Genomic DNA, 144,179 nt, shown 5'->3' with positions numbered 1-144,179 from the left:
GGATTGCAAAGAGTCAGACATGACTTAGAACAAGAAGCAATACAGTATGGTATTTGTCTTTCTGTCAGACGTTTCTCTCAGTGTAATCCTCCTCGATCCATGTTCCTCCAGTGGCACAATTTCCCTTTTCTTGGGCCCTGCTTGGGGGACCAAGTTGACCACCATGCCCTCCCAACCATGAATAGGTCACACCCAGCTGTGACCATTTCCTTCCTGACATCAAGGTAATGTCCTGGCCACTCTCCACCAAGCAGGAGAGGGGATATGGTGCCTTGATGGGTGACAGAATTTGGGTGACCTCTTAAGAGCTCAGGAACAAGAAGGGTGAGCTCAGCAAGTTTATCACCTGCTCTGACTCCCACCCAGTCAGCATTTAATTGTATCTGTATTTTGTCTTCTGGGCTTTCCTGGTGGCTCAGATGGTAGAGTCTGCCTGCCAATGTCATCTCCCTGGGTCAGGAAGATCCCCTGGAGAAGGGAATGGCAACCCACTCCAGTATTCTTGCCTGAAGAATCCCATAGACAGAGAAGCCTGGTGGGTTACAGTCCATGGGGTCGCAGAGTTGGACACGACTGAGAGACTAACACTTTGAACACTTTTCTCTTTTGAACAGCCTTGAATTCCTCAGGAAAGTGGCTTTAAATAACAACAATTCCTAATGGAGCCACGGGCATGGGATTAAGGAGGGGAAATGGAACTTTGACTGTTTCTGTAATAATTTAGTCCTTTTTCAAACAAATCTGGAAGTCAGTAACACAGATATTCATAACATTAGTATCCAAAGTTTTTTAAAAAGAGACAAAGCATGAGGGCCACATCCTGGCTTTAACAAGGGTCCTGTGCTGCAGCCTGGAGCAACCCCAACTTCCATATTTTCAACCTATCATAATGACCATCCAACCGCAGGAGCAGGCATTTGAGTTTTTCCTTATCAGTTTTAAATGTCAACGATAGTCAACCAACTTTTGAAGTTACTCATTGAATAGGCTAACAAACACATGAAAAGATGTTCAACATCACTCATTATCAGAGAAATGCAAATCAAAACCACAGTGAGGTACCATTTCACGCCAGTCAGAATGGCTGCTATCCAAAAGTCTACAAGCAATAAATGCTGCAGAGGGTGTGGAGAAAAGGGAACCCTCTTACACTGTTGGTGGGAATGCAAACTAGTACAGCCACTATGGAGAACAGTGTGGAGATTCCTTAAAAAGCTAGAAATGGAACTGCCATACGACCCAGCAATCCCACTGCTGGGCATACACACCGAAGAAACCAGAATTGAAAGAGACACGTGTACCCCAATGTTCATCGCAGCACTGTTTATAATAGCCAGGACATGGAAGCAACTAGATGTCCATCAGCAGATGAATGGATAAGAAAGCTATGGTACATATACACAATGGAGTATTACTCAGCTATTAAAAAGAATACATTTGAATCAGTTCTAATGAGGTGGATGAAACTGGAGCCTATTATACAGAGTGAAGTAAGCCAGAAAGAAAAACACCAATACAGTATACTAATGCATATATATGGAATTTAGAAAGATGATAATGATAACCCTGTATGTGAGACAGCAAAAGAGACACAGATATGTAGAACAGTCTTGGACTCTGTGGGAGAGGGAGGGGGATGATTTGGGAGAATGGCATTAAAACATGTATAATATCATATAAGAAATGAATCGCCAGTCCAGGTTCGATGCAGGATACAGGAAACTTGGGGCTGGTGCACTGGGATGACCCAGAGGGATGGTATGGGGAGGGAGGTGGGAGGGGGTTCAGGATGGGGAACACGTGTACACCCGTGGTGGATGCATGTTGATGTATGGCAAAACCAATACAATATTGTAAAGTAAAAAAAAAAAAAAAAGACATCTAGTATTCAGAATATGTAAAGAACCCCTACAACTCAACAACCGAAAGAAAACCATTTCCCTAACGACAGGTGATGCTGAGTGTCTTTTTATGTGCCCATTGACCATGTGTATATCTTCTTTGGAGAAATGTCAAGTCCTTTGCTCATTTTTTTTTTTTTTTGTGGCCAAAGTCAGGGGTGGAAGGGCAGTTTCTCAGGAGAAATGGGACACTTTCACCATGGAAAAAACCAGGGAAATGAACACTGCACAGAAAAAGAGTGGATTTGTGACTCTACCAACTCTGAAATAGGCTGTAATACCAAGCAAGATGACATTTCTTATTATTTTAATTGGAGGATAATTGATTTACAGAATTTTGTTGGTTTCTGTTGATGTATGGCAGAAACCAATAAGATGACATTTCTTAATTGAGACATAATTCACATACTATAATATGCATCATTTTAAAGTATACAGTTAGTGGTTTTCAGCATGTTGACAAGGCTGTGCAACTCTCACCACCATCTAAATCCAGAACTTTCATCACTCCCCACGAATAATGCCTGTACCCACTAGCAATCACTCCTCATTTCTCCTCCTACCCCCATCCCTACCCCTAGTCCCTGATGCAACTTATTATTTTATTTTTAACTTTTAATTTTGTATTGGGGTACAGCTGATTAACAATGTTGTGATGGTTTCAGGTGAACAGCGAAGGGATTCAACCATACACATACATGTATCACAACATTTTAAATCCTGGTAAATGGCATCACAGACAGTGTGAAATTCCCATTGTGCATTTGAAGGATGGACAATAGCTGAAGGGACCTGCCATCAGCACCCGGTAGACACGCTCACTTTCCTGATGGAAACTATCCCTGGCTTAAGTGATTTCTGGGGTAAATGCCAGCCATGAGGACTTGGCAGAGTGTAATAAAGTGAGTCTCTTAGGAACCAGCTGTTCAGAATAAAAAACGAAGTCAATCAAACTGCTGTTCAGATCAGGTGTGGTGGTTGACTAGTTCTCTGCATGGTGAGGCTAGAAAGAAATCATGCCTTGAGACCTGTGCTGATCTAAGAAGCCTGGAGGCAGAAGCTGAAAGTCAGATAAGGGGCTCTTAGGGGAGGGTATATAGAGAGAGGGCACTGAAGTCAGGTCGTGCCTGTGTGCGACCCAAAGTCATTTCAGTCATGTCTGACTCTGTGCAACCCTATGGACCATAGCCCACCAGGCTCCTCTGTCCATGGGACTCTCTGGGCAAGAAGACTGAAGTGAGTTGTCAATTCCCCCTCCAGGGGATCTTCCCAACCCAGGGATTTATATGTCGATCTCCTTATGTCTCCTGTGTTGGCAGGCAGGTTCTTTACCACTAGTGCCACCTGGGAAGCCCGATGTCAGGTCGACCTGAATTCAAACCCACCACTTGCCTGTGTGCGACCTTCACTTCTCTGGGCCTTAGTTTCCTCCTCGATAAGGTGGAAATGTTCATACCACCCATCCCAAGGGGAGCAGACAAGTTCACGAGTGGCCCTTGCTCTATCAAGCCCTCAGTGCCTGTTTATCCTCACCTCTGTAGTCTGCTCTCCTGTGTCCATTTTACAGATGAGAAAACTGAGGCTCAGATACAGGTGAAGAGCATCAAAGAGCACCTGCCCATTTCAAGAGGGCTGTTCAAAAACAGCCCAGCTCACTATTTCTGTGAGCACTTCCCTGCCTTCTCGGGGTGGGGTGTGGCCGGGTTATTTGCTTTGACTGTATCCTCTCTTGCCTCACATCTGGCTACTGGCCACAAATGAGAGGGTGGCTGCTCTGTCTGCCTGGGTCCCTGGGTGCCCATGGTGAGCACTGTCCCTCTGCTGCTCTGTGATGGGCAGGTGTTATGGATGAGAGGTACACTTTGTAGTTTGAGTTATTTAGATGTGGGACTGTTTGTTACCCCAGCATAACCCATTCCACCCTAATGGACAGTCACGTGATCAAAAGCTAAGATTGATGCCCCTGTCCATCTGACTCCCAGTCTCAGTCCCCAGCTCCCTGCCTTGATAAAGAGTTTGAGGCTTTCTCAGGCTCCTAGCTGGCGCTTCTGAGGCCTGGCATTGGCAAGTGCCCCTGAAAGTCCACTAAGTACATGAAGAAAGAGCAAGCAGACATAATTTTAGGATGACCCCTTAGCATAGTCATCAGCATCAGGAGCTGGGCCTGTGGACAGATATGTTATGGGCCTTAAGAAGTGACCTTAAGAAGCGCTTCCCAGGTGGCACTAGTGGTAGAGAACCCACCTGCCAGTGCAGGATGTGGGTTTGATCCCTGGGTCAGGAAGATCCCCTGGAGGAGGAAATGACAACCCTCTCCAATATTCTTGCCTGCAGAATTCCCTGGACAGTGAAGCCTTGGGTTACAGTCCATGGGGCTGCAGAGAGTCACACACAACTGAAGCAGCTTACTGAAGCAGCTTAGCACGACCTTAAGAAAGGAGCTGGTTCTCAGTGGGCCTAATCTGACCAGATGAACCCTGGAAAGAGACAAGGTCTTTCCTGAACAACCCACAGAAGGAATTTAACACACAGGAGAGTCTCTATTGGCAGCCTTGAAAGCAGAAGGGGCCATGTCGCCAGGATGGGACTGTTGGCTGGTGAGGACACAGGGCTTGAGTCCTTCCACCATCAGAGATGGATCTTGCTACAACTCTGTGTGCTGGAAAAAGAAATGAGAGCTTCTAAGGAGAAGCCAGGCTGGCTGATACCTCAAGTTCAGCTTGGGAGACCTTGAGAAGGGGCCCTGGTTATACTGTGAACTCCAGTCCTACAGAAATGAGAGCAAATAGGTGGTGCTGTTTCAAGCTGCCATCTGTGGCCATTCATTATGCAGCCCTGAAAACTAAAACAAAAGCAGATCCTTTCACAGGTCCATTGGGCTGGAAGGAAGCTCCCCGAGGCCCCAGGCTTCCCACTGTCCTCAGCCTCCCTTCCCCCAGTGCACCCCGAGACCCCTTCCCCCTCCCCTGCTTTCCTTCCTGTTTCTGTCCTAATTTCACTTTCATCCCCTTCTACCTGCTCCACAAATGGGTTGTGTGACATAGAGCTCTCCTTGCAAGGGGTGGGAAAAAAAATGAACTTAAGCTCCCAAATGCAGGCTTGTAGTCAGAGCTGGACATACCAGGCCGGGTTGGCACAAGGAATGCCAGCTCCTTGCCAACGTAGTTGAAAGAGGTTTTTTTAGTCTCAAACAAAGCTCCCCCTTTGAGGATTAACTGCCAACAGGGAGTTCTTTGTTTTGAGTAGAATTTAAGATGATTGCTGAGATAGAAAAGGGGAGAAAGGTGACACCTCCAAGACTGCACCGTGTAAATCCTGGATCATGCAAAACATCGTTTTTTTTTCTTTAACTTGTTGGCAAATATGGCCGTGTATCATGCCAAGGCTCCAAGACGTCCATCTGATGTGGGACCCTGTCTCTGGTCTCCAGTTTCATGGCAGGTGATCCCAGTTGAGATACAGACGGGTGGGTCTGGACATAGGTGGGTCCTTCTCACTTGTCAGCGTTTTATGTTGTTAGAGAAAAAGGAAAGCAAATCTTTCAAATAACGGCCCTGGTGTTGTTTCCTCAAGGTGGAAAACTCTGCAGGTGGGAGGGAAGTGTGGGTGATTCCGACACGGGGCTAAAAGCTTCTGTTCACAAACAATCCCTGGCCTGGTGTTCACGGCTGCTTATAACACACCACCCTGCGCTTTCCGCTCTGTGAACGGAGCCTGCCAGGGTGAAGGGGCTGCCTGGTCATGGCACCCTCACACCTCAAGGCTTGGCTCCCATCTGGCTCAGAATAAACTCCAATGTCCTGTTCTTGGGCCAGTGTCCTCATGACTCGACTTTTCTGCTGCACCTCTAATCCACCTCCCAGCGCTCTGCTCCACCCAGCCACTGCTGTGCTTGGAACACAGTGAGCACGTTGCTGCCCCAGGGCCTTTGCACAGCTGCTCACTCCACTGGGGATTTTGTTTCCCCAAATATCCACCTGGCTGACTCTGTTTTGAATTTTTTATTTAATGAGTCCATCTTTCATTGCATGTAAAGCTTTTCTCCTTCACTTGCAAAATAAACCTAACTCCTATAGTGGGAGGGAAAGATGTTCTCCATTTTTTGCTTGTGTTTTTTTTTTAATGAAACTTCATATCTTTATTTACTGAGCTAGAATTTATGTGTAGTAAATGTAGAGTTTTATTTTGTTAGTAAATGTACTTTTGACAAACACGATAATGTAACAGCCCCCATAATTGAGATGCAGAGTTCCACACCCCTCCACCCTGCACAAACTCCCTTGGTTGTATGTGGTCTTCATTTAACCTTCGCATCAACCCTGAGAGACCCCCAGGCTGTAAGCACCAGGCAGGGGTTCTGCCCTCTTGCACATTCTGACCCCTGCTCAGCAGAGTACCAGGCATATAGTAGCTGGTCAATACATGTTAGTCAGATGACTCAGTGAATGACATTGGTATATTGCTATGACCAGTTTAAAAGTGAGGACAGAGGTTTATGGAGCATAGGTATCATGAGCGATAAGACACGGACCCAGGAGGTAACCACAAGTCTGTTGTTTGCGTTTTCAGCCCCAATCAGAGGCTCTCAGATCCAGAATTCCCTAGTGTGGGACTCCAAGGTCCACCTGGACCAGACCGCTTTGCACAGCCTCGTAAGAATCCAGCCTAATTGCTTTGAAACCCTGACCCTGCCTCCTTTGGCTTCTCAAGTTCATGGACATTCACGTAAAGTATGCTTGGGGTGGGAACAAGGCCAGCTGACCCTCTTCACTACAAGGAAGAGGAAGAAATCCTAAACTGGGACTCTGCGTCTTCATGTCCAGTCCTGACTCAGACATGATTTGCTGTGTGACCTCATGCGAGTATCTTGGCCTTTCTGGGCCAATGACAGAAAACCCTGCTCACACTGGGTTAGGGAAGGACAAGGGAGATATTTTCCTGGCTAATCGGGGTGTTAGGAAGTATACTGATATACATATAGCTTGATCCAAGGGCCCTGACTATATCATCCAGACTCAAGCTCCCCCCACTCTTTCCCTAGGTGTGTGTCTGGTGTGAGAAGGGTGCCAGGTACCTGCCCACCCCTCCCCATTTCTCATTCTCCAGGTGGCCAGCTCCAGCTTATATCCAGCAGAGGCAGGCATCCAAGAGCCAGAGTGGAAGTGTGCAAGGCCTCCCATGGCCTAGGGCTGGTACCACATGCATAAGACTTGTCCAAAGCTAGTCACAGGCCAGCCCAGATTCCAGGAGGCAGGACAGACCCCACCTGTTAGTGGGAGGTGCCACCCAGTCACAGCAAAGGGTGAGGCTAAAGGGAGTGGTGGGGAATGGGGCCACTTAAAAAATCTACTGTGAGGAGGAGGAATTTGAGAACCTGCCCTGGGACTTCTATTTCTGTCTGCACCTCTTTCTGCAGGAGAACCTCCAACACACATCACTCATGCTCCAGGTCCTATCACTCTGGGAAATCCTTCCTCTGGCAAGGTCTCCCTGCCCCTGCCTTCTGCTGCATCCTCTCTCATTCCTTTGCTGGGCAAACTTGACTCTCTGCAGCCAAGGAAAGAGCCACAGGAACCCTGGAGGTTCCCGGCCACTGGGCCAGTTCGCTGCCGGCTCACAGGGAGCCAAGAGCATCTCTCGGGCTGGCTCTGATTTTTCCAGCCACCGAGTCGTAAAAACTTCTGTGGAAATGGCGGGGAGAGCCCAGAGCCCTTTCACAGGGCTGGTGTCTGGGCTGGACTGAGCAACGGGGATCTTTCTGGATGTGCAGTAAACCCTGACCTTTGGTTCAACCCGGCTTAATGAGTGTGTGAGGCTGACAAAGGGCTGGCAAGGTCCCCAGAGCTGCTTTGGGGTGAGGCCTCTGGCTGTGGGGCAGCCCCTCCCCGTGATCTCAGTGCCCCCTCCCAGTCCCTACAGAGCTGGGGAGGGGGGCAGCTGTGGGGCGGCAGTTTGGGGAAGTGAATATAGAGATGTGGAGAGCTGGGGAGCCCGAGGTGACATCTGGCAGGCCTGTGGAGGGCTTGGAGGGGCCGGGGGACTCGGAACCACTCCCATTAGTACTCATAGTATGCCTGTTTCTGGGTGGGTCTCAGTCACGTGGGTGCCCTGCTGGCCTCTCACCAGCTCCGCCATGTGAGCAGATGGCTTAACCTCTCTGTGTGCACAGGGGTCATTGTCAGGAAGGGGTTAAGGCCACCCACTGCCAGGGCTGCTGTGAAGAGGAAGAAGAGGCCTGGAGAAGCGCTCAATAAATATTAGACCTAATTGTTCTCGTGGGCTCAGGCACACCTCGGGAAGCTGGAAGGCGCAGGGAAGAAGCCCACGCCCAGCCTGAGCAATGAGAAAGCCGTGTTCTCATTCCATTCTGATGCTGAGAGGCTGGGGAGACACGCCCTGGAAAAGAGGACTCACCCCCTCTATCAGCAACGAGAACGGCCAAGAGAGGCCACGAGCTGTGCCCGGGGCCACCCGGCTAGAGGGTGGGGCCCAGTCTCAGGGTACAGACAGCACCAGCGACCACCCACCCACCGGGGCCGGTCAGCAGACTGGAACTTCACCTCGTCCTCTCAGCTCCTGGTCACCACCCCTCGCTGTTGCGTGGATGAGGAGGTGGGGTCTCGCAGGGCAGGAGCCCTGCCTGGGCTCTGGAGTCTGTGAGCACGCGTCTGGGTACTGAGCACTTGCTTAGACAAGGTTCCTTGTCGGGAGTGGGCTGCAGGGGTGGAAGCTACTCAGCTCCTGCAAATGAGTTCTGCTCCCGATTTAGAAAAAAATCTTCAGAAAATGGGAGCTTCCACTTTTGGGACCCTGGGACCAGAAAAAGCAAGATGGCTCCTGGAGACAGCTTTCCTTTGACCCCCCCATTTCATTCCATGCACAGGTCACGGTGGTGATGATAATACAACAATAGAAGCAGCAAGAGCAGCTACAATTCTTTAAAATTAATTTTTATTGGAATATAGTTACTTTACAATGTTGCATTAGTTTTTGCTGTACAGCAAAGTGAATCGGTTATACGTGTGTGTGTGTGTGTGTGTGTGTGTATCTAATATATATCCCCTCCCTTCTGGCCTCCTTCCCATTCAGGTTGCCACAGAGCAATGAGTCGAGTTCCCTGTGCTCTACAGTACCTTCTCATTGTGTGTTTGTGTTCAGTTGTGCCTGACTGTCTGCAACCTAATGGACTGTAGCCTGTTAGGCTCCTCTGTCCATGGGATTTTCCAGGCAAGAATACTGGAGTGGGTTGCCATTTCCTCCTCCAGGGGATCTGCCCAACCCAAGGATCAAACCCACATCTGCATCTCCACCATTGCAGGCAGATTTTTTTTTACCACTGAGCCAGCGGGGAGGCCCGTGTTCTCATTAGTTATCTGTTTTACATATAGTATCAATAGTGTATATGTGTCAATTCCAGTCTCCCAATTCCTCCCACCACCACCCCCATCTTTCCCCTTGGTACTCATATATTTGTTCTCTACCCTTGTGTCTCTGTTTCTGCTTTGCAAATAAGATCATCTGTACCACTTTTCTGGTAGCTCAAACAGTAAAGAATCTGTGTGCCATGTGGGAGACCTGGGTTCGATCCCTGGGTCGGGAAGATCTCCTGGAGAAGGGAATGGTAATCGCCTCCAGTATTCTTGCCTGGAGAATTCCATGGACAGAGGAGCCTGGTGGGCTATATTCCATGGGGTCGCAAAGAGCTGGACTGAGCGACTAACACACTACACCATTTTTCTAGATTCCACATATATATGTTACTACTTGATATTTAAAAAGAGCTACAGTTTGCTGAGACTTGACTTGATGTGAGCCAGGCATTCAGTATTCTATCTGCATCATCCCTCTTTCCCCCACCTCAGCCGCAGGAGTGAGGTACTGTCTTTAACTCCCATTTTACAGAAAGGGAAACTGAAGCCCAATGCAGCTAGGTCATTGGCTCCAGGACCTCAGCCAGGAAATAGCAGAGTCAGACTCAGGGCCAGATCCCCACGCCCCATCCTGCCCTGCCTGAAGCCAAGGGCCTCACACCCCTCCCAATGCCCAGGAGGTGCTGATGAGAACTCTTTCCAGGGCGTGGTTCTGCAGTTCGCCTGGCTCCACTCTCGGAGCTGAAGGTGCAGTCGTAGAGAGTCATGGGTTGTGGGGTGGCTGGGAGCGAAGGTTCTGTAACCGGGTTGCCTGGGTTCCCGTCACCTACACTCAGGAGCCATTCCGATCCTCCGTTTTCTGAAATTCATAACAGAGATGATGGAGCCGTTACGAGGATCAGAATTGCACTTGGCATGTGGTAAACGCTCAACAAAAGGTTATTACCTAGTCTGGTCTAGTCACACACTACACAGGGACGGTGTGTGAAAAGTCCTGGAGGCAAAGCAGAACACAGCATCCTTGGGGAAGGACAAGCAGCTAAAGACAGGGCGGCCAATGGTGGACTTGCTCGGGCTGTGCCCTGGACATTATCTTAGGGCAAAGATGAGTCCTCAAGGGTTTGGGCAGGGCTTGGATGGGGACATGTCTGTGTGTTTAGAAGTCCACCTGGCAAGGCTGGCAGCGGGGAGAGGGGAGGGGAGACAGCTGGGGTCGTCTAGGAGAGACAGGATGGTGCCCAGGACCAGGTGGATGCTGGGGATGCGGAGATGGGGGTCCAAGATATGTCTTAGACAGGGAGTCACAAGCTACTTGATCTTATTTGCTTATCGTTTAAGCACCTGCATTTTCACTTATATTATGGTTGACCACTATATAAACACAGGCCAATGTTTGAACTGCATGACGTCACCAATATTCAGCTATGTTGGTCAGCAGAGACAAGAATGCCATATTGTCTGATCAGGCACATCACTGGTTTCCAAGAATTAGCTGGTATTCTCTTTTGTGACTGTGCTACTTTTAAAAAAATGTCCCTTCTTATGAACACCTCTGGTATTTTCAGTTTGGGTCTATCCTGAGCCCCGTCACACTGCATGGTATTTTTTCTGTTATCTTTGTGTGCCAGTCCCGTTATTTCAGAGCTTTCTTTACCATGTGTGCTCTGCTGGGCCTGCTGAAAGCCAAAGGCCAGTGGAAGGGCACAAGTTGATTCTAAAATTTACCCAGATGCTTGCTTCCCTGGTGGCTCAGAGGGTAAAGAATCCACTTGCAACATAGGAGACTCAGGTTCAATCCTTGAGTTGGAGAAGGGAATGGCTACCCATTCCAGTATTCTTGCCTGGAGAACTCCATGGACAGAGAAGCCTGGAAAGCTACAGTCCACTGGGTCACAGACAGTCAGACACGACTGAGCAACTAACACTTTCACTTTGCTCCTGGCCAGGAAGGTTTGGCATTTCTGACCCCTTCATTCCCAGCCAGGAGCCGCTCCCTGCCTGACGAGGGGGCTCCAGGAAGCTGAACACTCATCCCTGCCTGGGAAGGGATCATCCCACGTGTGAAGTGGAATGGCAGGCGCTGGCAGCCCTGAAAGTTAAATTCCAAGTCTCCTAGGTTAATGGCTCCCTCCCAGGCCTCCTCCCTTTGCTGCGTGGAAATAGGAGCTCTCCAAGGGCTGAAACACACTGACCTCTGCCCTTACACTGCCAGCTCCCTGCTTCGCTTCCTTGCACGCTCAGCACCTGTGGTTATGTGTAGATGTGATCTGGCCTGGAGGAGGGGGCTGAGGATGCAGCCAGGCACAGCTGTGAGCACAGAGGATGCACGGAGCCCACGGTCTTTGCCTCCTGTCCAGCTGGGTTCCATCACCATCTGGGAGTGAAAGGTTCCCACACACACACGTCTTTCACCCTGAGTTATGGGGGACCAGGGAGGGCAGTTCGTTTGGAAACTAAAGGAAAGGAGGTGGACACAGGGTGGTCAGCAGAGATGGCTGTGTTTGCTGAGCACCTGCCCTGGGGGAGGCTCGGGTTGCAGCCTCAGGGGGAGCCTTTAGAGTCCCAGGGGCTTCTGATGGGAACTCCAAGTACATGGAAGGTTAGGGTTCTGAGTGCCACTGGGGCTTCAGGTGAAAGATTACTGGGACCCAAGCTGGGGAGAGCCCTTCAGAACTTTGGGGTGGGGGTTGGAGCTGGGAGTTGCGGGGTGGGGGGTGACAGGGTGGGAAGGGGGAAGGCTGAGATGGGAGAGGATAAGCAGTGGGAGGGGCTGACAGTTAAACCGCAGAACCCGACATCCACTGCAGCCAAGGCCCAGAGATGGGCACAGACCCTGGGTATCACCTGGACGGGAGGAATCCAGGAAATCCCATGTCTGTTTTTATTAGAGATGTGTATTTATATTCAAAATGAGAAAAATTTATGTTCTCATAGAAACACACACACACATACATTTTTTTTTTTTGGCTATGCTGCAAAGCTTGTGGTAGGATCTTAGTTCCCCAACCAGGTATTGGTCCCAGGTCCTCAGCAGTGAAAGCTCTGAGTCCTAACCACTGGACCACTAGGGAATTCCCTCATGCACACCTCTTAACCATCCTGGACAAGCTCCACCATGAGTCAGACACACATGGCATACCCTAGAAGGAAACGCCAGCCTCCTTTTCCATAACCCCCCCCTTGCTGCTTGGAGCCCCACATTCCAAGGAAGTCAGGAACTCACTCTTGGTCTGTCCGGCCAGGAGCTCCCCATTCACCCCGGGTGCTTCTCTCAGTGGTGGAGCCTACTTTTCTGGAGGCCCCCCACGGGCTGCTGTGTTGCAGGTGGGAGCACATGGGTCGCCGGTTACCATCTCTGTAGGCCAGGATCTGCTTATCTCACAGGACCCTACCTGCCCCAGAATAACAAACAAGAGGCCATATCATACCTAGAGGCCCTCTCAGTGCAGAACTGGGAACATTCCTAAGAAAAGAACTGCTTTTTTTTCCCCTGAGATTCAGAGATTATTCCACTGCCTATCACCTGCCCAGGAATCCTGCTTCCCAGCAAAGGTGCCTGTAATTTCAGCCTTTAAAAAATGTCTCCTGCTAAGCAGGAGACAAAAACAGTGACGGAGACAAAGAGCTAAAATATTCACCACCAGACCATCCCGTATGTCTATCAACAGGAAAATGATTCCATCAGAACTTGTTCCTGAAATGATTGTTTCCCATGTACTATAGAGGTCTACTGAAAGCTACCTTAAAACAGCAACAGCTTCTCCTTTCAAAGGGATGCCGGAATGTGGCTGGCATTTGGGAGGTTTTTTTGGTTTGTTTTTAGTTTTTGTTGTGTTGTTTGTTTGGGGTTTTGTGGTGCTATGTAGCTAAAGAGAGAGAGAAAAATGGGGTACATTAAAGCCTTAACAGGCGCTGCAGAAGAATCGCCTGCAAACTTGTCATCCCAGGCTTTGCTTTTTTTGTTTTGTTTGTTTGTTTGTTTCTTAGAGAGGCATAGAGTGGGGTGGACTTTAGGGTTCAGTACACCTGGACTTCAATACAGATATTCTCTACACATCAGGGTTTTGCAAGAGGACTAAATGGCCTGACACATAGTATTTGCTCAATAAATGGTAGGATTTTTTTTTTTTTTAATCATCTTTGTGGTGAGAGTAAGATTTATGATGTGGAAGTGTTTCTGCTGCATCCTGACATCCCCAAATTAATTCAAAATGATGTATTTGCCAGATGTTTGGGAATGAAAATTTGAAGAATGGGGCAAGTGAAGGGATCAAAACCTGGGACCAAAGTGGCTATCACTTACCCAGAAAAGCCATCAATCCACATAATGAAGAGCCACCAAAGAGAAAGAGTGGGGAGATGCAAGCATTTGACACAGATGGTAAAGAATTCATCTGCATTGTGGGAGACCTGGTTCAATCCCTGGGTTGGGAAGATACCCTGGAGGAGGAAATGGCAAATCACTCCAGTATTCTTGCCTGGAGAATTCCCACGGAAGAGGAGCCTGGCAGGCTATAGCCCATGGGGTCGCAAAGAGTCAGACACAACTGAGCGACTAAGCACAGCAAGGGTTTGACATGTCTGGATGCAGGTGAGAGGCTGGCTCCAGAGCAGCAGAAGGGGCTGGGAGGTTGGGAGCGAAGACGTGAGAATCTGAGAAATGAGGCTGTGGGTTGTAACCTGGACCCTTTTTTATGTTCTTTTTTAGATGCCGATGAATGTCAATTCCTTTTAAATAACTTTTGGTCCCTGGACTGTGCTTCCTCATATGAGACTCTGTTCTGAGACGGGGCCATCAGGGGCCCAGTTGTTAGGGTTACAATGCTGAGTCCTTTTAGCGTACAGAGGTCACTCGAGATGATAGGGATCTGTTTTCAGGATACTCTTGCAGTGAGAAAGGGAGAAAACTGTTGTAAGAGCTGGCATACAGCCTGAGAAGCTTCTTCAGGATTCCAGATGACTCTAGGGTCCTGGTTACAGGAGTTCGCACTTAGAAATGGGCTTGTCATATCCCTCTCCTAAGGGGTCACCACTGTGAGTTGGTCACAGACTCCTCCTCTTTTGAAGGCTTCTTTTTTCAACTCCCTGAAATGATCTGCTTGCTTGGTCATCACCAACAGTTCTGTGTGTCCCTGATGGGCATAGCTGTCTCAGGCAGAGGGACACCAGGATCCTGGTGGCCAGGCCACCAACAGCCTCTGCTGAGATCATTGTCTAAGCCTGTAGGGAATACCAGTGTGTGCCACTGAGAGTTTCCTCTTAGGGTTGTTGGGGTGCCGATGACTGATAATTCTTGGCTGATCCCTTCTCCAGGAACCACTTTCAGCCCCTGACAGCCACAACCCTCAAGGTCAGGCCCCTTCTGTAGTCACCTGCATCCAATGACTGGCCAAAGACAAAGAATAAATGTCCAAACCCATTGTCCATGTCCGTGACCATTCTACAGGGCATCCAACTCCAGAGCTCCCTGGGCGGCCAGTGGGGACTTTGTTGTGGCTGCATCACAACCCAACATCTCCCAGATACGTGTTCATCCCCAAAACTCTCCCAGCACACTTCCCGCACAGGATCAGGATCCTGATCTGTAACCATCCTTACTCCAGCTTTTAAACTGTCGTGTTGGAGAAGACCCCTGAAAGTCCCTTGGGCTGCAAGGACATCAAACCAGTCAATCTTAAAGGAAATCAACCCTGAATATTCATTGGAAGAACTGATGCTGAAGCTGAAGCTCTAATACTTTGGCCACCTGATGCTAAGAGCTGACTTGTTAGAAAAGACCCTGATTCTGGGAAAGATTAAAGGCAGGAGGAGAAGGGGATGACAGAGGATGAGATGGTTGGATGGCATCACCAACTGAACGGACATGAGTTTGAGCAAGCTCTGGGAGATGGTGAAGGACAGGGAAGCCTGGTGTGCTGCAGTCCATGGGGGTGCAAAGAGTCGGACACGACTGAGCGACTGAACACAACCAGCTACCGAGATGAGGTGGGTTCTAGGGTTGTCAGATTTAGTAAATAAAAATGCTAGAATCCCAGTTAAATGTGAATTTTAGATTAACAGGGAATAATGTTTTAGTACAAATATGTCTCGTGTGACTTAGGGACTGAACAACAACAACATGTGACATTTGGAACATATTCACACTGTAACATTATTTGTTGTTGATCTAAAGTTCAAATCTGAGAATTCTTTATTTTATCTGGCAAATCTAGTAGGATCATGAAGTATAGAATATGGGGATCTAGGTCCGCATGGGTCAGGGATGATGGCACATTCAGAGCAATGCACACTCATATCCGACATGCAAATCAGCTTGGAATTCTCTTGTGAGAGATGTAGCACTCGCATGTGACCCTACTTTTCCTTGAAAGAATAATGAGAACAGTAACTACTGTATATTGAATACTAACTTTGTCCCAGACCATGTACTAAGCGTTTAAAGCTGTTCACCCAACTCTTAATCTGTTTAATCTCCACAATAAGCTTTTGAGGTAAATGTATCCATTTAGGGTCAAGTCCAATATAAGTGAGAGAAAATTCAAACTATCAGTGGTTTCAAGAAAATTTAAAAATTCAGAAGTCAGCAAGGCAAAGCTGGGATTGGTAGACTCCTCACTCCTTCCTTCTTGTTCTACCATGTGTGACCTCCATTTCTAAGATCACCCCGATGGTCCAGGAGGGCTGCTGGTGATCCAGCCATTACGTAAAATTCCAGCCAGCAAGGAGGAAGAAGCAACAAAGAAGGGCACGCTCCCTCCCTAAGCACACTTTCTGGAAGTTGCACAACATATCAGTTTGTGTCCCTTTTAGCCTAATTCAGTCATGTGACTTTGGTGTAAGAAAAGCTGCAATAGATAGTGTTTATTCCAGCTGGTTGTAGGACCAGGTAATAATCAGGGTTTTTCTTGCTAAGGGAGGAGGGGAGAAGCATAGTGAGAGATAATTAGCAGATTTTGCGAAAAATAGATACTATTATTATTCTCATTTTTGGATGAAATTGAGGCTCAGGTAGATTAAATAACTTACCCAGGGGTCAGTGGCCGAGACGAGCTACTCCACATTCAAGGTCAGGAGGGGGCGACCTCATCCAAGGTAAGGAGCAGCGGCTGCGCTTTGCTGGAGCAGCTGTGAAGAGATACCCCACGCCCGAGGTAAGAGAAACCCAAGTGAGACGGGAGGTGTTGCGAGAGGGCATCAGAGGGCAGACATACGGAAACCATAATCACAGAAAACTAGCCAATCTGATCACACAGACCACAGCCTTGTCTAACTCAATGAAACAAAGCCATGCCCGTGGGGCCACCCGAGATGGACAGGTCATGGTGGAGAGGTCTAACAGAATGTGGTCCATTGGAGAAGGGAATGGCAAACCACTTCAGTATTCTTTCCTGAGAACCCCATGAACAGTATGAAAAGGCAAAATGATAGGATACTGAAAGAGGAACTCCCCAGGTCAGTAGGTGCCCAATATGCTACAGGAGATGAGAGGAGAAATAACTCCAGAAAGAATGAAGGGATGGAGCCAAAGCAAAAACAATACCCAGTTGTGGATGTGACTGGTAATAGAAGCAAGGTTCAATGCTGTAAAGAGCAATATTGCATAGGAACCTGGAATGTTAGGTCCATGAATCAAGGCAAACTGGAAGTGGTCAAACAAGAGATAGCAAGAGTGAACGTCGACATTCTAGGAATCAGCAAACTGAAATGGACGGGAATGGGTGAATTTAACTCAGATGACCATTATATCTACTACTGTGGGCAGGAATCCCTCAGAAGAAATGGAGTAGCCATCATGGTCCACAAAAGAGTCCGAAATGCAGTACTTGGATGCAATCTCAAAAACGACAGAATGATCTCTGTTCGTTTCCAAGGCAAACCATTCAATATCATGGTGACCCAAGCCTATGCCCCATCCAGTAACACTGAAGAAGCTGAAGTTGAATGGTTCTATGAAGACCTACAAGACCTTTTAGAACTAACACCCAAAAAAGATGTTCTTTTCATTATAGGGGACTGGAATGCAAAAGTAGGAAGTCAAGAAACACCTGGAGTAACAGGCAAATTTGGCCTTGGAATACTGAATGGAGCAGGGCAAAGGCTAATAGAGTTTTGCCAAGAGAGTGCACTGGTCACAGCAAACACCCTCTTCCAACAACACAAGAGAAGACTCTACACATGGACATCACCAGATGGTCAACACCGAAATCAGATTGATTATATTCTTTGCAGCCAAAGATGGAGAAGCTCTATACAATCAGCAAAAACAAGATCAGGAGCTGACTGTGGCTCAGATCATGAACTCCGTATTGTCAAATTCAGACTTAAATTGAAGAAAGTAGGGAAAACCACTAGACCATTCAGGTATGACCTAAATCAAATCCCTTATGATTATACAGTGGAAGTGAGAAATAGATTTAAGGGACTAGATCTGATAGACAGAGTGCCTATCTGATGGACATCTGATGGATGGAGGTTCATGACATTGTACAGAAGGCAGGGATCAAGACCATCTCCATGGAAAAAAAATGCAAAAAAAGCAAAATGGCTATCTGAGGAGGCCTTACAAATAGCTGTGAAAAGAAGGGAAGCAAAAAGCAAAGGAGAAAAGGAAAGATATTTCCATTTGAATGCAGAGTTCCAAAGAATAGCAAGGAGAAATAAGAAAGCCTTCCTCAGTGATCAATGCAAAGAAATAGAGGAAAACAACAGAATTGGAAAGACTAGAGATCTCTTCAAGAAAATTAGAGATACCAAGGAAACATTTCATGCAAAGATGGGCTCGATAAAGGACAGAAACGGTATGGACTTAACAGAAGCAGAAGATATTAAGAAGAGGTGGCAAGAATACACAGACTGCTACTGCTGCTGCTAAGTCGCTTCAGTCGTGTCCAACTCTGTGCGACCCCATAGATGGCAGCTCACAGAAGAACTGTACAAAAAAGATCTTCACGACCAAGATCATCACGATGGTGTGATCACTCACCTAGAGCCAGACATCCTGGAATGTGAAGTCAAGTGGGCCTTAGAAAGCATCACTACAAACAAAGCTAGTGGAGGTGATGGAATTCCAGTTGAGCTATTTCAAATCCTGAAAGATGATGCTGTGAAAGTGCTGCACTCAATATGCCAGCAAATTTGGAAAACTTAGCAGTGGCCACAGGACTGGAAAAGGTCAGTTTTCATTCCAATCCCAAAGAAAGGCAATGCCAAAGAATGCTCAACCTACTGCACAATTGCACTCATCTCACACGCTAGTAAAGTGATGCTCAAAATTCTCCAAACCAGGCTTCAGCAATACGTGAACCACGAACTTCCAGATGTTCAAGCTGGTTTTAGAAAAGGCAGAGGAACCAGAGATCAAATTGCCCACATCCGCTGGATCATCGAAAAAGCAAGAGAGTTCCAGAAAAACATCTATTTCTACTTTATTGACTATGCCAAAGCCTTTGACTGTGTGGATCACAATAAACTGTGGGAAATTCTGAAAGAGATGGGAATACCAGACCACCTGACCTGCCTCTTGAGAAACCTATATGCAGGTCAGGAAACAACAGTTAGAACTCGACATGGAACAACAGACTGGTTCCAAATAGGAAAAGGAGTTCGTCAAGGCTGTATATTGTCACCCTGCTTATTTAACTTCTATGCAGAGTACATCATAAGAAACGCTGGGCTGGAAGAAGCACAAGCTGGAATCCAGATTGCCAGGAGAAATATCAATAACCTCAGAGATGCAGATGACATCACCCTTATGGCAAAAAGTGAAGAGGAACTAAAAAGCCTCTTGATGAAAGTTAAAGAGGAGAGTGAAAAAGTTGGCTTAAAGCTCAACATTCAGAAAACGAAGATCATTGCATCTGGTCCCATCACTTCATGGGAAATAGATGGGGAAACAGTGGAAACAGTGTCAGACTTTATCTTTTTGGGCTCCAAAATCACTGCAGATGGTGATTGCAGCCATGAAATTAAAAGACGCTTACTCCTTGGGAGGAAAGTTATGACCAACCTAGATAGCATGTTCAAAAGCAGAGATACTACTTTGCCAACAAAGGTCCGTCTAGTCAAGGCTGTGGTTTTTCCTGTGGTCATGTATGGATGTGAGAGTTGGACAGTGAAGAAAGCTGAGTCCCGAAGAACTGATGCTTTTGAACTGTGGTGTTGGAGAAGACTCTTGAGAGTCCCTTGGACAGCAAGGAGATCCAACCAGTCCATCCTAAAGGAGACCAGTCCTGGGTGTTCATTGGAAGGACTGATGCTGAGGCTGAAACTCCAATACTTTGGCCATATGATGCGAAGAGTTGACTCATTGGAAAAGACCCTGATGCTGGGAGGGATTGGGGGCAGGAGGAGAAGGGGACGACAGAGGATGAGATGGCTGGATGGCATCACCAACTTGATACACATGAATTTGGGTGAACTCCAGGAATTGGTGATGGACAGGGAGGCCTGGCATGCTGCGATTCATGGGGTCGCAGAGTTGGACATGACTGAGTGACTGAACTGAACTGAAGGTCACTCAGCTGACAGCCTGCCCCCAGTGCCTCTGCCTGTAATAACCACTATCATGTAATTTGATTTATTAACTTCTTAAATACCAGTTAGGTAAGTAGGATTTGATGATTGTCAGATCCTGTTTTTTAAAAATATAACATTTAAAGAAATCAGACATTCAAATATCAGCACTTCATAAAACAATCAATGATTATAGCAAGTGCAGAAAAACTTGGGCAAAAAATGTTTATATGACACACACGTAGAGATGAAAGAGAAAAGACCAGTTTTCAGAGATCAGTAGTCCTACCAGGGAATAGAAGCTCATTCCGTGTCCCAGGAGTCTGTTTAACTGGGATTATTAAAAAGGAGAAATGAGAGACTTCCCTGGTGGTCCAGTGGTTGAGACTTTTCCTTCCAGTGCAGGTGGTACAGATTCGATCCTGGGGAGCTAAGATCCCACGTGGCTCGTGGCCAAAAAACAAAACCATAAAACAGAAGCAATATTGTAACAAATTCAATAAAGACTTTAAAAATGGTCTACAAAAAAAAAATCTCAAAAAAAGAGAGAAACAAATGTATAAATAGGTAAAGTGGCTGTGAGGGAGGAGAGGGAAGGCTTGAAATAAGTGAGAACACAAGTGTGAGCCCATGGGTGTGAATGAATATTTAGTGGGCTCTGTGGGTTTAAGAAATACAGCTGAACAACACCCTGTGATGTCCGTGAACTCCTGGAACCCAGAAAAATGGCCTTGGGAATGAGACACTTCTCCAAAAGAAATATTATTTGTATTCCATGGTTCTAAAGCGAATAGCCCTTTCCCTACCCCAAACAAGAGGAAGGGAAAATTGAAACGTGTAATTAAGAAGCTGGGCTAGAAGAGGCTGGGAGGGCTGCCTCCCAGGTAAAGATGCCTGGGGCTTTCTTTAGGTGGGTCTAGAGGCTGAGTCACTGTAATCGTTGGAAGAAACGTTCTGAGATTTCACAGCGTGGTTGCACTCTATCCTGCTAAAATTAGATTGTTGGTATAATCAGAGCTTCATAGAACGCAAAAAATAAAATAGAGCTCCAAGGCTGTCTAGGCCTTCGAATTCAGCTGGGTCTCATCTTGTGGGCTTACCCCTTCGATGGCAGTGGCTGCCTGGAGCGCTGCACTGAGCAAGTGTTCCAGCTGAACTGAATTAAATGAGATGGCGTGCTCTGCTGCGATTGATTGGTTATGGTCCGGAGGAAGCCTGAGTGCTGTGTTAGAATTCTGACTCTGAACCTGGGGAAGCCCTTTATTTTATAGAGGATGTAAATGAGGCTCTTTGAGGAAAAGTAAATTGCTCTGAGCCTTTTGGTAACTGAGTAGGAATAGGTGGTCATTTCCCCTGAATTTTAGTCTTATCTCCTTTTACCATTAGCATCAGATGTTGGCAACTGGAATTTTCTACAGAGCAACTCCTAGTGGACATCCTTATTCCACTCAAAGAAGAATCTCTGGGGCTTCCCTGGTGGCTCAGGGGTAAAGAATCTGCCTGCCAATGCAGGAGACAAGGGATTTGATTCCTGGTCAGGGAAGATCCCCAGAGAAGGCAATGGCACCCCACTCCAGTAATCTTGCCTGGAAAATCCCATGGACGGAGGAGCCTGGTGGGCTGCAGTCCATGGGGTCGCACAGAGTTGGACACGACTGAAGCGACTTAGCAGCAGCAGCAGCAGGGAAGATCCCACATGCCTTCGAGCAATGAAGCTCATGCACCACAACTATTGAGTCTGTGCTCTAGAGCCCGAGAACCGCGACTACTGAGCCCACGTGCCACAGCTACTAAAGCCTGGGTGCCCTAGAGCCCGTGCTCTGCAAACAGAGAAGCCACGGCAACGAGAAGCCCATTCACAGCAACTGGAAAGTAGCTCCCACTCACTACAGTGAGAGGAAAGCCCACATAGCAACAAAGACCCACTACAGCCAAACATCATCAATAAATAAAACTATTTAAAGAGGAATCTCTGTCCTTCCAAGAAAGTTGATTTCACTTTTCTTTGATTTGTGTTCAGGTCTGAACATGGCATAATTAGACGATGGAGATGTTCAGTACTGGTAGTCAACCTTACCCCCTAGGGCAATAGTAAGAGTAACCCCTGTGCAATGCTGTAACAAATTATCCCCAGTCCTCAGTGGCTTAACTCGGGGTGGCAGGCTAAATGAAGGCCCCTCAAAGATCACCATGTCCTAATTTCTAGAACCTGTGAGTAATAATACACAGCAAAAGGAATCTTACAGATGTGATTAAGGACCTTGAGATGGGGATTAGCCTGGATTATCTGGGTGGATTTCCTTATAAGAGGGAGGCATGTGGGTCAGAATCAAGATGTGACTCGGAAAGAAATGAGAGAGATTTGAAGATGCCACATCCCTGGCTTTGCAGGTGGAGGCAAGAGCCATGAATGTAGGCATCTCTAGAAGCTGGAAAGACAGCAGATTCTTCTCTAGAGCCTCCAGGAGGCAACCAACACCACGATATTCAAACTTATGATCTCCAGGAAAATAATACATTTGTGCTGTTTGGGGCCCTTGAGTTTTGGGTAGTTTGCAATAGTAGCCATTGAAAATATACACACAGGAAAAGTTTACTTCTTGCTCATCTCTCAATCCAAGTCATGATCAGGACTTTCTTATCCTGGGCTTCCATGATCCCTGGGGCTTCAGCCAGCCACACACCATCCAAGAGAGAGGATGAGGGCAGGCATCCTATGGGAGGCCTAGGCTTCCCATATTCTTTATTTTATTTTATTTATTTATTTTTTGATGTGGACCACTTTTAGGCTTTGGGCTTCCCAGGTAGCTCAACTGGTAAAGAATCTGCCTGCAATGCAGGAGACCCCAGTTCGATTCTTGGGTCTGGAGGTTCCCGGGAGAAGGGATAGGCTGCCCAGTATGTTGGGCTTCCCTGTTGGCTCAGATGGTAAAGAATTTGCCTACCATGCGAGAGACTTGGGTTTGATCCCTGGGTTGGGAAGATCCCCTGGAGAAGGGAATGACTACCCACTCCAGTATTCTTGCCTGGAGAATTCCACGGACAGAGGAGCCTGGTGGGCTACAGTCCATGAGATCACAAAGAGTCAGACATGACTGAGTGACTAAGCATAGCACACAGCACATTTTTGGTCTTTATTGAATTTGTTAAAATATTGATTCTGTGTTATGTTTTGGTATTTTGGCTCAAGGCATATGGGATCTTAGCTCCCCAAACAGGGCTCCAGTCCCTGGGGCTTGACCCACTCCTGCCTTGGAAGGTGAAGTCTTAACCACTGGTTGTTGTTACTGTTCAGTTGCTAAGTCATGTCTGACTCTTTGTAGGCATGGACTGCAGCATGCCAGGCTTCCCTGTCCCTCACTATCTCCTAGAGTTTGCTCAGATTCATGTCCTGTAAGTTTGTGATGCTGTCTAACCGTCTCACCCTCTGCTGCTCTCTTCTCCTTTAGCTTTCAATCTTTCCCAAGCATCAGGGTCTTTTTCAGTGAGTTGGCTGTTTGAATCAGGTGGCTGATTGGAGCTTCAGCTTCAGCACCAGTCCTTCCAATGAATATTCAGGGGTGATTTCCTTTAGGATTGACCAGTTTGATCTCCTTGCAGTCCAAGGGACTCTCAAGAGTCTTCTCCAGCACCACAGTTCAAAGGCATCAATTCTTTGGTGCTCAGACTTCTTTATGGTCCACTGGACTGCCAGGAAAGTCCCTAGGTTTCCCATTTCCATAGGTTCCTCACCTGTAGTTCAAGACTTGCCATCTACCTGTCTTTTGCCCACTGTTTGGCCTCATGTCGTTTTTCTTTTCACCCAAAATCTTACAGCCTTACTGGTCTTCTCCGTCTTCAGATATGCTGAATGCGCCCAGCACCTGAAGGGCTGTGGTTTCCCCAGCTCCTCAAAGGAAGCTTCCTTCCCCAACTGACCATCCCCCTCCTGGTTACTCCTTCCCTCAATGCTCTATTTGCCTGCTGCATGGCCCTTACTACCCTGCAAATTTCCTTCTTTGCCTATTTGCTTATTCTGTTGGCTCTCTGTCTCATCTTCTGGGGAGTCACCACTGTGATTCAGAGTTTGTCTCTGCTTCACTCTGAGCCCCCAGCTTGCCAGAGGTCAGCACACAGCAGATACTCCATCAGTAATAGTCTGTGGGACTTCCCTGCTGGTTCAGTGGCTCAGACTCCATGCTTCCAATGCAGGGGGCCTGGGTTCAATTCCTGGTCAGGGAACTAGATCCCACATGCTGCAACTAAGACCCAGTGTGAACAAACAAATAAATAAAATATTAAAAAACACAATAATCTGTGGATTGAATGAATAAAAGTGCCAACAGAACTCCTTCTACCCTGGACTTGGGATGCCCAGGATCACCGGTGAATCTGACATCACAGAAGTTTAAGACTAATGGAAGGAAGGCAGGCTCAGCCTGCTAGGCGCCCACTGATAACAAGAGCTCATGCAGATGAACTTCTGGGGAGCTGTCTACTAATCTTCTGGAGCAATATGGGGAGCCAGCTCCTCTGAGCTGTGCAGAGGGGTAGAAAGAGGGAGGGCAGGAAGAGAGAGGGACAACCAGACCAGTACTTTGCACAGGAAGGTTCAAGATGGAGCACATACAGAATATGTTTTTGCATACATGTAAAAGAGAGTCAGCTTCACACCCTCAACGTCTCCCATACCCCATCGTGTCAAAGGCCTCTTGATTCAAAGAACAAGGGTCCTACAAGCCTGTGACTCCAAAGATGTCTGCACTTCCCTCAAACACTCTTTTGCTCATCCCCCAAGGGTCACAGGTCTTCCAAGACCTGAGTTTTATGGGTGAGTTTTATGGTGTCCATTTTACTCCCACCAGAAAAAAAAAAAAAATGCATGACGTTGTGCTTTGGGAAATCTACTTGAGCTTCTTGTAGACGTGCTGCCCCCCTGCCTGGAGCTCCTGCAGACTCGTGAGTGTTCACCTGCCACTTTCGCTGGAGCAGAGGTGTCCGCTCCCACCTGCAGCAGCTTCACTGCTTCTCATCAGGATTCAGTCGGGAGCCAGAAGGAGCAGGGCAGGGGGTGTGCCTGCACCCTCACCCACATGCGTGGGGTTGGGTAGAGAGAGAACGTTGCTTTTTGAACTGATGAGTAATTTTCAGAAATCTGTAAGGCGTGGCCCTCCAAAAAAGCTATTATTGCAAATCTCTTTATCACAGAGAGAAAATGGAGTCAGTCAAATGTTAAATAGCATGGGATTGCAGACTTTCTGAGGCAATACTCTGCAGTCATGAAAATGATGTTAACTATATTCATTTCAGAGAAGGCAATGGCACCCCACTCCAGTACTCTTGCCTGGAAAATCCCATGGATGGGGAAGCCTGGTAGGCTGCAGTCCATGGGGTCGCTAAGAGTCAGACACGACTGAGCGACTTCACTTTCACTTTCATGCATTGGAGAAGGAAATGGCAACCCACTCCAATGTTCTTGCCTGGAGAATCCCAGGGACGGGGGAGCCTGGTGGGCTGCTGTCTATGGGGTCACAGAGAGTCGGACATGACTGAAGTGACTTAACAATAGCAATACTCATTTACCTGGAAGGACATCTGTTTTCTGTCCAAAGGGAGGTGATGGAGAGGTGAATGGTGACTATGGCAACTGCTGCCATGGCCTCACCTACATACTCTTGGCCGTCATGCCTCCTGAGCACGTGAACCCAACATGTCCCGATGCAGCACCTGCAGGTACTCCTCAGATGTGCCAGGTGACCTCTGGGAGCGATTCTCAGGCAATGATAGACAGGGACAGGTGGATAAGCAACTGGTCTTTTTCTCCAGATAACCCTAAGGCATGTCTGACACTCTCCTGAGGTGGGGGCCCAGCAGGATGGACCTCCACATGCCCACCGCAGGACCCTGATCACTTCTGTCTCCCCACCTAATCTATGCTAGGATAAACTCCCAGGTCAGTCACTTGCTGGGCCAAACCCAGCAGCTGGGGAAAGTAGGGTTTGCAGTTGAAAGTTGTGGGGTCCCCTGGCATAGGGACAGAGAGGGGTACATGCCTGTCTGCTGAGGGGCCTTGCCCCAAGGGGATTTGGCTCAGCTGGAATGGAGACCCTGCCAACACCACCCAACTCAGGGCTCAACTAGAGTCTGGGGAGCTGGAGGCTGGCACCTGGCCCCACCCTGAGAGTCAGACTGACAGGTGTGTGGTGGGCCCAGGAAGGAGCACAACACTGTCATCCCAGGCAGTTCCAAGTTAGAGGGCAGAGATCACATCCTATAAAATGCTGGGCCATGGAGTAGATAGAGTTGCTGGACAAGGGCTACTCCCTAGAGAGAATGTGCTGTGTCCTCCTCATGGAGGCCGAGGGTCACACCTGGACAGTCTGCTTGGCCGCCCTGGACGTGGGACAGAGAAATGCCATCTGTGTATTTTCTCTATTGTTCCCCAAACAAATTCACACCAACTGAATGGTGACAACAACATCAGTTCCTGCTGATAAGCTGCTGTTCTTCAGCAGGTCAGGTGTCAGGCAGGCGCTGGTCCTCCACTCAGGTCTCAAAGGCGAAATCCAGGCGTCAGCTGGGTGGTGCTGAGCGTTGTCCTAGAGGCTCCGGGGGAGAATCTGCTTCTGGCTCATCAGGTTGTTGCCCAGATTCAGCTCCTGGTGGCTGTCAGGCTGCAGTCCCCACTCCTACGTGGCTGACAGTAGAGGGCAGGGGTTTTCTCCTCAAGGCTGCTCATGTTCCTTCTTGTGCTTTCTAGGTGGCCCCTCCAGCAGCAGCGGGTCAAGTTCCTTTCTTGCTTCAAATCTTTGGCTTCCTACCTGCCACACCTCTGACTCTGGCCAGAGAAAGTTCTCTGCTTTTAAGGGCTCATGGGATTAGAGTGAGCCTCCCAGAGAAGCCAGCATAATCCTCTGTCTTAACATTTGTAAGCTTGTCATGGAGCATACCACCCTCACCGGTTCTGGGGCATTGGCATCTCTGGGATGTTGGCATCCACAATGCTCTATCACAAACAAATGCTGATACAATTCCTGGTCTCCTCTCTCATCTCAAATGGTTCTTTACTCACAGACTTTGTAACTGTAAACCTGCGACAAAGGGCCTCAGGGGGCAGGGGAGTCAGGGCTGCTTGGAAGTGAGAGCAAAGGTGAAACTTCCTGATAAAAGCAAGGTGCACGGGAAAAGAGCTTGCCTTGTTCTCCTGCTCAGAATGCCATCATGCTAGGATGCTTGACTTGGAAGCTCGCAGTCATTTTGCCACCCTGAGACAACACCAAGCATGGGGATTGCAGGCTAGATGGAGGCCAGGCTGAGGCTGTTGCTGAAGAAAAGGAATCAAACCAATCTTGGAAGCTTCTATCTCCACACAACTCATGGGGTTACTAAATCTTTTATTTAAGCTACATTGAGGTGTGTTCTATTCTTTGCTGATAAAAACATTTCTAACAGATATGAGTGATGGTTGCGATCATTTGGAGTATCGCTCAGCATCAATCACTCCTCTCTCCTGCACTCTAGGGGCAGAGTATCCCTCCTGACTTGGTTGACCATGGACCTGGCCATGGAATTTGCTTTGGCCAATGAACATTTGTGGGTGTGACACAAGCAGTGGCCTCCAAAGTGTGTGCAGGCTTTGGCTAGTACTTACGCTCCAGTGACCCACCTGGAGAAGACTAACCTCAGGATCAGCTGCTGCCCCTTCAGTTTGAGCCTCAGAGCAAACATACATGGAGCTGAGTGAGCCCAGTTTGAGATCTGCAACCCAGCCCAGCAGACCCCTAGACTGAAGCAGACCCCAACAGAGCCCAGCCAAGGTCAGCTGAGCTATATTCAACCCATCTTTGTGCTGCAACCCACTGAGTTTAGGGATTGTGTGTTACACAGCATTGTTGCACCAATAGCTGACTAACACAGAGGGCTGTCCCCTCCCCTTCCCTAGGACTCCCAATATTAGGTAGAGGTGAGTGATAGAACCTCCTTTTACTTTGAGGATCTGAGAACACAGAAAAACCTATGCCAATCATTTGTAGAAGAGGATTCAGGGAACAGCCAGCTCCTGGCATCCTGAGACACACAAGGGGAAGCTGCCTCAGCAACCTCTGTTTGGTGTGCATGGGAGCTTCACAGAGTTCCTTTAGCTCCAAACCCCACAGCATCCAAAGAAAGCTTGCTGTGGGCCCTCGGGCTGCTCTGCTGATGTGGCCCAGGGACCCAGGACCCTGGAGAGGCTTTGCTCTCAAGATGCAGACTGCACAGGTGTGGCCATTGAGAGCGGAGCCCAGGGCGGAGGGGAAGGGGGCAGGCTCAGCAAGTGCCCAGGACAAGCAGGATCAGATCCTACTCACTCACTTGGGGCTAGATGGGCCCCCTCAGCTCTGCTCCAGGGAAAGGAGGAGCCCAAACCCCTCAAGTTAGGTTTCTGCTCCCTGGAACACGGGGCTTAAAAGAGAAATTAACTTCAACCAGAGTTATCATCCTTGCACATCATAGACAGTAGACTCAAATTCACATTCATTATAGACAGAGAGGGGCTCCAAAATCACTGCAGATGGTGATTGCAGCCATGAAATTAAAAGATACTTGCTCCTTGGGAGAAAAGCTATAACAACCTAGACAGCATATTAAAAAGCAGAGACATTATTTTGCCAAGAAAGGTCCATCTAGTCAAAGCTATGGTTTTTCCAGTAGTCATGTATGGATGTGAGAGTTGAACTATAAAGAAAGCTGAGTGCCGAAGAATTGATGTTTTTGAACTGTGGTGTTGGAGAAGACTCTTGAGAGTCCCTTGGACTGCAAGGAGATCCAACCAGTCAATCCTAAAGGAAATCAACCCTGAATATTAATTGGAAGGACTGATGCTCAAGCTGAAGCTCCAATACTTTGGCCACCTGATACAGAGAACTGAATCATTAGAAAATATCCTGATGCTGGGAAAGATTGAAGACAGGAGGAGAAGGGGATGCCAGAGGATGAATGAGATGGTTGGACGGCATCACCAACTCAATGGACATGAGTTTGAGCAAGCTCTGGGAGTTGGTGATAGACAGGGAAGCCCGGTGTGCTGCAGTCCATGGGATCGCAAAGAGTTGGACACTACTGAGCAACTGAAATGAACTGACTGATAGAGAATTTACTTAGTCCCTGGGTGAAGAGGTCAGCTTGCTTCAATTTGTGCATCTCAGTTCCTGTTGGGCTAAACCAGGCTTGGCAAACTAGGGCTTGTGGGCCAACTCCACCCTACCACCCGCTTTTGTAAATAAAGTTTTATTGGAACAGCATTACCCATTTATTTACATATTTTCCAGGGCTGCAAAAGCAGGTTGAGTAAATGCAAGATGGGCTGGCCTGCAAAGCTGGAAATGCTTATTATCTGGTACTTTGCAGAAAAAGCTTGTCCACCCCTGAACCAAACTGTCCCAGACTATCTTGCCAGCTCCAAATTCTAAATCCTCACCAACTGAACTTTGCTTCCATTAAAGTAATTCAACAGTGCACACAGCATTAACAGGAATAAAACTGGCTTTATGAAAGGAAACCAAACCCTTGAGCGGGCCAGGGAGCTATTTCCCACATACCACAAAATTCTGCAGACTTCCCCCTCCAATTAGCCGACGGGATGTGTCAGGGGCCTGCCTGGATCGCACGGCAGTGGGACCCCACTCCTATCCAAGAAAAATGACTTTTCCTCTTACAGTTCACATCCCCTCCCGTTCAGCACTTCTTTGATCCTCCCTCGGCCCCAGGTTCTGCAGGAGAGGCCAAAAGAAGAGGAGAAGTCTCTTTCTTGAGTTCCACACGGAAAGCTGCTCTGGCCAGACCCCACCCAGCGCTGCGGAGGCCAGCAGAAATCCGATGTTTGTGTCTATTAATCATAGGCAGAATCTGCAACTCGAGCCCATGTACCAGAAATGAATGGAAAAAGTGCAACCTGACCACAAAAGTATTATTTTATAAATAAGGCCCTTCAGTAGTGGTTAATTGGACACACGTTTTGCAAGATTTGGGGAACGTTAAAACTATCATACTCACATTGACAGTCTGGGTTCGTGTTACAGTGGTGGCCATTTTCTGGGCCCTGGCAGGCCCCAGGTTGCAAATTCCAGCTCCAAGACTTATTTTCCCTGAAGGATGTCACTTCTCCACCCCCACCCAAAAAAAAAAAAAAAAAGATCAAGATGGACTGAGTGTATGTTTAACAGCTCTGTAAATCACTCAACATACTTGAATCTCATCAAAATTCTGCCTGAAATGATTTTCACGAAAGCAGATGGCCTGATTCGGAAACTCATTTGGTACGCTTTATTTTCCACCAGATTTCGATGAGTTCCTACTGTGTGTCAGCCCACGCCATGCACTGGGAGTAACTGAGGGAGTTGTGTCTAATACATGGATCTACAGCCAAGAGAAAGAGAAAACTGCAGGGGTGGGAAATAGGAGAGAATGTCCAGGAATACAGAAAACCAGCTGCAAAGATCATGAGATGCAGATCAGGCCCCTGTGTGTTCTGGGGCCATCTAAAATTCACAAAAATCTCATGGAGACCGAAGATTGAATTCAAGACAAGTTCTGAGTACTGTCTCCCACTTTCCTCATGTTCTGTGGCTGATGTGGGAACAATGCAGGGACTTGGCCACACTAGAGGGACAGCTAGAAGGTAGGATGACAGGTTGAGAGGCCAGAAACTTCATACACTTTATCATTGATGCCTCAAATGACACCAAAAGGCAAGATCAATTATTATACCCAGTTGTCAGATGAGCAAACCAAGTCTCCTGAGTTTCTCAGTGCTGCCATCAAAATGTTCTTGGGTGGAGAAGAAAATGGCAACCCACTCCAGTACTCTTGCCTGGAAAATCCCATGGATGGAAGAGTCTGGTAGGCTACAGTCCATGGGGTCGCAAAGAGTTGGACGTGACTGAGCAACTTCAGTAGTTCACTGGTAGAAGAAAATAGCATGTAATTGGGGACTTGGAAGGTCTTTCCATATCCACCTGCTGCAAAAGCAAAATTGCTTTGAAATCTGAGTTTTTTAGAAAAGAATTTTATTTATTTATTTTTAGCTGTGCTGGGTCTTCGTTGCTGTGCTCAGACTTTTTCTAATTGCAGTGAGTGAGGGCGGCTCTCTAGCTGTGATGGGGGGCTTCTCACTGCAGTGGCTTATCTTGTTGCCGAGCACAGGCTCTAGGGCGTGAGGGCTTCAGTAGTTGCAGTGCATGGGCTCAGTAGTTACAGTTCCTGGGCTCTAGAGCACAGTAGTTGTGCTCAGTTAGTCGTAGCACACAGGCTTAGGTGCTCCTTGGCATGTGGGATCTTCCAGGACCAGGAATCGAACCCATTGTCTCCTGCATTGGCAGGCAGATTCTTTACCACTGAGCCACCAGGGAAGCTCTGAAGTCTGATTTTTAGTGAGTTGTTTTTTTGTATTCTTCTCTATAGTGTTCTTGCCTGGAGAATCCCAAGGACAGGGGAGCCTGGTGGGCTGCCGTTCATGGGGTCACACAGAGTCGGACACAACTGAAGTGACTTGGCAGCATCTATAACATTTCTCAGTCTGTTTTTGCATAAAAACAATGTTTTTAATGGTCTATCAGTAATTCCAGAAATGTCCCCTGAAGCAAAATTTTAATAAAATTAACTTTCCCAGAGGACGTGCCTCATTTCTTCAGGGGCTTTTCCAAATCCTTCACTGCTGACTTTATCTGGAGAGCAAACATGCTCCCCGCTAAGAAGCTTGGTTAGAGAGCAGGACTTGTAAACCAATGGCCACTGGCCCTCTCGTTTTGTTTGGCTTGTGTGGTAGTTTTAAGTTTTCACACACATATACATGCACATCCAGATTTCCAGGGGCTCTTGAAAAATAGCTCTTATGTGTCTCTGAGTAGTGGCAGCCCCTTCGGGCTGGGCATGGGTTCTGCAGCTTACCCAGTCCCCACCGCTCCCTAGTGTCCTATACCCAGACAACGTCACTGACTTATATACTTGTTTGGACTCTGGAGACATTGGATACGGGTTCTTGTCTTGGACCTATTGGCATTTGGGGTTCAAAGAGCTAAAGAGCCACTAGGTCCTCCTTGGAAGGAAGAAAGAAAAGTCCATCACGAAAGAGCCCTGTAGGGCCATGCCAGGCAACATGGAGGGAGGAAAATAGCCTCCGTGATGCTCAAAGAAGTCGTTTTATTTTCCACTCTACCTCTGATGCTGCTCGGGGTGATGGATTAGAGAAGCTCGTTTCCTTTGGTTGGGAAAAAAAAAAAAAAAACCAGAATGCAAAAGAAAAAGCCAGTGTTCGATAAAACGTGGCGGCATGACGCAATAGTGCTTGGAACCCGTGGAGTGGAGCTGTTAATTGCTTCCTTCCCAGGGATGGGATGCTGGTTCGCCCCCTCTCATGCACTGGGGTGTGTTTGTCAAAGAAAGTATCAGCCTCCCATAACTCTCTGAAATGATACAATACATCACTTGAAAGTAAGCTAGGATCAACACGTTGTTAACCGTTTGATCTCGCAAGTCAGAATTAATGATAGGTATTTTGCACAAAGAGAATAAAATGAATGTTAAAAGCCTATTTACGTTAAGTAAAGACATTCCTGCTGCATCAGGGTTGAGTTGGAGGCGATTTCCTGCGGCACAGCTGTTCCACGTTTGTTAGTCTGCGGGTGGGTGGCAGCAGCCAGTAATCAGAGACAGACTGAGGGTGCGGGAGCTGGTCTGATGAGGGGACAGGAATCTTCCAGTGGAAGATCCCAGGGACCGCCTGGGAAAGGGGGGCCCCCAGGCCACGCAGAACAAACTCCTTCAGAGCTTTGGGAAGAGTCGGGGATCAGTTTCTTCATCTGCAAAATGGACTTCATTCGTTCATTCTGAAAATACTCAGAGAGCCTGGGCTGGGCATGCGCGTTCTAGTGGGGAACAGAACCAGGTTCCTACCTTTGTGGATCTTACATTCTGAGCAAATCTATTTTAATAGGTAGAGAAACAAGAAGATTTAGAAATAATAATAATTTTAAAACTTCTAGGGGCAGGAGAGATAAATTGGGAGATTGGGATTGACATATATGTGCTTGTTTGTTTTAGTCGCTGAGTCGTGTCTGACTCTTTGCAACCCCATGGACTGTAGCCCTCAAGGCTCCTCTGTCCATAGAATTTCACAGGCAAGAATATTGGAATAGATTGCCATTTCCTTCTCCAGAGGATCTTCCTGACCCAGGGACTGAACCCATGTCTCCTGTATTAACAGGCAGGCTCTTTACCACTGAGCCACCAGGGAAGCCCATATATGAAACAGATAACTAGTAAGAACCTATTGTACAATAGGAACTCTACTCAATGCTCTGTAATGACCTATATGAGAATAGAATCTAAAAGAGAGTGGAGATATATATTTATATATATATATGTTTATGTGTCACTAATTTTGCTGTACTGCAGAAACTAACACAATACAAATCAACTATACTCCAATAAAAGTTAATTTTAAAAAACCCTCTGGGTCATGATGATACTAATAAGAGAACAAACGGAATGAGATATGCCCTAAAAGGACCAAGATTGGTGGTCAGGGACTGAGGAGGTGATGCTGGAGTTGAGCCCTTAATGCATGTAGGTGGAATAGCCAGGCAAACACTCAGGGGCAGAATGTTCCATCTGCTACTGAAGCCCGTGCAAAGGCCCTGAAGCAGGACAGGGCTTGGGGATGTTCAAGCTACAGCAAGATGCTGGAAGGTGCTGGAAGCAAGGAAGGGAGCAGAGTGGAGGGAGAAGATGCTGGAGAAGCAGGGACAGTAATGTGGAAGGCTCTGGACACCAAGAGCCTGGCTGCTGTGTCAAGTGTAGTGGGGGCTCCACTAGAAGAATTTCAGTGGGAGCATAATGAGATTTGATTTTCATTTAAAAAGTTCTTTGACCCTGGTTGGAGACAGGGCGGGCAGTGGAATCAGGAGAGCAGGTTCAGGTCACCGGCAGGGACGCTCCAAATAACTGTTTTGGTTTTTTTTTTTTTTTTTTTGCAACAGCATTCAGTGCTTCTAGGGAGTTAGAGGTTAGGATTTAGAAAATGTTTAGAAAAATCCCATAGCATGGGGGTGAAGGCTCACACAGGAGAGGCTCAGTACACACAGAGTTGACTTCCTGCACAAGCAAGCCTGCTTCTTGAGCTCCTTTCTCCCTCTGACCACGACGGACCTTGCACGGAGACCCTTTAATTTCTCAGATTCATCAATTTGCTGTGACTGCCCAGACAAATGAGAGGTTTTCTGGAGAGGATCAGGGACCATCAGAGAGGGCTTCAAAGCTGGCTCAGCTCCTCTGCATGGACTGAGTTTCTTGTCCATTGGACAGCTCCTGGGGTGTGAAGGCCAGGGAAGGGAAATCACTGAGGTCCTAGACAGACACCCCATCAGAGATCCATCCCCTAGTGGGAGCAAGGAATGGCCACCGAGCAGCAAAGAAAGCAACTGGTCTCATTTCAAATGTTCCAAGTTAGTTTTTTCATCAAATATCGGTTTGAATTAAGTTCTATTTTCCATTAAAAATAAGACCTTTATATTGCAAAGAATTTTCACCTGTTCAAGTTTATATCCATATTCAACGAACGCTGTTCTGAACACCCCTGCTGGTGAGAACATTTTAGGTAGGGCACAGACCTTTCAGATTTTTTGTGTTTACTTTTAATTGTATTGGAGAAAATATAACAAGCACATCAAACACATGACTTAAAATTGCTTATGTGTGTGTGTTAAGTCACTTCAGTTGTGTCCGACTCTGTGCGACCATATGCACTGTAGCCCACCAGGCTCCTCTGTCCATGGGATTCTTCAGGCAAGAATAATGAAGTGGATCGCCATGCCCTCTTCCAGGGGATCTTCCTAACTCAGGGATCAAACCTGAATCTCAGGCATTGGCAGGTGGGTTCTTTACCACTAGCGCCACCTGGGAAGCCCTGGAATTGCTAAAGTCAAGGCTAAAGAGGGTATTTAAGTGAGGAAAAAGAAAGCAGGGTTACAGTTGATTTATATAAAATGCCGAATAATAATTTGGTTATTTTATGGGTACAAGTAAAAATCATGGAGTGACTGAGCCTGGGGAACTCTTGCTCAGTAGATGGTTGCAAATCTAGAGAACACACTTGACATGTGCTATTGTCTCCAGGTGATAGGTGACAAAACAGGTGATAAATACATATCTCAAGTCATATATCTGGTTACATGCCAGGGACCAGATGATAGATTTTTTTAACCCTTGGTTCAAGGGTTAAGCCTCTACTGGGCTAAGAAGTCACCTGTTATAACATGTGATTTTTGCAAACTCACCCCAATATAGCATTTCTCAAGATGGTGACTGCAGCCATGAAATTAAAAGACGCTTACTCCTTGGAAGGAAAGTTATGACCAACCTAGATAGCATATTCAAAAGCAGAGACATTACTTTGCCAACAAAGGTTCGTCTAGTCAAGGCTATGGTTTTTCCTGTGGTCATGTATGGATGTGAGAGTTGGACTGTGAAGAAGGCTGAGCGCCGAAGAATTGATGCTTTTGAACTGTGGTGTTGGAGAAGACTCTTGAGAGTCCCTTGGACTGCAAGGAGATCCAAACAGTCCATTGTGAAGGAGATCAGCCCTGGGATTTCTTTGGAAGGAATGATGCTGAAGCTGAAACTCCAGTACTTTGGCCACCTCATGCGAAGAGTTGACTCATTGGAAAACACTCTGATGCTGGGAGGGATTGGGGGCAGGAGGAGAAGGGGACGACAGAGGATGAGATGGCTGGATGGCATCACTGACTCGATGGACGTGAGTCTCAGTGAACTCCGGGAGTTGGTGATGGACAGAGAGGCCTGGCGTGCTACAATTCATGGGGTAGCAAAGAGTCGGACACGACTGAGAGACTGATCTGATCTGATCTGAAGGCTTCTCTAGAAGCAGAGAAAAACATGATAAAATGTGATAAATACCACTTTGTTCTTATTTTGCCTTCAATAGCAGTGACTCTCAACCAAGGGTGACTTAGCTCCCAGGGGACATGACAATGTCTGGAGACGTTTTGGGGTCACAGATGGGGGTGAGGATGTGGTGGATGGAGGCCAAAGTGATGTTTACCATCCTCCCAGGCCCAACTCAGCCCCCACGGCAAGGAAGGAGTCACTCCAAATGTCAGTCATGTTCAGGCTGAGAAACACTCTAGGTCCTAATGAAGACCCATCTTACTTATTTCATGAAATCAAATCTCAGACTGAAGGACTGGAAATTCATCTCTCTATTGCATTACTAACGATTACCCAGAAATTAACATTTTGTTGGCCAAAACGTGGGGACTGTTTTCTCATGAATAGCTCTCATATAATAATATGACTAATAAGAGCAAATGTTTATAGAGTCTTCATGTCATACCAGATATGGGCCTGAGGACTTTGCATGTAATCATCACCACCATCCAATCAGGTAGGGATAGAAGAGGACTCTGAGGCACAGAGAGGTCAAGCCACTTGCCTGAGTCTCCATAGCCTCTGCCTCAGAGGCAGGATTTGACCTCAGTCATTCTGGTTGCCAAACTGGCGTGTCTATGCTGTTGTTCAAAACACTATTGAACATATAGCCTAGCATGTTAGAGTAAGTATTTTCTATGGGATGTACTTTTAAAATGTTCATTATTAGATGGGGGGAAGTGCCACACAGAAGACTTCTGTTTTTCCTGAGTTGGTCTTCATGAAGGAGGACGCACTGCTATTCCAAGTTATTCCCTTCTATTGTAGTTGCTGTTGTTCAGTCCTTAAGTTGTGTCCAACTTATTGTGACCCCTTGGACTGCAGCTCACCAGGCTTCCCTGTCCTTCACCATCTCCTGGAGCTTGCTCAAACTCATATGCATTGATTTGGTGATGCCATCCAATCATCTTGTCCTCTGTTGCCCCCTTCTCCTCCTGCCTTCAATCTTTCCCAACATCAGGGTGTTTTCCTATGAGTCAGCAGTTGCCCTGTTTGGCCTTCATTCCTTTGGGTCCTCAGGTGCCATGTAAACGGAATGGGAGTGGTTCATGGAGAGGGTTTTGTTCAGCTTCCCAGACCCAGGACAGATCATCAGTTTGCTTGAGTGGGATATTCAGGCTGGATGGTGAGAGTAGAAGATTCTGGAACTGTGCAAGTCTTATCATTTCCTTCCAGGGAGCTAAGTTCATCTAGTTCTGGTTCTATTCCAGGCACTATGCAAATGCTTCCTGGCTGCTATTTCATCCCAGTCCCAGCTCTTTGGGGGTAAATATTGTTTATTTTTGTTTTTTATTGGGTAGAGTTCACTTAACAAAATTCAGAACTTTAACCATTTTAAAGTATGCAGTTCAGTGGCTTTTCATGCATTCACAATTTTGTGCAGCCATCACCACTGTCTAAGGCCAGACACCTTCATCTCTCCAAAAAGAGACCTCATACTCATAAAGAAGTCATTCCTTATTCCCCATCCCCCAGGCTTGACAACCACTAGTCTGCTTTCTGCCTGTGTGGATTTGCCAGTTTTGGACAATTTCTATAAATGGAGTCATACAATATGTGACTTTTTGTGTCTAGGTTCTTTCAATTGGCATCTTGGCTCCAAAATTCATCCACGTTGTAGCAGGTGTCAATGCTTCACTCATTCTCATCACTGAATAATATTCCATGGTATGGATATAGTGCAGTAGGCAATGGCACCCCACTCCAGTACTCTTGCCTGGAAAATCCCATGGATGGAGGAGACTGGAAGCCTGCGGTCCATGGGGTCACCGAGGGTCGGACACGACTGAGCGACTTCACTTTCACTTTTCACTTTCATGCATTGGAGAAGGAAATGGCAACCCCCTCCAGTGTTATTGCCTGGGGAATCCCAGGGAAGGGGGAGCCTGGTGGGCTGCCATCTATGGGGTTGCACAGAGTTGGACACGACTGAAGCGACTTCGCAGCAGCAGTATGGATATAGCACATTTTGTTCATCCATTCATCAGTTGATGAATGTTTGGGTAGTTTCCCCTTTTTGGCTCTTGTGAATAATGCTTCTATGAATACTCATGTACAAGTTTTTGTTTGAACACCTGCTTTCAATTCTCTTGGATATGAAATTTAGGAGTGAAATTTCTGGGTCCTGTGCTAATACCATGCTAGATAAAGTCTTAAGTTCACTTGACAAATGGAAAATCTCATGGTGTAAACTTGCCCAAGATCACTCAGTAGTAAGCATTAGGGTTGGGATTTGAATGCAGGCCATGAGGCCATAGCCACTGGGCTCCCCTGCCTGTCATAAAGGAGGCTTGGAAGAAATTGCACACAGATCAAATGACACAAATGCTCATTTATTTCTGTTAACTTTTATATCCTTTTGGTTTAATTTTATTTCATTATAAAAGTAATCTTTTCTCTTTGTGGCATGACAAGTGATTTTTAAAAGCAAGTATGTATTTTTAAAAGTCCACACGATTAATGGCCCATATGCTTTAACCCTTTAAGGTTATTCTTAACATAAGTAAACACAGTGATGGCATGATACCCTAACAGAGTGGCGCTCAGCTTTAATCATTTTAACCCGGGGAGGGAAGGTTGAGCCTCGATGGCCCTGGGCTGTGCCATCCCAGGAACCCGAGTGATGGGGACTCTGTGGGCCTCAGCTGAGCCATCCCAGGAAGCTGAGGACTGATGGCCAGTGACAGTGGCCCTGAACCAATAGCATCAGGCACTGGGTCGTGCAGCGCTGTCTGATTTATGTTCATTCTCAGATAAGATGCTATCTTCTCTCTCACTTTTTTCTTTTCTTCTCCCAAATGCCTGTTTGAAAACTACTGGAGAATGTCCTCTCCCCAAAATGAGGTAGAGAACGTTTGAATCAAATAAATACATACATGGGGTCCAAGATTCAGAAGATTCAATACAAGACAGAATCAGAAAGAATCCTGAGGACACAGGGGACCCAGGCCAAGAGAACACTGAACCCACCTTGTCAGAGAAGTCTTCAGGAGTAATTTCTTCAAGAAGACAAGCTTAACAAAACACCCAATGTCCCTGAAGATTTTGAAAAGAGACTTAAATAAATAAGTGTTTGGATTCGAATTACTGTTATGTATATAGAAAATTCAACCAACATAAAACATTGAAAAATCATTTCAGTCCAGGAAAAACAAGATACACTGGAAAAGACAAAGTAATCATAATATACTACCTTTGAATATGGTTTACCTTTGAATAGACAGCATGCTCTTGTTTAGTTGATAAGTCGTGTCTGACTCTTCACAATCCCTCGGACTATAGCCTACCAAGCTGCTCTGTCTGTGGGATTTTCCAGGCAAGAATGCTGGAGTGGGTTGCCATGTCCTTCTCCATCATTCACATTTTTTTAGATAATGAAACTGAGGTTTGGACAGGTGGGCTGACTTGGTGTAGGGAATTGGCTGGTCTGGGAGCCAATCCAGCTCTTTCTGACTGTAAAGCCAGGGAGGTTTATTTATTATTTACTCTCTGCCTTTATATTCATCATTGCACTTGATTCACAGCAAACCTGTGAGTAGGTACTTTCATCATTTCAATTTCTGGTCAGGGAGCTAAGATCTCACATGCCTCATGGCAAATATATATGTATATATGTATATATATATATATATATATATATATATAAAAGCAGAAGTAGTCTTGTAACAAATTGAATAAAGACTAAAAAATGGCCCACATCAAAACAAAACAAATCTAAAACCACAACAAAAAAGGACGTCACACATCAGCACAGATACCCCTGTTTATTTTAAATTGGTACGTTTTTGGTTTTTGAGTTTTTGAGTGCTGACTCTATGCTGAGTGCTAACAGAATATACTGTTTAGCTTAATCTTTCAAGCACCCCTGAGAGGAGAGTACTACCCATGAGCAGATTTAGATGCAAAATTGAAGACTTGGGGTTCTGTCACCAGCTATGGCCACACAGCCCTGAGAGTAGGAACTGGAGTCAAACCCAGGCACCCACACCCAGAAGGCAGCCACATGGAGGCGCTCCCTGGTTGATGGCCACAGAGCTCTAACTCCTCCACCACGGCCTGTGGCTGGTGGCTGGGGTCTGTGGGTGCATGGCGTGGCCCTGTATTGTCCCTAGAGACTCATGCCCTGCACCAGCACACCACCTCCACTTTTAAATGTTTTTCAAAATATTTAGCAACACACAGCCTGAGTGTGGTGCTGGCTGTCCCACTGGGTGAATGCTATCCCTGTAGACGTTGGGCTGGGGGAAGTGCAAGAGGCACATTCAAATGGCTCTTTGCCGACTTGCAACTTTTGGCTGCAACCAAAGTGAAGACCAGCTCAATTCTTCTTCAAGAGCAGGCAGGTGCCAGGATTTCCTGTGTCTCCCCAGGTGCTGCCTGCAAGCCCTGACTCCCAAGCCTCTTCAAATGCAGAGCCTCAGGCGGGAGGACAGAATCTGGAAGATGCTGGGATTGTGAACAGCTTTGGAGAAGTAGCCAAGGGGATATGGGTTGGGATGGGAGTAGGGGGTAGGCTCTGATGCCTGGCCCTCCATGTGCAGGGCAGATGCAGGACGGGAAACAGGAACCACATCAAAGTGGTGGGAGCCCAGGCCAGAGTGGGTGGGGGCTGAGGAAGTGTACAGCACGCTGATAAAAACCCAAGCCCCACAGAGCCACCTCCATCTGCAGGCATGGAGCCTGGACCAGAGGCGTGAGCAGCAGTGATGTCGGCAGGTCCAAGATGGCACTGAGAACTCAGGCTTCTTGGTCAGGGGGTCACCATTGCCAGTAAAGGAGCCCGAGGGAGCATGTCCTGCAGGGGTTAGGATCACAGGCTGTGGATCCAGAGGGCCTGGGCGCAAACCATAGCTCAACAAATTGCTAGGATTGTGGTGATGATTGCAAAACTCTGTGAATATACTCAAAATATTGACTTGTGTGCTTTAAGTGGGTGAGTTGTATGGATGTTATGTTTAAAAGCATTAGTGACTCAGTCGTGTCCGACTCTTTGCGACCCCATGGACTGTAGCCCGTCATGGTCCTCTGTCCATGGGATTCTCCAGGCAAGAATGGTGGAGTGGTTTGCCATTTCCTACTCCAGGAAATATTTAATTATACTTAAAAGGTGCTTTTTAAATTCCAAAGTGCTGGACAGTGGCTGTTATGATGATGATCACAGCACAGCACTCACATGCATGTGCTCACACACTCACATTCACATGCACACACACAGTCCTGGCTGCCTGAGTGCCAGACCTGCGCCACTCCCCTGCTGGATTCTCCCTGTTTATTCTTCATCTTTAGGAAAACACATCTGCTGCCAAGTCCTCCAGGGAGAAGCCCTGAATAAATACACCAACTAGGAGGAATCCTTCCTGCTGCAGACTTCATTCTGTGATCTGCAGCAGAAACTGGTCATCAGGAGTCTGGTGGGACACGTGATACGGACCCTCCAAACTCTCCCCAGGGCAGGGACAGCTTGCTGACCTTATCAGGAGGTGCACAGCTTTCTTGCCTTGGTTCAGGCTGCAGATGACTGCTGGCTGAGGAGACTGGTGCCCAGATACAGGGCTCCCCAGAGGAGTCAACATTCAATTATGTTGTGGAGACTCAGTTGGGGGCATCTCTTCTCGTCCTCTCTCTTTCTCCCTCTTACCCCTCTCTCTTCCCTCAGTTTTTGTGTGTGTCCATCTCTGACCCTCGTATTCTCTTCCTATCTTTTCCCATTTCTCCTCTCATCAGCATGTTTGTAGCTACTTTCATAGCTACAAAATGGCTGCTGTACCTCCAGACATCACACCCACATTCCAGGCAGGAAGAAAAGGCAAAAGGGACATTAAGCAATGCCTCAAAATATTTTGCAGGTATTTATGACAGAGACACAAATCAGTAAATGTTTGAATGCTCCTTCTTTTACCTAAGCACCCCAGAACCACCACCACTAAGGAAGATTTTTAAATTTCGCTTGCTCAATGTTTTCCTTCTTCTTTCCTGCTCTATAAAGTGCTCAGCCTATTCCGGGGCTTCTGTGAAATAGAAATGGAAGAATAGATAGAAGCAGAGGAACTGGCAAAGCAGGAGGCACAGGAAGGGGAGAGGGAGGGACTGACCCGGCTTGGGAAGTCTTGGCAGTTGTGACAGTTCTGGCACTAAAGCCCTGTGGGCTTCCACCAAACCTGCACTTACCCCACCGACAACCAGCATTTTAGCTCATTCATTCATTCATTCTTTCTTTCTCTCAATCCCCCATTGATCTCTCCCTTACTTCAACAAGAACTAAGGGGTTCCTCTCTCAGATGGTGATGTGATAACCTTGGACTTGTGAGCCTCCCCCAGAAGACTGTCGGCTCTTTTGGTTCCTTTGAGACTGGGAGTCCAGCATGCTGTCTGTTAGACAAATGAAGGAATGCAGGGATGTGCCACAGTGCTTCTCGGAGAAGGACCCTGGGTGAAAAAAAAAAAGCTCAAATAGTCAGAAATTTTCTCCATGTCCCCTTGATGTTGGAATCTTGCTGTGATACTCTGGTCTGGTTCTCCTCTGTGGTCAGGACCCAGGAAGCCTGATTGGACCATCTTATAGCACCTGTGCTGTTACAAAGCTTGGAGCATCACCTTGAGGGGATGGAGGCAGGTAGACATGCCTCCACACTGGCCAGCCTCTTCCCTCCCACAGGACCTGTGGGGCAAGTCCTTGCTTGGTCCTCATTTGTTACTGGATGTCAACGTGTCAGTGCTGGGGGAACCAGGATTCCAATTAACTGTGGTCTCACTTGGCTGAAGGTTGGCTAAAGACCTGCTCTTTCCTGTACCTCCTGTCTCAGGTGGTGGCAGTCTACACCAGGGTGGGGATAATTTCCACCTTGAGCAGGTGGGTCCTCGAAGAATGATAAGCCTGATAACTGTAATAACAGCAATAATAACACCAGTCATCATGTACTTATGATGTTCCATACTCCAATGTGCTAAGCGCATGATATTTATTTTTCTTTTTAATTTTCACTCCAGCTCTATGAGATAGATGCTAATAATTATATCCATTTTGCAGATAAGGAAACTGAGGCTCGGGAAGCCAGATAACACAGCCAATAAGTGGGTGGCGGTGGGACTTAATCGGAGGCGTATCCACCATCAAGGCACACATTTTGGTCCATGCTCCCCACCAGTCACCCTTCTGCCTGCCCTCTACCGACTGCCTGGTGTTGCACTTTCCTTGCTCTTCATGGGAGTTAACGTACTCTAAAGCTAAGCTCAACTCATACAAATATTTACTTTTTAATTTTAAATGCTAGTTTATCCAAATGCATACGTAGCTGGTAGAGTAGAGGGTGCAGACGTGTGTGGTCAGTCACTTCAGTCATGTCGGACTCCTTATGACCCTGTAGCCTGCCAGGCTCTTCTGTCCATGGAACTCTCCAGGCAAGAATACTGGAGTGGGTTGCCATGCCCCTCTCCAGGGGATCTTCCCCACCCAGGGATTGAACCCATATCGCCTGCGTCTCCTGCATGGCAGGTGGATTCTTTATTGCTGAGCCACCAGGGAAGAAGCAACTTACAGAGTAGTAGTGACCAGACAAAAAGGCACCTTCCCTGTGTCAGTGCCCAGGGATGAGACTGGGGTGCAGAGGAAGACCTGCTGACTCCCCTTCTGTCTTACACAGGCTGTTGCCCTAGAGACAGTGAGAACATCACTTCCAGCTCTGCTAGGTTGTGAGTAAGCCCTTCCAAGCTCTTCCATGGAGACTGTTCCTCTCCAGCCCTAATGACCAGCCTGCTTTCTGCATTTCCAGGTCTTGTTTGGACTGGAACAATTTAAAATGCTCTCTCGTAATTACAGAGGTTGTGCAGGCGGGGGCTGAGCCTCCGGGAGGCCACTGGACCTGCACGTCTCCGCCACAGCCAGCAATTTCAGTAATGATAGTCATGCCTGCCGTTTATCTTTGGGGTTTCCAGAAATACAGGGACTTCTCCAGACACTTGTGACTGTCTGTGATATGAGTGATTCAGTCTGCGTCATCCTCTGAGGCCGTGAAGACCACCGTCTGGACAAGCCAGAGCACTTTCAGTGGCCATTCAGGGAACATCAAACTTAGGTGAATTCAGACAATTGACAGGGTGAATAAGACTTCAAAGCTGCAGCTGGAGAAAGACAGTTTTTCCAGGATTCAGGGATTTCCTGGGATGTAGGACTTCCAGTTTTAAAACCAAGAAAGTCCTGGCCAAAGCAGAATGATTTTGTCACCCTATTCCTGGTGAACCCAGGGAACTGAACATACATTTTTCTTTGCTCCGTCCATAAACTGTGTTAAAAAGGTAAAAATAAGTTTTAAATAAAGATATGACTCAGATGGTAAAGAATCTGCTTGTAATGTAGGAGACCTGGGTTTGATCTCTGGGTTGGGAAGATCCCCTGGAGAAGGGAACGGCAACCCACTCCAGTTTTCTTGCCTGAGAATTCCATGGGCAGAGGAGCCTTGGCGGGCTACAGTCCATGGGGTCGCAAAGAGTCAGACACGACTGAATGACTGACACTTTCATATATGAGAATAAAGAGCTGAAAGAGTGAAAAGAAAGAGTAGTTTCTTCTAGAAGGCACTAATGTCCAGATTTAAGGTGCCCATGTCCCCATAACAATAAAATTCAACGTGATGAGTATTCAATTCATCTGTATCCCCACTGCAGGTAAGAGCCAGTGCTGAAGAGGTGGGTAGGTCACAGCTGATCTTTATTATAAATCTGGTATTATAGTTTAGCTCTTTATTTACCTCTGCACTAACAGAAGCTAAATTTAATAAGTAATAAAAGGAGAGTTTTCTATGGATAAGAAAAGGGAGAAAAGGAATTGATTTTGTATACATCTGCAAAATAGGGGGTGGTGGCGGGGTGGTCTACTTTCAAGCACAGCTGGATTCCGCAGCTCAAGTGACGTCACCAAAGGCTAGGATGGCTATGCAACCCAATTTGGGACGTTTGTAGTTTTAGCCCAGAAGTATCCACACTCCAGGGAAAGCTGTCTCTCCCAGGCACGCTGGGCCGGTTGGTCACCCCTGCAAGAGTCCAGGTTTTCTGTCTCTCTGCCCTGCCCTCCTTGGGGTCGGCATCTCTCAGATCCCACAAGGCGGCCCCTCAAACGTTTGTGTCAGCCCATGCCGGGTGTCTGCCTCTGTTAATGTCACTACCTTTTTTTTTAATATTAAAAAAAAACCCTCTTACTCCAATTTTATTTTAAATCTTCCTATTTTTCGTGCATGTAAGTTTTTTGTTAAGCTTCCCAGCAAACCTTTTTTTGGGAAGCAGTCCATCTATAAATCCTAAGTCAATAAATACATCACTCTCCTTCCCACAGCTGTCCTGGTGGAACCAGTGTTCACAACAGACCCGCCAGGCTTCCCAATGGGATGGACGGGACCCACTGAGCAAAGTGAACTCTAGCCTGAACGATTGCATTTGCTCCTTTAGAGCAGTCAGTGAGCAGGACATTAGATACTTTTGTGTGATTGTGAATCCCTCTCAAAAAATTAATTAAAATTAATTTTGAATTAAATATTAGTTCAAATTAATTTTAAATCCATTCAAAATTAATTCAAAATACCAAATTCAAAATTCAATAGAATAGCTCATCAGCATACGTAAAAGGAAAAAAAAAGATATATCAAATATTGGTGAGAGTGTCCAAAAAATGGGATTCTTACCCATTGGTGGGGAGAACGTAGCTTCAGTCACCTGGCAGAATCAGCCAGAGCAGAGGATCCTGTGACCCAGCTCTGCTAGTCTGTTCCTAGTGGGAGACCCACCAGAGTTAAGAGCGTTCACAGCAGCATTTTCTAATTAAACAGAAACTGGAAACTACCAAATTCCCATCAACAGCAGGATGGCTGGTCACACAATTCAATATTATATAGCCACGAAAATGAAACAAACTGCTACTAAGCACAGCAAGATGGGTCATAATGTTGAGAAAAAGAGGCCAGTGTTGTGGAACAAGTATTATACTATTTTGTTTGAATAACTTTCCAAAACTGGCAAAACCAACCCATGGAGTGAGCGTTTCAGGCAATGATTACTCTGCGAGGTGGGGTGATGATGTGAAGGGCACCTCTAAGGATCATGATCCTATGGCTTGATTGATTTTGGGTGCAGAGACTCACTTTTGGTTCATATTGTGACTATCCTGCATAGCTATCATACTTCAGTAGAAAACCGAAAATAACTACATGAGCATAATCTTGATCATGTTCCCCTTGTCCAAGGGTTGTGGGGACCAGGCTGAGAGTGACCCTCCCCCATTATCCCGTCTCAACTGAAATGTCACCATCACAGCCCCATGAATTCTTTATGGACCCCGTCATTATCTCTCCGGGGGGTGCTTTCTCTGGCTGGTGGGTTGTCACTCGCTTGTCTGTTTCCATTGGTTGATTGTGTTGTCTCTGCTTTGCCTCCTCGCCTGTTGAGCGCAGGAGAAGAGGAGGCTGTCTGTCTTCCTCCTGCTCTGTGCTCTGTTTCCAGAACAGTGTCTGGTGCAGAGGCAGAGCTGAAGCTGAAGCAGTCCTTGTAAGGGCTGGATGTTGAAAGAACTGGTCAGGCATCTGTCCACAGAACAGAGGTACGGAAGTGTGTGCAGTGTTTATATCCAGGGAGAGGAGAGCATGGAATAGGTGGGTGATGTTTTACCTTTGCCCGTATGCAGTTCTTTATTTTCAAATCTGGGATCAGGAATAATCACTGTTAACCAAAGGAGCATTCTGAGGATGAGTCGTAGGCAGCCAGAGAAAGGCTTAATGAATGACATTGATGGTGAGCACCCCATAACCAATAGTAGGGACGGGAGGTCACAGCTGAGCAAAGGCTGAGAAGAAATGCCACCTAGGTGAGTCCATCCTGTGTCCCTGGCACTCACAGGCCCTGTCTGGTTGAGGATATCTGGGCAGGAGCTGTGGCAGGTCTCTATACACACGTGACTCTCTGTGGGTGTCACAGACCAGGCACGACAGACTCTGCCAATGTCATGCCTGCACACGCAGGCCTCCAGCCCGCCAGACTATTTATACCCCTGGAATGTCACTGGGCCCCCAGGAAGCAAAGACCCCATCAAGGTCACGGCCGCTACCCTGTCTCGGCCCTGGGCATCTGAGAAGCCCCACTCAGGGTTATCACCAGGCCCCTCAAGATAAGGAGCCTCCGCTTGGCCCCACTAATGGTATTATTTTAGGGACCACTCAGAAGGACAGGCTGGGATGGAGGCCCGGGTCATCTGTCATCCTTGCCTTCATTAACACGCAGAACAAGAATGGAACAAAGACCAGTGCTTGTGTGAAGGGCTGGAGAGGCTCCGCTGAGCTGGAAAGTCATTCTACCCAAAGACACTTGGGAAAGACATTTGCTTAGAGCAACTCTCCATCTGCCCCTCGATGGCCCCACCCCCTACCCACAGGCCAAGTGGGTTGCCAGGTGGAGGGGCAAAGTCATTGCTTCCAAACTCAGGGCTGGACAAAAGGCCTAAGATGATTTCTGCTAAAACATCCTAAAGTTGATCAGATCTGGATTCAGTTAGAAGGGTCAGAGCTCAGATATGTAGTTTCTCTGTTGGCTTTAGCTATCCAAACCATTTTTATTCAGCATTTCTATAACTTCAATAAGTTGGACATGCACACGCAAGCGTCAAGGACAAGGACATGGGCCTCTGAGCAAGTTGTGACAACATCTCAACCCCACCTTCACCCCCCACTGTCCCTCACTCCCACCCCACACACAGGCACAGGCTTTTCTTGGAAATTATTTAGTCTGTTAGTCAGCTCATGGCATTAAATAATGACGTGAGTTTGGAAGAAGACGGATCTGAGGTCAGAGTCATCCTTCTTAATCTCCCCCAGTCCCTTCCTTTCCCAGAGCAGGAAGAGAGGAAGAAACTTGAAAATCAGAGGGTCACTTTCAATGCTCCATTAACACATGCTCCTGGGCACTCCTGAGAAAACATCTCATGGATGATCCCAAATTGTGACCCAAATGCCAAAGAGGATGATCAGGTGGAGCTGACAGACAGCCCCCAATCTAATCTTGATCTGAACTGCCAGGCCCCAGGGGCTAGGGTTAAAGCCCTCTCCTACCAGGAACAGAACCCAAGTCTCCTGATTCCCAGCCTGTTAACAACATTAAAGACATTTATTCACCAAACCACGTCAAGGAAGCTCTGCTGTGTGTCAAACCTTGGGTTGGGCATGGGGGACACCGCAGCAACCTAGAGACCAAGATGGACAACAGCCACATAAATAAGGGAAGCATTCAGTTTGTCAGGTGGTGATGAGCTTTACAGAGAGAAAGCAAGCAGGAAAAAAGACAGGGAGGGCCAGGGCAGAGACTGTAAGTCACCCACAGGCATCAGAGGAGGCTAGCAGGCAAGCTGATTTGGGACAAAGACCTGAAGGAGCTTAGGCAACCGCCTGCAGCTGTCTGGAGGAACAGCTTTCATGGCTGGGTGGCGGGGTGGGGTCGGGGGTGGGTGGTGGGGAGCAGGCACAGCCAGTGCAAAGACCCCGAGGTGGGAGTGCACACTTGGCATGTGGAGACTGGCAAGTGGGGTGGGGCAACTGGAGTGGAGTGTGTGAGGGGAGGGGCAGTTAGCAGGGGTTACAGGAGGCTGATGATACCCCCCCAAAGATGGCCAGGCCCTAAGCCCTGGAAGACGCAAATGTATCACCTTGTAGAAGGTGTGACATATGTTGGTTTGTATCAACTACTTTCCCTCACAATACTTCTGACACGAAATGTATGGAGGGCTGGAGCGGTTTCTCTCCACATCAACCAGTTCTCCAAATCTCTTGTTGTTCAGTCACTGTCGTGTCCAACTTTTTGTGACCCCATGGACTGCAGCATGCCAGGCTTCCCTGTCCTTCAGCATCTCCCGGAGTTTGCTCAAACTCATGTCCATTGAGCCAGTGATGCCATCCAACCATCTCATCCTCTATTATCTCCCTCTCCTCCTGCCCTCAATCTTTCCCGGCATCAGTCTTTTCCAATGAGCTGGCTCTTCGCATCAGGTGGCCAAAGTATTGGAGCTTCAGTTTCAGCATCAGTCCTTCCAATGAATATTCAGGGTTGATTTCCTTTAGGATTGACTGATTTGATCTTCTTGCTGTCCAATTGTCTCTCGAGTCTTCTCCAGCACCACAATTCAAAAGCATCAATTCTTCAGCGCTCAGGCTTCTTTATTGTCCAAATCTCTGGATATCAACAATTCAATTCAATTCCAACACTATCTCCCCAGAGAGAGCACAGACCCCAGAGTTTAAAGATTCAGGCACCAATGGGAAACCCCAGGTTGTCACCTGCACTTCTATAAATCAGGGGTTCCCACAGCCCCTCTTTGGGTTCAATAATTTGCTGGAATAGCTTTTGCAGGGGTCCCCAGTCTCCGGCCCACAGACTGGTACCTCCTGTCAGGTCAGTGGCAGCATTAGATTAGAAATAAAGTCACAATAAATGTAAGGTGGTTGAATCATCCTGAAACCATAACACACCTCAGTCCATGGAAAACCTGTCTTCCACAAAGCTGGCCCCTAGCGCCAAAAAGTTTCGGGACCGCTGGGCTACAGAACTCAGCAAGGTGCTTTACTTACTATTACCAATTTATTATAAAGGATACAGCTCAGGGTCAACCATGGGAAAGAGATGCTCAGGACAAGGAGATGGCGGGGAAGGAGCACGCGGCCCCCAGGCCTCCTGAGTTGCCACCTTTCCAGCACCCCCATGCACTCACTCACCTGAAAGCTCTCCAGCCCCTCCTCCAGGTCAGGGCCGGGGCTGAGAGTTCCAACCCCCCAATCACAGGGTCCTTTCCTCTGCTCGGTCTAACTAGCTCATTTGCATAAACTCAGGTAGGGCTGAAAGGAGCCAGTTATGAAAAACCTAAACTTCCTATTCTTCCCATCACTCAGGAAATTCCAAGCCTCTTACAAGCTGTGTGCCAGGAACCAGAGACCAAATCCAAATATTTATCTTTTATTATGTCCCTCCTTGCAAAGGATAGAGGATGTTGAGATGGGGAGATTTCCTAGGTTGTGTGGGTGAGCCCCAACGTAACCACAGGGTCCCTGGAAGAGGGGAGGAGGAGGGCTGGAGAGAGTTGTCAACAGATGCACAGATGTCCCAAACGTCTTTATTGAACAATGACAGTGGCAGAGGGTGAATCAGACCCTGGGCAGTACTCCTAAGTTCTCGTTCTGTCCACTGGACATGGGGCCAGCTACAGAAGCCTGGGGACCCTGAGCAACATGGAAGCACTCAGAGCCCCGGGCTGCCACCCAGGCCACATGCCCTCCCTGGGGGCAGCTGATACAGTCTTACAGCACTGGCCACCGCTGCTAGGACATGACTGTGGCCACGCTGCCATTCTCGCAGCCCTGAGGCAGGACCAGCCCTGGGCCTGCATTCCATGGAGTGGGGGGCTTGAGACCTGGCTCCACTTGGCTACCTCCTCTGCCACCAGAGAGCCGTGGCCAAGATGGGGCGGGTTGGAAGGACCCAGCGCCAGGGAATAAGGCACTGCCCGCCTGGCCCAGGTGCACTTCGCCTCTGTCCAAACAGCTGTCATGACTCCAGAGACTTTGGAGAGCTCTGTGTTTTTCCCCTTCTATTTTTATTTCCTCAAATCTAAGCCCAAGAGAGGCCGGTGCCAGAATCCTGGAGGGACGTGAGCCAGGAGGACCCGATCCACAGGCAGAGGACACCGTGTCTGGAAGAGGTCACTGTGAACATCCCTGGAAAAGATGGATGGCCTCCAACCTGGGGCTCTGAGAAGGCCTGGGTCCTGGGAGAGGGCAGGGGAGGTTGCCCGAGGGGGAAGACCCTGCAGCTGATTAAATAAGGGAGCTGGACTTTGAGCTGGTGCTGACTCCAGGCCCCTCTGCCCAGAACACACGCCCTCTGTGTAATGAGAATTCACCCCTTCTCAAATAAACATTGGTAAGAAGGCAGCCAAGGTCTTCTCCCAGGGGTGGTGAGAGAGCCTGTTCTCAGCTGCCTCTGTGTGTCACCTTGACCAGATGCTACTTCCATCTCAAAAGTAAGATAGAGAGGTCTGAGTGCTCACCCCACTTCCACCTCTGCATATGAGGAGCAGAAGAGGCTCACCTGGGGCAGGAAAGATTAAAATGCCACTTTCTCCTGGAAGCCCTCCCGTATTGCTTCATCCAAGCCCCTGTCCTGGTCTTCCTATCGGGTCCTCTCTTGCTCTCAGCATGTTCCATGACCCTGTCGCAAGGCCCGTTTGCAGCTTTCAAAGCCTTTATCTTGCTGCCTTCATTGCTGCCTGACTCACTCTGCTCTGGCTTCCTGGCTGTTCCTCTAGCCTGGCAAACAAGTCCTTCCTCAGGACATTTGCACACGCTAATTCTTCAGGCAAAAATGCTCTTTCCCCTGGTGACCCCATCGCCTTTCCCTGACCACCCTTTCTGAGAGCCTGGCCGCCGACACCACCCTCCCTTCCCTTGCTCATCATTGTTGTTTTTAGTTGCTGAGTCCTGTCTGACTCTTTGTGACCCCAGGGACTGTAGCCCGCCAGGCTCCTCTGTCCATAGGATTTCCCAGGCAAGAATACTGCAGTGGTTTGCCATTTCCTTCTCCAGGGGATCTTCCCGACTCAGGGATCGAACATGCATCTCCTGCATTGCAGGCGGACTCTTTACCACTGAGCAACCAGGAAGCCGCTGCTCATTATTACCACTGAATGGGAGGCACACCAGACACTATGCTCACTACCCACAGTACTCTTAGGTGCCTACAAAAAATACTTTAATATTTTTTAAGGAGAAGATAAAAATATGATGCAGCCTGATTTATATTCATCTTGATACCAACACAGTCATAATGGAAAACCTGTGTTATTTTGTTTGGAGGAAGAAGCCCAGGTGGCCACGCTGTGGTGCCAGACACTATTGGTTTCCTGTGGCCCCGGAGGACACATGCTTCCCTAAGCAGAGGCTGTGCTTTGCTCCTGTAACTCCAGAGGACACACAAGGAACTAGTGAGTGAGCGAATGAAGGCTTCTGGCCAAAAAGGATGCCTGTGCTGCCCTCAGAGACACCTTTGTGCCTGCAAAGGGAACTGTGGTGTGGCCATTTTTGTTTATAGTCTTCCCTCCACTCCACAGCTGACCAGCCTTTCCCCTGTGCTGCATCTGGGTCCAGCATGCCTGGGTGAAGGCTTGGAATGGGTGGGGGAAGCTGGGCTGGGCTCCGACAACCCCCTTCCAGTCGTGGGGCAAGGAAGGAGCTGCAGGGCTCGCACAGCAGCACTCACAGCAGCTGGGGGCACAGTGAGGACCACGGAGGTCGGCTAGGATGCCCAAATTCTGCAGCAGGAAAGCAGGTCAAGGTCTCAGGAGAGGGACAGGCAGCTTCATGATGAGGGCTGAATGGTGGTCCCCTCAAAAGACACATCCGTATCCCAATCCCTAGGATATTGGAATGTGACCTGACTTGGAAGAAAGGTCTTTGCAGACGTAACTAAGGATCTCAAGGTGAGATCATCCTGGATTATGTGGGTGAATCCTAAACCCAGTGACAAGTGTCCTTCTAAGAGACACACAGAGGAAGGAAGGACGCAGAAACTTGGAGAAGCCATGTGAAGACAGTGGCAGAGACTGGAGAGGTGCAGCCACGAGCCAAGGATGTCAGCAGCCACCGAAGTGGCAAGAAACACAGCAGGTGCCTTCCCTGAAGCATCTCAGGGAGTGCGGCCCTGCTGACACCTGGCTGACACTTACAACCTTTCAGAACAGTGAGGACACATTTCACAACGGTGAGGACACATCTCTATCATCCTTTGTGATGGCAGCCTTGGGAAACGGATACATTCAACTTCTCCAAAAGACATGAACAGAGGGAAGGACTCAACATGTACAAGTGAGAATTTTCTGAGCACATGGCCCCATAACCACTGCTAACCCTCCCAGCCTCCCAGCGAGGTCCACACGTTGTCATCATGAGGTAACAAAGCAGAAATCAGGTCAGGTAAGCTATACTGTATAGCAGGTGGGGCTATTGGGCCCAGCCAGCGGGGAAGCTAAAGGTTCATCATCATATTCACAGATGAAGTCCCTCAAGCCACTTGGAAGTGGAAAGGAGACCCAAAACCTGAGCTTGTGGTCCAGGAACTCAGCGTGCATTCAGGGACAGATGCAGGGAACTGGGGAAGGTCATTTGGAGAGTTAGGGCTGGGGGCCAGGCTTCCCCACATTTCACAAACAGACCTAGGAGGCTGTAAGATAAACATAGGGTCGAGCCTAGGTGTTGGGTCCAGGCAATTATTATCTGGTGACGTTGAGTAAACACCTTCACCTCTTTGTGCCCTCTTAGAATGGACACTGACAACATCACGCCAAGTGGTGGTAGCCATGGTCCCTGACACAGGTGCTCAGTGAGTGGCACGAGGAGATGAGGCTTCAAGGTGACAAAGAGCAAGAGAGGTGGGAACCAGGAGGGAGTAAGGTGCAGGCCAAAGATGATGTCACCTGCGGCACTTCAGCCAGACACACCTGCCTGTAGGGATCCAACTGGCAGTCTATGGGGAAAGTGAGCCAGAGAGGAGCAAAGGCTTGTCCTCTTCCCCGTGAAGTGTGGCTCATTCAGTCCAGCTTTTTAAAAATTACTTATTTATTTAATTTTGGCTGCACTGAGTCTTTCTTGCTGCACGGGCTTTCTCTAGTTGCAGCAAGTGAGAGCTACTCTCCAGTTGCAGTGCAAGGGCTTCTCACTGAGGTGGCTTCATTTGCAAAGCAGGGGCTCCAGGGTGCACGGGCTTCAGTAGTTGTGGCCCAAAGTCTCAGTAGTTGCAGTTCCTGGGTTGTGGGGCACGGGCTTAGTTGCCCCATGACATATGGAATCTTCTTGGACCGGGGATCAAATCGATGTCCTCAGCATTGGCAGGCGGATTCTTAACCACTGGACCACCAGAGAAGCCCTCAGTCCAGCTTTTACTTTCCTACTCTTAATAGAGACATGGGCACACATCAACAGATAACCTACACTTTTAAAAACAGCAGCTGATGTTTGCACCTTCCTGAGCTAGACAACAGGGAGCAGTGAAGACTGCGGCTATACTGCGCTTGGGCTCCAGCCGGAGCCGCCACGCAAGAACAGGGCCTGGGAGAGGCCAGATCTGCCAACTGCTCAGAAGCCAGAATTTGAGATTTTTTTTCACCCCAGCCTTCTGATTTTCAAAAACGTGTTGGCAACGAATTCACTTTTTAAAAATGTATAAACACCATGCACGCAGGAGGAATAAGACACGTCTGCAGGCCGCATCTGGCCCTCTGGTGTGCGGCTCTGGTCTCCAGCCTGGAAGCAGAACAAAAGCTGGATCACGCATCGGGACAATGACAAGAAGGTTTGGAAACCAGGGGCTGGAACTTGTTAGGAGCGGCTGCTTCATTTGAGGCAACAGGGAAAGAGCAGGCAGCCGGGCCAGGGAATGGGCCCAGATTCTAACATCCATCAGGTGACCTCAGCATGCACTTCAAAGCGGAAAGGGACCCGAGCGGCTGCTCCACACCGCATGGCTGCGGGCTGCTGCGTGCTCAGCAGGCCCCTGGCTGCCTTCGCCAGGCCCGCTGGGGGCCATCCATGGCTCAAGCCGGGAGCCAACAGCAGCCCCCAAACCGCTGAAATAATTTGCACTGGACAGTGCTGGGCTCTGGGGCCTGCGCCGCTTTAAAGTTTTGGGTGTACACTCCCCCACCCCCATTACTATTTCTTTTTCTTTCTTTGCCTCTGTTTTATTGGGATGACTAAATCTTTCAACTATGTTAGCAGTAAACACAGCTAATTTACCCCCTGCCTCTTTGAAACAGCTGCTGACAGCTGCACTGTAATTCAATCAAGGATCTTTGTAGTCAAGCCTACTAAATTCACATTTGTTGTTTGGTTCCATCTCTCCTGCCCGGAGCCCCGCACAGCTGTACCGAATACTGATGAGCGTCCCTTTCTCCCCCAGGCCTGGATGATAAACAGCGTGTTAATGGTGGAGGCTAAGGCAAAGAGTTCTCAGCAGACCAAGAGAACTCCAATATCCAGGCATCGAGAGAAAAAACAACACAGACATACACAGGCCCAAAACCAGAACCAAATGTCTCCTTTTATTGCAAAGTCAAAACCCTTTTTATTTTGTCTATATACAGCATTTTCTCTGAGGACTGCTCTATGCAATGGCTGAAGGTACATCAGTCTGACCATTTAATAAATAGTCTTAAATAAGAAAATAAACAGGTTGGAGGAAAGCAAGCTTGTTGTCCTGAACAAGGGATTGGAGAGGGTCTAAAATGAGCTTCAGATGACATAAATAATTTCTTTGTTTTGTAACAGCTATTTACAGGTTTCAGTGTACAAATGATGCTAGGGGTGTACGCGGTGTGAAAGCTTGCAGCAAGAGGGAATCTCGCCAAATCCCCAGATCTGTCAACAGACAAAACAAAATGTAACAAAAACAGCGACTCTTCCCCATTGACCAGGCAGAGTGAAGGCTGCAGCCCAAGCTACTGAAGAAGAAAAAATAAAAGAAAATTAAAACAGGGCCCCGTGTTTCCAGGAGCTAACTTAATCAACATGGAGAGACAGTTCTTCACTAGACCAGATCCAAGGGGCTGCAGGCGTCACCTGGATAACCCTGTTTTTTGTTCACAGACAGCCTGGTGGTCTCCAGGGCCCATGGTGCAGCTGGAGGCTGGGGACCTTCTGGCTAAGGTGAGAGAGGCATGTGCCGAGGGCCATGTCAGAAACGGTACCTTCCAGTCAGGACACTCTCAAGACAGCTTCCTCAGCCTTCCATTTGAGATGCATATCTGCACATCCTGCTCCCAGCAGACCTCCCACTGTGTCACCTTTCCCTTGCTTCCAGGGGCTGATTCTTTTGCAGGGTCCTCCCGTAGGGGTCTGCGAATGAAAATCGGTGGCTACAGAGGCCCTCATCAGAGCCCAGACTCTAGGATGCTGCTATCAACGGCCAATAGAGGAGTCTGCTTGGGGGATGGATGACCCTCCTGCCCATCCACCCGTTAAGAGCTAGTGTGCTTCTTAAAATAGAGCTATGGTGGCCCTAACTCAGGATTGAACTGCAAGTTTTGTCCTGACTGCTTTTCTCCTCCAACTGCCACCTCTCACTGACTTCCTACTGGGGGGAGAGTTGGAAAACCAATTCCAAGTGTCTGCCAGTACTTCACACACTTATCTTAATTTCTGCCACCAGGCACCTGGCTGAACGATGGAACCTATTTATCCTTCAAGGTCAACACACTCCCAACTCCAAGGATAAATTTTCCCTCTCCTTCACTGGACAAATCTTGGCATTGGGGTGAGCCTACATAAACAGTGGGCCTGGGCAAGCCTCAGAATGAAACTGGAATGGCACAGAAAGGGGGCCTCCACTCCCTCTGCCAGCTACAGCTTCTGTTTATGAAATCAGAGTAAACCAAGAAATGGGGATAAATTGTTTAGGAAAATATATCTGTACCATCCTAACCATTTTCATTCATTCATTTTATTGTGACATTTATTACAGGGACTTCTGCATTCATCTTCCTCTCACACAAACAAGAGCATGCCCACCCCTGGCCACACCCCCTTCCTCCCACTGCTGGTGGCCGGGCTGAAGGGTGTCGTAATTACTCCTGGGAACGAGTTGGTGCACGGCTGAGACTTCACAGCCAGTGATCGGGGCCCAGCAATTTTTCTTGATATATATATATTTTTCCTGTTAGGTTTTGCCTGCAGCAGCTTGTAGGATCTTGTCCGTAGGATGCTGATGAAAATCGGATCAAAAGCCATCTGCCTCTCAAATTCCTTAACACTCCTACAGCATTATAGTTGGGGAGAGGGAATGGGAAGGCCTCACAAAATGCAGGTGGTCTGCTGGCTCCTCGCCCAAGAGGTGGGAGGTGCTGGACGGTGAGAGACCCAGGATCCAGAAAAACGTGACTCGAAAGCGTGTGACTTCCGGGAAGAGCTAGTGGCAGCCACAAGCCCGGACAACCATGTTTCTGTATTTCTTCAGGATGACGTTGGAGCTGTCATCGAAGTAGAGCACAGAGATGGCATTGAGCTGAGTCGGAGCACAGCAAGGCTTGGGCACCGTTTCCGGGTTGATGAAGTGCACCTGAAACACACCCGAAAACGGTGGTGGTGGTGAGACCTGGAGAGTCACTCCTCCCTGGCCTCCGTATTCCTGTACGGAACAGGTACTGCTTGGACAGAATCCCCACTGGTGACACTCACTGGGCACTCCCAGTTCTAAGCACTTGATGGCTAACTAACTCAGTTCCAGGGTTATCCTGGATTTACAGATGAGAGAACCAGAGCATACAGGGTCACATGGCATACAGCTAGGAAGATACTGGGGGCTGGGTCATTCTCCCTCATGAGGCTGTCCTCTTTGACATTCCAGGATGTTTGACAGCATCCCTGGGCTCCACTTCTAGAAGTCAGAGGCACTCCACCCCCACCCCTCAACTGTGACAACTAAAAATGTCTCTGGACGTGCATGTCAAGTCGCTTCAGTCGCCTCTGACTCTTTGCGACCCTTGGACTGTAGTCCACCAGGCTCTTCTGTCCATGGGATTCTCCAGGCATGAATACTGGAGTGGGTTGCTGTGCCCTCCTGCAGGGGATCTTCCTGACCCAAGGATCAAACCCATGTCTTCCGCAGCTCTTGCGTTGCAGGTGGATTATTTACCGCTGAGCCACCGAGGAAGCCAGACATTGTCAAATATTCCCTGGGAGGCAAAACTGCCCCAAGTTGAGAACCCCTGGGCCAGACAAGGGTCGGCCTGCAGGTCAAACCCTGCTCTGCCACATGTTTTTATAAATAAAGTTTTGTTGGCACACAGCCACACCCATTCATCACACAGCGTTTGTGGCTGCTTCTGCATTATAACAGAAGAGGTGAATAGCTGCAACAGAAACTTATGACTCTTAAAGTTAAAAATATTTACTATCTGGCTGTTTTCAGAAAAAGATTGCTGGCCTCTGGACCAGGCCTGTCCTGTCCAAGAAAAACAAATGCAAATCACAAGTGTAATTTAAAATGTTCTAGTAGCTATACGCTACAAAATGAAAAAGAAACAGGTGAAATAAATTTAAATAATATAATTTAACCCTGCATTTCAAAGCTATTATCACTTCAATATATACTTAACATAAGTCATGAATGAGATATTTTATATTTTTTTATACTAAGGCTTCAAAACTCAGTGTGTATTTTATAGTTGCAAAACATCTCAGTTGAGATTGGCCACATTCAAGTATTCAAGAGCCACATATAAAAGTGGGTACCATATCGGATGGTCCAAGTCTAGGCTATATTAGATGATTCTGCCTCAATAAACACCCTTGAATGGCTGAGCCATGAAATCAAGGCTAGGAGGCAAAGATGTGAACTCTAGGAGGGGACCAACTCTCAAGGCTGCCTCACCTGTAGGAAGCCCAGACATTGTGGAGCAGGGGATGGGGGAAGCCTAAAGAGGTGGATGCTGACTACCAGGAACAACCCAGACTGAGGCAAGGCCAGGACAACTGCCCTTAGGCACAGTGTTGTTTATTTATGATACTTTTAGGAACTATTCTAGCTGCTTTTAAAACTAGGAGAAATAAATGCACTTCAGGGTTGAAGATCATACACAATGAGTATACTTATGTCCTGTTAAACATACTTTTTATGGAGGAAGGGCCCAGGAAAGCAATAGGGCCCAGGGCTCCAGAAACTCATAACATGTTAGAGACCTGCTGTGGCCCCAGCTTGGAGGGACATGAGGCCGGATCTGGTGGCCCTGCTGCAGCGGCGGGCCACACCCCGGACGGCACGCAGGCCACACTCACCAGCGTCTGCACGATGGCATGGTTGGTGGCGTTCATGTAGGAATTCAGAGGGAAGGCGCACTCCCCCTCACAGTAGTAGGCGGCATAGCCTTCGGGTGCGATGATCCAGTCCTGCGGGGAGAGATCAGAGAGCATGAGGAGGCATGGTCAGGTGAGGGGCGTGGTCAGAACAAAGTAGGAACGGCAGGGTCCCACCCTCCAGGCCGAAACCCTCCTCCTGTGGGCCAGATTCCGAAGCTCCCAGAGGTCAAAGGCATAGCCCACCTCCTTCTGGGTGGCTGGGGCTCCTGCAGAGGCAGAAGAAACAGGAGGCAGCCTTTCTTGGTCTAGTGCGTGAGTGCTCAATCGCTTCAGACTCTGAGACACTATGGACTGTAGCCCTACAGGCTCCTCTGTCTGTGGGACTCTCCAGACAAGAATACTGGAGTAGGTTTCCATGCCCTCCTCCAGGGGACCTTCCCAACCTGGGGATCGAACCTGCGTCTCCTGCATCTCCTGCACTGCAGGCAGATTCTTTACCTACCCATTGAGCCAGCTGTGAAGCCCTTGTCCCAACAGACAGTAAAAATGAGGGAAAAACCAGGGGGCTGGGCTGAGCCCAGAATGGACACTGGCTCTTCACTGGAAGGTGGCACAGACAGAGGTGACCGAGGGTATCAGTCTTACCCCTGCTATGTGGTAGCATGGGCCGTCTGTTAACAAAACCTTCAGACCTCGCTTCACGAAGCACAGTGCCTGCTACACTGTGCGACTCAACAAAGGATGCTTTGTGGTCAGGTCAGCACAGAAATGGCGCTCTAGCAATGACTACACCCCTCAGGGACTCAGTGCACCTGGGGGCTCCATTCCACACTAGGACGTGAGCAACCTCTTAGACTGTGGATGGTATCCTAAGAGTGAGGACAGAATCCCAGGAGGGCTCCAAGCTGTCTGTGTGCACAAGACCCCTGAGGGCGTATCTGGGAACACTATACTATCCTCTGGGAAGAATCTGGACCCTCCCACGGAAATACAAGCTCTGTGAGGGGAGAACAACAAAACCAATGGCCCTGGTAATTTCATGACAACACCCTTTCCAGGGATATTTGGGCTTCATGAAGGCAGGCACCTTGCTATGCCCAAAGCTGCATCTCCAATGCCTAGAAAAGGCCCAGGAGGTCATAGAAACTCATCAACAGTTGAGATACTGTTTTTCTAGGATTCATCCCTTGCCCTTTGCCCTGCTTCAGCTAAATGGTTCCAGAGGGGGCCAGCCATGGTCCTAGGACATGATCCCAGCCCTACAATACCTGATTGGTTCAGGAACAAGCACCTAGCCTAAGCTGGGCCAATCAGCCCCTTCCCTGGGAATCTGAAGCACAGATGGGGGAAGGAGGGGCAGAAGGCAGACAGACACCACAGAGGGTGGGGGCCCGCCCTCCAGGTGGCTGGATTCCAGCACATGGACTTGTCCATATCTGAGGGAAGCAGCCAGTGCAGGGTGCCAATGGGGTTCACATGGAGAATGAGGTTCACAGTCCACAGTGTTTGGGCTTCTGGTTCTAGCCTGAGTCTCTAGCAGAAACCAGGTTTCTGCTCCTGGGTTTCATGAGGCATCCCTGCAGCCTCTAGTTAGAACATGAGGCTTCCCAGGTGGCTCAGTGGTAAAGAATCAACCTGTCAATGCAGGAGACGTAGGTTCGATCCCTGGTCAGGAAGATCCCCTGGAGGAGGAAATGGCAACCCACTCCAGTATTCTTGCATGGGAAATCCCATGGACAGAGGAGCCTGAAGGGCTACAATTCCATGGGGTTCAAAAGAGTTGGACACGACTTAACGATTAAACAGCTGGAATCTCAAGAGATGAGAACCACGGCTCACTGCACATAGGGGACCCAGTCCCACCGCCATGGTGGGGAGCACAGGGAAGCCCATACCAGAGGTTCCCGACACCGGGGCAGACCCAGCCACCCTCCCCCTTACCTGCCAGCCCAGGTCCCGGAAGCTGACGTATAGCTCATGCTTCTTACATGCCTGCCTCTGGTCGCTGCTGCTGTTTTCTGCAGTGATGGGGAGCAGAGGTGAAGTACCATGGGGAGGAAGAGGAAACACACGCATTAATGCTTCCTCAGTCCAAGGCAATGGCACCCCACTCCAGTACTCTTGCCTGGAAAATCTCACAGACGGAGGAGCCTGGTAGGCTGCGGTCCATGGCGTTACTAAGAGTCAGACATGACTGAGTGACTTCACTTTCACTTTTCACTTTCATGCATTGGAGAAGGAAATGGCAACCCACTCCAGTGTTCTTGCCTGGAGAATCCCAGGGACAGGGGAACCTGATGGGCTGCTGTCTATGGGGTCGCACAGAGTCAGACACTACTGAAGCGACTTAGCAGCAGCAGCAGCAGCAGTCTAAGGCAGTGGCGTGACCCCAAGCAAACTTTGGGAGCTGGACACAAAGGTCATTCAGGCATCTGTAGCCTCAAAACTCATTTCTGCCCCCTGAAAATGGCCTCCATAGGGGTGGTACCAAAGCCCCCATCTCTCACACAGTCTTAGTTCACAGCTATCCCCGGATCCTCCTGTGCACGCTGTTTTCTCTGGTTTAGTTGCTGATGTCTGCCCAGATTCCATGTGGGAATCCATGTCCATCTGCATCCCGTCATGCCTGAATGGGGGTGGGGTAGGGGGGTGTGCTGCTTCCACTCAGGCTCACGCCTCGAGATGCTCAGCCCCATGGAGGGAGGCAGGAGAAGGCACAGACAGGGCCTGGGACAAAGCTCCCACCACCGAGAAGACACGAGAGGGCAAAAAGTCAAGTCCCATTGACCTTTCAGAAAAACACAACACTGAGGTTCCTCTGCGGAACGAAAATTATGCACTGGGGTTTTCCAGAAGTATGTAGAGTTGGTAGGAATTTGGGGTTTGTAACTGAGCGCTTGTAAACATGCAGGAATATCTGTTTCTCTGTCTCTCTCCTTGTGTCTATCTCTTTCTCTGTCTCCCTTTCTCTCTGACACAAACACACACTCTGCTGCCACTGCACAATCTTCCCTGTACCCAGGAGCAAGAGGGATTCATTTTTTTTTTTTAACCACAATCTCTCTCTCTTCCATCTAAAATTTCCCATGGGCTTTCTATTGGCTTTTGTGAACATTCCTAATTTTACACACATCTTTATATCTAGGGTTGAGAGAAGACATTTTCAAAAATGTACAAACCAGTGAGGAAATGACAATTGATTATGACAGAATGGCCTATAAGTTTCTAGGAGGGAGGGATCCTGGCCCCTAGGAAACACTCAGAACCAGTGAGATGATCCCAATGAGGGCAGCAGGGAGCACCGGCCTTTGGGTGTCTCAGGCCCTCATTACCTTGGTGCCCAGTATGTCATTCATTCATTCATTCATTCATTCGTTTGTTCATTCCCACAAACTGTTACAGAGCATCTATGGGTTTGCAGATACTGGTTTGGGCACTGGAGCTACAAGTGTGAATGAAGCATCGAGGGGCTTATCTTCCAGCAAGGGAGGCAGACGATGACCAAATGAGTAAACACCAATTACGTTCCATCTAGACGAGCATCGAGGAGGAACTAAGGGAGGAGAGGAGGACAGGAACAATGTGCTGGGGGCTCTGTGCTGTCTAACCAAGAGCCTTCAGAGGAAGTGGTGCTTGTGTAAGAACCAAAGGAAGTGAGATGGTGGGCCAGGTAGGAGATTCCAGGATAAGGACAGGGTGGGATGGAGAGGAGGGTTAGAAGTCAGCAATAACCAGGACAGGAGTGGTGGTGGGCAGAAGGATGGGAATGAGGCGGTGATGCTGGGGTCGGCGGTTGGCAGCGAGGAGGGGAAAGGTCTGCACTGAGCTCCACTGCTGGGGGTGAGGGAGGTTAGGGAGGATGGAGCAGGAATGGGAGTCCTGGGCCCCTCTTCCTCACCTCAGGACCTAACCTGAGGGCTGAAAGAGAGCGAGAACGCCAGCTATGAGGGTAGCAGGGCTGCTGAGGGCCCAGTGGTCATTCATATGCAAAGATCAATGCCAAGGGACCCCTCAGAGGGGAACCGAGCAACCTCCTGGACCATTCACACTGTGCCATCTGGAAGGCACAGACACAGCGGAAATCCAGGAAAGCCTCCATCGCTGTGACCACGCCTGTAACCCCAGGCAGCAACTCCACAAGGCTTCTTCCCCTCCTTCCCTGTAGACAGGCGGAAGGGAGATGGGAGAGACAGGAGCAACCTCAGCTGTGATGCTGTGTGAAGGAGCCTGAACAAGACAAAGGTCTGAGCACTTTAGCGTGGGCCAGGGGTGTGGCAAAGAAGCTGTGTGTTGAGAACTAACATTGCTGGCTGTTTGGTGCCCTGAGTAAAGAAGAACCTGAAGGTACGTGCAGGCTCACTGAGAAGAAAGTGCCTTAATTGATTAGCAATGTCTAATCAATTACGAGTAGGGGCCTCAGTGCAGTTTCCCCAACCCTGAAAACAAGGCAATGATATTTGGCTTAATGTTGAAGCCCAAGGCCCCACAGGCCAAGGCCAAGAGCAGCTCCTGAAGCTAGCTGTGGGCACGCCAGTATGGGCTGGGCCCTGACTCTGCCCTCAGGGACCTCAGACACCTGGCTCCTCCAGGCTCCCCTGGAACACAGCTGCTCTGGGAGGAAGTGGTCAGAACTATTTCACTCTGACCTCTTCTTAACAGAAAGACAAGGAAAAGGAAGAAGAGATGCTCAAAAAGTGGACTCCCAGCTGGCCTGCCCTCCTGCCCTGCCCCACCCGCCCCCAGCCGAAGCGGGCAGGCAAGCAGGAGCTGCTTCATCCACCTCCACAAGCCCCGCCTGAGCAGCTGCCTGGACTCAGCTCCCACCCCCACGGGTCATGTGGTGAAGATGGCTAATGACCAGGGGAGTTGGGTCCAAATGGGGGTGGGAGAAGGAAGTGGAAGGGAAGTGAGGATCCCAGCTTCTCACCCCAAACCACACAGTCTGAAGAGCAGTTGAAGGCCTTTGGGGGGCAAGGCATGTCGGCAGAACATGTCCAGTCCCCCCAGCACACACAGGGCTCCCATGGGGGAGAGGCTTCTACTCGTGTGCCCCTGCAGCAGGATTCTTAGCCCATCACGGGAGGTGTGTGTGTGCTCAGGCGCTCAGTCGTGTCTGACTCTTTGTGATCCCATGGACGCAAGCCCACCATGCTCCTCTGTCCATGGGAATTTTCCAGGCAAGAATACTGGAAGGGGTTGTCATTGCCTCCTCCAGGGGATCTTCCTGACCCAGGGATTGAACCCATGTCTCCTGCATTGGCAGGCAGATTCCTCACCACTGTACCATCTGGGAAGCTGTTACGGGAGGAGGTAAAGCACTTTCAATGGGAATGTGCAGGCAAACACACCCTCCGAGATTCTGGTTTTTTAAGACTGTGGTGGGACCCAGGCTTTGGTTTTTTTTTTTTTTTTTTTAATTAAACTTCCAGGCAGGATTTAAGTGAACTTCAAACAGGACCAGGAAGTAGAAATCTAGAGCAAGAAAGCAGATCCTAGCCAAGGTAGAAGAGCTGTCATGTGCGGTAGTGAGGGCCCCATCCTGGGGGTTATGTAAGTGGAGACGATGGCGGTTTGGTAAGGATGTGGTGGGGAAGCTGGGTGCGCAATTCTAAGACTTTGAGGGCAGTCCCTCCCCTTTCATTGCGTTGGTCAGACCATTACACCTGACAGACCTCTGAGACATGGGAGATTTTGCACGGCTGACATTTGCCAGCACTTCCTGCCTGCCTGACATGGAAAAGCCTCTAACAAGTCTCCCTACGCTGACCCTCCCCAAGCGCCCCACCCTGCTCCCCACCATTCTCAGAGCAGCCAGAATGAGCTGCTTATCAACCCCACCCCACATCACAGCTTGAAACCCTGCAAAGGCCTCCAAATTTGCTTTGGATGAAATTCAAACTCACGATGTGGCTCCCAAGAGGACACTTGACTCTGCTCACTCCCCAGCCGCACCCTCCCTGTCCCAGCCACGTGGCCTGCCCTCCACTGCCCGCCAAAGCTGCCATGAAAACTCCCTTCACTTGTGCGTCCCACTGTCTGGAGTGCTGGTCTCCAGCCCACCCAGCCTCACCTTGGGGGCACCAGCTTGCCCCTGAAGAAGTCTCCTCTGAACCATCCCCTAAAGGGTCCCTCATCACCATCTCCTGGCTCCCAGGGCTGTGATCAGCGTGCCTGTGAGTGACAGCCCCCTTCTGCCCACCTTGCATGAACTGTGGGCCATGGCTGGGCTTTCGCTGTTGAACCCCAACCCCCGAGAAACCGGCATAGAGCATGCTTAAAATACAAATGAAGAGATTTTGTTGCTTTTTTAATTTGGGGGATCAGATTTCACTTGAGCAGCCTAAAAAAGAGTGGATGCACCTGCCAGAAAAGAATTCTTACAAAATCTCTGCACACAAACTCTGGAACCACACAGACTCACTGGAGTCCATCTGGCAGGGCGCCCTGCTCTTAAAAAACATCACCAATCACAGTAACTGTATTTTTGCTTTTCCCTGAAAAGGAAAATGAACAGCAATTTCAAAATTCTGGAAATGACCTTCCAGGTAAGGCAGAAGAAGCTATTGACAATATATGTGGATCTGAGAGTGGGGGCTGCTCTGCCACACCCCCTCACCCTTCTAAACACCCCCACGCTCCTTTCCACACTTCCTCCCACCAACCCCAGGCCTTTTCCAGCTCATGATGAACCCAGAGCTGGGAAGGCTCTACAAGAAAATCTTACCACCCATGTTCAACAAGTGTTAAAGTTTGCCATGAGTTTCAAATGCATTTCACTTGAAGAAATAAAATGAAAGATACAGCAACTGCCCTTCACTTTTTCTCCCTGCCTTCCTCAGGACAATGGGGTGAAGTCTTCCCTCTATGTATGTTTTCATAGTTCTCCTTTATTTATTTGTAGCTCTTGTTTTGTTTGTTTAGAAATTTCACATGATTTGGCATCCTGTGATACTCATGTTCCGCTACTTGCATTTCGAAATGAATTTATAAGACAATTTACACAATGAAGATGGTGAGCTCTGGGCAGGAAGGGATTCTGTGGGTGGTGCTTCCTGCTGCATGGGTTCCAGAACCATCTGTGGAGCACATGCATGGATGTTGAGCCACCCCCGGCTGGAGTCCTGCAGGGGGCTCCCTGTGGGCTCCTGGGGGTCCGTGGAGTAAACCCCCCACCCCGGTGTACCTGCGACGTTGGCCACCCGCAGGGCTTCCTGGTTCTTGGGCGTCTTGGAGCGATTCTGGCTGCGCTGCTTGCCCCCCGTGGAGCGGGTGCTGCGGAGGTGGACTTCGGTGGCCTTGAAGAAGGCCACCATGAACGGCTGCTTGTTCTGGGGCCCCTGCCGCCCGATCAGGCCCGCCAACTTGGGGTTGATGCTCTGTCCTATACGGGAAGCAGTCAAATGCACAGAACAGGTGGTTAGTGGGAAGGGCTGAACAGATGTCACGTTAGCGAACCTCACAATGTCCATCCGTGTACTTGCCACTCCTCCATCACCAGCATGGCCTCAGCTCTGACTCTACACCGGGTTGTCCTAGGAACTTGGAACACACTGGGAGTCACAGAGAGAACTCCCTGGCCTCTGGGAGTGCACACTGGTGGGGAAGGCAGGCAGGAATCATGCAGGGCAGGGAGCCCGTGGTGATGTGTGCGCGGAGACAAACGGAGCCAGGAGGGGTGTGACACAGTGTGACTCAGCGGCTCCCAACTGAAACCCCCACCTGACGCCCAAGGGAAGAGGGAGGGGGAGGTGGGCAGGCAGTGGAACCTCTGAGTCCTAGTCTGACTCCCCATCCCTCTTCACCTGGGCCCAGCCACATCTGGAATCAACTTCACCAGCAGGAGAGACAGCCTTGGAGGCAGGACAGGCTCTGGCCCTGGGCCTACCTTCCTGGGTTCACATTCAGCCTCTGACATTCGACATACAGATGCTCCCAGCAGACCTCTGCACACCGGAAGTGCTCATTAGATTAGATGCTAGCTCAGGACAGTGGTCCAGGAGATCAGACAAGCGACGTGAGGGCTGAGCCCAGGGGCCCTGTCTCCATCTGAGAGGTCTGGGGAATGCAACAGAGGCTGTGCACAAGCACTGCTCGCTGGCAAAGGATCTGAAGGAAGCCAGAACAAGAGGAAGAGGGATGCCAAGAGAATTGGCAACCCCGGATACTGGGTGAGAAGGCGGCTGAGGCAGTCAGGGTGTTCTGTGCTCTGAGGGTGGGTCCGGTGTGATGGAGGCTAAGAACAGGCTACCAGCTGCAGCAACAATGAAGACATTGGTCAATACATACTTAACTTATTATTGAGACGTATTAAAACGTGTTGTTACTCCAATGTTAACTGATCAGAGACATCTCAGTATTCACTTACATAACAAATTGCCAGTCACAAGTGTTAATTTCTGCAGAAGTTTCCCCTGGTCAATAACTACTACCATGCCCAGTGCTGATAAGTATTCCAAAGGAAGATAAAGCAAGAAGACAAAACAGCTCAGAGAGGCTGAAAACTTGCCCAAGGACAACGAGCTTGGAAGTGAGGGAGCTGAATTTGAAACCAGGGCAGGCTGCTTAATCATGACAGATATGGTCCCTGCACGTTTGGTGAAAGGGGTTGGAGGCCAGCGAAGGCACTGGGCCCAGTCACTCTGGAATCAACTTTCCCTGGAGCTCTCCAGACAGGCCAGATGTCCACAAACCCAGATGCCCAAGGACCAGCTCAGCATCAGGGGCATTTGCTTTAGCTGTATTACAGCAAATGTTCAAAACAGCTCCCCCACCCACCACTACTTCACCTTAGTCCCTCTTAACGCCAGCTTTCCTGCATTCTTTAGCAGGGTTTCCTCGAGTTCACTCATCTATAATTTGAATGATTCTATAAAAGAAACCATTAAAGTCGAGCCCCTAGGAACTGTGCACCACCCTCCTCCCCCTGGAAGGCTGTTAGGGCAAAATAAAAATGCCTCCCTGAAAACCTGATGCTGTTTCAGATCCACTAAATGCAGTCACTGCACCTCTGAGGGAGGGTGTCTGGCTCGCTTTGGCCACTGGCAGTACAGCCAGGTCCAGGGTCCCACAGCCTCAGCTGAGAAATAGGAAGACAGAGGGAAGAGGGTCTCCAGGTGGCTGAAACCTACATCTGCTGGTGACCAGCCCATGAGGAAGCTGCATGCTGGGGCCTCTATTTCCTCATCTGTGAAACAGGGGCAATGCCAATTGTCTCATCCATGCCCTCTCCCCCGCACCCCATTTCTTGCTACTCAACTCAATTTTTATTTAGGCAGCTGTGCCTTAAACTGACTCCAGCCCGGCCATAGCGGGCGGGGCCTGTATTCTAATACTCAGCAACCAACCCTCCAACTACAGTGATTGGTTCAAGTGACCCAATTGAGCCAATGAATGGAAGTTTCCAAGTGTAGGGTTCAGAGCAACCTTCTCTTTCCCTGGACAGCATTGAGGGAGGAAGGAGAGCCCAGAAACAGCCACCATCTGGCCACCATAGGTGGACTGCATCATCAAATGGGGCTGAGCTGGTGGAAGGAAGAGCAGACAGAACAACAGACACGTGATTTCTCGTATATCACTGGATCAAACCAGTTCTAAAGCTGGCCGGATTCTTGCCCCAATCACCCAAATGAATAAACCTCTTTGTTTAGTCCGAGTTGCCATCTTAGGGTTTTTCTTACCCCCTTCACTTAGAGGCTTGGGAACTAGAGAATGGGGTAGCAAGTTATCTTGGGCCTGGTGGAGCACAGGCACTGAGGGTGGCTATGGATTATTCCCCTTCTGTCACCAAATATGAGAAAAGATTAAGGCTTAAAAGGTGAAAGCTGTGTCACCACAAAAGACATTCAGCTTCAAAAGCAGGAGTATGGAAAACTACAGTGAAATGTCACTTTGCTCCCACTAAGATGGCTAAAATAAAGGCAGACAAAAACCGAATATTGGTGAGGATGTGGAGAGAGTAGAACCTTCCTATGCTGCTGTTGGGGTTATAAAAATGTTGCAGGTATTTTGAAAAATAGTTTGGCAGTTCCTCAAAAAGTTATACACAGAGTTCTCATACAACCCAGCAACTCCACCCCTAAGTATACACCCAAGAGAACTAAAGACATAGGTTCACAAGGGTTCACAGCAGCATTATTCATAATAGCCAGAATGTGGAAACAACCCAAATGTCCATTAGCTAATGAATGGATAAATAAAATGTGGTGTATCCATACAAAGGAATATTATTCTCCATAAAAAAAAAAAAAAAAAAAGAAGTACGGATCCATGTTACAGCATGGATGAACTTTGAAAACGTTATGCTACATGAAGGAAACCAGTCACTAAGCAGCACATATTGTATGGTTTCATTCATATGAAATGTCCAGAATAGGTAAATCCATAGAAACAGAAAGTAAATTTATGGTTTCCAGGAGCCTGGGGAAGGAAGGGCATGGGGTGAGTGCTAATGGACAGGAAGTCACTTCTGGGGAAGACCACCCGACAGCGGATGACTGTACGAGAAGGCGAGTGTACTAAAAACCACTAGATGGTGAATTCCACGTTTTGTGAGTTATACGTTAGTTTTTTAAAGTACAAAAAGAAAAAAAAAAAAGTGGTAAAGAACCCGCCTGCCAATGCAGGGGAAACTGGTTTGATCCTTGGTTCGGGAATATCTCACACCCCTCAGAGCAACTAAGCCCACGTCACAACTACCGAAGCCACCTTGCTGTACAGCCCGTGCTCTGCAACAAGAAAAGCCACTGCAGTGAGAAGCCCCAGCACCAAAACGAACAGTAGCCCCCACCTGCCACAACTAAAGAAAGCCTGCACGCAGCTGGTCAAAAATAAATAATACATAAATTAATTCATTAATAAAAAAAAAACAGGGGTAGGAATGATCCATCCACTGAATGCTGGGAGACAGTTTTTGTTAATAAATAGTATAAGGATGTCTATCACAGTGCCTGGCACTCATGGATTTAATGACCATTTATTAAATGAACACATAAATGCCTTCCATGCCAACAGCGGATGGAGCACTCAGTCCATCCAACCCTCTACATGGTCCCACAGAACAGATATCATGATGTCACTTTATAAAGAGAAGAAAGGTTACACTATGAAGGCCTTGCGACAGGTCAGTGGTGGAGCCAGGATTTGAACCCTGTTCCGTTGGAGCCAAAGGTCAAGTTCTCAGCTGTGACATCAGCATGTCCCAGAGCTGCAAATACCCCAGTCTCCCTCCTGAGCTGCCCTGTGAGCTAAAAAGAGGTCAAGCTTCCCTAACACAGGGTGGAGGCTGACGTGAGCTTAGAGGCCCCCTTCACTCAGGGCCACACCTCAAAGAGCCACCCAGGGGTGGGGGAGGAGACAGCTCTCTCCCAGACTCGTCTTCTCCCTGGTGTTCCTTGAAACATCAACTATGTGACCCTGGCAATTGGGAAGAATGAGGAATGAAGGACTCAGAACTGGGTCCATCCCCTGGCTTCCTCTTGGGGTTGTTGTTGTTCAGTCGGTAAGTCAATGTCTTACTCTTTGTGACCCCATGGTCTGCAGCATGCCAGACTCCCCTGTCCTTCACTATCTTTTGGAGTTTGCTCAGATTCACATCTATTGAGTCAGTGATGCTGCCTAACCATCTTATTCTCTGTCACACCCTTCTGGGGTTTTGCCTTCAATCTTTCCCAGCATCAGGGTCTTTTCCAATGAGTCAGCTCTTCACCTCAGGTAGCCAAAGTATTGGAGCTTCAGTATCTGGCCTTCCAATGAATATTCAGGGTTGATTTCCTTTAGGAGTGACTGTTTTGATCTCTTTCTGTTTAAGTGACTCTCAAGAGTCTTCTCCAGCACTGTGGTTCAAAAGCATCAATTCTTCAGCACTCAGCCTTCTTTATGGTCCAACTCTCATACTGGGACATGATTACTAGAAAAACGGAACATTTGACTATATGGATCTTTGTCGTCAAAGTGGTGTCTCTGCTTCTTAATATGCTGTCTAGGTTTGTCATAGCTTTTCTTCCTGCTAGGGTGGGAGGTTATGAAAACACTACCTAGTGATATGCTGTCCTTGCTATTTCACAAAAAAACTGGTTTGGGGGCAACGTACTGTGGACATCTTTCCTTGTCAATGAAATGCATGTTGATCTCATCTCTTGTGGCTGCTGAGGGGTCCTGCATCTGCAAATTCCTTTGCCTTGTCCCCTTCCGTCCCAGGTTTGAACAAACAACGTGCTTATTCATTTAGTGGTTCAATCAACAACGATTCATGGAGCCTCCACTGTGTGCCAGGCACTGTGCTGTGCTGATGCTGGGCATAGCACCAAGCAAGGTGGCAGCCCCCACAAGCTAAGCAGAGAGGGAGATGCGCTCAGGGACGAGCGGGCACTGGTCAGCGGTGAGTCACATGAGGTCTCAGTGGGGGCTTGGGATCATATTCTAGGTGTAGGCTGTGTTAGCAGCCCCAGAGGATGTGGCAGGGCCAGAGTTCTGTGGCAAGAGGCCCACTGGGGCTGGTGTGTGGGGAGCAGATAGAGTGGGGAGAGGGGAAGCCAAGTGGGGGTCCAGAAACAAGCCCCCATCCACCATGCCCTCCCCTGGACCCCCATAGTGCTCAGGGCAGCCTCTCTGAGCCCTGAACACACATTGTCCTCCTACAAATAATCAACAACTCAGGGCAGGGATGGTCCTCTGCACCCACTGTTCCCACACAGGCTAGAGCTCTCAGACGGGACCCAAAGCACGTTTCACCAAAACTCTGGCCCACAGGCAGGAGAGATCAGAGGCAGGACTGGTCACCAGCCCTCAGACTGCCTGTCTGTGCAGGCAGCTAGATCCTGACCAGTATGCCACCTGTGGTGGTGTCATACTTAAGCACGTCGTACTGAGCCCACCCAGCATTTACATGTTGAAAATTTTACCTTTTTACTGCATTTTACAGTGTGTGAAAAAACCCTAGTCCAGTTATACGGATTTTTCCAAAATTCATACCGCAAAGTTTGCTAAGTCCGTAATTCCGTAAATAGTTTGAGCTTTTCCTTCTAGTCTTTTCTCTTCTTACCCATGCACATATTTGATAAAGTTGGAATCATACTTTGGGGGAAAAAAGCAAGTTCACGAAGAAGGTGATCACAAATACAGCCGCCTCTCTATCCAGCACTGGGCATTTGGGCTGATGGTTCTCTGGGGCACTGTTGTGGGCATTGTAGGCTGTGTTAGCAGCATACTTGGCTGTTCCCAAAATGCATCCCCGACATGTTTGCAGATCTGGCCACATGAACCCTGGGAGGCAAAATGTCCCAGGTTGAGAGCCAGCAGTTATGTATACCCTCCCAAAAGTAAGTCAGGCAACACAGACATGCCAGAGGGAAGTCACTGTGGTCAAGTTTTTTGATGTGAAACTCAGAGACGATGTGATGCTTTGTTAAAGCAGGACAATTGGATGAGGGGGCACAGCATGGAATGCCAACCAGCCACCTAAACAATCCATTCATCTATTTACAAATATCCCTGGCGCCCACATGTCCTGAGCCCAGCACGGCTCTGTGCCTGGGGGTGGAGGGGTGTTCCGACAGGAACAAGACAGGTCTAGGCTCTCATGAGGCCGACAGAAGGAAGGGCTGCCAAGTGACAGGCAGAACATGATACGGTGTGATTCCACAAGGGAGCAAAGAAAGTTAAAGCATATACCAACATACGTGGATATGTACATACATAAAGTTTATTTTTGTTTTAATATCCCCACAAAGGGCAGAGAAAGGTTATATTGGGGGAGAGGACGCGTGGGTTGGCTGGGAGAGGAATTCCTTTTCATTTTATGATGTTACAATATAAGGGCTTCACTTAGCACTTGCAAAGATTTGTTTTATTTGTCTCTAAATGTCCAGGGCAAACCACACTGAATAGAGAGCCAAGCCAAACGTATTAGGCAGAGGGATTGAGTTGGGTGACATTCATCTAGGCAAAAGAGACACATCTGATTTTAACATAGGTCTGTATCTTTGGGAAAGATGAAAAGGATTTATATTCTAGACAAGTGTTAGTGCTCGTGCTCAGTCACACAGGGGTGCCCAACTCTTTGGACCCCAGAGACTGTAGCCTGCCAGGCTCTTCTGCCCATGGGATTTTTCAGGCAAGAATACTGGACTGGGTTGCCACTTCCTCCTCCAGAGGATCTTCCCGACCCAGGGATCAAATCTATGTTTGTTGCATCGACAGGTGAATTCTTTACTACTGAGCCACCTAGGAAGCCTTAGACAAGAGTTAATAGGTTTAAAAAAAAAAAAAAACCTGAAGATTTGCCCAAGGATGGGGGTTATCACATTTTGCAAATAAAAGTACAAGATGCTCAGTTAAATTTGAATTTCAGATAAATGAATAATGTTTGCAATACATGGGACATACTTATATTATGCAGTGATTTGCTGTTTATCTGAAATTCACATTAAACCAGGCCATTCACATTGAACAACCATCTGTGTTTTATCTGCCAAGACATGCTCCTTTAGTCAAGATAAAAAGCCTTTCCCGGCATGTGATGGTGACTGACCCCGCCACAGACTATAACAACCACAGTGGGGAGGCCTCCCACCCACCCAACAGGTAGGTAACAACTCTGCCAATTGCTGATTTCTTCATCCTTAGAAGAATTCATGGCTTGCCTGTCTATGGGGTATTCTGTTTCTCCCTTTTGACCTTCCTTAAATTTTTGTTTTCAAATTAATGTATAGGCTCCAACATTTTGGCCACCTGATGTGAAGAGCCAACTCACTGGAAAAGACCCTGATGCTGGGAAAGGTTGAGGGCAGGAGGAGAAGGGGGCAACAGAGGGTGAGATAGTTGGATGGCATCACCTACTCAATGGACATGAGTTTGAGCAAATGCTGGGAGATGCTAAAGGACAGGGAAGGCTGATGTACTACAGTCCATGGGGTTGCAAAGAGTCGGACGTGACTGAGTGACTGAACAACAAAAATCGACCTTCTTTTGGTAAACAGATCTGTTTTAACGTGTGTATGGGTTCATCTCAGCATCACTTCTATCAGGATACAGGGCACTGCCCACACCCCAAAGAATCCCCTTGTGCTACTTAATCTCAGGGCGTCCAACCAGGGTTGAACCTGCCCCGTCCAGGGGACAGTGGCAGTTCTTACAACTTGGGGCAAAGGATGCTGCTGGCATGGAGTGGGTGGAGGCCAGAGATGCTGCTAAACATCCAACAGCACAGAGGATATCCCCACCCCAAAAAGCACACAGAAAATGACAACAGTGCCAAGGAGGAGAAAGCCTGCTTTCTCGTCACTCCTTCCCGACTCCCAGACTCTAGCGATGACTGACCTTTTTGCATCCTTACAGGTTTGCACTTTCTAGACATTTCATACACAGGCACGCCTAGTTTCTGTGTCAGCTTATTTCAACCCACGTGTCTCTGAGATGCTCTCACGGTGCCATGAGCTTCACGGTCCATAGTGTGGATGCACGAAGCCTGGTGACGCATCAGCAGCTGAAGGACACGTAGGCTGTTTCCAGCGTGGGCGAGCACAAGCGTCATGAGATGTTTCCGGACAGGTTTTGTGTGGACCTACATTTTCATTTCTGTGATGTGAAGCAGAGGTGCAATCCTTCGTGTTGCCCATTCCCCACACTCTTTGCACACTCTCAGAGTCCATCAGGGCTGGTATCATCCCGCCTGCCATCTGGAGAGGCCAGGGAGGCTACAGAGCGGCTCTGCTTCCCTGGCAGGGCTGGGTCCACTGCTAACACTAACCAGGGATGGCCAACTAAAGTCCATGGGCCAAATCCAGCCCTCTGCATCTTTTTGCAAATACAGTTTTGTTGGAACAAAGCCTTGCACATCCATGCACACATTTACCATCTGCTTTAGTGCATATATTTACTGCCACTCTAATGACCAAGTTGAGGAACCTCACAGAGAGTGTCTGACCCACAAAACCAAAACATTTATCATCTGGCACTTTACAGAAAGAGTTTGCTGATCTCTGGACTAAATGACCCAGATCCATATAATTCTAGACTTGTAAAGAAAACCATAAAATATCCCCATGAGATAAGATGCCTTTACTGTCTATTATCTGCCAAGGAAAGGGTTCCTGGAAGAGTGGGCTCTACCCATTGCTGGTTCACAGCAGATTGTTGAGTATGTGCTTCATGCCAGGCACCGTGTGGAGCCCATTCTGTGTACGGCTCCTCAGGCAGGACTACTGACTACTGTGCCATGCGCTGTGCTCAGTCGCTCAGTTGTGTCCGACTCTTTTCAATCTCATGGACCGTAGCCTGCCAGGCTCCTCTGTCCATGGGGATTCTCCAGGCAAGAATACTGGAGTGGGTTGCCATACCAGGGGATCTTACCAATCCAGGGATTGAACCTGGGTCTCCCGCATTGCAGGCTGATTCTTTACTGTCTGAGCCAACAGGGAAGCTCACTGACTACTAGCTATTCCATTTACAGATGGAGAAAGATGACTGGAGGCTACAAACTTGACCACTGAGCCTTTGCCGAGCGCAAGTGGCTGGAAAAGCAGAAAGGAGAGGTTGCCCAGGCACGGACACAGACCACTTCTGGGGCCTCCAGAAGTTGGAGGGATCCATGGAGGCTCAAAGGGGAGATCCTTACAAGAGGCGGGCCAGGTGGGCAAGGGTGTGGATGTTGGACTCTGGGAAGTGATTTGAGGACCAGGGATGAGCCAGTGCATCAGGCCATGGCTGGCAGGTCCCAGTGGCCTGAGCAGAAATGGCACGCCCAGCCCAGAAGAGCCCAGGAGCAGACAAGAAGCACAAGATGGGCCTCCCAGGAGAGGAGGGAGCACAGCTCAACTGCAGAGAGTAGTGGCATTTTGGTTTTCTTGTGGCTTCTTTGTTTTCCAGGCCTACAGCTATTGGGTGCCCTTCAGAGTCCCAGAGCATTAAGAATGCTCCTCCTTCATTGTGCAAAACACATTAATTCCAGCCACTCCTCTTGATGGACCAAGGCCTAAGTGACCAGTGAGAACACAGTTAATGTTTGTGACATCTCCTTACCCCAATTTCCCAAGGCCACCCCAGCTGCCATTGTCCACCAGCCCTGGAAGGACCCACCCCAGCCTCTCAGTCATCAAGGCCTCTTCCTTGGTTCTCTCGCTCTGGCTTCTGAACAAACAGGATGTGAAGCAATCACAAGGACAAAGGCACCTGGGAGCCAGCTGTGCCTCGGGTGGACTGCTCGCCAACCTCAGCTTGACGGGGCTTAGTCTCCTCGGCCTCCGTGGGCGATTGGCTCACTCCTGGGGCTGTCCCCAGCTGCTGCGGCCAGCGCCACACTTGCACAGCATATGCCCTCAATCCTTTAAGTGCCTCGCAATCCCATTTGATCCCATCTGGGATGATCAAGAATAGGGATATGTACTCTTGCGGCCCTGGAGAGAAACCTGAGGCCCTCTATGTACATAGAAGTCCAGCACGAGCCCGAGTCTGCCTCCAGAAGGCAGAGGTGGGTGGGTGGGAGAAGAAGGGGCCCTTCTGGTCTTGGAGCCCTGGGGTAGTCAGGAAGCTGGAGGTCCCCTACGAGAGAGTATGAGAGGGGAACTGAGACCCTCAGATTATATTCTTGGGTCAGGGAGCCAGGGCCGAACAGTGCTGCCCTCCCGAGCCATCAGTGATTTCTTAAGCAGACAAGGGAAAGAAGGAGGATCCTGTAAGTTAGGACAAGAGGTTGGAACAGATGTCTTGGGAACAAAAAAGTAGGTGCTTCTGTGTCTGCAAAGATGTAAAAGTCTCCAGCCCAAATCAGTATCCACTTCGCCGTTGCTTGGCGATGGGAGGCAGTATCAGGAATGCCATGTGCAGGAACCCCCCCGAGCTGTCCTCAGGATGGGAGAAGCCTTGTCTTGTTCAAGCTGGAGCAGAGTCTGCAATAGCCCCCTGGCCCATCAGAGTTCTACACAGATGTTTGTTGAGTGAATAAATGTGCTTTCAACATAGGCCAAAAGGCCCTTGATGGTAGGAAGCTGGTTCTGACCACCAGGTGCTGGGGCTCAGAGGGTTCATCATCACTCCCAGGCTGGCATGCAGGCCCCGGGCTGACTTGACCATCAGGCCCTGTGGTCAGGCCCACGGTATTTTTAGGGGCCCAGGAAAACATCCTAACGTCTCTTAAAATCAGAACACAAAACATGGGGTTTTTAGGGCTGGACACAATGTTTTCATTTTTAATCCAGCTAGGATTATATTCATCGTTATACCCAGATGGTTATAAACATAATTTTTAATATTTTTGCATGGAGGGAGGACCCCTGGCCACTTCAGTGACACTGGCTCCTCTAGTTAGTCCTGTGGGAAACCCACTGTCTTCTGAGTCCTTTTTCAAACTCTCTTCTCAGGAAAGGGGATTTGGAGAGAACAGCCAGGCAGAAACCAAGACGCTTTAGGGTCCTGGGTTCTGTCTGGATGGCCGGCTGTGCACCCAGCAGGAGCTTGTTAATGACACACTGCCCCCAGGTGTGGCTGCTGGTGACGTCACTCCGCGGACAGGGTGCTGGCCCAGGGCTCAGCATTTTACATGAATTCACTCTTTTCTTCCTCCTAGCCATAATCATGCCCAAGGAACAAGGGACATGGATGGATGGCATCAGGAGGTTGGACTGAATCCCAAAATCACATGAGGCCTCCCTGTGGAGCACCAGGCTCCTGGGCCCTGGAGTGAATGTAGTAGCTGCAGGCCTAAACCCCCTCTGTTCCTGCATGAGACTCCCTGGTCCAGGCAGGCTGTGAGGGTTCAGCTCTCAGCAGCACCTCCTGGATAGCCCCCTTGCCAGCTGGCAGGCCCTCCACACTAGTGTCAGGGTCTCCTCTGCTCAGGGGGCCTCTTCTCCCCTCTCCCACCACCCCTGGAGGGTGGGGGACCTGCCCAGCCTTTGTGGCTGTGGCAGGGGAGGGGCTTCCTGTCCTCGTCTGTGCAAGGAGGGACAGCAGACACCAGCCCTCCTTCCTGCAGCATCCCATCCTCGGAGACGAGATGAGGCTCCCCACTTGGTTCCTGATGAGCCCCAGGTGCCCGAGGGGTTTATGGGCTTCTCCCACAGGGGCTTGCTGGCTGGCGGAGGCCCCAGCTGTGCACACTCTCCGACAGGAGGGCTGCAGCTGGAGGAAGAGGAAACAGATACACGCTTCCTGGGTGGTCTCAGGCGGCATTTGGAGACCCGGGCTCACCTCACCTCGCACCAAACATCAGGAAAGGAGGTCTGTAACCCCTGTACTTCACAAGGATGAAAGTGAGCCCGCTGTAAGACGCTGCACGCCTAGCCCAGGGCCCCATCCCCTCTCCTCCCAGATGGGGCACTGGGAGTTGGGCACGGGTGCCACACCCTGGAACTCGTCCCCTCCAGGTGCTGTCCAAGGCAGCGACCCTCACTGAGTTCATATTACAGCTAGTGGTCCCAGGGCAGGGACCAGGCTGTTTCCACAGGCCATGCAGGGCTGGCACACAGTATCTGCCCACTAATCTGCCCATCACATGGCATCACCCCAGCATTCATGGACTCCCCAGCGGGCCCCGCTGATCTTTCACCTGTGTAGGCATCCAACATGAAAAGGTTGGAACTCACGTTTAGATGTGGCCAGCCTGAGCACCATCTTAGAAACAGCGTACCCCAAAACACGGGGCATGACTTCACCAGAATCTTGTCACTGGGCCAGATTCCAAGTTACTGAGGAGCTTGTGAGAAAAGGCAGATTCCTGGGCCCATCTCCAGGGACTCGCCATCAGAGGGTCTGGAGGTGGAGCCTGGGAATCTGTATGTTCAATGTGCCTGCCACCCTGAGGATTCTGATGCAGAAGGAACCCCGTGGAGGAAAAGTTTCCCAGCCAGGAGCCTGTGGTCTCAGAAATGCTGGGCCCTCTCGCTTCAGTATCTCATCCCCCCGTCAAAGATCCAAAACCTCACATGCCCAGCTGCCCACTGAATATTCTGCCCCTCCCAGATGGTGTGGGTGGGTGGGCCTTCCCTGACTCGGGCAACCAGACCAAACTTGCTGCCTCAGCGTGCACAGCACCTGGACAAGTCAGGTCCCAGGGCGGCAGCATCCATGCCCGGCCCCAGGGCCCCATTAGGAGGGGAGGAGGTGAGGCACCAAGTCAGGGGCCCAGCATCGGACCCTTACCCTAACTCTAGACAGCATCCTGCGGCCACTAGGCTATACTCCTCCTGCATGGAGGCAGCTGATGGAATATAGAGACTCAACACCCCTCAGGGGCCTCAGTTCCCTCGCCTGTCCCATGGAGATGTTAATAATAGCATCCACCCAAGTGGTAATGGTGAGGATTATAGGAGACAATGGCAGAAAGCACTTACTTTGTGCTTAGCAGCTACCACATGTTAAGCAATTAAGCTTTTCACTGGCATGAGCTCATCTAATCCTTCACAACCACCCTGAGAAGTGGAAGCTATTATTAACCCCATTTTCCAGATGAGGGACATTAAGTGACTCACCCTGGGTCATGTGGCTAGAAACAGCAGAGCTGGGACTCAAACCTGGGGAGTTAGCCAGCTCCTGAGCCCAGGCTCTAACCATTGGGCTACGACACCTCAATAAATGCCAAGCCTCAGCAAAAGGTGGGGGACAAAGACCCTGGGTGTGGGGGAGAAAGGGGTTGGCAGGCTTGACACTGGGTTGAGTGTCACTTAAGAGAAAAACCAAACCTAAGCCATCCTGAGCCAGAAGGGTAGGCAGGACAGAGGAGCACCAGACCCACTGAGGTCAAGTTAGCAGGTCAAACCCATATCCACAAGTTCAGGGAAAAGGTCACTCTGAAGAAAGCAATCAAGTCTCCCTCAGCCTCATTTGTGCCCCATACCCAATATGTTCCACAGGGACTTTTAAGAACAAAGAAGAGCTGAATGAACCTATTGCCAAATAAGTTTGGAATTCGGCTACGCTGTTGACCCTATCAGGAGATTCACAATGGACATTGGCAAAATAAAGGCTCTGATAAGTCCTGCAGTGAAACCTGCTTAGTTCATCCAGCCTAGCCTTTCTTGCACATAACTGATCATGATTCCTCACAGAACACAGTTTCAGAAATTCTGGTAGTGGCAAACTCCTTCTATAAACAGCATTTCTGCAAATAATATTTCCAGATTTCTGGGCCATAGCGTCACTGTCACAACTACTGAACTCTGTTGTTACAGCACAAAAGCAGGCTCGGGTGATGGCATAAACCAGTTAGTATGACTGTGGAATATGAAAACTTTATTTATGGACACCAAAATGTAGATCCCATATAATTTTATGTCACAAAATAGTCTTTTAAAAATTTTTCTCAGCCATTTAAAAATTTGAAAACTATTCTTAGCTCACAGGCACCCCAAAACAGCTTGGAGGCTGAATTTCGTCCACCATGCATAGCTTGAAAATCAGGTATAGAACAACAGGGAACTACGGTACCTTCTAGAACCCCACTATAAAGTGTTAGGGGCACGGAAAGGGGAAGGAAAGTTTGGAGTGGGAGGGAAGCTTGGGGAAACCGTCAGTAGGAAGAAGACTAGACTGGAAAGAAGACAAATGTGGCCCTAAACTCTGTGACCATTCTCATATAGCATGTGGCCATAGACAGATAATTCTGGAGAAAAAATTATAAAATGTATCTATGCTGTCTAAATCTACTTGGCAAAACCCAGCATTAACCACAGTAAAAGAAAAACTAAAAACTGGAACAATATTTACAGCTCAATCACAAAGGACCAAATGTCCCTAAAATGTAAAGCAGAAAAAGCCCAACACCCTCTGCAAGCAATGGACAGAGGAGACAGACAAGGAGGAAACGGCAAATTCAGAGGAAGGGCTCAGCCTCGCTCAGAGGAGAGAAAAGCAAAGCAAAACTATGAGATCCCACGTGTCATCTATCGGATTAGCCAAGACAGGTAAGTTTGAAAGCTGATGAAGAATACGCCTGCCACTGCGGGAGATGCATGTTTGATCCCTGGGTCAGGAAGATCCCCTGGAGGAGGAAACACCACACCAGTATTCTTGCCTGGAAAATTCCAAGGGCAGAGGAGCCTGGCAGGCTACAGTCCATGGGGCCACACAGAGTTGGATACGACTGAACGACTGAGCATCTTCCTTCCAACAAAGAAGGGGCACCGGTGCCCTCGTACAAATGGAATGACCTCTCAGGCGGGCAAACTGACAATACTGATCAAAACTACAAACAGACAATGTCACTTCTGGGAACTGTGCCTAGAGTCACACTCACTCAAGGGTCCAAGGACGTACGCACTGCAGCCCTGTTGGTAAGAGTGGAAGACGGGACACTCTAGACATTCATCACGGGGGACTGGATGAGTCGCTTTTGGTGGCAGTAACAACTTCTAGGACATGTGTATTACGAGCCGAGTCCTCTTCTCAGCCCTTGCTACTCAAAGCACAGTCTGGGGACCAGCAGCTTCTGCATCACTTGGGGGGATGTTTGGACCACAGCCTCCTCTTTGCCCCAGACCTGCTGAATCAGAATCTGCATGTTCACAAGAAGCCCAGGGGATTCCTGTGTGCCTCAGGATATGATTTTTATTTTTTAATTTTTTCTGGTATTTTCTTTTTTTTAATATAAATTTATTTATTTTAATTGGAGGTTAATTACTTTACAATATTGTATTGGTTTTGCCATACATCAACATGAATCTGCCACGGATGTACATGTGTTCCCCATCCTGAACCCTCCTCCCTCCTCCCTCCCCGTACATCCCTCTGGGTCGTCCCAGTGCACCAGCCCCAAGCGTCCAGTATCATGCATCAAACCTGGACTGGTGATTTGTTTCATATATGATATTATACATGTTTCAATGCCATTCTCCCAAATCTCCCCACCCTCTCCCTCTCCCACAGAGTCCAAAAGACCGTTCTATACATCTGTGTCTCTTTTCCTGTCTCACATACAAGGTTATCATTACCATCTTTCTAAATTCCATATATCAGTGTTATTATACTGTATTGGTGTTTTTCTTTCTGGCTTACTTCAGTCTGTATAATAGGCTCCAGTTTCATCCACCTCATTAGAACTGATTCAAATGTTTTCTTTTTAATGGCTGAGTAATACTCCATTGTGTATATGTACCATAGCTTTCTTATCCATTCATCTGCTGATGGACATCTAGGTTGCTTCCATGTCCTGGCTATTATAAACAGTGCTGCAATGAACATTGGGCTACATGTGTCTCTTTCAATTCTGGTTTCCTTGGTATGTATGCCCAGCAGTGGGATTTCTGGGTCATAAGGCAGTTCTATTTCCAGTTTTTTAAGGAATCTCCACACTGTTCTCCATAGTGGCTGTACTAGTTTGCATGGGACCTAATTAAAATTAAAAGCTTCTGCACAACAAAGGAAACTATAAGCAAGGTGAAAAGACAGCCTTCAGAATGGGAGAAAATAATAGCAAATGAAGCAATTTACAAACAACTAATCTCAAAAATGTACAAGCAACTCCTGCAGCTCAATTCCAGAAAAATAAATGACCCAATCAAAAAATGGGCCAAAGAACTAAATATACATTTCTCCAAAGAAGACATACAGATGGCTAACAAACACATGAAAAGATGCTCAACATCACTCATTATCAGAGAAATGCAAATCAAAACCACAATGAGGTACCATTTCATGCCAGTCAGAATGGCTGCGATCCAAAAGTCTACAAGCAGTAAATGCTGGAGAGGGTGTGGAGAAAAGGGAACCCTCTTACACTGTTGGTGGGAATGCAAACTAGTACCGGACATGATTTTTTAAAGTCTTCTGTATTAACTCACTCAACCTCAGAACAACCCAATGGCCCAGGCCCTCTCATTACCTGAGTGTTGAAGATGAGGAACGGAGGCTCTGGGACATGAGGGAAATTGTCCAGTCACACAGTGAGAGAGCAGTAGGGCTGCATTCACTCCACATGCACACATACACACAAGAGCCTTTACAGAACGGGAAGCACTTTAACGGCGGAAAAACACCAGCCTCCGAGATACATTGTCAGGTGAAAAAAGCAAGGTGAAGGACACTGTGTAGACTATGCCAGTATTTGTGGGGGGAGGAAAAAGCAGACTCTATACATTTAATAGCTTAGATGCCCAGAAGGCATCCTTGAAGAGAAAGTAGCTCAGTCGTGTCCAACTCCTTGCGACCCCATGGACTATACAGTCCACGGAATTCTCCAGGCCAGAATACTGCAGTGGGTAGCCTTTCCCTTCTCCAGGGGATCTTCCCAACCCAGGGATCGAACCCAGGTCTCCCGCATTGCAGCTGAGTCACAAGGGAAGTACCCAATAACTCAGACGTAGCTGCCTCTGGGGCGCGGAACGCAGCAGCTGGAGGAAGGACGTCAGAGGGAAACTATTCAGTGTTGCACACATCTGGAACTTAAATTTTGAGCCTAGAACATGTATTGTTAATACCTATACTACAATATGGGCTTCCCTAGTGTCTCAGACAGTAAAGAATCCGCCTGCAATGCAGGAGACCCAGGTTCGATTCCTGGGTTGGGAAGATCCTCTGGAGAAGGAAATGGCAACCCACTCCAGCATTCTTGCCTGGAGAATCCCATGGACAGAGGAGCCTGTGGGCTACAGTCCATGGGGGTCACAAAAGAGTTGGACACAGCTGAGTTACTAACACAACATAACACGCTAAAATATAAATTTTTAAAAACTGGTGTAAGAAAGATGTTGCACATCCTAAAACCACCCCCACTTCATAAGAAATAGACTTTGCGGAAGGAGAAACTGGCACAGCCAGGCCCACCCTACTGCTCCACTTGCCTTCTTGTCTGCCCTTCTCAGAAAACATGGCCGTGGCATATGGGAGAGATGCTGGGGTGGGGGGGGGACAAACAGTAGCTTCTCCAAGTATTCGGGAGTCGACACTACATTCAGTCTCTTGGAAGGGGGTTCATGCCTCACACCAGTGCAATGTCCTTCACTGGGGTGATTTTGCCCTGCAGCGATCATCTGACAATGTCTAGAGACATTTTTGGTGTCACAAGTGGGAGAGGCGATTGGCTTCAAGTGGGGAGAGGCCAGGGAAACCATGAAACACCCTACAAAGCCCAAGACACCCCAGGATGTCCTGTGTCCTGAGTTTGAGGGGCCTGCGTCAGCACGGCTCAGATGTTGCATGTGCGAGCATCACTAGGGGCTCAGCTGAAGTGCAGGTTCAGATAGGGCAGGCCTGGGATGGGCCAGAGAGTCTGCATTTCTAACGGCGGGGGCCACCTGTGCTGCTTTGGAACCACACTTGGAGCAATGAGGCCTTACCCAGCCCAGCTCTGGCCAACAGTATAAATGCCACATGAAAAAGGGGTAGAGACTGCTTCCATTTGGATTAGAATGCTCGATAGGAAGTGCTGATGGGGAAGCGAGCGGAGGAAACCTGGTCCTAATAGACATGAGTTGAGCTCCCCCCAGGGTCTACAGTTGCGGGCTGCATCAGCATGAGCTGGGGTGCTGGCTGGGGACTTACCGTCCAGAGTCTCCACGGACAACTGCAGGCCCAGGTTGTGCCGCGGGTTGACCACCCAGTGGTTGCTGGTGGCTGTGATATCAAAAACGAGCCAGCCCTCCTCTGAGGCCCAGAGGGTGCGGCTGTCGAGCAGGAACAGGTCGGACTCCCTGCAAGAGAGGAGAGAGACACAGGCTCCAGGTCAGCAGGTCGTGGCTTGGTCACCCCCGTCAGCCAGTCAGCCACTGGTACATGGCAGAACTTTGTGAGTGGGGGAGCTGGCGGGAGGTCCGCCAGCCCGTCCCCCTGACAAAGTGCGTTCATCAGACCAAGATCCAGCCATGGAGACCCCTGATGGGAGACAGAGTGCAGAACGGGGGTAAAGAGATACACACAGGAGACAAGGAGCTGCTACGAGACAGACGTGCCCTTCAGATTTGTTGGGGGTGACAAAGGATGAGATGGTTGGATGGCATCACTGCCTCAATGGACATGGGTTTGAGCAAGCTCCGGGAGATGGTGAAAGACAGGGAAGCCTGGTGTGCTGCAGTCCATGGGGTTGCAGAGAGTCAGACACGACTGACTGAATGAACAACAACAACAATGTTGAGGGGATACTAGTGGGACAGAGCACAGGAAGGCAGGAATCCCACCATCTCCATGAGGCTAGAAGTCTCAGGGAACAGAAGTTCACCCTTGTTCACTTATTCACCACTTGCCAGGCACTGTCCCAAGAGCTTTACACACATTGTCTCATTCAGTTCTTACAACACTAAATTGTGGGGGTATTACCATCTCTGATGGATCCACGATAAAACCATGACTTGCCCAAGGTCACTTAGCCAGGAAGATGCTAGACTGGGGCTTCAGCCTGGCATCTGAGCACCAGTGCAGAGATGCTCCTTATTTCCACACTATATAATTTCTTCATGAGGCCACCAAGCATTAGGAAGTGGACCCCCAGCAAACATCATTAGTAGAGGGAGTACTTTAATTCTCTTTCTCAGATTTGTAGTAGAAAATGGTTAAAACCACAAATAACCTTGTAAGGATGGAGGGTGAATGGATGAAGATGGATGGATGGATGGATGGATGGTGAATGATGGATGAATGGAAGAAAGATGGATGGATGGATGAATGGATTTTTACACTCCTAGATAGTAGAATTCTAGTATATGCTGCTGCTGCTAAGTCACTTCAGTCGTGTCCGACTCTGTGTGACCCTGTGGACGGCAGCCCACCAGACTCCCCCATCCCTGGGATTCTCCAGGCAAGAACACTGGAGTGGGTTGCCATTTCCTTCTCCAATGCATGAAAGTGAAAAGTGAAAGCGAAGTCGCTCAGTCGTGCCCGACTCCTAGCGACCCCATGGATTGCAGCCTACCAGGCTCCTCCATCCATGGGATTCTCCAGGCAAGAGTACTGGAGTGGGTTGCCATTGCCTTCTCACAATTCTAGTATATAAAATATCATAATGTCTCTTTTGGAACTTTTAATTATAAGAATTCGAAACAAAAATTTTGAGTCCTTTGACAGCCAGTTAGTATATTTGAGCTCCTATACTGTACCAGGCAGTGGGTACAGTGATGAACAACATCCAACCAGTTCCTGCTCCAAGGTATTGACAATCTTTTTCATGCTGGGGGGAATCTAATTTTCCTGGGAAATTACATGGCTCAGTCGGTAAAGAATCTGCCTGCAATGGAGGAGACCCAGGTTCAATCCCTGGGTCAGGAAGATTCCCCGGAGAATGAAATGGCAACCCACTCCAGTATTCTTGCCTGGGAAATGCCATGGACACAGGAGCCTGGCAGGCTACCATCCACGGGGTCGCAAAGAGTCAGACATGACTGAGCAACTGAACCACCACCACCATGCATGTGATTGAGATAAGACTTCTGAGCTTACGGACAACAAGCGGAGCCACAATACAAGACAGTGCCTTGTCTCTTAGCCAACCAAACCACAGTCTCTTATGACTGTAGGACACTCACTGCCTCTGTAATACAGAGAGATCAGAGGAGCAAGCAAGACCTTTTAGAGCCACAGAACATTTTGAGGATGCTGTTCAACTTTCACGGCCAAACTGAATTAAGATAAGGAAACAATCTTCCGTGACCCATTTACTTCTCTTTTTTCCCGGGGCCCTTTCAGATGTAGCTTCAAAAAACTGACTTGGAGAAGGATGTTCACACAGATCCCAAATGAGAATATCCACTCTCTTCATCTCCAATTTGCCTTGATGGCTTTCCTAGCTATGGAGAGTTACCAAGACTGTCAACGAACCAGTTTGCTGCTCTCAACAATTAACAGATGAGAGAAGAAACACACTCCGAAACAATCCCCTCACTCGCTCAGGCTCCCAGGGCCCCAGCAGGAAACCGCCACACTGCAGCACAGAAGTCATCAACCTGGGTGGCGACTCTGCCAGAAAATTGTTATTTGCAGGAAAATGTGACCAGATATCCGGATAGGCCCTGATGGACAGTAAAACAATGAATAGTAACTCAGGGAACAGAATCAGGCCTTTGGAGAGAGAACGCTTTGCCAAACGATACTAAACATTCTCTTATTACAGCCGGGACACCGAGGGCCAGATGTTACAGGCGAGCGTTGACTCATTGTGAATCAACGTGCATGCGAGTGCAGTCTCCCTCCCCTGAGTCCTGGTTCGCAGTGTGTTCCAGCCTTGCTGAGAAGAGCCAAGCCTTCATGGAAGGCATTGGGACAGGACAGCCCTGTCGAGGTGGGGGAGTGGGATGCTCACACAGGCTCCGCTTTAAGACGTAGGGCTCAGCCCCAGGTTGGTCCCATGAACAGGACAGGCGGGAAATTACTCAGCAGCCATGTCCAGACAGACGGCTGGGAAAGTGCGAATTTCTCGACACCACCTGGAGCATCTCATTAGAAATCAATGGTTCTTACACCAGGAGGAACGAACAAGCCCTTTATGACATGTGTATTCACCACGAACACACCAACCTTCCTGACTCAGCCCAGGTGACAGCAGAAGCTGGACACGTCAGGGTGGGGACCCCGTGTGTGCCAAGTCACTTCAGTCATGTCCGACACTTTGCGACCCTGTAGATGGTAGCCCATCAGGCTCCTCTGTCCATGGAATTCTCCAAGCAAGAATACTGGAGTGGGTTGCCATGCCCTTCTCCAAGAGATCTTCCCAACACAAGGGCTGAATCCATGTCTTTCACAGCTCCTCAACTGGCAGATTCTTTGCCACTAATGCCACCTGGGCTTCAGGGAACCTAAATGCCCTCTCTCCCCTTTGCCACTGCTGAGAATCTAGGTGCTTTCTGTGTACCAGCTCCCTGATCTCCAACAATCAGGTTACTGTTCCCATTTTATACACAAGTAGAGTGAGGTTTCGGAGAAGGTAATGGCACCCCACTCCAGTACTCTTGCCTGGAAAATCCCATGGACAGAGGAGTCTGGTAGGCTGCAGTCCATGGGGTCGCTAAGAGTCGGACATGACTGAGCAACTTCCCTTTCACTTTTCACTTTCATGCATTGGAGCAGGAAATGGCAGCCCACTCTAGTGTTCTTGCCTGGAGAATCCCAGGGACAGGGAAGCCTGGTGGGCTTCCGTCTGTGGGGTCGCACAGAGTCAGACACGACTGAAGCGACTTAGCAGCAGCAGCAGAGTGAGGTTTAGAGAGGGGAGGACAAAAGTCCACATTGATAAACCTTGAAAGTGAGAGAACCAGGACACAGTGCTGGAAGCGTGACCTGAGGACTTGGGCACTTGAGCCCCATCACCTCCTTAACGCACCCTCTCACCAAGGGGCAAGAGATCAGAAGCGTGTTCAGTCCTGCACGATGCATGTTATTGTCACAACATTGTGGGGAGCAGAGAAAATATTAGAGAAGGGGTGTGGGATGAAGTCCAGGCAGCAGGGAAGGAAGGAAGCAAGTAGGGCAAGCCAGCTGATTGCAGAGCCTCAGTTTCCTTCTCTGTAAAATGGCCAGAATGTCCTCTCCTGCAGCAGGTGAGGGAGCTGAGGGAAGACTACTCTAAGGATAAACTCCCAAGGCTCTTGGAGCATTTCTATAGTTACTCCAAGTCATGCCAGTGTTGGTGCACAGTCCCTGCTAGACAGCAAGAAATTCTAGGATGGGGACTTTATCCTGGTCCCAGTCCTTATGTGATTTCCTAAGATCCCCAGAACAATAGACCACATGTCCACTCAAACAACGTTCACCTTTGACACCAACATTCATCAAAGTGTATCAGGATGTTCACAGTCATGCATTGTCTGCAAACATGACATCAACAATTCCTCCTCCCCCTCCCCACAAGCAGCGCTCTCATAAATCAGGAAGTCTGCTCGCACCTCTCACATCTGCAGTGACCATCTGACTCGCTGCGGACCAGTGGGAAGGAGGCCCTGCCATGTCCAGGGCAAGAATGCAACAGGCTTCTTGGATCTGCTCTGCTGCCCACTGGACTGGCAACCCTGACTCCTCTACTGCAGAGAAGGCACGGAAGGGGAACAGGGCAGCAGCTGTGGAGGAGGAGGGTCTATGAGGGGAGAAAGAGACAGAAACCAAATGAGCCCTCATGGGAGGTGCATCTAGGGTGTTCCGGCCCCAGCCGAGCTCCCAGCTTCACTGGGGACTACAACAGAAGCTACCAATAGTAGAAAAACTGCCCGGCTGAGCCCTGCCCAAATTCCTGAGCAATTAAACGATTGTTGTTCTAGCCACCGCGTTGTGGGTGGCTTGTTCACCACAGAGATAGAACCCAAACAACAGTCACACTGTTCAGAACAGAAAAATGGACAACTAACCTTAATCTACTGAGAGGGACAGACGAGTGAAAACAGAGAGCACACCCCACTGCTTCACAGCTCCATCAAAGCACGTACTTGTTGACAACGGGGATATATGGTATTAAATAAGAAGATGTCATAAACAGGATGTGTAATTTGCAAATTTCTGGGAAAATACAATATGCTAACATTGGTTAAGAAAAAAGAAATAGAAAATTTGAGTCAAGTTACTACATGTGTACTAGTGAATTGAGATAGGAGTAAAACACCTTCCCCAATCCACACCCAGATGCTTTGATACTGTATTTTTACCAAATTCACCAAATTATTAAGAGAAAATTGCTTCTTATAAAAACTGGTCAAGAAAACACAAGAGGCAAATTGAGAAGCTATATTGTAAAGCTAGCATGATTCCAAAGGTGGAGAAGGCCAATTTGAATAGACATTTCTTTAAAGATACACAAATGGCCAGGGAACACACAGACAGAGGGTCAACATCATTAGCCACTGCTGTTGTTGTTTAGTCACTAAGTCCTGTCCAGCTCTTTGCAACCTCATGGGCTGTAGCCCCCCAGGTTCCTCTGTCCAAGAATTCTCCAGGCAAGAACACTGGAGTGGGTTGCCATTTCCTACTCCAGGGAATCTTCCTGACCCAGGGATCGAACTAGCATCACCTGTGTCTCCTACTACTGAACCACCAGGGAAGCCCCTTAAACAGCACAACTCTGAATATACTAAAAACTAATGAATAATACGTTTTACGAGGTTGACTGGATGATGGTATGTGAATTATATCTCAGTGAAGCCATATTTTAAAAAGTGAATAAAGCCAACCTAAGTTCAAAATATAGAGCACAGTGTCATGATGCTAACAACTTTTTCTAAGCTGGCACACCTACACGTGGGGAACCTAAACACAAATACTCCGGAGCTGCAGCAACAGTTCCTTCTGAAGGGTGTTTCTCTCCGCTACACACACATCAACGTTGGCTCAAGTCACCAAGCACCATCTGTTTCTCAAAGAAGTGAGACAGTACGAGTTTGCGTATTTCCATGTTTTACTGGGTCAGTGGAGCAAACCCCGGCACGGTGGCTGGCCTGGCTTCACCTCCTCTTTGGTGTGGGGACAGTTCTGCCCACTCCTCCAGGCTCATAGGGGCAGCCGGGCTGGTGAACTAATTTAACCTACCAATGAAAGAAACACCAGAAGACCCCAAAAGCAGATTTCTCCCCTCCCGAAACCCAGGCTCCCCCAAATCCTTGCTCTGTGTGAGACACAAACCACCAGTGATCCCAACTCTGTGGCGGGGAGGGCTGTCAATATTTAACCGCCGGCCTGGGGACAGAGTGGGCTTCCCTGGTGGCTCAGATGGCAAAGAGTCTGATTGTCATACAGGAGATATGAGTTCGATTCCCGCGTCAGGAAGATCCCCTGGAGAAGAGAATGGCAATCCACTCCAGTATTCTTGCCTGGAGAATTCCATGGACAGAGGAGCCTCGTGGGCTATGGTCCCTGGGGTGGTAAAGAGTCTGAAACAACTGCATACCTAACACTCACTTTTCACTGGGGTCAGAGTACTGCTGGGGCTTGCAGGCTCCCCCTCCCAGGGACACCCAGGAGAGTACCTGAAATCTAACCCACAGTGGGAAGCAGGAGAAGCCCATGCCATCACCTGACCCAGTTTCCAGCATCTCAACCCACCTCCCTCTGGAAAGTCCTACTATGACAGAAAAGTGGATATTTTAAAATCTCCAGCGTGGGAAGGTGGAAAGTCCTTTTCTTTCCACCCCTTCCCTGCCTTTTTTTTTTTTTCCTGCCCTGTGGTTCCTTAGAGACTATTTAGAGACTGTGATCTCAAGGAGGGCCTTTGCCCACGACCCATTCCTGGAGCAGTAGAGCCCCACGCAGGATGCAAGATGCCAACCACTCCACCCAGGGCCTCAGAGAAATCATTAACACTTTGCACACACTTAGCTCCTGGGAACACAAGCCTGAAACTGGCAGGATGGGAAGCCTGAGGATTCCTCTGGCCCCTGGGCTCTGCAGGGAGGAGCGAGAGCTATGGTCCAGGGACTGTGAGTGCATCTCACCTGAGGACAAGTAAACCCTGAGGAAGGACCCTCAGGGTGAGCAAGACAAAGGAAAGCATCAGATTCGAGGGGTGAGGCTGTCCAGGGAGGTCATTCCTTGAAAAGTGTCTCCTGAGGGAGGCCAGAAAGGTGAGCAGGGCTGATGAAGCTCAGGGAAGGAAGCGTGTTCCAACAGAGGGAACAGAATGTGCAAAATCTCATGAGAGAGGCAACCGTGGAGGGGCTGTGGGAGCTCGGTGAGCACAGGGGCGGGTGGTGGCACGAACCTGCACGGCAGCCTCCAGCCACGGGAAGGTTCCGATGCTGGGAGAGCTGGGCGGCTGGCAAGTTTTAAGCAGGGAATGGAAATAATTGGCTTTGGGTAGACTCTCCATAGGGCTTCCCAGGTGGCTCAGTGGTAAAGAATCCACCTGCCGATGCAGGAAACTCAGCTTTGATCCTTGGGTTGGGAAGATCCCCACTCCAGTATTCTTGTCTGGAGAACCCCAAGGACAGAGGAGCCTGGCAGGCTACAGTCCATAGGGTTCACAAAGAGTCAGACATGGCTGAGCACTAAGCACAGCACACAGACTCTCCCTCAGCCCTGCTCTGACCCTCACCCTCACCCTCACCCTGTGGCTCTTTGGGAAACTGCAGGGCTGGACATTTTACTTTTAAAACCCTACATGTTGTAAATGGTTTCTGGGCCTCGTGAACACTCCTCAGAAGGCAGTAAGCGATGGAGAGGCCAGAGCTTTCCCAGACTAATTCGATGTCACGGAGGGGGAGCAGGCGATGGCGCTGCTAAGGATGAGTCAGGCTGGGAAGGCAGCAGCCCCGCCACCATGCACCTGGAGTCTGCCGGCAAACATCAGCCCTGCAGGGAAGCGCGGAAGGAGATCAAAGGAGCCCACAGAGGAAGTGGGGCGTGGCTGCCCTGAGGCTCTCGGTCCTGGGAGTGCCCCTCTGGGCAGGGGAGGACCCAGCCCAGATCCCAGCACCCCACTGGGCTTCAGGGAATGCCCCATCTCTCTTCCAAGTCACCCAGACAGTCCCTGGTGACCCCAGGACGGGAAGATGAAGTCAGGGAGGTCTAAGGCTTTTTTTAAACATTTTTTTTTCTTAAGGCTGCGCCTATCCAGGAAGCCTAAAATTAAGTCATTTGGGGGAGAAAGGTGGAAAAATACACACACTAAAGCACAATATCCTCCCACAGCCAGAGCACGAGTCACCAGCCCACAGCTTCGCCACCCCCAGGACTGTCTGTCTATCTGTCTCTGTCTCCCTCCTCTCTTCCCTTCCCCATCCACCTACCAGGGCATTCACAGGAGGGTGAAGGACACTCCTTCCCAGAGCCCAAGAGGCCTATGTTATCAAAGTCAGGACACAGATCAGCAGCCATTAAGGTCTGGGTCTCCGTTGCCCCGTGTGCAAGAGGAAGGGTTGCAGTTTGCCAAACTCTCAGAAACAGTCTCCTACAAATAAAGTATTAAGAGAGGAAAATGAACAGGTTGAAGACCACAAAGTTCTGTATTCAAATAAGACCAGAAAGCACCAAGAACAAGCACCAGAAGGCACTAAGAGATTTCACGATGCACATCAGCTCTTGAGAGGTTCTGAGAGATCCTGGACTATAAAGAAACTATATATAGTTCTTTGGACTATAAAGAAACTATATATAGTTCTTTGGACTATAAAGAAAGCTGAGCACTGAAGAATTGATGGTTTTGAACTGTGGTGTTGGAGGAGACTCTTGAGAGTCCCTTGGACTGCAAGGAGATCAAACCAGTCCATCCTAAAGGAAACCAGTCCTGAACATTCATTGGAAGGACTGATGCTGAAGCTGAAACTCCAATACTTTGGCGACCTGATGGGAAGAACTGAGTCATTGGAAAAGACCCTGATGCTGGGAAAGATTGAAGGTGGGAGGAGAAGGGGATGACAGAGGATGAGATGGTTGGATGGCATCATCAACTCAATGAACATGAGTTTGAAAAAGCTCTGGGATTTGGTGATGGACAGGGAAGCCTGGCACACTACAGTCCATGGGGTGGCAAAGAGTTGGACATGACTGAGTGACTGAACTGAGAGATCCTGCTGCAAAGCACTGTCTCCTCTGGCCATGAAGAGTGATTACAGAGGCTCTGAACTTATGTACACATGCAGATCATGGGGGCCGGCAGTGGAGAGCGATGAGGACTGGAACTAAAAATGGGATGCAGCTACCAGCTGGAGAAAACAGCCAGGAGGTCTAAGTGGAGCTCAAGATTCTCCCCAGGGTAGATCATACTCTGAGGAGGTCAGGGATGTAGAATTGTGAAGTAAGGCTTTGGGTCCTAGGAAAGTTGAAATCAAATCACAGCAGAGTGATCTTGGGAAGGCTCTTCTGTTTGTAAAGTGGAGATAGCAATGAGCACTATTCTAAGGATGCATTAACTGAGTTCAGTTGAGATGCCTGCATGGAGCTGAAGGCTCAAGGCTCCAGGATACAGCAGGGCTCACTCACAACCACATCGTTCTGCCCCTCTGAGAGGCAGCAGTCTTAGAACAGGCCTGGCATGGAAATGGCCCATTGAACCCCATGATACCTAAGAGGCAAGTCCTGTTGTCCCTTTCACAGGAAGGAGAGTGAGGTTCAGGGCAGCTCACAGAGCTCCTGGGGTGGAGGGAGAGCAGCCACCTAGAGGAAGCTCAGCATCTTCTTTCCACCCTTCTGGCCCCTCCCTGCTTCCGTCCCAGCAGCCCTGCTGGGCCTTCAGAACCTCCATTCTGAACAGATCACCGCCCTGCTCTAAGCCCTTTATTAGCTCTTAGAATAAGAAAGCCAAATTCCCCAGTGTTTCATAAAAAAAGGAGAGGCTGTAACTGCTGGTCCAAACTGGGAAACACTGGGGAGAAAAAGGAGGCACTGTTAACTCCAGGTGGGCACAGGGGGCATTTTATCACCCTTCCTATAGGCTCTGGGGGGGTCTGGTCCCCCTCCCTCTCCAACACCTCTTGCCACCCCACTGTTCTTCTGTCTGCCCCCCAGGGCTCCAGCCACCCCAGCCTCCTTTCAAGCTTTCATCTGGGCCAGATTCCGCCCACTCCAGGCCATGGTCCATGCTGTTCCCACTGCCTGGAACACTGTTCCCTGTCCTTTTACCTCTGTCACACCTGGACACCCTGCAACCCCCCAGGGAAGCCCCTGCCTGATGGGCGCATCCTCTTCCAGCCTCACAGCCTCTCCTTTGCGGCACTCAGGTTGGAGCTGAAATGTGCTTGTATGGTTCTCAGGTTTTCCTCTCACCCCAACACACTGTAAGCTCCTCGGTGGCAGGAACCAGTCCTGCTTTGCTTACCTCTGTTGGAGTCCCAGGATCTAGCAACCAACACAGCACACAGTAGGTTTCAAAGACCTTTGAATGAAGGTGCTGCTAACTGGAGTTTCGTTTCAGGCAAGGAGGTTTTCTGGTGTCACTTTCTGTAGTTTTATGTTACCCAAAAAAAGGAAGAGTGAGCGTTCTTTCTAACGATTCAAGTGCCTCTGGGCTTCTCTGGTGGCAAAGCGGTAAAGAATCTGCCTGCAGTGAAGGAGACATGGGTTTGATTCCTGGGTCGGGAAGATCCCCTGAAGGAGGAAGTGGCAACTCACTCCAGTATTCTTGTGTTGGAAATTCCATGGACAGAGGAGCCTGGTGGGCTATAGTCCGTGGGGTCGCAAAGAGTCAGACACGACTGAGCAACTGAGTGCACACCCACACAGGTGCCTCCAGAGACGGATTTACCTCCACCTCGCTGGGCCTCGGGCCACCATCCACTCCATACCCACTGGGAGTCTTCTTCCAGCTCAGGGGCACCAGGCTGCCTGGTAACACAGGCTGGTCCGTGCCCAGGCACCTCCACGTCCCCCACCTTGCACAGGGCCTGCCTGGGTAGTCACAGGGTGGCCAAATCACCCCCAGCCCATCCCAGTTGGAGGCTGCCTGGCCGCCTAGGCTTCACCTCCTCCACTTCTGTGTCCTCAGCCCTCGGTCAAGATTAGCTCCTTGATCTGCATGTTGTCAGGAGAAACCCAGAGGACATAGACAGGCAGGGGACCTCGACTAGAAAGAAAGTCAACCTCCAGTTTACTTTGGGACCCAACTCTTGTTCCTGCTTACTTAAGATTCCAGGGTTTGGGCCACAGAATTCCCAGAAAACTGGTGGTCTGGAATTCTGTTCACCCTGGGTATGGTCCCTACAGAAACCAAACACTGAGAAGTGAGCCATGCTGGGTATTTCAGAGCTCAGAGGTGAGACATAAAGGCCCCTGGGTGCTCCCAGAACAACCAGGCCTTGTGGGGCACGTTGTGGAGCTCTGAGACGGGAAATCCCACGCGCCAGGCAGCTGCCTGCGTCTGGCATCCCGGGGGCGGGTGGGCGAGACGCCGAGCATGGGAGACTCATCTTTCGAGACTTTCCCCAGTTGCTCCATTTCCTCCAGCCTCCAGCTCCAGCCCGAAATAGCACAAGGTAAATTCAGCCTCCTTCACGCACACACTCAAGGAATAAACAAACACACTCATGTTGGGTCATCTTTCCTACCTATTTTTTCCCCCCCAAAAAAAAGAACCACAGGCTGTTTTAAGATTCCAAACCCAGACGCAAAAAAAGTTAAGTGAAGCTGGGAAAAAGGAAATGAACTCAGCAATGGAGTTTGCAGACAGAGCAAGTGTTGTGAGGACCACAGTCCAGGTTTTCAAAAACAAAGACCAGATCGCGATGCAGAGCAGGGAGGGGTGCTGAGAGGTGACAGGGAGCGGGCAGGCTGAGGACACACCCCTGTGCCAAGCATCACATGTGCCTTATGCCACTGTACCCCTGCCAGCCCTACCAGGTGGGCACACTTGTCCTCTGTTATATTTTGTCCCTCCCCTAGGAGAAGATAAACGGTAAAGTGTCTGCCTGCAATGGGGGAGATCCGGGTTCGATCCCTGGGTCAGGAAGATCCCCTGGAGAAGGAAATGGCAACCCACTCCAGTATGCTTGTCTGGAAAATCCCATGGACAGAGGAGCCTGGTAGGCTATAATCTGTGGGGTCACAAAGAGTCAGACACGACTGAGTGACTTCACTTTCTTTCTTTCAGGAGAAGATCCTGAGTCAAAGGCTTGAATGCAAGTGGTTTGTCTGAGAAGTGACCCCAGGAACCACCAGGAAGGGGGTGGGAAGTAAGGCAGGGATGGAAAGAGGTCAAAACATGAAGCTGTGGGCATCTGGGGCTCACATCCGCCAGGCGCCCCCGGACGCTGTCTGAACACAGCTCTGCGTGGTACTTCCTGGGGCATGAGGAGGCTGGAGTCAACATCCACTTGCCGTTGCCCACCTGCGATGGACGGATGCTCCGGGGGCTTGACTCTGCAGTGGGTTGCCTGCATCCGGGGGTCAGAGAAAGCCCCAGGGCAGGAGAGGGCGGTGCCGAGCAGAAGCATCTAGACTGCGGCTCCAGCCAGCCATCACAGGGAGGAGGCCTTGTCCCAGGTCACAGCTGGCGAGGTCAACACAGCAGGAGTGCCCATCCTGGGCAGCCAGGGACTCCATCCCCGTGATGATCTATAGGGGGCGCCTGTGGGCGTGGGACCTTGGAGAGAAGACCCAGGGATGAAGGGGAAGCTGGTGGGTGGTCCCTCTTACAGGAATCAAGACTACAGACCTCATGGATTCTTCTCCTAGGAAGAAGGAGGGATGTGCCGCGAGCCCTGCATGTGTGAAAGTCACTCAGTCATGTCCGACTCTTTGTGACCCCACGGACTGTACAGTCTATGAAATTCTCCAGGCCAGAATACTGCAGTGGGTAGCCTTTCCCTTCTCCAGGGTATCTTCCCAACCCAGGGATCGAACCCAGGGCTCCCACATTGCAGACAGATTCTTTACCAGCTGAGCTACAAGGGGAAGCCCAAGAATACTGGAGTGGGTAGCCTTTCCCTTCTCCAGGAGATCTTCCCAACCCAGGAATTGCACCAGGGTCTCCTGCATGGCAGGTAGATTCTTTACCAGCTGAGCTGTGAGGGAAGCCCCCCCTGCATGTGTAATGCTGGGAGACGTTCTCCAGGGGCTCTGCTGGAAGACGCTCTCCAAGGAGACACTCCATTCTTCTTCCTTCGACAAGGACTGGCTTCTCTGGGAGCTGCTCCTTCGAATGCTTGTCCCACCTGAAAACCTGACTCACAAACCACCCCGCACCCCTATTCCCCTGGCCTGTGGACCCAACCCTGGAGCCAAAGGTTGAGCCCAAATCCCTCACCCACAGCATTAAGGGGAAATGAGACATCTGCTTTCGGACCCAAGTGTCATCTTTAAAAGTCCCTAACTAGGCTCTGAGGAAGAGCCCCCAAAATTTAAAGTCCTACCCCCTTAAAGGCTCTCACCATCTAGTTTTCACTCAAGAAGAGGAACCACAGGATGTGTGTCAGGCACCAGGGGTGCAATGGTCGAAGGCCCCAGAGGCCACAGGCTGAGGACCTGGCGATCTTGACCACCTGCGTGCAGATTTGGAGGATGCGGGTGTCGAGTTGGATTTTGAAAGAGGTCAGGTTGAGACAGATGAGCAACAGTAGCAGAGGATTATGACTAAGTGCTCTGTCTAAAGCTGGTTGATTGTCATTGTCACCAGGAAAAAGCAAGGTATAAGAAACCCACAGGCAAGAGGTGCCCAAGCAGACGTGACGACCAAATGTCATGTAATGTCGTAGAGCGGAAGAAGGACACTGAGAAAAAAACAAGAAAACCTGGGTCAATTATTGACTTCAGTTCATAATAATAATGCGTCAACATTGGTTCCTTCAATATAGCAAATGCACCAAACTCATGAATGTCATTGGGCTTCCCAGGTGGCTCAATGGTAAAGAATCCATCTGCCAGTGCAGGAGAGACAAGAAGACACAGGATCAGTCCTTGGATGGGGAAGATCCCCTGAAGGAGGACATGGCAACCCACTCCAGTATTCCTGACTGGGAAATTCAGGACAAAGGAGCATGTCAGGCTACAGTCCCCCGGGTCACAAAGAGTCACACATGACTGAAGCAACTTAGCACACATGCGTACATATGGGGGATCTTAGCTCCCTGACCAGGGATCGAACCATACCCCTGCAGTGGAGGGCAAAGTCTTAACCACTGGACCACCAGGGAAGATCCACTCCTCCAATTGCCCCCAAATGCCCAAAGACCTGGGTACTATCGAGGGAAAAGAAGAAAATGGTGCTGTTGCAGGCTGGCAATTGGAAGACAAAGGAGGAGCCAATGTTTGGAAGCATGCTGAGCATTTACCCAAGTGCCAACTTCCACCCTGAACTTGAAATAACCAAGGGCTTCCTTAGTCATGGTTGACTCCTTTAAAACATCCCCTTCCTGGTGAGCCTGCATTTCCCATCCTTACTGAGTTCACATCTGAACAGGCACTTTTCTTCCCAGCTACAGATGACTGCTCATGACCAAATTGAAAAATATTAATTCTCTCTGTCTCCTGCCAAAAAGGCTAAAGCAATTACAGGCCCTGATATGAAACACAGATGTTAATACATTTGGAAAAACAGACTCCTATGGACGAGCAGAGGTCCAAGTATGAAGTGCTTTTGGAATTAAAGCACCGGGATCAAGTTATACAGCCAGCCCCCAATACTGAAGCCCATTCTTCCAAAATTCATTCCAGCATAGGGAACCCAGGGCCAGGGCATACAGGCTGACATGTCCCCTACTTGCAAACAAGAACCAACCCACCCTTGGGTACCCACTGGCACACAAACTCAAAATAATATAATTATAATCATCAGAGGGAAACTTCCCTGGGATCGAAAAGTATTATAATTATGCGCAATTTTCACTTTTTGGAAATTGGGCTCAGATGCTGAAGAAAGATTGCAAGAGAGGTGTTCTCGGGTTTCAGTTCTGGAAGAGAGAACACATTGGAAGGTTTGCGAGGATGGACGGGCCCAAGGCTGGATGCTCGGGAAGTGAGAGAGGGGCACCAGCAGGTACCTGTTTCACATAGCCTTGTGCCAGCCACTACGTCTGGTGCTAAGACTCCTCGTGAAAGACGCTGCTACCGTCAGTCCATTCAGGAAGCCCACGGCTAGGAGGCTAGATCCCTCTAGCTCCATTCATGCTTATGTGTCTCACTGAGCACCTACTGTATGCCAGGTTCCAGGCACACAAGATGGAACAGTGAGCAAAGCGCACCAGACGCCTGTCCTCATGGAGAGTTCGTCCCTGGCTCTGCTTCTGGGTCACCATGATGGTCTCCACGCTCCCACTCAGATCTTCGCTGATGAGGCTCATGGGGGCTCACGAGCCACTCGAGTCCATGTGGATCCCAAGCCCTTGGTCTTTACTGACTGTCCACACAGCATTTCTGAGACAAGCAGGGCAGCTCTTCTGTCTTCTCAACCTCAGTTCCCTTGTGCAGAAAATGTTTCCCTCCCATTACCCAATTCCTAGGATTGCCATGAAGAGAAAGGGATGTGTGTATCCACCAGCCAAGGAGGAAAAACAGATATGATCGGGGACAGATACAAACGTCCTTTCCTTAATCCCTAACCCGCTACTGTGCCTCAGTTCCCTTGCCTGCAAAATGGGGTGAATGGTGGTACCCGCCTCGGGGCTTGGGAAGGACAGTGACAGCACACTGCGTGCCCTGAGCGTCAGCTTTGTCATCGTCACCGTCAGGCAAAGACAGACACCTCTTCCCTCAGTTCGCAGAGGTGTTACCCAAACCGGAGCGTGCAGATTACATCGCGAATTCGGAAGACATCAGCCAAACGAACAAGATGTAAAGAAGTGGCCCTTTCTATGAGGTGGGTCTGCAAGGGGCTGCCTCATGGGACACTTGATCACCTTGACCTTTGCATTCATTAAGCATTCAATCCATGCAGTGACAGGAACAGGGCAGAGAAGCAACTCCTTATAAAGTCTCCTCAGCATCTCTATTTAGAATCTTCTCTCCCAGAAAGGTGTCTCAGCTGCCACCTGCTCACTCTGCGGAATCCGACACCAGTAAAGCATTGTCCTGGGAGAGGAGGCAGGGCAGGAGTCTCCACCCGCACTGAATGGATGATAGGACTCCCACAAGGTCCCTCAGATCCTCAAAGAAGCAGGAAAGAACAAGGAACAAGTCCACTCTGGGGATACTCAGACTTGTTACATCAGAATTCTGAGGTGGAGGGGGTTGGGGGACGGGGGTGGACCCAGCATTTGAAATTTTACTTGATGCCTGGTTTTGAATTCCACCTTTAGTGTGTGGCCTCGGGAAGGTGATCTGACCTCTCTGTGCCCCAGTGACCCCATCCACAAAATGGGAAAATAAGACATCCTGAAGATGTCGTGAAGACTTAGAGAGGGCAACTTGGAAGCACTCGACGCAGAGAATTTGCCACCACTGACTTGTGTCTTGCCCTGTGAAGCCAGTTTGGGGATGAGTTACAAAAGGAAATGGAAGGCACAAAGGCTTTAAAAGGCACCAAGGCCCACATTGGCCCTGGTCCACAGGACAGGGGGCCAACAGACAAGTGGTCCCGGGCTGCAGAGCAAGGCAGGCCAGCTGCGACTTGACCAGCACAGCTTGAGCCCGACACAGCTTGTTCCACTCAGTGGGGGAACTGCTGGATGCAGGTTTTTTCCAGTGCAATCCCTCTGGGCACGTGAGTAGACCCCAAGGGCCCCTGAGTCCTGCTGAAGCTGCTCTGAGCTGGGATTCGGAAGAGGCCCTGGAGGAAGGTGGCCAGGAGTGCCTGGGTGCCCTGGACCAGGCTGCTGTCCCCTGACTTTCTAGGACATTTCAGCCATGCCTGGACAGCCAGTGCTCCCTCTTTGCCCTCTGGGAAGCTGAACCAGCAACTCCCAAGAAAACAGCTCAAAACCAGAGCTCACACCCTGGGGCGGAGGTACTGTGGTGCGAGGTGAAAGCCAGGAGACGCAGAACCAGGCACGTAGGCCCTCTGTGGGAGCAAGAATACTTCAGGAGCTCCCGGAAACCTCTACAAGCAGCGCCCAGCAGGACCTCTCCATTCAGCCTGCCCCTGCCCCTGTGCCACGGAGCAGTCAGTCAGTCAGGGCCTGGTCCACACTCGGGCTCAGTCCTCTGGGAAGGAGACAGTCTTCTCTGAGAGACCGAGCCAAGAGGAGTCCAGGGGCCTGGGCTAGAAGAAATCTCTCCCCCTTGCTCTCCTGGGCATGTGTGACGGCCCACAGAGGAGGGAGAAGAGAGAGCTCAGACAACTGTTCTCAGTTTGGGCTACACCTGGGAGTTTAAAAAATCCTGATGCCTAGCCGTACCCCAAACCTCAGTCGTGTACTGAGTATGTACATACTTTGCGACCCCTTGGACAGGGCTCCTCTGTTCATGGAATTTTCCAGGCAAAAATACTGGATTGAGTTGCCATTTCCTCCTCCAGGGGATCTTCTTCACCCAGGGATTGAACCTGCGTCTCCTGCATTGGCAGGCGGATTCTTTACCATTGAGCTGCCTGGGAGGCCTGGTTATGCAGGTGATTCTAATGAACAGCCAAGGGTCAGGACCACAGCCGGGAACTGGGAGTCACCCTGTTTGAGCCTCTTTCCTCCAAGGTGCTGCTGTGACCGAGAACTCAAGCCCTGGAATCCAAGAGACCTGAGGCTGAGTCCCAGCTCTGCCCTGTTGGAACTGTGGGGTCTCAGGTAAATAACCTCCCCTCTCTAAGCCAGTCGCTACACCTGGGAAATGGGGATATCAAGTCTCTGAAGGGTCATCTCCAAGGTCCTCAATGAACGTGAAGTGCCCTGCAATGCGACCATGTCCCTCTGTCCACTGCTCGCAGTGACTGAAGTCAGATAAGAACATAACGAGCAGTCTCATTACCAAGTCCTGACACGACAGACTTGGGAAGGGTCTGATGACCCACTGCCCTAGGGCTGCCCCAGGGCATGGAGACTGCAATGCTGTGCCCACAACACCCCCTGCCCCCTGCTCCCCATAGTGGGATGTCCTCTCCCCCAGCAGTTCCCCTCCCAGTTCTGTGCATCGCTTCCCCGGGAGCTTGTCAGACACACAGAAGCTCAGGCTGCACTCCAGCCATCTGACTTGGAACCTGCATTTTCACCGTGTCCCTCTGAGGTCACCCTCCCGGCAGCCAAAGTCCCTGAGACACACAGAGGGACATTTTTTATCCTGCTGCCAGCTTCATCTTGACTTTGGCAGTGACGGAGTCCCCACGAGGGGGTTCTGCTGGCCGGCTGCCACCAGGGTGTCTCACTGACCAGCTGCATCTCCTACAGGTGGGGCAGATCTGCAGGGACAAAGCGTGGACCCACAAGGAGAGGGGAGGAAAAGGGGGAGGCTGGAAAATGTCCAAGTTCCACAAATGAAACCCATGAGCTTTTGGGACCAACACCTTCACCCTGAGTTGGAACCAAAGCTAGAGCCAAAAGGGACAGAAGTGGCACCAGCTCCTGAAAGCCGAGCCCCACTGCCCAGCCCCTGGTCCAGCGTTCAGAAAAGGAGGGCAAGACTCTAATCCCTTAGCACCTCCCGCCACACCTCTTCCCCAGCAAGGCCACTGAAGCCAAGGCCACCTTCCCCAGACCTGCTTCTCAGCCCCCACTTCCCCCACAGCAGGCCAAGGGCGGCCCCAACACGCTTCTCCAGCTGCAAGCTGAGCCCGAGGGCCATGGAAGGCCTCCAGCTCGGCTCATTATCGGAATTTAATCTGGATTCCAAGAGATCAAGAGGACTCTGTGGAAAGTGGCTGCCACAGGGGGAGAGACGCTGAGGCCGACCCAAAGCCGGCTAATCCCCAGCACCCCGAGGGCTTTCCTGGAGCTCAGGCAGAGCCTCGCCAGATGTCCCAGCTCCAAGCTCCACACAGCTGGGCGGTCGGTGTCGGGGAGGCCACGACTCCCTTAGCAGAGGGAGCAGACAGCTACACGGTGAGGCGGTGGGGGTGGGAACAGGGCTTCTCTCAGGGTCAGATCAGCCAAAGGCCTTCAGCTTGAAGAGGATGCATGACCCAGGTTGGGGAAATGCAAACTAGGGCTCCACCTCCAAGCAAGCTCAGGCCTACATCCCCATCAGATACTGCAGAATTAAGGGATTTAGCATAGATGGTAAAGGCAGTCCCACCCCCAAAACCCAGAGTCCTTCATTTTCCGAAGCAGGTCTCTGCATTCCCAGCGATGAAGGTGAGGATGGTAGTGGTGATGGTGGTGAGGATGGTGACGACGCTGACAGTCATGGTGATGCTTCTAATATCTGCTAAACCTTCACTGAGCACTTACTATGTTCAAAGTAAATTTGTCAACTCCCTTTATCCTCACCACAAGCCTGGGAGGTAGGTTCAGTTATTATCCCCACTGTACAGAGGAGGAGGCTGAGCCTCTGAGGGGTTACTACTTCCCAAGGCCACACTGGTACAGAGTGTCGGGATTTGAATCTATACTCTGGTTGTTTTTTTTCTTTGTTTGGCCATGCCTTGCAGCATGCAGGATCTTAGTTCCCCAATCAGGGCTGGAACCCACGCTGCACAGTGGGTGTGGAAGCACAGTCTTAACCACTGGACTGCCAGGGAAGTCCCCAAATCTACACTTTAAAGAGCTGGACTGTCCTAGCTGAGGAATTTATGTCATAGGATCGTTTTGATTCTGGATTCAAAAACAAAACCCACCCAGAAAAAAAGAATAATTTTTTGAAAAAATTGTTTAACCTTTTAACTTTTAGAGAATGAGGGCCTTGCTTCTTTCTTTCAAGTACTATGGATAAGAAGTTTGGAAGTCTAAGGCAAGCAGCCCCTCCTGCCCACTGGCTGCCTCTGTCCACTCCCTGCTCTACATTATGCTTTGCACCTGCCGTATCATCCTATGTCGCCTCCTCTGTCTGAATGTCACCTCCTCGAGGGGCAGGGACTGGGGTCCGGTCACATCCACCACTACCCAACACACAGCAGGTGCTCAAATGCCTGCTGATGGGGAACTCGGTCTCCCAGCAAAGCCCAGAGGCCCCGAGGCAGGAACGCAGAGCTGGGCTGAGCACCCCCAAGACGACCTGCCACGCTGGCCACAGAGCCACTGACAGCTGTCCTGCCCATTCCTCTTCCAACCACAGTGACTCAGGCCTTCTCTCTTTCCTGGGCCTCTGGATTCACCCCACGGATCTCAGGCAGGGGTGAGGAGGTGGCCACTTCAAACTACGACGGAACCAGGTGCCCACGAAGACAGCAGGTTGACACAGGCAGAAAGACGAGGAGCTGCCGGCAACCACCACAGAAGCCAGAGGCTGGTGTTTCATCTAAGCGAGGACCTGGCGGCCCGCCCCACCCCAGCATCACTGCCTCCCTCGTGTCCTTCCAACAACCCACGCTTGCTTGTCTCTACCTCAAGACAGTGGCCCCTACAGACACTGAGACACTGTCTCCTCACCCCATTTCAGATCCTTCTAGTCATTCAAACATCCCCAGCTCAACAAGCCGTCTAGGAACACCAATCGCCTTATCAGGCCAGTGGGTCTACTTATTTGCTAAGTTGTTGATTGCCCATCTTCTTCACCCTGTTATGGATGGAACTGCATCTCCTACAAACATACACTCCAGTCCTACCGCTGGGGACCTCTGATTGGGACCTTCTTTGGAATTAGGGTCTTTACAAATGTAATTAGGTAAGTAATGAAGTCGTGCTGGAGCAGGGCAGCCCCTAAGCCAAGATGACTGGTCTCTTTATCAGAGGAGGAGAGGCATGCAGAGAGCACGCAGAGCCGTGTGACAACAGAGGCAGAGACCAGAGCAGCGCGGCTGAGAGCCAGGGATGCAGTCAAGGGCCAGCCTCTTCCAGAAGCTGGAAGAGAAAGGAAGGATCCGTTCCTGCAGATGTTAGAGGGAGCACAGCCCTGCTGCCACCCGGATTTCAGACTTCCGGCCCCCAGCTCTGTGAGAGAGCACATTTCTATTGTTCCCAGCCACCCCATGTGTGGCGCTTTGGGAGGGCATTTAAAAATGCCCGATGGGAACTTCCCTCGTGGTCCAGTGGCTAAGACTTCGCCTTCCAACGCAGAGGGTGACAGTTCAGTCCCTGCTCTGGGAGTTAAGATCCCACATGACTCATAGCCAAAACAAAACAAAGCATAAAACAGAAGCAATATTGTAACAAGTTCAATAAAGACTTAAAAAAAAAATCACCCACATCAAAAAAAAAAAAAAATTGAAAATAAAAAATTGCCCAGCTTTGAGACAAGGTCCCTGCCCCCATGAGCTGGGCTGGTTTATCCCAGTGGTTTAACAGAGGTGGTTGAATAAGTGAATGGCTGGACTCCCATGGATCTCTCCAAATGCAGTGGCCTCTGTGTCCTGTGGGGGAAGCTCGTGCCCACCAGCCCCCTCTTGCCATCACTGAGTCTCTGCTGCTCTTCCCAGCACATGGACGGGAGGGAGAAAGCCCCGCAGGTGCTTGGGGTGCTAGTTGGGGTGCTCCTCACATCAGGGGCAGTGCCTGAGGACGCTCCAGTCCTGAAACAAGCTCCACCCACATCAGCAGCATCCCAGCTGACCCCAACGACCCGGCCAGGGAGGGGGAGCACATTCCTGCCTGGAGATCTTGGAGGAAGAGCCACCCAGGCGACACCAATCAACCATCTCAGTCCTGCTCAGCCAAACCCAGTTGGGGCAGCCACATTCCTGAGGTTAAACCTCTTGATGGAGGTTTCTGAGGCAGGTTTGGGGAGCCTGCCAGAAAGCCCAGAGCGTGAGCTGGGCTCGAAGTTTGTACAAGTGGACTGATTAAGTGCCATTAACCAATAGCCTCTGGGTACCTGCCTGGCCCCCAGTACATCAGCCTTCACTAAAAAAAACAGTCAAACATATGCTCTTGTTCAAGAGCCCCAGGAGCTTTGTGAGAGCATAGAGCAGACATATGTCACCCTTGGGGAAAGAACTCAATGCTTCTTGTTGTAATTGGGTCTGGGAGCCAGGGTCCAGCCTGCCAGGGTTAACTGGGGCTTCTGAGGGCCTTCAGCAAGATTTCGAGGTGAATGACAAGGCTGTCGCTGCCTGCCCAGAACCACACACACAGTCTCTCCCCGCCGGAAGGGTCTGTCGTCCTCTCCAGCAGGGGGACAGTATAGGAAAGTGCAGACAAGTGGGGACCCTAAAATGTAGATATAGTCCACACTGAGCTGCCATTTGTCACCCATCAGACAGAGTAACAAAGATCAGAACGGTTTGATAAGACCATGTTCGGGAGCCCATAAGGGCCACAGGCTTCCTCTATGTGGCTGGTGGGAGTATAAACTGACAGAACCTCCAAAGAGAACAGTTCAGCCAAATCTATCAGAGTTACTGACGTGTGGGCCCTCGACCCCACAATTCTGTTTCTAGAACTGTATCTGACTGATAGACAAGTGTTGGCCACACAGCCCATGCTGTTTATAATTCATAAAATTGAGAGCTCAGCGTGTGCACACAGACAATTGGCTAAATACCCTCCAGCACAGCCCGCACGATGGGAGATGCATGGTGATGAGAAGAACAAGGATACCCCCGGGTAGCGATGTGAAAGGATCGACAAGGTTCACTGTCAAGATCATCAAGGTTTAGCAACAGATGTAGGTGCAGGAGACACTGCATGATGAGACACCATTTGTAAAAATATTTAAATGCACAAATATACTTGCTGATTTGAAAGAACTCAAGAAACTGTGGGCAGAGACAGTTAACTAAGGCAAAACACTGGAAACACTCAAGAAAAACTTGGTTTTCTAGTATTTAAGATGACCCCCCAAGTGACAGGGCTTGCCAAGCCAAATGTGCTAACAGGTTCCCTTTCCCACTGAAGAGGCCAGGACAGTCCAGCAGAAAGGAGGCACCCACACTGTCTTCCTTCCATTAATTACGATGAGTGGTAGGGAGGGGAAGGTCTGACATCCCAAGATGTCCGAACACTCAGCCACTGGGTAGCACGACCTAGGTCACGTCCACCTCCGGACTTCAGAATGTCCCTGTTAGGGAAATGTTCCAGCTCATTCTCTTAACCTTCTCACCCCTTGGAGGACTTTGAAACAAAACTAAAAGGTCTCAAGAAATTAAAGTCTTTCAACAGAAGCTTCCGGTTCCTGACCTCAAGATTCTTGGAAGGCTAAGAGTTCTCTGCCTGTTTATTTTTCATTTGTGGATTTTTATCCCCTAAACATTTCATTACAAACAGCCACTTTCATTGGTGGCCTTACATCACGTGTTGGGTTTCAGTGATGCGTGGGAGATAGGCAGACTGTCAAAAATGCTTCTTCCTCTTCTTCATCCCCCTAAAGACACACTGACCCAGACAGATGACCCATAAATATCCATAGGGGGCCACACAACCGCAGGCTCCCCTGGCTGTCCCTATTCCTAACCCAACCTGCTGATGGTGATAGTTTTAAGAAATGGTGACATACACCATTGTTGTTGTTTAGACACTAAGTTGTGTCTGATTCTTTGTAATCCCATGGACTCTAGCCCACCAGACTCCTCTGTCCATGGGATTTCCCAGGAAAGAACATGGGAGTGGGTTGCCATTTCCTTCTCCAGGGGATCTTCCTGATCCAGGGACTGAACCCACATCTCCTGCATTGGCAGGTGGATTCTTTACCACTGAGCCACCAGGGATGCCCAACCTACACCATACACTTTCTCTAAAAAAGATAAACAGCCTGGCATGTGGTTGGTGCTCCCTCAGTCAATCCAAAAGGAAATCAATCCTGAATATCCCTTGGAAGAACTGATGCTGAAGCTCTAATACTTTGGCCACCTGATGTGAAGAGTTGAAGCATTAGAAAAGACCTTGATGGTGGGAAAGATCAAGGGCAGGAGGAGAAGGGGGCAAGAAAGGACAAGATGGTTGGATGGCATCACGGACTCAACGGATATGAGTCTGAGCAATCTCCAAGAGATAGTAAAGGACAGAGAAGCCTGACGTGCTGCAGGCCACGGAGTCGCAAAGAGTCAGACACGACTGAGTGACTGAATAACAATAACATGGGAAGTAGCCACGACAGACCGTGCCTCATCCTCTGCCGCTGCCTCCTCTCAGGAGGAGCTCAGGACCCCGCCCAGGCCCCAGGATGGTACCCACCTGCCCAGGTGCTCTTGCAACACCTGGTAGACACTGATCCGGAATGTCTCATTGTGGAAGTGTTCCCGGATGTAGTCCTTGTAAATGCGGAACTCAGCTGCAGTCACGGCCTCCCCTTCTGGGATCTTGGAGAGATCAAACCGGAACTCCCGGTGGTGGTAGCGCGGGTGGAAGAACTCTTTGTCATGTTCCACTGGGAAGGGAAGGAAACACACATGGGTACCAAGAGCTCATTAGTGACTGGGTTTCACTCTCCAGCTCAGAGTCCAAGCATCATGCCTATGCTTGCTAGAGACCTGCCCATAACTGGCAACCCCTGGTGATGACTGCCTGTTCCGGGCCAGGCCAAGCCGAGAGTGGGGGTGTGGACCCCCAGTTTACAAATGAAGACAGCTAAGGAACCCAGAAGTACAAAAATGTATGTTTGCCCATTGTGTGCTCTGTGGTGGGTCTCACACTGAGCACTCTTGGCCATCACGTGATAGAACATGGAGGCAGGATCTAGCCCCATTTTACAGATGAGGAAACTGAGGCTCAAGGAGGCCAGGTAACTTGCCCAAGATCACAAGTTAGGTGAGTGGCTGAACTCTGAAACCCACACTCTTAACCTTTATACTCCCAGGAGCCAGGCGGCCTGAGACTAAGTAAGTTGTGCCAGTTGAGGTCTTAGCCAAGTTACTTGACCAGTGTGTGTGCCCCTTCCTCCAGGGTTAACACTGGCCTTTTCTCATAGGGAAGATCACAGGAGGTGGCGTTTAGGGCAGAGCCAGCCAAATGGAAAATAACTGCATTTGTCATAGTTACAGAGCCTCTCAAGAGAAACAATCACATAAGAGAAATAAACTGTGCATGCAAGTATTTACATAGTTCAGCTACGATAGCATTATTTGAAAAAAATTACAATAGATCAAATGGAAAAGAAATGTTTGAATAAGCATGATATTAACACAGGTACAATCACTTAAATCACAGGCAATGAAGAAAGAAAACTTAGACATATAATCACAAATACGGTTTGCTGCAGCAGGTGTATATACAACTTTTTTTATGTGCAAAATAAAACGTATTTTAACTGCTAAGACAGTTAAGATATCAGGGTTATAAGACTTCTTTTGAATAAATTGTCCAACTAAACTTCTTTAGGATCCTTGGGATGACTTTCTAAGTGAATTTCTTTCATTAATTATTTTAAGACAATGAGAGGCATGAACCATGACATTATTCTGTTCTTCCTGAAACCCAGAGAATCTGGTGATGTATCAAAGTCAGAATAGTCATTTCTTAAAAGAAGAGCAGTGACTAATTCAAAGTTCAAACCAAATCCCAAATCTTACCTTCTCAAGCTTTCCATTTTATATAGAAACCACTCCACAGTGTGAAATCTACACAATTTCAACCTCAGGGATCAAGACAGTTTAACAGTCACCACTAAACTATTAGGGAGGGAGAAACTTTGAGGGAGAAAATTGTGTCTTTACACTCTGTTGTTAAATCACTGTAGTTGATGACCCAAGACTTGAGTTAAAATAAATGTCCAGAGTTGATATGTCCCTGAGTTCATTAAGAAAAGCTACCTAAGGAGACCCAGAACCTAGGAATCCAGTTTTTTTCCTCCCACAGCCCCTTGTATTCCAAAACACCACTGACTGAGAGAGCTCACACCCATGAACATAAAACTTTCACCTTCAAAGGATTAAAAGGATCCAAATCCCTGAGAAAGATAAGTCCAAAGAAAGTGGATTATGGAAAAACCATCCTGACAGTAACCAGCCTCATGACGGTCCCCAAAGCCAATTAATTCTACTGTCCTTCTTTGATAAAAGCCTGAAATAATTACCCCAAAATTGGCCCTGGGAGGGGAAATTCTGAGCTGGAGGGTGTCAATAAAGGGTAGAACAACAGGAGGCCCCTCAGCTGGGTGTCTCCTCTCTTGACCTTCTGCCACGTCAGCCAAGACCTCTGCCCCACATTCAGGTCAAACCTGATCCCCAAGCATCAGTCAGGAGTGTCTTGCCTCCTCTCCACGTCTGGGGTTCCTCCTCTCAGCACCTGGGGTGCCACCTCTCAGCATCTGGGGTGCCTCCTCTCAGCATCTGGGGTGTCACCTCTCAGCATCTGGGGTTCCTCCTCTCAGCATCTGGGGTTCCTCCTCTCAGCATCTGGGGTGCCTCCTCTCAGCACCTGGGGTTCCTCCTCTTAGTACCTGGGGTGCCACCTCTCAGCATCTGGGGTGCCTCCTCTCAGCATCTGGGGTGCCTCCTCTCAGCATCCTCCCATTATAGTCACACAAAACATACAAGTGTGCCCCTTGCTAAATTAGTGTCCTCTGCACACGTGGATTACGATAAACAAATGCAGTTCACATTGCTGACTTGCAGAGGGCAGCAACATTTACAGGTACCTAAGTGGAAGTATTCAGAATAGAATAGACCTGGGTTTGATCCCTGGGTCGGGAAGATCCCCTGGAGGAGAAAATGGCAACCCGCTCCAGTACTCTTGCCTGAAGAATCCCATGGACAGAGGAGCCTGGCGGGCTACAGTCCCTGGGGTCACAAAGAGTCAGACACAACTGAGCGACCAAGCACACCACGCATCATCAATACATAATAATACACAAAGATAAACAGATACTATACATCCTTATGGGGCTTCCCTCATAGCTCAGTAGGTAAAGAATCCGCCTGCAATGCAGGAAACCCCGGTTTGATTCCTGGGTCAGGAAGATCTGCTGAAGAAGGGATAGAATGTGTAGACGTCCTTATACGTGTGAGAAAAAATATAGAAGATACAGTATTTCTCCTGCTCCCTAGAGGATCATTTCGTGCCGGGACACAGCTCACTGTGATGTCACCGGAAGGTGCCACATCCATACCATCTCTTTCTCTTGGAGAGCCTCTTCATGGTTCTTCCAATCAAGCCACATGGTCCCAAGGGAGCCGCCATCTTGTCCCATGACCCCCTTCTCCAGAGTTGGGGGATGGGAGAGAATGAGCCCTTCACTGGGCCAAACACAGGATTTCTTTTATTTACTGGTACCTGGTGGGAAAGAGTCCTGTTTGTTTTCTCTGCCTTGAACCCTAAGGATGCAATGTCCTGGGCAGACACTCATTGACACTGCCTCACAGAGAAAGCTGATCTGTGAGAAAGAAGATTCTGGATGGGGAGGACAGAGCTCAGAATTGAGGGGTATGCCTTCCAGGTTCAATCCCCTGGCCTAGTGGTCCCCACACTTCCTGAAGTTCAAGGTTTCAGTCCTTCTAATTTGTGAGTCCCATGGAGATCCTTCCAATAAGACTCTGGTAAATTAATTAGAGTCAGGTGGCTGTCCTTTGCAACCAAGGCAGTTCTGAGCAAAACAACCGAGCCCAATTATATATAGTATAGCGTTAGCCACTCAGTCATGTCCGACTCTTCGCGACCGCATGGGCTATAGCTTCCAGACTCCTCTGTCCATGGGATTCTCCAGGCAAGAATACTGGAGTGGGTTGCCATTTTCTCCTCCAGAGGATCTTCCTGACCCAGGGATCTAACCAGGGTCTCCTGCATTGCAGGCAGATTCTTTACCATCTGAGCCACCCGCAGATCAGATCAGATCAGTCGCTCAGTCGTGTCCGACTCTTTGCGACCCCATGAATCGCAGCACGCCAGGCCTCCCTGTCCATCACCAACTCCTGAAGTTCACTCAGACTCATGTCCATCGAGTCAGTGATGCCATCCAGCCATCTCATCCTCTGTCGTCCCCTTCTCCTCCTGCCCCCAATCCCTCCCAACATCAGAATCTTTTCCAATGAGTCAACTCTTCACACGAGGTGGCCAAAGTACTGGAGTTTCAGCTTTAGCATCATTCCTTCCAAAGAAATCCCAGGGCTGATCTCCTTCAGAATGGACTGGTTGGATCTCCTTGCCTGTAAAACCTGACCAATTATATACACAGCTGGAAATGGATGGGCAAGAAACATGTCCAGGTAACAGTGGGGGTGTCCAGGTGGCCATCCACTGTGAAAGCTGCTTTCTTCAGACGTGGATAATGTACAAGTACAAGCTGACCCCCTGACCAGCTCTGGGGCCAGGGGCAGTGACTGTCTCGATCCTGAACCTCCACTGTCCCGCACAGCCTGATGCCTAGTAGGGCTCCATTAGTCTACTGGATTCAATATATTAATCTTCGTGTAATTCTCGGCTAGTCTTAGTCAACAATTTTTTAAAATAGCATACATGCAGTAAAGCACACAGACCCTAAGTGTTCATGAAGTTCTTTGAATTTTCTCAACGCAAACGCCCCCAGAGCACAACACAGCACATTCATGACTAGCGCCAAAGACACCCCTGCAGGGCCCCTCCCTAATACCAGACCCTCACTTGTCTCCAAAGGTGACCGCCATGCAAACACCCGACAACACAGACTCACTTTTCCCACTTGGGGTTTCCCCACCAGAGTCCACGTCCTTCAATCAACCATGTGTGCCCCCCACCCTCTTTGTGGCTACGTGGAGCAGCAAGTCACTCATTCAGCTGCTGTACTGGCTGTCACTGAATGGACAGGCCACAGCTGACTTTTCGATAGGCATCTGGGTAGTTTCCACCTTGGGACCATCACAACTGGGGCCATGATTGACATTCTTGCTTTTTGGTGAACACAGTTCTATGGGGTAAACACCTTGAAGCAGGGCTGGGAATGCACAGAAATCAAAGATTGGTCAAAGGTAAGCATTTTGAAGAAAGGGGCATGGAGAAGGGTCCCCGCATGTTAGCCTGGACTGCCTGGAGTGCAGTGATGCCAGCAGTGGATGTAACCGGGAGGAAGAACCCCACAGATGAAGCGGGAAGGAAGAAAGCACATGTGGAGGCAGACAGGTTAAACTCGAGGTGACCTGCAGGAAATCCAAGCGGGAAAGTTGACTGGAGTTTTGAGAGTTCAACTGGGGACTATTGAATTGCATTTATGGATCACATTTTGTGGGAGAAAGGCACACACAAGAGAAAGATGTAGTGGACTCGGACCATTACGGTATGAGAAATGGAGAACACAGCTATGAGAAGAACTCAGTCCAGGGGAAGAAGCAAGACTAGAGACAGGCAAGATAAGACAACCAGCCTGTGGCCAGACTCAGATAACAGGGGCAGGGTGACCATTCACGGGATTTGGTCATCAGCTGCTCAGAGACACCAGGCAATGGTCATGGTCAAGACAGCCATGCAGAAAAGGCAAAAAGAGCAAGACTGTGGCCAGCTGCACACGAGAGACATTTGCATCGTGGAGCGGGGAGGGGGGACGGTCCGCCCATACAAGGCTGCCTCCACTCCCTCCTCGAGCAGCTCTCCTGGCCAGGGCTAGGAAAACTTGATAAACAGTAGTAATCATGTTAATGGCCCAGCTGCTCCTTCCAAAAACTTTATGGTTTTTAGAAAAAGCTTAGTTAACTTTCCAGACTGTGCGATCCTTTCACTGTTGCCTAAGATGCTGCTAATCTATGAGAGGGGACCCAGAACTGTACAAGCAAAGGAACACTTTCCAAGTAAAAACTGTAAGTCCAGCATCAGAAGTCTGTTCCTCGCTCAGGAGCTCAGTCTGGACCACACAGCTCCAGTTACGGGCCAGGGGCAGACCCTTGAATCCCTTTCAAGAGGCTCTGAGAACCAGCAGAACCAACCAAAGTCCACAATATAACCAGAAACTAGAGCTGAGTTTTCAAAGACCCCTGACTGCTGAGGATCCCCTGGCCCAGTATCCCCACCCGCCAAGCCGATTTCACTCTGGAGCTTTCAACCCCATCTCCTTCCTGTCCTAGGGGGATATGATCCATTCGGAAGATTCTGGCACACGCCAGAATTCACTGGAGCTGATGTTACCAAGGCTGCTGTCACCTAGTGATCTACGGCCCTGCAGCTTCAAGGATGTGAAATTCGATGATGGCTCTTCATTCATTCCAAGATTTACATGGTAAGATTAAGGAGCTTGAAAAAGCCGCCAGAGGCATACCATAAATCGGGAGTTCTAGAGAAGTGAACAGGCATAGCAACGACATTACAGGAAAATGCTCTCTTAATAACATGAGCGTTAATACACTCTGCTGCTCTTACAGAAGAAGAGAGGAGACGGTCCTAAACATAGTGAAAAGCAATATCGTGTAAAAGTCTAAAATGATAAACCCTGCCACAAAAATATTTCAATGTCTCCTTACCCCCCAGTGTACTCATTCTACAAGAACTTCTTGACTGCCCAATATGAGGGAGAGAGCCCTGTTGAGAGAGAGGAGAGAGACTAGAGGAGAGAGCTAGAGGAGAGAAACTGATAAAAGCTCACTTGGATTGTAACTCTGACACCCACTCAAACCCCAACCTAGGTAAGAGCCATCATTTTTTAATTTTTATTTTTAATTGTGGTAAAAATGCAGGGCTCCCCCGTGGCTCAGCAGTAAAGAATCCATCTGCAACACAGGAGATGTAGGAGACATCGGTTCCATCCATGGGTCAGGAAGATTCCCCCCAGAGGAGGTATTGGCAACCCACTCCAGTATTCTTGCCTGAGGAATCCCATGGATGGAGCAGCCTAGTGGGCTACAGTCTACACGTCGCAGAGTAGGACACGACTCAGTGATTGAGCACTCTCGCAGGCACCAACAGCACGCAAGTGTCCTAATTTTTCCACGTTCTCTCACCAACACTTATTTTCTAATGATCTGTTCTGATAGTAGCCATCTTAATGATGGGAGGTAGATGGTCACCAGTCTCAAAGCCCTCCCACTGGCCTGAATGCAACATCACATGTTACACATACACATTTCCTCAAATTCTTATAGAAGTAAGCACATGCATTGTGTCCATTTTACAGATGAGGTCACTGAGGCTCAGAGTGGTAAAGTTGCTTGTCTATAGCCACACAGCTGGTCTGAATACTTCGCCACTCAGCCACACTCTCTTCCCTCATGCCAGGAACCACTGCCAACCTCTTAGCTGGGGAGACGATAAAAAAAAAAAGACACCCCTAGGACTCCCCTGGCAGTCCAGTGGTTAAGAATCCATGCTTCCATTGCAGAGGGCGCAGGTTCGATCTTTGGTTGGGGAACTGAGATCCTTCATGCTGCACAGTATGACCAAAAAATTAAAATTAAGAAAAAAGACCTCCCTAAAGTATACTTCAAGCTCTCAACACACATGACATGATCACAACAGTGATCTCCTTAAAAGCTAAATTCAGAGTGAAGACTGCATCCTGCTCAGGTCCCTCTTTGTAAATTTCGCTCGTGCCAGAGTCACCCCAAGGGAGGCTGACAGCTTGAAGGTAGGGTAGCATTTCCTCGTCTCCCCATCATCCTTCCCCAGCCCCCCAAATCAGGGGGTGGGCCCCGCCTGGCAGAGGGCACACAAGCAGCATTGTCTCCCCTGAACCGCCTCTTCAACTCTCGAACTTTCCACCAAATGCTTTGGCTGCCAATAGGACCACCTGGAGCCCCAGCGCCGGGCGCTCCGAGAGGGTCTTCAGAGACACTGCCTCCTTGTTAAATGTCGGGGGCTGCATCCCAGGACGGGGGGCGCGGAGGCGAGCCCACTGGCGGCCAGGCTTTTTGTCATAAGCGTGGCAGCCGCACAGATGTGGGGTGGGGGTGGGGCAGGGAATTACTGTACCGCAAGATTAAACACTCCGGTGTCAACATGTGTGCAGTGTTGCTCGAACAATGTTATCATTGTGAATTGAATGGACCAAAGGGTTTAGGGGATGGGGTGGGGAGAAGGAGAAAAGATGGGTTTAATTATCTCTAGGGCTGAAGCCAGTTGTTTGCCTAAAAAGCCCCAGACGCTGCTAGAGCTGCAGAGAAAAAAAGGGCTATAAGCTTCTATCAACTTTTCTACCATAAACTAAGGCAGACAGCCTTCCCCCATGAGTACCCCATCTCCCCAGGGGGGAACCCACCCCCAGGGATCTCTAGGTCCCCACTCCCTCTCCATCCTTGGCTAATGAAAATGAAGGGAAAGAATGGAAACTAGTTACTATTTCAACTAAACTAGAGATTCTCAGCCTGGGGCAATTTTGTCCTGCCCTTACCCTCCTTGAGGGCTATTGAGCAATGAATGCCTGCATTCTTCCCCCTACTCATCCCCTGTAACAATTTAGGGAGTGTGTGCTACTGGCATCTGGTAGGTAGTGGCCAGGGACAGGTAGTGGCCAGGGACATTGCTAAACATCCTCTGAACTACAGGGGATGGTCCAGCCCCGACTGTCAACCAGATAGAGTTGAGAATCCTGGATCTAACAGACACATAAGCCTCATGAAATCTTGGTTTCAGTCCCAACTGGGCTCTCATCTGTCTAGGTGGAACCTCAGGCTCAGTGGGCCTCAGTTCTTCCCTCTGTAACAAAGGAATGGACTTAATTGTTCTGAAGTCCCATTTCACTTCTGTTGTGTGTATGTATGTGTCAATCACTCAGTCGTGTCCACCTCTTTGCAACCCCATGGACTGTAGCCCGCCAGGCTCCTCTGTCCATGGAATTCTCCAGGCAAGAATACTGGAGTGAGTTGCCATTTCCTTCTCCAGGGGATCTTCCTAACCAGGGACTGAACCCAGGTCTCCCCCACTGCAGGCAGTCTTTACCCTCTGAGCCACCAGGGAAATCTTCACTTCTATTAGGTTATACCATAAAGAGTTGAGAACTTTCTATCGATTTTGACCTATATGTGGTTCAACCGAAACTTTAATTTTACACCTTCACTGTCCAGTATGGTAGCCACCAACTACATGTATATACTGGGCACTTGCAATGTGGCTGGTGTGGCAGTGTTTATATTTCTTTCAGAGTAATTGGTTTAAATTGAAACAGCCCCATGTGCCCAGGGGCACCCATACTGGACAGCAGATACAGAAAAGCTCAATGATGGTGGAACTTACAGAAAAATTCAACCATGGTGGAACTTTCAATTGGACAGCATGGCTCTGCAGCATCAGTGGGCTGGCTTCTGATGGTGACATGATGATATAGAGCTTATCGCTAATAAGGGTCAAATACATGTTCTCAGAGATACACCAGAGGTTGCTCCTCAGAAAGTTCCCAGGGTGAGAAATTGCATGGATGGGGTCGCAAAGGGTCGGACAGGACTAAGCGACTGAACTGAACTGAACTGAACTGAGGGAGAGCTTGGGCTTCCCCTGTGGCTCAGCAGTAAAGAATCCGCCTGCAATGCAGAAGATGCAAGAGATGAGGGTTCCATTACTGGGTCAGGAAGATCCCCTGGAGAAGGGCATGGCAACCCACTCCAGTATTCTTGCCTGGAGAATCCCATAGACACACTCTTCATTTTCATGCATTGGAGAAGGAAATGGCAACCCACTCCAGTGTTCTTGCCTGGAGAATCCCAGGGACAGGGGAGCCTGGTGGGCTGCCATCTATGAGGTCGCACAGAGTCAGACATGACTAAAGTGACTTAGCAGCAGTAGCAGCACAGGGGAACTTAATTCCAGAGCTGTGGGAGAGGCCTGGAGTGCACACAGATGGGTCCCAGGCTCTCAGTTCTGTCTATAAAAACTGGCACGATGACGCCTGCCCCAGTCACAGGGCCACCTGGGAGCTTGTCCCTTGGTGAGTGACTTCAGGCTGGATAATCATCAGACCCACCAAGTTCAGGGGCGCGGGGGCAGGGGCACGGCACCAAGATCCCCTCCCCTCCACTGTGTGGGCCATTTACCCTCCCTGAACACCTCCTCCCCTCCCATCCTGTTCATTTCCTTCCTAGGAATTCATGCTCTGCATTCGTGATTGATTGGCCTGTTGACCTGTTTGTTAACTGTCTTCTAGCTTTTAATTTCTAGAGTAAGACCTGGGAGAGGGCACAGGGCATATGAGGCTTGAACATGGAGCCAGGATGGGGTTTGAATTCAGGCTCCGTCACCCATGGGGCCCTTGGGCAAGTTACTCTTTGTCTGTCAAATGCGAGGATGAGGAGACAAACCCTGACTTCACTAGGTTGGCATAGGATTAAAACAGACCACGGATCCTCAAGCTTCAGTGTGTTCCAGAATCGCCGGGGAGCTTGTTAAAACACAGACCACTGGACCGACTCCCAGTCTTTCTAAGATGGGAGATCTGGGGTGGGGCCCAAGAACCTGCATTTCTAACAGGCTCTCAGGAGACACTCATGCTGCCAATCCTCTGTCTATGCGATTTCCCAGACAAGAATAGTGGAGTGGGTTACTGTTTCCTTCTCCAGGGTATCTTTCCGACCCAGGGATCGAATCCGTGTCTCCTGCGTCTCCTGCACTGCCAGGCAGACTCTTTACCACTAAGCCATCAGGGAAGCTGGGCTCCCTTAGTTGGGTAGAAAAGCCCCTCGCGGCCTTGCTCAGCTGGAGAAGCAGCAGAGTTTGGGCTGAGATGGGGCCTGACAGCTTGGGTTGACTTGGGTTCTGCCAGCAGTGACTTGGGACCTGCGAACCCATCTTCGTGAGGCTTAGCTTCCCCTTCGATAAGATGGGGACACAAAGAGGCCCCCAGTTATGGGGCCGTAGTGAGAATTCGAGGAGACAGAGGCCAGCAATCATGGGACATGGCAGGGACACATGCCAGACTAGAGCAGGCCCCAGGAGTGGCTGGGGCGGGAGAGACACCACGGGAGCCCGCACCCCCCCCCAGGACAGGAGGGTGCCTGCCCAGACCTTCCCCCAAAGCAGGCAGAGACTCCTGGGTCAGCTGGGCAGGCACAGCTGGTTTAAGGTATTTTAGAGGCAAATCAAATCAAATGAGAATTTATAATCCTTCCTGAGGTCTGGGTTCCATCAACCTAAACTCATTAGGCCCGAGCAGCGCAGGTGCAGCTAAGGAAGAGATTGTTCCGCGTTTCCTTCATGCTGAGCGCCCATCTCCCTTTCAAAATAAGAGTCTTCTCTAAAACCCCACATACTTGGAGCAAAACTCTCATTACAGAGGCATCAGCTTCCATTTCTGCAAATAGGATAATCAAGAGACGTGCAGAAGCCAGTCCAGGGCCCGGCAGGTGGAGTCTGGCAGAAACCAGCAAACCAAAACCCTCATTCAGAGGACTTCCCTGGTGATCCAGTGGTTAAGACTTCGCCTTCCCGTGTAAGGATTATGGGTTCAATCCCTGGTTAGGGAGCTAAGCTCCCACATGCCTCATGGCCAGAAAACCAAAACATAAAAAACAGAAATGATATTGTAACAAATTCAATAACGACTTTAAAAATGGTTCACATTTTTAAAAATCTTAAAAAAAAAAAAGACCCTCATTCATTTCATGCTCACATTTTAACAAACTGAACTTGCCTTCCCAAGCTGAACTATCAAAACATCCTGAAAACTACATTGCTGTCCCTTGAAACTATTTCTGGTAAGGGAGGGAGAATCAGAGATCAAACCAAACAATGGTTCTGAAATTACAGTGTAAGTCCTCTGGTGAATGTAACTGCAAACAGATTTCCAATGTGAGTGTCCAGTTTACATGAATCAGGTCTGAATAGGGGTCATCTTTCCAACTCATTGGAAATGATTAGTAGGATTTAAGAAGTACGAAAGGGCTTCCCTGGTGGTCAGAGGGTAAAGAATCTGCCTGCAATGCAGGAGATATGGGTTCGATCCCTGGGTCAGGAAGATGCCTGGAGAAGGGAATGGCAACCCACTCCAGTCCCATGGACACGGGAGCCTGGCGGGCTACAGTCTATGGGATCACAAAAAGTCAGACAAGACTGATTGACTACTGTGCAATCAAATGGATAAAGATTTAAAACAGGCAAAACTGGTCTATGGCATTAGAGGATGGGACAGCCAGCTGCCCGTGAGTGAGGGTGCCACAGGGCTCCTGGCAGCTAGTCACGTTCTGTTTCTTGCATCTGGGCACTAGTACTCAGATACCTGAGTGTCTGAAAGTGTCTCACTTTGTGAAAATTCCTAACTCCTCTAGATTTGTGCACTTCTGTACACGTTACACTTCAACAAAATTTTGTTAATAATATCTATCAGCTGGCTATATCCATCTCCAGTTCTACTCAAGAAGTATTTGTCACCATAGTTCCCCTATTTTAGGAGGTGTGATTAATTTAATACCAACTCTTTGGGGAAAAGATACTAACATTTTTATTGTTTTTTTTTATTTGGCTATGCCAGGTCTCAGTTGCAGCTTAGAATCTTTAGTTACGGCATTTGAACTCTTAGTTCCAGCATGTGGAATCTAGTTTCCTGACCAGGGATTGAATCTAGGTTCCTAACCCTGCACTGGAAGCATGGAGTCTCAGCCACTGGACCACCATGGAAGCCCCCACCTTTATCAGTTTTAAGACTTCTTGGTTTCAGAAGCATCAATAATCAAAGAAATGGAAGATTTTACCTAAAGTAAACAATTGGGAAAAGCTTGTGTGGCATCTACTGCCCTGACCTATGACCCTATGACAGCAAAGCTTTATTCACTTGTTCTAAACCCATCCTTGAAGCCTGAGGTGCAGCTCGGGATCAAGATTAAGTAACTGGATTCCCAAATTCAAATACACTTTCTGGGCCAGCTGATGCTTCTCTGTGCTCAGTTTTCTAGTCTCCAACATAGGGGAGACCACCTGAAATGGCTCATATGGGAATTAAATAAGCAATAAAGGCCAAGAGGATAACGGGTGCTTAGCACCCTTGACAAATGTTAGCTACTAAGATTATTACTATTATTATGACTAACTTAGCAATAATTGGATAGTATACAGGCCTCCAACTCCTCAGTCTAGCCACAAAGGATAACTCTCAGAAACCTTATTTATGTAGCATGGTCTACCTCCTAGACCCGACTGATTCATGAGTGAACATGTAATTCAAGCTGTCTAAGAGTCCCTAACCAGGAACTTTAGTTGGGTGCAGTAGCTCAACTGAGTCCTCAGGAACTCAAGTTTCTTCTATCTTTTTGCCCTGCCATTGTCTGCATGTTGACATTTAGTCCTTAGGCTTGTTGCCTAAGGGTCACAAGATGGCTGCCACGGCTCCAAACATCCCATCTTCACAGGACCACATTCAAGGTAAGAAAAGGATAGAGTGTTCTCTTTGTTTATCTGTCACTCACCAGGAAGCAAAATATTTTTCAAAACCACCTCCCACCCCTTTCTACTCCCAGCAGATTTCCTCTTATATCTCACTGGTTAGACCAGCATCTCATGGCCATTCCAACCCACTAGGGAAGCTGGTAAGGCAAATATGTGACTAGCCAGAGAGCCATAAATACAAGTTGGTGTGGGTGGCATCTTTCTCCCAATAGGCAGGGTGCCAGAGGAATATAGTGAGGCAGAGATGACAGACATAGAGTGAATAACCCTTGGGCTCTCTAAGGACCTGTTGCTGTTATGTCTTTTCCAAAGTCTTGTTGTTGTTCAGCCATGAAGTCTGACTCTTTGCAGCCCCATGGACTGCAGCACACCAGGCTTCCCTGGTGTGCTTCCCATGGGACTGGAATGGGTTGCCGTGTCCTTCACTGTCTCCTGGAGCTTGATCAAACTCATGTTCATTGCCTCAGTGATGTTATCCAACCATCTCATCCTCTGTCTCCCCCTTCTCGTCCTGCCCTCAATCTTTTCCAGCATCAAGGTCTTTTCTAGTGAGTCAGCTTTTTGCATCAGATTGTCAAAGTATTGGTGCTTCACCTTCAGCATCAGTCATCCCAAATCTTAGGCATGCATTGATTTTCTTTTTACTCTCCTTAAACTAGTTTGAAGATACATTTTTTGTCTGCAATCAAAGAATTCTGTTACATATAATGTTATTCACAGCAAACACACACTCTGCCCAGAAACAATTTCTGAAAATACCTCTACATCCTTTCCCCCTGATCATCTCTTCCAACCAGAAGCCTCTCGTGTCCATCTCTCTTGGAAACAAGCAGAAGTAACCCATGTGCCCAGAACCCACTTATGGGAAAAAGTTCTTACAGGCTTTCAGGATACAAACAGGGTTTCGACCAGGATGGGCAGGCCTTGGGTCCGAGCAGCTCTCTACCCTCGGCTCATAAACAATGACACAGATTCTTAAAGTGTCTTAAGTCTCTTGATCTGCTCATCCTCTTCCCAGAGGGAGATAGGAGCCTCCTATCCCACAAGCAGAACTCAGTCCAAACCCTACCTGGCCTCTGCTTCCTTCAAGGGGACATGATGCTGACCATCTCAGATCACTTTTAAGACCTTTGCTACAAGTCTAAGGAGATGGTGATAAAGTAGTTTTCAGCAAACAACTGACTGTTGGCCAGAATCCCACGGAGTCTTCAAAATCAGGGTGAGATGTGCACCTACTTACAGGTTTGAGTTTAAAGAGAAACTGAAGTCTCTCCAGAGGCTACAGAGGGTCTGGTTGAATTAATGCCAACATGCAATCCACTTTCTGTATATATTCACTGTGGCACAGTATTATATGGAGACTTTGCAACTAATTTGTTAAATATGGAAGCAATATATTGAGCATGTGCTCAGTCGTGTCTGACTCTTTGCGACCCTCTGGACTGTAGCCTGCCAGGTTCCTCTGTCCATGGAATTTTTGAGGCAAAAATACTGGAGTGGCTGCCATTTCTTTCTCCAGGGGATCTTCCTGACCCAGGGACTGAATCCCTATCTCTTGAGTCTCCCGCATTGGCAGGCAGATTTCTGACCACTGCACCACTTGGGAAGCAACCAGTTTAGGGTTCCAATTTTTTTGGGCATAGTGCAGAGTTGAGTCAAATCATGTGCAAATAACCTGTGTAAATCTAACTATACATCACATAGAAAAAACAAAGAGGGAGAGACAAACAACTTAGATTATTAATATTTGAATGTGGTTACCCAATGACCACTTCCAACACACTTTCCATCCCCACACTTTCCCTCTTACTGTGTGGGCCAGAAGCCACTTTCATACCTTTCCATCCTTCCTTGCAGCAAGATCAGGCCTTGTGAACCAGTTTGGGCCAGGGGACTTAAAGAGACACCTTCTAGGGAAAGCCAGGAGACAGGCAAGCAAGGAGAGCTCTTTGGGCCCTTCCCCTTTCTCTTGCCTTGAATGTAGGAGTATATGAAGATGTGATGTCTGGGGCTGCAGCAGCCATCTTGTAACTGTGAGGTTAGCCATAAGGTATCTGAGGATGGTGAAGGCAAGGAGGAAAGTTTATGGATTCCTGGATGATATCACTGAGCTGCTACCCCAAACTTGGAATCATGTCACTGAAGACTTGCTGTTATGGGAGATACTAATATGCTTTTGGAGCCGAAGCCACTGTTAGGCAGGTGTATTGTGACTTACAACAAGTCCTAAAAGAGACATCATTCCTGTCCACAGAAGCAAGGAGTAGCGTTTGGGAGGCATATATCTTGCAGTACTTCCTATTCATGAAAGTGGTGCGAGTGGTGCTAGTGTTTACAAATAAGTGTGTTGGTACAATACGGCACTACACTAAAGCTACTTGTGTCATCGCACGTGTCATGGAAGAAGCACAATCTATCCCAACGCTGGAAGAAAATCCAGCAGTAGGGACTTAACATACAGAGTGTGTCTGTCTCCAAAGTGGCATCTTCCTAAGGAATTCCAAGGGTAATTTTCACTCTGCCCAATTTCTGTCTGACCCACTACCTTTAGCCTAGCCCATACAAAAGGGCAAATGCAGCATCACACTTCCAAAACATCTAGGCCTCGTCAAAATCTATAATGGGAGATGAATAAATAATATAAATATAGTTTTTCAAGTGTAAAACTACTTAGGTGAATGTACTCAGTCGCTCAGTCCTGTCCAACTCTTTGGGATCCATGGACTGTAGCCCACCAGGCTCCTAAGTCCATGGGAGTTTTCAAGCAAGAATACTAGAGTGGGTTGCCATTTCCTCCTCCAGGGGATCTTCCCAACCCAGGGACTGAACCCACATCTCCTGCACTGGTAGGCGGATTCTTTATCACAGAGCCACCAGGGAAGCCCACTTAGGAAAATGCAGAGTCTTCAGTGTGAGGACTAAGTTGGACCTGGAGAGGAACTGACAGGCATCCGCAATGAGGACAAATCAGGACAACAGGCCATCACAGAAGGACCATGAAGAGACTCTGCAGCCAGTCTGGGCTCCAAAGGCAGTCCCAGGAGCAGCCCCCATTTACTGAGAGATCATTGCTTTCATCCCATTTAATCCTGGCTGCCCTGGGCCCTAAGCCACCCATGTACGAGATAAACTGCTATGAACTAAATTGGCTTGCGTGCATACATGTTCAGTTGTGTCCAACTCTTTGTGACCCCATGGACTGTATGTAGCTCACCAGGGCTCCTCTGTCCATGGAATCTTCCAGGCAAGAATACTGGAGTGGGTTGCTGTTTCCTCCTCCAGAGGATCTTCCCAACCCAGGGATTGAACCTGGGTCTCCTGTATTTCCTGCATTGGCGGGAAGATTCTTTACCACTAGCACCATACAGGAAGCTCTGGGCCCCCCTAAATTCATATGTGGAGCCCCAACCTTCAACAGAAGAGTATTAGGAGGTGGGGTCTTTGGGACATGATGAGGTTTAGCCGAGGTCATGAAGGGCTGGGAAGACAGGCAAGTGGCATCACTACCAGCCGCTAATGTTACGTGTGGGGCACCTGCTGCCATGTGGGCACCGTGCTCAGCTCTCTTCCCAGATCCTCACAACAGCCCTTATAGAAAAAGGAAGAGGCCTGAGCTCTCTCTCCATCTTGGGAGGATACAGCCAGAGGGCAGCCGTCTACAAGCCAGAGACAGAAGAGAACCCAGCCAAGCAGGCACCCTGATCTTGGACCTCCAAAACTGTGAGAAATAAGAATGTGATGCTTCAGCTCCCCAGGCAGCGCTGTTCTGTTCTGGGAGCCCAAGGCAACTAAGACAGAAGCTGGGGCCTGGAGCATCTGAGTGCTTCAGTCAATCGCATGAGGTCACACACCTTTCCCTGGGACTCCAAGCCAGGCAGACCTGCTGTCCCCAAAGCTGAGCAAGTGACTTGTCACCCCCAAGCTCCGGTTTCCTCACACATAAGAATAAATGTGGAAATCGTGCTATTTGATGAGTGACCGGTATATGGGTAGGTCCTCACTTCAGGTGGAGAAATGTCAATCACCTCCAAAAACGAGGTGAGACAAGGAAATGCTGGGCTTCCCAGGTGGAGCTAGTAGTAAAGAACTCGCCTGCCAGTGTAGGACGCATAAGAGATGTGGGTTTGATCACTGGGTTGGGAAGATCCCCTGGAGGAGAAAACGGGAACCCACTCCAGTATTCCTGCCTGGAGAATTCCATGGACAAAGGAGCCTGGCAGGCTACAATCCATGGGGTTACAAAGAGTCAAACACGACTAAAGCAACTTAGCACACACACACAGGAAATGCCACTAAGTCCGACATGGACAGAGTTCAGCAAAAAAGGTATAATTTTACTATAAAAGCCTTATTATTCATTTTTAAAAATAGGCCAGTCCATAGTCATGTTTGTGTCGTAAGCTGGAGGGCTTACCATCCAGCTAGTCCTGACCATCGGGTGTTTCCTTCAAACTCCGCATCGATAAACACAGATTACCATCAGCAAGAAGCAACTTTCTAGTGTAACAGGATCCGTAATAAGAAGGGCAGATTCCTGGTTTGCCTCGTGCTCAGTCAACAGAGACCAGCTTTGCACTTCACCACAGGGCATCCAGCCAAGGGGAGGACCACCTGACCCTGGGTCCCACAGCGCTCAGCAGGTGGGATATGTATCTACACAGCTCCCACCCTCAGAAGGACGCAGCGGTGCATCCCACCGCCCCACATGCCAGGCAGAGGAGCAGGAGGACCTGCATGGGCTGGCCAGCTCCAGAGCGGTCCAAGTTTTGGCCGGGCAAGTAACAGCATCACTACCAGCTGCTAATGTTACATATGGGGCGCCTGCTGCCCTGTGGGCACTGTGCTCAGCTGTCCACCGCCACCGCCCCCCCAACCTTGGAGGGGACAGATCCTCCCAGCAGCCCAGGAGGCAGGCGCCAACACGAATTCAGAGGAGGAAATGGGGACCTAGAGTCTAGTAACCTGCCCAAGGTCACAGAGCTAACAAGTAGCAGAGGTGGGATTTAACTCATGTCCGACCCCAGAGCCAGTCTTAGCTACCACCTGAGATGTTTTAGGAGATTAAAAAAAAAAAAAAAAGAGGATGGGGAGGGGGCTGCTGGGATAAAGTAAATTTAGGAAAAGCTGTGCAGTCTACTTGATCTCCTTGATGGGAATTCATGATGCCTGCCCCACATGAGGGGCTTCCCAGGTGGCGCTAGTGGTAAAGAACCTGCCTGCCAGCGCAGGAGATGTAAGAGATAAGAGTTCAATTCCTCGGTCAGGAAGATTCCCCTGGGGGAGGGCATGGCAACCCACTCCAGTATTATTGCCTGGAGAATCCCATGGACAGAGGAGCCTGGCAAGCTACAGTCTATAGGGTTGCAAAGAGTCGGACACGACTGAAGCATATATGCATGCACACCCCACATGAGAGATGCCAGAAAGTGCTCAAATCTGTTTAACTAAGAGTTTGTTCAAACTCAGAGGAGCCCCTCCAACATCCTGGAAGAGAAAGCGTATCTGTGCGTCACTGGATGTCCACAGAAAACAAAGGAGGCAGATAAAACTCAGTTTTTCCTTTTTTACTATTTACCTTTCCCCAGGAAGAGGGTTATTGATGTTCTAAAGCAGGAGTCAGTAAACTTCTATAACGGGCCAGATAAAAAATATTCTAGGCTTTGGAGACCATGCCATCTCTGTAGCAACCAGTCAACTCCGTGGATGGAGTATGAAAACAGCCACAGACAAGACACAAACAAAAAGAGTCCCAATTAAGCTTTATAGATACTGGAGCCTGAATTTCATCTCATTTCCACATCATGGAATATTCTTCTTTTACCACTCTTTTTTAAAAAATGAGCAAGTCATTTTTGCTCACAGCCTGCACAAAAATTAGCGGGTTTCCCTGCTTTATTTACTACAGCTCTGAGCTGCCTTGAGAAATAGAAACTGCTGCTTCTGTGCTCCAGCACCCCCTTGCCCCTGGCAAGTTACCTGCTGGAGGGAAACAAGAGAGAGTAGTGAATAGTGAAAGTCACTCAGTCATGTCTGACTCTTTGCGACCCCATGGACTGTAGTCTGTCAGGCTCCTCTGTCCATGGGATTCTCCAGGCAAGAATACTGAAGTGGGTTGCCATGCCCTCCTGCAGGGGATCTTCCCAACCCAGGGATGGAACCCAGGTCTCTGGTACTGGTAAGGCAGATTCCTTACCCATCTGAGCCACCAGGGAAGCTTCAAGAGAGTTTTTCCCTGTTTCCTCCAGAGCAAAGTTTGGGGAAGGAAACAAAGAGACCAGTTCTAAGTGTGTGTTCAGTCATTTTTTAGTATCACTGGGCAGAAGGTGCTGTAAAAATATTTTGGCTCCCAGGAGACTTTAGAGATTTTCGTCTCCAGGGTGTTTCAAATCCAGGCAGAGCTGGGATCCCAGGACAGGGCTCACATTTTGATTGCAATCTGTCTTCCTTTCAACTGGAAAATGATCCATCAGTCTTGCCCCAACTCATCACCATGGGCAGATGGGTTTGAAGCAAAAGTTCTCAAGTCAATTTCCAAGTTTGAGGAAAGGTACCCTTAACCAGGGCTTCCCTGGTTGGTTCAGTGGTAAAGAATCTGCCTGCCAATGCAGGAGACAAAGGTTCGATCCCTGGGTCAGGAAGATCTCCTGGAGGAGGAAATGGCAACCCACTCCAGTATACTTGCCTGGGAAATCCCAAGGACAGAGAAGCCTGGTGGGCTATAGTCCAGAGGGTCGCAAAAGAGCCGGACACGACTTAGCGACTGAAACAACGACATCAAGCCTAAACCAGTGGTTCTCAATCGGAGGCCATTCCCTGCAGGGCACCTCTGATAGATGTCTGGAAACATGCTGTTTGTCACAACTTCTGACAGCTCGCGTGTAGGGCTCAGCGATGCTTCTCAACATTCTACTATAGCACACAGGACGCTCTCCCCCACAACAGAGAAGAGTGAGCTGAAAACATCAGCAGTGCCGAGGCTGGAAACTCAGCTCTAAAGCTACCTGAAAAGGCTGCTTCCAAGTTCCTAGGGTGTTTGAGGCACATGAGACCCAGAGATTTCTGGATCCCCTTTCCCCATCCCCCAACCAGTATATTAAGACAATTAAGAGCTCAGGGGTAAGTAGGTATAAGGCAAGTAGCTTCATTTATTGTTTCCTCCTAAAGGAAATGACCAACCAGTGCCTCCACCCTATAAACATTTACTAGCCCTGGAAGGTTCTGAGGCCCCCACTGCCATTTTTAAGGGCTTCTCCCTCGTCAAATGTTAGGTCAAGTCAGTCAGAAAAAGGAACCTGAGAAGGGAAGATGCGGGGGGAGCGCGGGGGGCACATTTCACAAAGTTCAGGACCAAGAAGAAAATTGAAAGACCTGATACGACCCACCCACCCGCTCCCTTTCTTGCTTATAAACAGAGGACTGCTTTACACAGGGCATCTCTTGAAGGGAGGCAGAGAGAGTTTTAGAGGTCTCAGGACACTGCCACGTGGGGCTTTCATTTGCTGGCTGAGGCCCCGTTGAGTTAATGGCTCTGTGGATTGATGAGTTGTTGGTCTTCCGGGCGTGATATCCTGAGCACACTCTAAGACAGCTCCCCAGGTCCACACCGCCAAGAGCCACCTCAGGGCTGAGCTGCCAGCGAGGACTTTTCTGTATCCAGTGGGAGAGCTTTCTGGTTCACTGGGGCTTGGAGAAATGTAATCACAGAGAAGAATGCAGAGGGTGGTGCTGGTTTAGTCACTAAGTTGTGCCTGACTCTGCGAAACCATGGACTGTAGCCCGCCAAGCTCCTCTGTCCATGGAATTATCCAGGCAAGAATACTGGAGTGGGTTGTCAGTATCCCCTTCTCCAGGGGATTTTCCTGATCCATGGATCGAACCCATGTCTCCTGTATCGCAGGCAGATTCTTTACCGTCTGAACCACCAAGGAAGCCCCGAATGCAGAGGAAAACGTAACTAATATCTAGGTACCCACAACTAAAAACTTGCTGTTCAGTCGCTAAGCTGTCTCCAACTCTTTGCAACCCCATGGACTGCAGCACACCAGGCTTCCCTGTCCTTCCCCGAAACTCCACTTTCTCCCGGAGTTTGCTCAAATTCATGTCACTGAGTCTGTGATGCCATCCAACCATCTCATCCTCTGTTGCCCCCTTCTCCTCCTGCCTTCAAACAACTAAGAATTAGCAGGAGTCAATATCACGGTTGCTTCCTTCCCACCCCCCGCCCCCCGTAAAGTTCTTGTTTTAGAAAAACTTTAGATTTATAGAAAACTTGCAAAGACAGTATAAAGTTCTCGTGTATACTCAATCAGCTTCCCTCAAGATTCACATCTTCCATAACTGTGGGACACTTGTCAAACCTAAGAATTTAACATGGATGGATTACTATTAACTAGATTCCCAATTTTTTTCAGATTGCATCAGTTTTTCCATTATTGTCCTTGTTCTGTTCCAAGATCCAACCCAGAATACCACACTGCACTTCCCAATGGTTTCTTATTATTAAAACACATTAAAAAAATTTTGCTTCTAAAAATTATTCATTTACTTATTTTTGGCCACATTGGGTCTTTGTAGCTGGGCACAGTCTTTCTCTAGTTGTGGGGAGCAGGGGTTACTCTCTAGCTGAGGTGTATGGGCTTCTCATGGTGGCAGCTTCTCCTGCTGCAGAGCACAGATCTACAGTGTGAAGGCATGGTTGTGGCTTGTGGGCTCAGTAGTTATGGCACGTGGGCCCTGGAGTGCTGGCTCAGTAGTTGTGGAGCATGGGCTTAGTTGCCCTGAAGCATGTAGAATCTTCCCAGACCTGGGATCGAACCCATGTCCCCTGCATTGGCAGGTGGATTCTTAACCACTGGACACCAGGGAAGTCCAATATTACTTTTCTTTTTTTTGGCAGGGGGAGTCCAGTCTTATTATTAAAATAATGGAAACAACCAGAATAGTTGAAGTTTATTTGAAATTTCTCCCCAATCCCATCCCTTTCCTGCCTCCCTAAAGGCAGCTGGTGTGAGTTCTGTGGCCATGTTTCCATAATATGTATTCGCCCAACGATAGGTGGTATTATCTGGTGATCTTGTGTGTGTCTATTGTGACACCATGAGGAATGCTTACACCCTAAACATCCTCCTATACAACTGGCCTTCTTTCTCTTGACACTCTGTTTTGAGTCTAAGTTGATACATAAAAAAAGAAGTTCTTGCATTTCCCTTCTGTTTCATTACACACGTATAAATAAATTTATCACAAATTTATTTCTCCAGTCCCCCACTCATGGATATTTAGACTGATGGTGATTTGATGTTATTACAATCAGTATGCAATATTTATTTCCATACATGTGGTAAAAACTACTCCTCCTTTCCATACAGTGTCTTGAGGTATTGCTATTAAAATATCAGTCCCTAGCTGCCTCTGGAATTTTCCCATCAGTGGGGTGTGGGGTGTACATAGGAACCCCAGTACATAGGCACTCAGGGCCCTGGACCCTGTCAATAATTCTTAATGCACAGAGACAGAACAGAGGGGAGTTTCCACAGCAGGTTGGAGAGTGAAGGGGAAGGTGTGAGTTGCTTATCTTCATCTTCCTCTTCAGAGCACAGAGCCACAAAGGCAAGGTCAAGGGCTGAGAGGCTGTTCTGGTGGTCTCATCACCACTGCCCTTGTGCTCCATCTCCACCCTTCACACACCTCCACTGGGCCCCCGGAGGAAAGCGTGAATAGGTTTACATTCAGCAAGAGCTGGATTCAAAGGCCAACCTCACCACTTCCTAGCTCTGTAAATTCGGGGCCCTTTAGCCTCTTCCTCCTTAAAATGGGAATGATACGACTTGTTATGCAGAACCGGAGAGAGTGGAACCAGATAAGGGAGGCTGTTATAAATCCATTAGTGCTACAGAAAGATCTCAACCCTCCCACGTTATCACTATGATTTATTTCAGCGATGCATTTAGATAATGAAGGAGTCTCTGACATTTAGTTTCTAGATTCAGCTTTGCAAGACCCTGCCTGGAGACCCTGCCTGGACAAGGAGGTGCCTCTGAAGGAAAAGCTGGACCTCTTGATAAGGCAGTCACCTGCATAGCCGGGACAAACACCAGCCAGGAGGGCAAGAACCTCTTGAGCCAAGATGAGTGTCAGGCTCCTTGATTCTCTGGCTAGTGAACCCGAGGGCAGCTGAAGCGTGCTTTTGCTGAAAGACAGGTCCTAAAGAGGCGAGTCATTTTACAAGGGAAGGGAGAGAAGCGGTTATTCTTGTCCAACCACGTGAATACTTCAGTGATTGGGACACTTCCAGAAACACTGTTCTCCAAAATGGGGTGCAAGGATTTAGGGTAGGCAAGAGGGATGCAGTGGGACACAGGGCGGGAAACAGCATACTCAACTAAGTTTCAAGAACTGATGAACGTCAGGGAAGACGGGGATTCAAAATATCTCTGCATAACTAAGTGGATGAGATTGAAAAATACAGACCTTATTACAGTAAGGCGGCCAACAGTTCACCTGCTCCGTTCCCATAATTTCATCTGGTGAGAGCACCTTCGCTTACAACAGTGTGCTCATCATGAGTGCCATTTCCCAGTTGTCTCTTTCCAAGCTTGGGGTGAGACTGTCATCTCCTGCCACTTTGGGTCAGGTCTGGCCATGTGACAGGCTCTGACCAATGAAAAGTGGGCAGAAGCACCCATGTTGCTTCCAGCTGGAATGAGGAAAAGCCCATGGACAAGCCATGCTGTCTTTCCCTTTGGTACTGTAACTGGTGACATTCAAGAGGGTGGCATTCAAGAGGGTGGCAGCTCTATCAGCCTGGAGTCCTGAGCACCCTCCCTCCTGGCCGAAGTGCAGAGCACCCTGCCAACCCACAACGCACCCATAACAAGAGAATAACAAGGCCCTGTGATTTCAAACTACCAAGATTCGTGGGGTTCTTTGTGAACTCTTGATGCTGACTAGACCAAGGATCAAAATAATCAAAATTTAGGACCAGACCTTTAGCTCGCTGCCTCCAAACTGCTGAACTGCAAGTTTTGAAAGACCAAAGTCCATCATGTTGAAAATTTTAATGTTAGCAAAAATTACATTTATCTGGCTAATGAATTAAACTTGCAATCTTTGCACTAATTACTAATGATGCATTAGTTAAAATGTGTATTAGTGAACATCAGAATTTTGTATTTTTTTATCTTTAGTGCCTCCTACTTAGATTTCTCTTTTAGTCTTTGTTTTATAAAGTACAAACCTAAAACAGGAGTAATTATATGATCTATTTCTTCTTTGGGTGAGTACTCAAAGATTTATTAGTAGGGATTCAGTATTAAAAAACACTCAGGGGGACTTCCCTGGTGGTCCAGTGGGTAAGACTCTGCACTCGCAATGCAGGAGGCCTGGATTTGATCCCTGGTCAGAGAATTAGATCCCACATGCTGCCCTCAGACCCAGCACAGCCAAATAAATAAATATGAAAAAAAACACACACACACTCAGAAGACACTGCCTTAGAACAGCTCTACGTCTTTCATGCACACAAACTGCCAATGTCTGAACGCTTTCTGTGCCGTAAGAATTCTGCAGGGTAGGGCAAAAGTAGGCTAGGAAGAATGCCTGAGAAAGCAGCCAAGAGGAGACTCTTTTATTGAAGGCCAGAACACAAGTCATCGAAACTACAGAATAACCTGCCTGCCTTTGAGTGCGTGGTTAAACCACTGGGCAGACGAGCGCAGGGACCATTCTAGGTGGATGGCCATGCTAAGTGCTTGGGTTCTTTTTTTCCTCCAAACTATGTGAAAGCAGGAGAGAGGCTGGCATTACAAGATGGTACAGGCCTAACTTCAATGTTTAAAAACGTGCAAGTCTGCAATTTTGGAAACACTGCAAGTTTTTATTCACAGCCAAATTTAATTAAGCCAGACAACAGAAGATTGAAACTTGAAAGCTACTCTGGGGAAGTAAAGAAGTGAAAGAATAATACGTGACCTCAAAGATGTGGGGAACCTTAATACTCGCTAAGTCAAGAGTTTTCAAATGGTGTAAAAGGAGCTGAAGAGAATTTATGGGAAAACTTGGGTGAGAAAACCCACCCTGCATCTCAGGCCCTGGAGACCCTTGCCGTCCACTGATCTCCAGAGGCTTCCAAACACACTGAATCCACTCAGGGATTTGTTATCCCAACCCTAGCTGGGGGAATGCAGCGGGGCGGGGGTGGGGGGCAGCCTTGCACCTGCTCCCATAAAAAGTGGGGAAGTTGTACCGGTCTGTTAATGAATGCTCTGGGCTTGTCACTCCCTCTAAGGAAAAGACAATTTGTACTTTGACCGCTTTCCAGGAAGGGATGGGAAGAAATATGTCAGTAATGTGAGTTTTTGAAATAAAAAAGTTTTTATTTTGGAATAATTTTCGATTTACAGGAACGTTGCGAGGACAGTACAGACAGTTCCTGTGCAGCCCTCATTCAAGTTTCAGGTGCCCGAGGAAGAAAATTTTTAAATAGCCATCAATGCTAAAATCGAGAGCAAGTCAGCATTAGGCTCTGCGTGTGTGCTCAGTCACTCAGTCGTGTCCGGCTCTTTGTAACCTCATGGACTGTAGCCCGCCAGGTTCCTCTGTCCGTGGGATTTCACAGGCAAGAATACTGGAGTGAGTTGCCATTTCCTTCTCCCAGGGATCTTTCCAACCCAGGGATCAAACCAGGGTCTCCTGCATTGGCAGTTGGATTCTTTACCACTGAGCCGCCTGGGAAGCCCCAGCATTAGACTCCACCTATCCTCAGATAAGTTTGGTGTGCTCAAATTTCACTGATCTCTAAAGAAGAAAATGAATGTGTGAGGGGTATATGGGTGTACACAAAGATGTACATCTTTAGGGCCATTTTCTTCATATCCCTAAAACAACATGGGTGGTTTAATCTTGGTATTTTAAGATCAAGTACTTAAAAACTGAAATTTGGACTATTATACCAACGTGAATGGTGATCTGGCCACCAAAACAGAAACAAGGTTCACCATTTATTGTGCACCTACTGTGTACCAGACTCTACCCACACGAGATTTGATTTTGTCTTTATGAGGGTCTGTGGAGGAGGAGATGCCTATCCAGCTTTCTAAAATGAAGAAACAAACGCAGAGACATTAAGTAACTTGCTCAAGGTCACACAGCTAAAATGCAACCATAGTGGAAACAGACACAGGGGTTTAAGCCGTGTCTAAAGAGAATCAGTGTGGATGCCGTGCCGTTCTCTCCCGCCAAGTCACACCCTCTGCTGTCACCAGGAACTTCCGCTACACGGCAGTGAAGCCCCCCAACCCCCCACTCCATATATCACCCAGAATTAGCTGCAAAGTGTCAGGAAACTTGGCCAGGCAGCCCCAAGCATCAGTGAGGGCTGGAAGCCTTCACCGTGAAGCCCTTTATAGAAAGCCGCAGTTGGCAGCCCCTGCTCCTGCATGGGAACAAATTAACATTGGCATTCCAAACACAGGAAAGGAAGGAAATTGGAAACACAGTTTATACTTGGCCAGCTCTTTGAAATACTGTACCATGCTACCGACATCAATTAATGAAAAGCAGGGTTGTGCTGAGAGGCTCTGGTTTGCAAATGCATTAACACACGTTAAACATGTTTGTACAGGAACCAGATTATAAGCACCCTGGCTCCAAAACAATAAAGCAATTACCCTAAAACTGGTGCTCTCAGAGTTGTCATTAATTCAATCCACTCCACTCGGATCAGCTAAGGCTTTTCTCGGCTCCCAGCAATGCCTCCCGACACAAATGTTGAAAGGACAGCATCGCACATGCTACTCTGAGTTTCACATAAGTAAGTGTCAAGCTTCATGCACTGCTAATATCCCCCCAAATCATAAACACGCCACTTTGGGGGGGGAGCGTAAAACACAGAGGCAGCCCTGGTATTCATCCACATTGCATTTCACGTCAGGTTTGGGCAACTTTTCCCCACAGAAGGTTAACTGGGAAGTATCTGTTCCACATTAAGAAATATCGAGTCACATTTTTTGTCAAATAATATTTGTCAAATGCCATTTGCTGCAAAACCCAGAACTCAACTGCAGCTGAACACACAACTAATACTGAATGGTTCACATAATAGCTGTGGTTGTACATGGGATCATTTGCAGCGAAAGCACCCCTTCCTCTATAAACTGTTTCAGGAATTGGAAAGAAAAGCCTCTGAAGCTCTGGAATAAATAAAGTACTGTGCCTTGAGCCGCCCGGTACAAAGGACCCAGCAGGCTGGGAGAACAGACTCAAAACAACCAGGAAGGCAGAGAAAAGATTTTAGATGACGGGGGCGGGGATGAATCGCAGCAGGTCTGGCTTGCAGAGTCAGCCTCGGCTAGTTTCTTGAAAGACTTGCACCTTCACACACTGCGCTTGTGGGTCCAGGCACCTGTGAGCACATCCTGGAGCCAGGCAGCAAACATCCCTGATGCGGCGGTGCCTCACTCAGGTGACATCGCCGCTCACCGCCATGCCGATCTGGTATCCTTCACATTGTCGGAGCAATTTGGGTGTGCAAAGCTAAATGCATTCTCCTTTGCACCACAAATTAACAGCTTCTATGTAAATATTGGTATTTCCTCACCCCAGGAAGGCGAGAGGAGGCAAAATGACACCGGCGCATTTGATTGAAACTAATTAAAAGCAGAGGGTCAAGCAATTCAAGATATTGATTTTACCAGTGGGACTTAAATCTTCTATAATAAGTGTACACAGCTGCAGTGTTCTCCCACCGCCACATTTTAAAGGCTAATCCTTGCATTCCTTCTGACAATAACATGACAGGTCCCACACATCCCTGCCTGTGCCCTAACCCCGGTGACACTGCCAGAGCAAATTAAAGCAAAGCACTCCAGCATCCCCCGCCACAAACCAGCCATGCCGACAGCCCCCAGCAAGGTATGAAGAGGTGGTCACCAAAAAATGAATGGGGTCAGCCGCCTGGTCCAGAGGGCTCTCCATTCAAAATGTGCAGCTGGTTAAATGGGCGGGCAGGCTGGGGAAGGGTGGAGACGGGGAGAGTGTTAGGACACTCTGATTCTCGCAATGGGCCAAATATGACCTTACCCAATGGCGGGGGGGGGGGGGGATGATATTAAAGCGATACGGGTGATCAATCAATTTAGATGAGGCTCTCCCTGGAATGAAGTCATCACTCTCTCCAAGTTCAGCAGACATGTGATATTCGCTCACATCGCAGGCACGCCGGTGGTCAAGGGATCGCGGGCCAGCTGTGTTTATCTCGGCAGAGGCTTGACAGGCAGCGACGCGATGGAAGGCCCCGACCCAGAGCTCACAGGAGCTGCATCTCAGAAGCTGTTTCCTCTCTCTGTGCACGCAGAGAACCCCTCTCTGCTTCTCCAGGTCTCCTCTCTCACCCCCTTCAAGGGCCACCCTGCAACCGAGTGACAACTCTGGAATCAACCACTCTGGAATCAAACCCACAAACAGCCATGTGAGCTGGCATCCAGGGCTTGGCCTTAACCTGCTCTGATTCCAGAGGGGAACTACAAAGACAATCCAAAAAGTTCAAATCTGGGTCACATATATCCTTGGGAGGAGGGTGGGGGAGAAGATCTTTGATTTATATAAGCAGGAAAATGAGGTTTAAAAGAACTGATGTTGAAAGGGTTACTGAAAACACAGCTGTTGGTGCGCTCCTATAGCGAAGGCACTCTGCAGAAAAGAGAGAAAGAAAGAGAGAAGGAGGGAAGGCTGGGTGACATCTATATTAACCTCTGGCTGCTCACCAGTGAAGGCCGGCGCTTGAGCGCTGGAATGCGGGACAGCCCTTTCCAAATTTTAACACAAGCCAGGTTACAGCTGCGAGTGCCTGCAGCCCGTGCTCCCTCGGCAAGCACTCCCTGAAGGAAATTTTTAAACTGTAACTGAATCTTTTTCTAATACTCTACAGTGGTAGGGCCTGTTCTGAAGGGGCAAAAGGAGAGATCTTAATGCCAAACACTTGTCAACAAAAAGGATCACCAGATGGTATAAAATAAAAGTAAAACGGAACGGCCTTCTCCCTGTGCCTCCTCCCTGTGCCTCGGCTACATTAACAAAAGCCACTTCTAGACCCTGAGCCCAACAAGGACAGGTTTCCAACTTCCTTTTTTTTTTTTAACCTTAACTTCAAAGATGAAACAAATTTTGTTCCTTCATAACCTGGACCAGAGACAGACATGTACCACACACCCCCAGTGCCATGGGTTTCTTTAGAAGATTCCAGAAAGAGCTGCTGAATTTCTCCAAAGAAAGAGGGTGGGGGGCAGCTATAGCCAGATTCGGTTTGCAGAACTCACATTGCCTGGGGACAATTTAAGAGCGGGTAGCCTGTTTTGAATTCCAAAATTAAGTCTACACAGAGGAGTTGGGGGCTTGTTAATCCAAACCAGTTTACAAATCTCGCCATTGAACTTAAGAGGCCCAGGCTGGGAAGATGCGAGTCTCCGCCTGGCAGTTTAGCTAGCGTTACATGGGCTTTATTGTACAGGCTGGTCTTTGTCACAAGGTGCGGTCTGAGGTCCTCATTCTCAGCACCTGGTTTTGTCATAAATCCTCCTCTAGTTCCCTCTCTAGTTTAGATCCCACTCCAGCCTGGCAAAAAGCTTGAATTCTGAGGAGAATGACTTGCAGGAACAAAAACCAGTCTGGCTGCAGACAGAGGGAAGAAGAAATGTACCAGGTCTGCAAAAGCCTTCAGAATTCAGGCTGAAGTCCCCCAAGCACTGCAGGACCGCAGGGGTATGTAGTGATGGAGAAGAGGGTGGTGGAAGGAGGAGGGGGCTTTGGGGCAAGGATCGGGTGGTGGAGGTCAGTCTGCCTTCAAGGTCTCTGTCGACAATCCCCAACGGACCCCTTGGGTCCCCTGCATGATAACAAGAGGTAACTGCATATGAATAAATGACATTTTCTCACTTTTAGGTAAAGTGTGAGACTAAACACACTCCTTTAGAAAACTTTGTATGTTACAAGTCAATATGAACTGCAATCCAAGGAAAAACCGTGTGTTTTCTCTCAGCCTCCAAGCAAGTCTCCTACATGCCTCCCTCCAACCCCACTGCTACCCCCAGCCCCTCCTGAGCAAAATCTCGGAACCCCTACAGAACAGAAGAGATCGGAGGTTAGTTCCCATACGCTGCGGAGCAGAAATTAAAGGGCAACCATAGAAACATCTACAGGAAGCGTCTTGCCCAAATGCGGTCCAGGTCTTCACCCAACTAATTACCTCGAGTTTTAGGGGCCGAGAAAGAAAGAAAACAAGGTCAGGGCACTCTGTTAAAAGCCACTCTGCCATCTAATTTGGAGTGATGTTCCAGAAAGCAAGACCTGAGAAAGTCAGGACTGTCCCACAAAGCCCAAAGCCAGCCCGACTGATTAAGAGGCTCAGACAAGCCGGTCTTTGTCCTTTCAAGATGAAAGAAATGTGGCTAACGGGTTGAAAGGTGTGTGTACAGCCAGAGAAGGAAAACCACCCAGCTGTGGCCTTCCCAAACAAGTTCCAGCTTGCTCCCCACTGCCATGGGGGAGCAAACAACCCTGCCCCAAGTTTCCCAGAGGTGCCCAGTTGGCAACCTGGTCCTTTTTTGGCATGCCGGGAGCCCGGGTCTGGCCAGGCTGCTGGTCCATAAATCGTAGGGTCCTTTCCAAAGCTCTGGGTTTGCAGAGCCCTCCACAGAAGCCAGGGCTTACAAATACCTTTCGAATGACCTCAGCCAGGCTCTGAAGGCCACCACCGGGACCTGCTGCCTTCACTGAGAGTCGCTGGTACCCAACAGAACAGAAAAGATACCATAAATCCCCAGCCTGAGAAAGGGCCCTGGTTAAGCCCTGGCTTCAGGATGGCTGCAGAACTCTGCTTTAACTGATGTATTTATATGTACATATTTGGGATTTTTCTTTAGTTTCTGGTATAGGTCACAAATACACGTTGAGGGGGGAAAAAGTCACACAGACAGAAGTGCAGACAGTGAAAAAATCTGGCCTTAACTCCCAATCCCTAAGGCCCCAACCCAGTTCTGCCCTGCCGCACCGCCCCCCCCACCCCAAACCCCAGTGAAATCTATTTCCAGTCCATGGTGTCTTTCCCAGTGGGAAAGGATGATATACCACATGTATGTAACCTCACTGATCTGTACCTTGCTTTTTTCCACCTCATACATCTTGGAGATTGTTCTAAATCAGGACATATGGGGTTGCCTCATTCTAACAAGCTGCCTAGTATAATTTAAACTTTCTTGAAGTCATTTTGGCATCTAAACCTCCCACCCCTTGCTCTCGTTGAAACTCGTTTCACTATTTGATTTGGGGCTATTATTAAGGACAGACAATGGCGTCCGGGGAACTCCAGGGACCTTATCTGGTGCAAGAAGCGCTAAGGTTGATCCGCGCTTCCCGCCGCCCTCCATCCACGCCCCGGGTGCCCCGCGAGGGGCTTTAGGACAATTATTTCCCTGTTGACACAGCGCCGGTGGGCGTGAGTTTGCTGTCTTGACTTCGTACGTATTTTCGCAGCAAGTTACACATGTAGAATGAAAGCGGCTCAGGAAACAGCGCTATCGGGGCGTGTTATCTCAGAAACCAAATATTTGATCATCAGCCCTACAGCGCGCAGTCGGGGGTTAGTTTGAGCAAGCCTGGTGAGTGTGCGTGCACAGATGGAAGGGGAGCACCGCGCCCCCGCCGCAGCGCCAGCCTCGAGGTCCCCGGGGTCGTCGGGGCTCTGGTCAGAAGCCGGGTCCCCTAGCCTACCCCGGCGGCGTCTGCTGGGAGATCCCTTGCCACCCATTAGCCGAAAGCCATGGTTTGCGCGCCACACGTGATAAACGCTGAAAACGGATTCTGCTGGTCCGGGACCTATCATTAAATATTTAAAATAGAAAGCTCGCAATGGCCATGTTTCTTCCCCAGCTCCAGCCAGGAGAGCTGAGAGCGAGGGGGGCGCCCAGCGGTCAGGAACGGGGCCCCCGCGGCGCCCGGGGCGCACTGCACGCTATGGCGGGCGCACCGGGAGGAGACAGGTAGGGCTAGCCAGGGCCGGGATGGGAGGCAACGCCCGAGATGCCAGGGACGGGCAGAGCAGAGAGGGGCTCAGAAAGGGCGGGAAGGCAGCTTCGCGGAGCAGGGCCCTTTAAATCCAGGTAGCGCGGGCCGAGCCGGCCGGGCACAGCTCACATGACCGAGCCCCGCGCTTTGAACTGAGCCGCGGCCCGCCCGGCGCCTCCTGCCCCAGAGGTGCGGCCACCGATTTAACCCGGAGAGGGCTTCAGACCGGTCCTCACTCCCCCCAAACTCCCACAGGCCAGTTGAGCCCGGCTCGCCCTACCTGCGGGGCGCGCGGCTAGGGGTCCACTAAGGCAGGGGGGTGGGAGACCCTTGGCCAAGCGCTGCAGTTTTGCTAACGACCAAGAGTGGAGAGATGGGCGGGCTGGATGTTAAGAAGCGGCCCCCTCCCTGTCCCAAAGCGACTCCTGACCCAGAGGCGCACCCCCTCCCTCCCGCCTCCACTCACCGAGATTGACGAAGCTCATGACCATGTCGGCGTCGGTGAGGAAGTGGCTATCTTGCAGGCTGGCCAGAGGGGGGCCTTGGGTACTGAAGACGGCCTTGTAGGGGTAGGAAAAGCCCTGGCCGTCGGGCCCGCCGCCCTCCTCCACCGCCATGGCATTGTACAGGTCCAGCATGAACATGGGCGCCGAGTTGTGCTTGCCCTGGAGGTGGGGGCGCGGGCGATGGGGCAAGCCCAAGATGGAGAGGATCTCGCGCTGCATCTCTCGGCGCTCCTGACTGCGGAGGCGCCGGTGGATGAAGCTCGAGTGCACCTCGTTGTCCAGGCTGAAGTCGGCCAGGGCGGAGCGCAGCAGGAACAGCGGCGCCCAGAGCGCCACGAAGCTGTGCGGCGCCGCGGCGCGCAGCGAGCGCATGTGCATCGCGCCGGCTCTACGCGCGACCCGGGCTCCGGGCACCCGGCACCGGGGCCCCGCGCCGCCCCAGGTGGCAGAGGGGGGCAGGCGGCCGTCCACGCCGCTCGGTCACTTGCTGCAGATGGGTCCCGCTGCGCCCGCGCCGGACATGGCCCCTCCCCGACCCGCTGCGCTCTGCCTGGACCCCCGCCCCCGGCTCGGCGCTGGCCCCGGGGCCCCTCGCCCCGCACTCGCCCGGGCGCACCGCGGGGCTGGAAAGCCGGCTCGAGCGAGCGAGAGAGCGAGCGAGGAGGCGGGCGCGGGTGGGAGGAGCAGCCAGCAAACCCAGGAGCCGGGAGAGCGAGTGCCGGGGAGGCGGCGAGGCGGCTGGCGAGCGGGCGCTCCTTCCTCTGGCTCCTCTCGTGCTCTTGCTCTCGAGCGGCAGGGACCCACCCTCTTCCTAACTCCGGCGCTCAGAGCAGGGGCCTCAGGTCGCTCACCCAGCCCCGCGCGCCCTTGATCGCACGAGAGGCCGCCTCAGGAGCCTTAGAGTGGTACGCGCTGGGGCCTGGGAGGAGGAGGAGGAGGGGGAGGAGGACGGGCTTCCAAGGGCCCCTCCCGCGCCCGCGGCCTCCCACCTGCCCTCGGCCCCGCCCTCCCCCCAGCGGCGCCCAATGGGTTCATTCATTCCTTCTAGTGCGCTCTACAAATATTTACTGAGTGCGCGCTGGGTGCCCAGCGCCCGGCTGGGCGCCGCGGGGATGCGGAGAGGGGAATACGAGCCGGCCCTGCCTTCTCCGGACTCGCTGTCCGGACACGGTAGGAGGCCTGAGCGGGACCCGTGGGATTCGCGCTGCGGTGGAACAAGCTGGAGGAGATCGGAGGAAGCTCGGGGATAAGGAAGGCTTCCTGGAGGAGGTGGCACTCGAGCCCTTCACCCTACTTGCCCCTTCCATTTACTCCAGACACGCACATCCCTCCCTGAACTTGTTGCCAGTTTGCCTTTGTACTTGCCAGTCTTTCTGCCTGAACTCTCTTCCTTACTTGTCTCTGTCCCCACCCCAGCCATCTGGCCAGCCCTCCATCTCCAGGTGCCACTCAGGTGCCACTTCCTCCCAGACCAGCGCAGATAAGGTTCCTTCCCCTCCTCATCCCCACACACCTGTTTTCTTTAACTCCTCCCTCCCCTGTCTGGAATGACTGTTCGAGTTATTTGTCCTGTTTTTATTGTCCTGTCTCCCCTCTAGCCAGGGAGCTTCCTGGGGGCCCAGGCCCGTGCTCTCTCAGATGCCCTTGAATCCAGGGCCTGGAAGCCACTGTTGCTACACAGTCATGATTGTTGAGTGACTGAAATTTTGTGGGCTAGAGAATTCCTCCCCACCTCTGAGACTAGATAGCCTGGCCCACTGGCCTTGCATGCAGTTCACCTCTGAGCCATAGACCTTGTCACACGCTCCTGGCCTTCTTTCTTCTCTCCCCTCATTCATTCATTCCACAGATGACACTGAGTTGCCCACTTGGGGCCCAGCTCACACTGAGCACGGCATACTGGCACCCCACACAAGTCAGAACTGTGGTGGGACCTTGAGTGAACTACTGCTCTTTGGAGCCTCAGTTTCTTCACCTGTAAAACCAGGAGCAAAATCACACTTGACCCAGAATGGCAGCACCATGGGTCAAGTTCAATCTCACCTCCTTCCTTTCCTGCCCCAAAGAGTGTGTCAGTCTCTGAGTTGTGTCGGAATCTTTGTGACCCCGTGGACTGTAGCCCACCAGGCTTCTCTGTCCATGGGATTCTCCAGGCAAGAATACTGGAGTGGGTAGCCATTCCCTTCTCCAGGGGATCTTCCCAACCCAGGGATCGAACCTGGGTCTCCCGCATTGCAGTTAGATTCTTTACCATCTGAGTGACCAGGGCAAACCCACAAATCAGTGGTTCCCAGATGGTGGGCTAGGTGAAGGGTGACCACAGGGAGTCTGGGATGAAAGGTAAAGGGCTAAGTTTGGGGACAATGGTTTCCTTTGAGGGGAGGGGTCTGGCTAAGCCTCACTTCAGAGAGGCAGAAAGCTCCAGGGCTGATCAAAAGGAACCTGATCTTCTGAGTTTTCTGAAGGAGAGGTGGTTCTGCCATGCAGCCCCCTTTGGGGGCTTTTGGACAAGATGGCAGTGTGAGGGGCCACATGGGTGGAGGTAGGCAAGGCAGAGTCCAGGTAAGGAGAAGAGAAACACAAGGCTGCAGGTCCTAGCCATTCAAGGGGCATCCTGGCCTTGTTACGCAGGCCCCAGGCTGCGAGATGGAATAGGTCCTGGGCCCCCTGGCCCAGGGCTGTGCCTCTGTCCTGTTAGTAAGGTGCTATGAAAACCCCCTCCACCTGCTTTTGTCCATCGACTTGTTTTTTCAACAAATGTTTGTTGAGTACTTCCTGGGAGTCAGGCAGGGTGGGCTTCATGGGCATGTGACCTGGTAGGAAGGGTCTCACACTTGGCTTAAAGCTCTCCCGTTGCCATATTGCAGCTCTTCATGATACATGAACAAAGGGGCCCTGATTTCATTTCGTGCTGGGCCCTGTGAGTTATGAGGCCCATCCCAGTGCCAGCACAGTGCTGGGCTGGTGGGGATAGGAGACAGCGAGCTCACACTGTGGCCTCCACCACCTTCCAGGCCAGGGGAGACAAAGCAGGAACCTTACATGTGGTTTGGGGGTGGGAGAGGAAGCAGTGCTCGGCCATGGATTCTCTCAGGCAGGACACAGCATGCTCCCACAGGGCATGTGGGAGGGTCTGGGGGAGTGTCCTAGATGGGCACAGTGGAGGGTGAGAAACAACACAGGGACCAGCCAATACAGTTGGAGCAACACTGGCTGGTCCAGTGTCCACTTGGAGCATGTGCGGCCCAGCTCACAGTGGCCTGTGATAAGTGGCAGGAGTGAACAAGTAGGGAGAGGTGGAGGCAGGTGGGAAGGGGATCTCCCAGGGGAGATGCCTTTGACCTGAGTCCTGGAAAGATGAGAAAGAGAGGGCTTTCCCCGGGAGGAGCAGGAAGCACAGCACAGACCCTGCAGAGAGGAGCGGCCAGCAGTCTCTGTCTCCCCAGGGCTGCCTGTCCCCCCTGCTTAACCTGCAGCTGGCCTTCCAGGGACAAAGACACTGCAGCGGCTGTGCCACCTCCAATACCAGCTGAGATAAAGGAGGTTGTTTTCTTCTAAAAGCTGAAATACTAGTCCTTTGCAGCAGCTCTCTCTGCTTTAAATCTGCTGACAAATC

The 144,179-nt window shown here is 49.3% G+C and overlaps 1 protein-coding gene across 1 annotated transcript; it reads right to left on the bottom strand.

The window, feature by feature from the left end:
* Positions 1 to 54,818: 54,818 nt before the first annotated feature.
* Positions 54,819 to 141,487, bottom strand: BMP7 (bone morphogenetic protein 7). Its single transcript, XM_005887973.3, has 7 exons — positions 140,524 to 141,487; positions 107,982 to 108,174; positions 84,070 to 84,218; positions 65,786 to 65,983; positions 60,544 to 60,620; positions 58,582 to 58,692; positions 54,819 to 56,863 (listed from the first exon to the last, which is right to left on the bottom strand). The coding sequence occupies exons 1-7, from the start codon at positions 140,939 to 140,941 to the stop codon at positions 56,714 to 56,716; spliced, it is 1,296 nt and encodes a 431-aa protein (XP_005888035.1). The 5' UTR covers positions 140,942 to 141,487; the 3' UTR covers positions 54,819 to 56,713.
* Positions 141,488 to 144,179: the final 2,692 nt, after the last annotated feature.

The sequence above is a fragment of the Bos mutus genome, chromosome 13, assembly GCF_027580195.1.
Source record: "Bos mutus isolate GX-2022 chromosome 13, NWIPB_WYAK_1.1, whole genome shotgun sequence".
In the NCBI taxonomy this organism is placed as follows: Eukaryota; Metazoa; Chordata; class Mammalia; order Artiodactyla; family Bovidae; genus Bos; species Bos mutus.
This window is presented reverse-complemented; position numbering and strand designations above follow the sequence as displayed.

Bases quoted from the DNA above. Each gene is read 5' to 3' on its own strand.
- BMP7 (XM_005887973.3), bottom strand. From the start codon at position 140,941: ATGCACATGCGCTCGCTGCGCGCCGCGGCGCCGCACAGCTTCGTGGCG. The intron at 84,219-107,981 runs GTGGGTACCATC...CCTCTCTTGCAG, and splicing joins TTGCAAGAGCACCTGGGCAG to GGAGTCCGACCTGTTCCTGC. The intron at 56,864-58,581 runs GTGAGTGTGGCC...GGTGTGTTTCAG, and splicing joins ATGCCATCGTGCAGACGCTG to GTGCACTTCATCAACCCGGA.